Genomic DNA, 128,404 nt, shown 5'->3' on the forward strand with positions numbered 1-128,404 from the left:
CGATCAGGCTTACAAACAGAACATACAAATGAAACGGCAGGTATGAAACTTGTGGTACTTCATCAGAAATACTAATGAGCCCTTGGTCCGTGGCTGTTTCAACAAAACCATAAGTGTTGACTTCAGGTGAATTCTGCTAAACATTAGATCCTTTGTTCGGAGAAAGGTAAAGATGGAACTGTTTGTTACGATTTGGCGTCCTTTTTTTCCACTGATGCTTGGCACAAGACCAATTAGAGTGTATTTTGTTCCTTGCATATCCTGCTTTGGTTCAAAAGTCAAGTCGGCCATAGACCTTTTTATATGTCATTGACACATTTTCTATCAGCAAATATATGCTATAATGCCAACAACACTGCATGCTTGTTACTAAGCAATCTTTGTGGGTGTTGATAGCATGACACGGATATCCGTGAAAACTGAAACAGGAAAAACAATGGACTGTCTGTCTGGTAGTACCATGCACATATATTTGAAACTGTATTGTAAATAGAGACATTCAGATTTAATCTGATTTTACCTCTGCAGTGGATATGGAGCATGACTCATAGCTTTGTGTCCTCTACCTGGCTCTATCATTGAGGGATGAAGTTCTCTCAACTCAGTGCAGGTCAACAGTGACAGGTTAAGATTAATGATGATGCATACACTTCAAAGAACACGCTACTCCACCGGTCAATGAAATTGGCATCGGCTTAGTCTACCTGATAATGTTGTTGAAAAACAATTTTGAGGCAATAAATTATTTGCAACTGTTGGGCTTTGCCGAGATGTCACCTTGGTGTTTGCCTATAAACTCTGTGTTTCATTGGTTTTCCTCCACATGGAAGTACTCTGCTTTACACAAATTTGTAACAATGCCTACATGAAAGTCCGAGACCTCACTTTAGACCAATTTGCTTTATTTTGGGAATATAGAAAAACAAAAGATGCAGTGAAATTTTTCACAAAGACTGAAAAATGATGAGCTTACTTTCTGCCGAGAAAAGGTTGAGGGGCCTTAGACTGAATAACATACAAGCAAACAAAAATAAATGGTCACATTATTCTCAAATTTCAAGCATGTCTTTAAATCTTTTGAGGTATATGTATGAGTAATTGACCTAGAAAAACCACTAGTAGAAATGTTCTAGCTTTTACATTGCAAGTCAGTCATTATTTATGGACAAAATACATAGAAATTAACAACCCCATTGACTTTGTAATAATTGAGATGGACATAATTTTCAGGGGATGTAGTGCTCTTGATTCCGCACACCAATTCGCACACATGCAACTTTGGGATATCGATGTTGACATCAGCCTGTACACACTGAATGGCCCATGGATGGTACAGTTTTCTCTGAACTGCTCATTGACTGACTCAACATCACCTGATCTTGTTTGTGCAATGAATTTTTGACATCAATGTAGGCTTCGGATTGGATGAGGAATATGTGGTCAGGCAGCTGATTGTGATGCACCACCATGAGAATTTCTAAGAAATGGATTCTTATTAGTAATCAGCATGTACCAGCTCCTCGGATAGTACCTGCACACTGGCAGAGTTATACCAGTAGTTATACCAGTAGTTAAAGATATTCCAATTATTAAGTCGTCCCCCCATGCAAGGCGGCCTTTTTTGGATTCCTGGAGTATAGCCCATGAAATGTAAGGGAAAATTACTTTTAGGCTGTAGGCATGCCAATAGATTATGACATTTCATAAGACTTCTTCATCCAGGATAACATGTGGCTGCATGCTTTCAGTCAGTCAATTTATTTTGATTTGAAATTAAAATGTAATCAGGGTTTTCTCTTGACTGCACAATTGTGCAAAACGAGCCATTTTCTGCCCTTTAAAAGTTACTGACAGTGCGAAAATCGCGCACAAAACACAGCAAGCAAATACACCCATATGATGATGACCCAAGCGCATAGTGTAGTGACCTAGCTAGCTGTGAATTAGCTGTTGTTTCTGCCCCTTAAATGTCAAGTCTGCCCCCTAATTTTGATGAATGGGGCAGAATTTGCCCCATTCATTGAACATGCAGAGAAAACACTGTGGAATGTAAATTTTGCCACTGTAAATGACCAAATTTACCAGGATTCAAGTGTATCTGGTGAAGATCAGAATAAATGTATTATTGTCAACATGGACAGCATGCAGGTTGGTCTATAGCTGGCAATCTACCTATACCATGGCATGGCATTATGGATATGCATAGTGAGGTGGGTATTTCAAGGCTAGCTACAACAACTGGTAACTAAACAAATTTACTCTAGTCTGATTAAACTGGGAATTACCAGCCATCTTGGTGAAATATCTTAATTTGCAGGAGAGTTTGAAATCGTATTTGATGTGTTGCATGTAAATGTAATATACACCTGATGGCTGACGTAAATGGAATTGAACAGTTGAATCTATGGGTACTTTGTGAGAATTAAGATTGGAAAATTTTTTTTAGTTTGGAGTAAGTTTTGTATTGCTTTAATGACATTTATTAAAATAACAGTGTTTAAAAATGGCACGTGCTGTGAATATATTTAATTCTGTGAGATTCCGGATAATCGTGTATCTTTCAAATCACACACAACAAATGATGATTTTTCAGACTTTAATAATAGACCATGCCATATTCTACAATGGGAAGTGCGATATCAGAATGCATCTTAAGTTAAAGTAAAATCAGAAAAATACATAAAAAACATGAAAGACAACGTGAAAAATAATGAGGAAGTGCCATCTAAATGCAATTCCCAGAATGCGTTGGAAGGAAAGGTTGCATTGTACTGTATGGGATTCCACTAACGCCTTCATATTCACACATGATAAGCACTAATACTGATAAGTGTTGGACTCAGAAATTTTGACAAGTCAAAATGTTCATCAAAACTACAGCAAAAGTAATCACAGCACTGTGACTTGACAAATTTCAGTAAATGAACTTGTGCGCATAAGCTGTTCGTTGCTTTCATAAGCAAACTTAACTGGTTTGTCCTTGTATCGAAATTTAAGTGTTTTTACTCCAATGATTATTTATCAGTTGATAATTTTTTTCATACACATGAAAATCTAATATTAACCCACATGAAATACAATCAAGGAGAGTTTGTAATTGTGCTGTAAAATGCAAGAGGTTATTCATGTTGAGCGTTCCAGAGTGCTGGGATGGAGTGGGGTGGGGTTTAAAACACAAAGTTTTGGAAAATCATGGCAGCTGAACGCAGATGGAGTTGCTGGTCTGACAGCCTGATGTCATCATGATGAAATCTCAAGCGCCAGCTGAGAATTCAGCATCTCATACAAAAAATGAAACAAAAATCGACAAAAAACAGTGTACTTTAATAACATTCTTTAAAGCAAGTTGAGGCAATTTCAAACTTACAGTTATTACGTGCACATACCTATATATTGGACACTAAAATTTCAAAAAAATCGAACACAAATTCTCAGCAATTCAGTTGTATACCCATTCCCATGGCAATAAACGAGGCACATGGCACACTGTCCAGTATTTTACAATTGTTTTAGGATGTCATTGGACAGACTGCAAGTAAGACCGGTACCATCTGGTTCCAGATTGAAAGCTTTCACGACACCATCTTCGACCACCATTGAAAACCTGAAATAGTGATAAATATTCACCTTACTCGATGAGGTCACTGCAAGCACTTCACAAAGCAGTACATTTAGACTTTTAAAAAAAATCGACAAAGAAAGACTCTGAAATAACAGTATATCATATGCTATACCATAATAGTCAACCAAATCACCAAAATATCATTCAATACAATGAGTATCGCACAAATGACAAAGATTTTCCGTATTTCACATACCCTGAAAAAAACATTGATTGAATCACATTACACTACCTTTCACGAAATGGTAATAAGGTGACATATGACCCAGACAAATTGAAAGTACCCTGGTCTCAGTCATGCAACTGACCAATAACAGCCAACGATTGATGACAGCATAGTAAGCTTTTTTGACAGAATTCCTCACTGGGCAATTGTGGTTGCATAGCAATAACACCTCTGTATGATATGCTACAGCTCAATTTTTTTTTTGGTTGTCAACACTGCGATGACTTGCAAATTTTTTTCTACGCAAGTTCCTCCTTGAAGATGGTCTTACCGTTTAGAGCGGACACTGCCAAGTATTCCTACTGCATCCAACTCGACATCAAGTGCCTGCACATATAAAGTGGAAGGTGTGAAATCAGTCAAATGACGTGTTTAGACAATGGCCAGGCATACTGTTGTCATTCAAATGTGTTGTAGTACGTTATATGCAAACAACAGACATGACTTCATTTGAATTACATCACAATTTTCTTTCATGCCGCCCTTTTCTTTTAATCCTATTCACATGACAATAATGCCATGTCAACAGACTGATCATCCAGTGCACATTTATCACCGTTGTTTAGATTTTGAATCACAGAGTCACTAGATAATCCATGAAATATTACAAAGACGCACATAAATTTCTACCTCACCTTGGCCAGTTCACCTTTATAATCAGCCAGCATACGGATCTGAAAAAACAAACACATGCCAGAGCTTAGTCGTTTCCTGTGTTTTTGCATTTGATTACTCCAGGCTGGGTTTTCCACTAGTGTTTCATGCCTCCCATTTTACAGATCTAAGAGAGACCCCTGCATTGAGATCGTAATTTTAATTTTTGACTGAACTTAAACATTTAACCTCACTTTGCAGTTTATGCATAAAGCTTACAATTCTAGATACTCTCAAGTATACAGTTCAAGTTAACTGTATTACATCTGTGAGTTACAATTTCCTAATTTTTCTTATCATGAAGTTGCTACATTTATAAACATTGTTTAAAAATCTTACCAACTGCATTGAATTGATATCCAATATATTTATAGACACAATACAAAACAGAGCTGTTTAATAATGTTACATGTTGTGACAAAATGAAGGTACACGGTAGCAATTTACAATAAGTCTGTCTTTTAAAATGTTAATAGGAAGACCATTCCTTGTCTCTGTTATAAAACTGGACAATTCTTCCCGAGTCTGTTTAATATTTTTAACACCAGGATGACTTTTCCCGGAAGCCCTACAACTGACTTGAAGAAAATCTGATGATATCTTACCTTGTCTTTGGCTCCATGAGCTTCTCCCCAAGACGCCATCACGAAGGCATCGTTGACCGACACACATGCAATGATATCAACACCCTTGGCTTTGATTTTGTCAAAGTCTGCAATGTAGCCTGGTAGATGTGTCTGCAAGATTAAGTGGCAATATTTACTACAAACACAGACATATTGATGCTCTTTTCCATCATGAATTTAATCTGGAACCTCAAAGGTGTGTTCTTGTAATATTGGCACAATACTCAGTGTATTTGCAGCAAAAAAGGTAACAGGTAACTGCCTCTGTGGTCTTGTCAAGAAACTTAAGAGGAATAATATTTTTTGTTTCTGTCTTGTTCAGTGTGTCATTGCAGTGGAGAAAATCAGATAGGACTATATTGGCAATTTAAAACCTGGTCTACGCTATTAAACAACAATATGTAAGCCTCAGCTGACAAACTTTGATATTGGGTGTTCAGGATTGACAAGACTGCTTCTGCTAAAATATAAATAAACATAAATAAACATTGTACCTTTCAAATAAGGCCAAATAAAAAATGTTTCAGGCAACATAATAGGGTAGGTATGCCAGGGGAAATTTTTAAAAAAAATTTCTTGTTGTTGGCTTAGCGCCATAAAACATGGTAAACTTTAGAGAATTTACTTGAAATTTTTTGAAAATGTTTATAAACATCTATGGTCAGCAGGTTTTTCTAGATTTCTAAGGTTACTGGAAATGGAAATATTTTTATGTAGCCAAAGAAGACTTGGGACTGCACCTAGATCTAGATCACACTGTGATAAAGGAAATAAAATGAGGAATTCTGGACCTCCCTCCCAATTCAATAGTTATCAATAAATCTCTTTGCACACCCGATGGGACATGCATGCAAAGTAAGACAATAGTTTACCTTGGAGCATCCAGGAGTAAATGCACCGGGCACAGAAAATATGACTCCTTTTTTGCCAGCAAACAGCTCCGCAATGTTCACTGTATCGTGTGGAGTGCCTTCATGGAGAACCACACTCGGCAGTTTGTCACCAACCTGGAGTTGATCACGTGCAGTTGGAAAGAAATCATGGTTAACAGTATTGAATTGGCTGTTTGTGGAGAGTGAATAATGATACACTGTATCAAAGGTCACAATGCCATGTGACAAATCCCAAACATAGTAGCAATAAATGACAGATTATGGACCATATGTATTTACATGTATGTATATATTTATAACACTTACTATGTTATCCATTTTACAACAGTTGTATTGTGTTCAAATTTCACCTCAAAATATCCAGGATTTAACAAATTGTTTAAGCCACTGTCAAATGCCTATTTAGGCCTGAAGATTTATTGTTCTGATCTGAATACCCCATCCAACTGGCAGAGACCTCAAGTGATCTTTCTGACCATTCTAAACAAAATACTACTGTCTCAAACCAAATACAAAATTCATCATATCTGATGTGTAAAGGTTGATGGCAAATATATAATATAGGTTTAGTGCGTGCCATGACAATGAGAACCTGTGACTTCTTCAATATCACATTGCCAATAAGGCTACCTGTCAATTATGCCTTTTGCCGATCGTCAGAGAACTAGATTGGTGGATTCATTTATCCACGGTCCCTCCTGTGGAGGCACCGTGATTTATCAGACTTTTGATCTGCGGTTTCACTTTCTGTTTAACAAGCTACACTGATTCCAGGATGTCCGGATGTAGTAGTATTGGTTGCCATTTGTCATTATGCTGCACTTTCGGTCAGTACCGCACTTGGTGTAACAAGACTGAATTAAACAGGCCGCGGCCGATGGCTCCTGCAATTCCTATACCCTTTTTTTGCACTGTAGACTACAGTTAATTTTTATAGGACTGTTGTTGATACAAATGAAAACGTCAGCCCAGCAGGCTGCGAACTGGGTGACGTGATTTATGGCCTGTTGGTTGGACGACCAACGCAGCCCCGGTAATATCCCAATGTATTACTGTTCAAGGACAGCATAAAATACTAACTACATGAAAGTGTGTCGCAAAGTTGAATGTTATCAGACTCTGGTCGCATGGTCCCCACACATTAAAAATGTACGATCCGGAAGTACGACACACCAGTTTCCTACACTCACACAGCCACGGCAGTCGTCAACCTTGTCTGGACACGGCTTTCTCACATGGCGCACACACACCCCCACCCCTGCCTCCATGTGACAAGGAAGTGACTTTGCGGGCGAAAAAAATGGAAACGACTGACTGGAATACACTCGCGTTGTGCGAACTTTCCCCTAGAAAATCGCCATGGCATGCTGCGAAATGAACAAAATTGCAATTATTCCGACATAACTTTACCTTGACGGGCATTTTCAGAGCTGAAGCGGTGAAGAACGAACGTGAAAGTGTTCTTAGTGTCGACGCCGTGGCAGACAACATGAATATGGAGTAGAAGTCTCTGAAGCCCTAAAGTTGTTACACAGCGTGTTTCAGCCTTTCCAGGGGCATAGATATAGAGGGCGATGTTTACTTTGACGATCTAGTTCACAGGTTTAGGGACTGGAGAGAAATTATAAGGGGGGGGGTTCAAAATGACGCTGCGCGAAAAATAGTGACCCTTCAAAAATGTTTGCAGGAAAACCAGTAACCCTCCCCAATTTTCATGCACAGAAAAGTGACCCCCCCCCTGCGTGTCACAGTCCATATCAATATCTTAATTGACATACACTGCATATAAATTCTCATTTGACCTTTGAACTTTCGATGAATACATTTTTAACCTTTACAAATAATAACTTTTATGCAAGGTTTCAACTAATTCGATGAAAAATATCACATTTCATAACAAATAATTATGTCAACTACTTGAAGTACAATCATGCTTATTCAAAATCAAACGGGACAATAGCTCAGTGTAATGGTTACCTTCATTTATAGTTTGGCATGTAATTGTACAGAGAGCACTATTATTGTTTATCAAGAAACTTATTACAGCCTAAAAGTCAATATTTAACAACATTTAAATATAAATGCACAGATAAAGAAAGTTTTGTAGGGAAAAATGCTTAATAGTTTACCCCTAGACTAACATGAGAAGCCGCGGTGAATATTTTTGGGTGAAATGCCAATATCATATCTATTGTTGACATCTGCACTTTCAAATACCCTATTCTAATCACATACATTCATATCAATAGTCAAACATTTATAAAAGCACATATTTAGCTAGTTTTGCATTGCAAAAAAATTATTCACAGTTTTCTCATGTACAGTCAACATTTTCTGTGAAATTCCAAAATCACAATTTTCATGTACACATGAGTATGCACTTGTAACCACCCTATTCTGATCAACTACATTTATATCAATTAGCAAAATGTTAAATTATGCATGGATATTGCTAATTTAATATGGGGAAAAAATTGTTCATAGTTTTTCATAGAACACCATGTAGAATCATCATTTTCCATGAAATCCAAAAATTGAATTTCTTGTACACACATGCACTTTTTACCTCTCAACCATGAGTACATTTATATAATTATCAGACATATATAAATGTACAGATATGCCTTGTATTGTAGGGGAAAATTGTTGATATTTTGCCAATAAATTTCATGTATTATGATTTAGTATTTTTGAATGAAGCACTCTATCAGCTGCATCTTGCCTTCTTATAGTTGTGCAAACAGTGGTGCCCCTCCCCAAAGGCATACATGAAATTTACTGACCCTTCAAAAATACTTGCTCGAAAAATGGCGACCAACCCCCCTCCAAAAAAAAAATAAAAAAAAACCAAAAAAACCAAAAAACAAACAAACAAACACCGGCTCTTCCCCATAATATTTGCCCAGTCCCTTAGGTCTGAGGGAAAAATTGTTCCTCTGATTTGTTTTCGGCAAAGCTGCCAAAATTTTGTGTTATTCTTTTTTAAGAACTGACAAAATCCTGACTAGTTACATCGTTACCGATAACTTGGGGGTCTAAAATTTTCAAGCTGTCCATAACAATAGAGACCTGGGGGGGGGGGGGGGGTGATTTTGTATTGGTAATTTGCACCTGTTTCCATCACCAAATCCCATGGAGTCTTTTCTTGCACTTTACTTTGGATAAATAAAAAAATAAAAAACGAATTACATACAGAGCCAGTGTTGAGGGAATAAATTCTGAGAATTTCCATGTGCTCCCGGAAGAAAAACTGAAAATTTTTTTTCAAAATATGCCTTACAAAAACGCCTTAAGAATAAAACAATCGCAGTACATGTATACCCTCTTTAAATCATCGAGGTGGGATCTATCACATGAAAGCAGTTTTTTTTACTTTAACTCTATGTTTTAGCCTCTTTATCACTGTCCTGACACATTTTACACAATGATCTCACAACACTGTACTGTGCAATTTAAAAAAAAAAAAATGAGGAGCAATTAATTATTCCTCCTGGCCTAATCAAGAGAGTCCTGGGACTTCCATCTTTTTGAATTGAAAGAAAACTTGTGTTGCTTTTGATCAAATAAGAAAAAGAAGGAACAAAATTGAACAAATAAAATCATGACCAATCCTTATTTGCATATTTTAAGAAATGAGTGAGATCCTGATGGAAATGGTTACAATAAAAATGACAGTTTCTAAACAGAATTCGAGGTAACCTATGGATTGATATTGTATTGTTGTGTAAAGACAGGGGAGAAATATATATAAATTATCATTAGAAAGTTGAATACACAGATGGTATGATTTAATAGAATTTTGCAACATTAATGGCTTTGTCATCAGAAGGAATAAAAGATTCTCATGTCTTTGAAAGAAATGAAATGCTATTATCGATATCGTGTTTTGGATGATTGCATTGTGGTCACAGGTGAGAATTTTACACTACTTTTCCCTGTGTTGTTTTGGTAAATGAAGACTGTTGTAGTTGCATGATTAAAGGTGGTGTAATACCCATGGGAAACACAGCCCTAGCACATTCCATTGGCCGGCATGTAGGAATGCTACAAAATGCCATTACAATATGCTCATTTTCTTGAATCCTTCAGAAAAGGCATGGTGAAAGAGTGTTGGAAAATGTACTTACAGGTAAAAACTGGTGTCGCCATGCTTGATTTCAAGGTAAATGGAGACGATGTTTCTTTGTTTAATTAAAAACCTATGCCAGAGCTATTACAGGGCTGACTCAGCAGATCTTATAAAAAATTGACATTGGTATCATTCTATACATTCATTACATGGTCATTTTCCCATTTTTGCTCATAGATATTTTATATTTATATATTAACATGGCAACTGCACCATAAATGGCGCCCTCTACCAAATAAGGGCTGAATTTCTTTCTGTTCTAAGGCTCCTGTGTGTAAAGGCACACAAGTTGGGAACTCTAAAAGAACCTTTTGGCACAATTTTTTTCTGTTGGTGTGAAATTTTGTTCAAGAAGACCTACCTAAGCAAATGACTTCAATGAAAAAACAGAAAACGTCTTTTTTTTTCTAGTACACAATCAACATACAGCACAGATTACAGGAGATAGTGTTCATTTTTGCTCTAAATATGTCCTTTTGGAATTCATGAGTGGCACTGCATCTCAAGTTGTTCCTCCAGTTGATACTTGAACACCCCTTTTCTATCATAAATGTCATCACCTCACAGGCACATTGCAAATTGTACTTACAGATCAAAGGCAATTACCCACCTCAAAGATTCAAAAGACCACTTCACATACAGGATACAATTGTAAAGTGTAGTCCGGGAATCTTTTTCATGCTATTTTCATGGTTTCAGTTTCAAACAACTGTTATTGTTCTCACCTAAAGATGTGTGACTGCTAATCACCACACCTGTACAAGCACTGGTAAATTGGAGTGAAGAAATAACAAAGGATGCATCACCCTCAAATATATGGCTGCCAATGTACAGCTTTGTATGAAACCTGGACATTATCTGCATCTTCAGTGAAATAAATAGAAGTAATCTGATCAACAGAAGTATCTACATTCACCCTGACATACTGGATGGACTTGATTGGGACGACCGGTGTAGACCGGTGCACCCAGGCCAACTAAGTTTGCCCTTGATTGGTTCGGGGATTGCGCGCACATCTATTTGGGGATCCCTGACTAACCTGATTGATTTTGGTCGGGGGCAGACGAATACAATATGGCGGCCACTTGATTGGAGAATCCTCCGGATGACCCCGACCATGTGACAGTAAAAACCAGTCACACTCCAGTCAGGTCAACCAGGGCGCTCCAATCAAGTCCACCCACTGTACTTGCTGGTGTACAGTGTATGAGGGCGCTGTTCAATGACATTCGTAATTGAGCCAATGCGCAGTAACTGAGGTTTTATCAAGACCCTGGAAATAGATGGTTATAGCTGATTAGTAGATTGTATCTATTTACGGCAATGTACATATTCCCTCATTTTTTGCTACATAGGCTGAATACTTTAATGCCTCATTGTTCTCTTGGTGCACGGGAGAAATCGCCTTCGCAGCTCAAAAATTCCATGTCATTCAAACATTCATGTGTTTGCATCATGGCTTGCCACTGCAGACCCTAGAAGACTGTTGGATGTGTCCTTCCACTGAATTCAAATAAAGCACTGTACATATGTCTGCTGTTTGTACATTGTTTTATTGTCTCTGCAGGACCTATCCAGTTGCTAAATAGGCTACATGTCTTACAGTTTGCCATATCAACAGAGTGCTGTAAGCAATAACACTCATCAGTAATATTTGGTATATTTGATGAACACGTTTAGTTTTACACAAGAAACCCCAAACAAAAAATGTGTGGGGAGCCCCGTTGGTAATTGCAATTGGCTCTAACTATACCTGACAACACTGGCTACTGTCCGATGAAAATGCTTGGAACAAAATATCAATCCTGATTTTTTGAATTTATAGATCAGATTGGATATGAAAAAGCAGTTCATTGCTGTTATTACAATTATTCTCAATGGTGTCAACGACATCAGAAATTGCTGGCAAAGAACATCTCGGTACATGATATTCACAGCCTGACTTTGGAAATTTTCCTGACAAGAAAACACAAAATTTTGTTACTGCATGTACTACACAAAGGAATGTCCATATAGAATGGATGATAAATAGGTCAACATTGAAATATATAAAAGCATGATTAGATAAAGGAGCCTAAACTACATATCGTTTCATTTAAAATCAGTTTCCTTATCACTAGAAACCAGAAACATCATGATCTTTGAAAGGAAGAGAATTCCAATGTTGTCTTGCATGTACACATTGACCATGTGAAAGAACAGCCACTGTGATTCGCTAATCAATCAAAAAGTTGATCAGGACAGCCAATCAGCTGTCCCGTTATATTTATTGATGCAAAGTGTTGACCAATATTCGTCCATGTTCTCTTTTTGCTCTCTTCACCTTACACGTGAGGTATATTGCTGATTAGGTACATCAAGTATGGGCTGACTATAGTGATAACATTTCATGTGCGGAGCAAAACAAAATTGTTCATAGGTTTGCCATCACATCAATGGCTTCATCATTTAGTTCTCATAATTAGGATCTCTGTGTCACTTGTTTCTTCCTTTCTTGTTTGAAGGCTGCAATGAGAACAAATTGTTGATTAAAATTTCTGCAAGACATTACGTACAAGCACTTGAATGAACAGCTCTGGTCTTTGCTTACCTTAAAGGGATACAGTTGTCAGAACTGTGCTCAAATGGGACCTATACGACCAATGGCAACACTGTATCCAAGGTGCGATGGTGATTGATGAAAGTTAAAACATGTCTGTCATAATCTACATAGTATAATTTAAATGTTGCAGCTATGATGAGGTGCATCTAGATATCGTGCACGAAATACATTGTTTGTAAACAGGAAACTCGCACAGGCGCAGTTCTGACAACTGTTTCCCTTTAAACAGTACACAGATTACTCATTTACATTGATGCTTTCTTTGTTACCTGTTGAACTATGGGCTGTTGTTTACAATGTATCAATTTTGTCTTTTGAAGATAACAATTCTCATTCATCCTTAGCTTGGGCCATTTCAAAGTGTCAACTTCATCTTTCCAAGATGTCAACACTTCCAAGTCAGAATCACACTTACCCTGGCTGTTGCTGTCATTTTCAAAGCATCAATTTCATCGTTTTATAAAGCTAACAATTCTCATTCATATTTAGCTTGGGTCATTTTCAAAACGTCACCTTCATCTCTCTGAGGTGTCCACGGCTCAACTTACCTTGGCCGTTGTTGTCATTTTCAGCGCATCAATTTCATCTTTCTGTGCGGTAAGCTGTTCGTTCATGCTGCACAGGTGATCACTCATCACATGGAGCTGTGATTTGTAGTTGCTAGTTGTCGTCTTTAACTCATCCTGTTAAAATCATCAACAGTGACAATGGTGAGAAGTGAAAAATGCTAAGCTTGTATCAATTTCCTTGATTATTTGAACTTTATTCCTTTCTGAATAAACAATTTACATTAGCCTCTAAAATCATATGTATCAGAATGAAAAGTTGACATATTTTGAATAAATGATTGCCAAGTTTATCTAAAATGGTACTCTCGATGTACAAGTATATACAATAGCGCTGATTGCAAATGAGGTCATATTTCTTTCATTAATATGCAAGAATAAATTTCGTCTGCATTTTCTACAAGACCGACAAAAAGTAAACCTACTAGTGTTACAATGGATACTAAAAGTCACACTAATTTTTGACTCAGACTACAAGTTGCAATAACAGTCACGCATGCCACAACAAAATTTGTCCAAATTTAGTGTCCAGTGTCGCGTGTGTGCAGCTATATTTAGTAACAAACCTGAAATCACGATCAGTGCTTTTTGACTAATCCTACTTTCTTACTTGTTATCACCAAGATGTTTTGTTTGGGTAACAGTACATGCTTTATTCATTAAGATCATGCACATAAAAAATGAGATTAGGTTTTTTTTCTAAATTTGTGTCTACGTCAAAAGTCGCACTGTACAAGAGAAAAGTGAATTACTGAACTTTCTATTTGTTTTATCTTTCCACTCAGTGTATGCTACCACCATAATTCTCTTGTCGTCTTTAATTATACACGTTGTCTAGGGTTGTGTTTATTATGGTACAACTTTGGCAGTTCTTGTTCTTAAACATAATAACATCTATGAGGAATGTTTTCTAGACTGGGAAATTTCTACCTGACCTGATCCAAAGGGGTGTTTTTATTTTAGTGAGCATATTATGATGAGCGGTGTTCCAGTTAATCACAATGAAAGTAAAATAATACAGCTTTGAAGGGTCACCTTCAGGTCAGAAGAGGTTGATGCCTTTGAAGTACTGACTATTGTTTTCTGCCACAGCACAGAGAGTTCAAGTGAAGGTAACTCAGTATGATCTAACAGCTGCCTCTACCCTTTCAATGCCATGGTTTGTCTCGATTCTGTTGTTTTCTATGGAAAAGCTGGTCCTCTATACAGGGAAATGGGGGTCAAAGGGTTACTGTTGGTGATTCAACTCAGTAGGCAATGCTCCCTCTCTCTCCCCCTGCCCCCTTTAAAATAGCTTTGGTTGTGGACTTGGAGACAGCTATCATTAAACAATAAACTATCCTGCAGTCACATTTATGATATTTTGGAAGAGCTTGCAACTGTGATACGAAATTTCTCATTTGCTGGAATCTGGATGACTTTGTGGTGTTTCGATTTTGGAAACTGGAGTTGACATACCTTACATCATAAATTTCATGGGTATAAGATTTGTTTTTTTAAGTAGGGACATCATTTCTGAAGGTCAAAAAGCATGTGATTCTCATGAAATAGTTTGTAAGTCAGGTAGGACCACAAACTACCAGAATCTCAGAAATATGTATGCACATGTAAAGTGTTTGAAAGAGCAAAATGTAGAAAACATTGTGCAACCATGTTCTGTTAACCAGCTTTGACTTCAAGAACGGTTATATTGAGACGATGGAGGGTTTTCAAGATATGGGAAAGGGATTCAAATAGCTGGGAAAGGAATTGGTGAATGCAATTTACCTGTAATTGTGCAATTTGTTGACCTGATGTCACTAACTCTGCTTGCACTTTCTCCTTACCCTTGTCAGCAAATGTCAGCCGCTTCTGTAATGCACGACACTGAAAGAAAACAAAAAAATTTGAGTAATGAAGTGGATGCTCTGATTATTCAGCATGTATGCACAGCAAGGACAGTGATACGGAAAAAGTAACATGGGATATTACGAATATACATATTTATCGCTGTGAAAGTCAACCGATTTCAGTTTCACCCATGTTTGCCATGTAATGGTCTAATCCATCAATTTTCAATAGTGAAGATACACAAACATTCATGAAGAAATTCATTTTTTCTGTTTGAGCAATGAACACAAAATCTAATGTGCGTTACAAAGGAACCTGTACACCCCTGAAGTTCAAGTGGTATGGCCTTTCAGACAATAGACCACAACAGGAAGGTTGAACTATTACGCTGGAAAACAGGTATGAAATACACCTCTGGTCCTTATTACCTGGCATCAGTCCATGAAAAATGTGACAGGCTTAATTGACACCTGTGTTCAACAACGTTGTTTGATTTTTGTACCGTGCATGATATAAAAATGCAATGGACCACACCTATGATATTTGCACACAACCAGTTTGCGTAGATAAAGCGGTGACATTTTCCATTATAATCATAGTCCCTCTACCCAGAGGGACTGTGTTCCAATACATCACACTTCTGGTAGGCCAGACAAGTGCTATTCAAAGATGCTGGTATGTCATGTGACTTTGGGGTCCAAAACAGAGCACACGTATGCTGTACGTCTCCAGTTTCCTTTCAGTAACGGAAATCGAAATTTCAGGTGAAGGAACTCCGAAAAGGTTTAATACATGTGTGCATCTGACACAAGAGGCGGCCACACTTACAGATCTAGCAATGCAATACCAAAGAGGAAGACACACAATTTGCATGAAAGGCACTGTGAAGGATTTATTCAAGTATCAGAATGTAACATGGTCAGCAAAGCAAATGCAGTGTAACACAGTTCATGGTGGATTGCAGGCAACAAAAGTACGGCTGATCCACTCTCCGCACTACTTTCAACCTTAATTAGAACTCTGATGGAGGGCGATGACTCGCCACCTCAGTACATTGACCAGACAGTCAAAGTACAAAACTCTCCCCAATCATGTCTTTCAACCCCCGTATATCAATTTACAATCAGACAGAGTTTTTCTCCTATTCATCTTAGGAATGGTACATTCACTGTTTTGAGAGTGTGATGCACTATGTACTGCTGTTACAACACTCCTCTCTGCCCACTGCATGTTTTATCGCCCGGCAGTAGCTTTTGTTAAATTGAAGGGAATCAGGCCTTATCCTGTGTGATAAAGCCTAGTAGAATGAGTCGTTGGGATTTTTCAAATGCTGGTACTCAAAAAGATTTAAGCCCTTGACGTCACTCACAGCTCTGCTCATGTATGGACCACATCCACCAAAGCTCTGCCTTAATAAATTACAATTATACGTATGACCTGTCTTGTTTAGACAGCTTCTTCGGTTTAGTAGATATCTGTCTGTCTGCTTTGTAGTTTTGGGTAGGGCATGGACGAAGAGACAATACACTAGACTGTATCCCTACAGTTTTGTGTTTGGGTTTGCCACGGTCCCTCCACAAAGGAGGGACTGTGGGTTTGCTAAGGCCAAAAAAAATAATAAGTTTGTTTCTGGTCATTGATGTGTGCCAAAAATGATGCGGCGGCGCGATTTTTTTTTTCAATTTTTTTTAAATTTTTGGTGGAATTTGATACATTTTGCCTTTTTGTCCATAGGGCAAATAAAAAACAGGAAAAAAAAAGTTGACGCGCACACTTTGAAATGATGCATGCAATGACCAGGAACAAATCAATTTTTTTTTTGGCCTAACCACTACCCAAGCTTGTTTCATCACTACTATTCCGATGGCGTCATTCAACAGACCTGCACACAGTGAAAGGCAGCAGTGTTACTACAGGCACAGCTTGCTTTCATTGCATATCAGTACAACGGAGGCCTGTACAATGGTAATGATAACAGACCTATACTTGTAGTACCTGAACAGAACATGAAGATCAACCTCTTTCTAAGATGACTACTTTTAGTACAGCCATACGATACATGAGACATTATCATCATTCAGTTTTTAACCCTTTGGGCGCTGTAATTTTTCCCGCCAAAAATTTTGGTGCAACATTTTACCAATTTTATTAAATTTTTATGTCATTTTTTCATAATTTTGGACCAAGTGAACATCACATTTCATGGGCTACATATTTTTATCAAAATTTTAGCAAAAATTAGGAAAATATTGACTAGTATACATATGATAAAGGTGAAAAAATTTGACTTTGGTGCTCAAAGGGTTAATATGAGTAGCAGATATCAGTGCAAATACAGGACTTTCATCAGGGGACGGCTGTATCCTGTCTGTATACATCCTCTTTTTCCGTGTTAAACTTTGGAGTCAGTGTAAAGGACAGATATGTTCTTCAACCTTGCATTCACCACAACCAAATATGATTCCTCGGTGTCAACGGAACACATCCCTGAACACCCATCTTGATGAAACAGGGCTGTCTATGAAATATTCAACCATAGTGGTGAAATACTTGGGCAAGCTTATCAATTTGATTGTAAGATTCAGCCGTGCCCTGTCATCTCCTACCCTCACATTCATATTTATCTGAGAATAAGGTCAATATCTGTGAATGAGGTCAATATCTGTGAATGAGGTCAATATCTGTGAATGAGGTCAATATCTGTGAACAAGTCAATATCTGTGAACAAGTCAATACCGTAAAATTCCCAATTGAAGCCGCAGCTTGTATTAGAAACATTTTTGAGGGACCCCTGGGATCACACACTGAAGTCCCGGTGCGGCTTCAATTACGTACATTTCCTGTGATTCGATATTTTTCTCAATGCTCACCAAGCATTGCAGGGGCAATCGCAATTGTTATGCAAATTAGTACCAATGAATTCTGCGTGAATAAATTACCCGCATAAAAAGCCCCTACCCTAGTGTAACTCCAATATAGAAACGTTAGGAGAGTGTATTTGGTCGTTAAACTTGGTAAAATTCCTTTTAGATAATAAGGAAACTATTAAAAGATGTTAAAACAATGGGAAACTGGAGTTCCCTTGACAGCATCGTAAAGAAATGACACGTTTTTCCAGTACTTTCTTGATTCACTGACCCTGCTGACCCCCGTCCCCTAAATAGAATAGTCTCACTAAGGTCGGCCATGTTGACCAGCAGCATCAGCATGCATGATGTCTTTGTTTCAAGTTTAGGGGTTTTTTGGACGCTGAAATTTCACAAAAATGTCACTTCTGTATTCAGAGATTGTACAATCAATTTCTTTGGACGTGTAAGTCGATTTTGAAAGCGATAGAAGATCAAATGGTTTTGAAAAAATCGTGCATAAAATTAGCATAAATGAAGCGTCCATGGTAGATGGGTACCCTTGATTTACAGCTGTCATGTGTTGCCGAACCGGTGGCTCATACTCCGATAGTGCAATAAAGGCAAGTGAATGACCTTTGGTAACTTTACTGGCATGTTTTTGTGAACTGTTTTGTGGTCAAATTTTATTTTCTCATGATCAAAAACGGAACGTGTACAAGCTTATATGCACCCACCATGGTCCTTCAGCAGCTACAGTATAGGCAGTTCAGGTGGTGTTGTTGTACGTCAGGCATCGGTAAGGGTACGTGGGTATTGAATGAAAACTACGTATTTGAAACATGGTATTTCAATCTCTCAACTATTTTAACTTGTACACAAACACCGTTGCTTCAAAATTGTTGCATCAGGTAATTGACTATGGCGGTGTTTACCACACTGACAAAAACTTCGGCCGTGTTGAAAGTACACACAAACGTGCCGATACATGGGGCATTGTTTGTACTTTTGTTACTATCAATGACAAAATGCACAATGGTAGTAGTGTTAAAAAGGAACTTTCTATTGGGTATTTTTTCTGTAAGAAAGACACCTGTCAATCATTAGCACAAGTCAATGAGGGGCCGCAAGCCAGCTGGTGTGAATTTCAGCATGCATTGTTTCATGATGGGCTCAGAGAAGGGGTGCGGCTTCTATAATGGTACAATTCAAAAACCCAAAATGGGCAAACAATGAGCCAAGACCATGTTTCAAAGTCAGGGTGCGGCTTCAATTAGAGGTGCGGCCTCAATTGGGAATTTTACTGTGAATAAGGTCAATATCTGTGAATAAGGTCGATATATGTGAACAAGTTAATATCTGTGAACAAGTCAATATCTGTGAATAAGAACATCCTGATAAACCTACAAACCCAATCTAAAAGCTACTGGACATTAAGTTTTATTAGAGAAAGTTTTGTACCATGTTTGAAAGTTATCTGAGAAAGGGATAAAGAAAAAATATTCTACCCAAAAATGAGGAAAATATCCTGAAAAACATAACCTTTCAAATTTTATAACCATTTGACAGAAACTTAAAAGATCATCCTTAGGAAACTTAAAACAAAATACAAAAATTTAAGAGATATCGTTACGTCATTTCTAAGAAAAGAGGAAAAAACTAGAATTCATTCATCAGCAGTAACAGTGTACATCATACACAGTGTGTTGTATTGGCATGGCAAATACTTTGTATTTCAATATACTTCATCAGCAGTAACACTGTACATCATACACAGTGTTGTATTGGCATGGCAAATACTTTGTATTTCAATATACTTCCTCAGCAGTAACACTGTACATCATACACAGTGTTGTATTGGCATGGCAAATACTTTGTATTTCAATATACTTCATCAGCAGTAACACTGTACATCATATACAGTGTTGTATTGGCATGGCAAATACTTTGTATTTCAATATACTTCATCAGCAGTAACACTGTACATCATACACAGTATTGTATTGGCATGGCAAATACTTTGTATTTCAATATACTTCATCAGCAGTAACACTGTACATCATATACAGTGTTGTATTGGCATGGCAAATACTTTGTATTTCAATATACTTTATCAGCAGTAACACTGTACATCATATACAGTATTGTATTGGCATGGCAAATACTTTGTATTTCAATATACTTCATCAGCAGTAACACTGTACATCATATACAGTGTTGTATTGGCATGGCAAATACTTTGTATTTCAATATACTTTATCAGCAGTAACACTATACATCATACACAGTATTGTATTGGCATGGCAAATACTTTGTATTTCAATATACTTCATCAGCAGTAACACTGTACATCATACACAGTGTTGTATTGGCATGGCAAATACTTTGTATTTCAATATACTTCATCAGCAGTAACACTGTACATCATACACAGTGTTGTATTGGCATGGCAAATACTTTGTATTTCAATATACTTCATCAGCAGTAACACTGTACATCATACACAGTGTTGTATTGGCATGGCTAATACTATTTCAATATACTTAATAGGAAAATAAACAGATGTAGTTGTTTTATTTATCAATAAGCAATAATGTACGCCCTCCCCAACGCATTATGAACAAAAGCAAACTTTGCACGACATAATGTATGAGGCGCCACTGAGTACGTTAAGGCGTACAAAGTTTGCTTGAGTCCATTATGGGCCAAGAGGGGTACATTAGTAATGCTATCATCGTATAGCTTTGGCAATGCCAGGGAATTTGTAGATGTAGAGAAAATCTGGGGCAACAATATTTGATAATCGGATACATTATCAGTAATAATCTTGGAGGTTGACCTCATAAAATCCACTGGTATTGACAAAGCTATAATATATGAATAATATTAAATGAAGATATTTAAATCTATATCAAAATTTACATTTATTAGCCCTTCAACTATTTAGGAACTATTGTGACCTTACTGTTGTATCAAGGATGACTGTTTTTTGCATATCACAGTTGAAATTACCGTACAGCCGAATATTAACAGCTTACCCCTCCCAACAAAACGTACACAACATTTTTATCATATGCTGATGGGGACAGCAACAGTTTATTCATTTCACTCTTTGGTACACCCCTTTCACCACCATGGTTTGACCCAAACTCAATGATATCAATGGTGAGTGTGGACCAGTTCACTCTGCACTGGGTATGAACAGATTAAATATACTGTGTCTATTGGTTGTTAACTATTAGTTTCCGCTTGAAGAAACATCCCTCTAGCTCAAATGAATTGTCCCCGGTACATCCTGTGGGACTCCTTTCAGAAGAGATAAATTTGAGAAAAGAAAATGGGATTTGCCGAGTTTTCAGAAAGATGCCTATACATAAAATTCAGGGTTCTCTCACCATAACACCTGATTTACTTCTGCTTCTGTTTTGACTTGAACTAGAAATGGTTGAATTTAGGGCAAGGCTGTTATGTATATTGAGGAAATCCAGAATATCTGAAGTCATGAAAGAGACAGCTGATTGGATCGGCCTCTGGCATGCCCCGTATTGCATGAACTTTGCAGATGGGCTTGTCTTCTAGGAAAGGTCAAGGCACTTTCCTGTGGAGTGAATGCACTACCATCTAGTCTATAAAGGGGAAGGCCTGATCATTGCACACAGCCTGCACTGTGGGAGTATTACTGGATAATTGATGATTACACAAATAGGTCATTTCTGATATACTGGGACAAAGGAGTAAAAAAAAGAGGTTTTTGAGACGCCATATGGAGCTGGCTGCCTTGGAGATACATAACTAGTCAAATTTATTCATTTATCAAATTCACACGAGCTTGATCATCATGCAGGCTGAAATAATGCAAGCAATATTATTTTTATTATCATGAAATTCATCATTTAAGTCACATCCTGTCTTTGAAATATCGTATTTGATCATTTTGGGCAACTTTTTCGTCCTGTGATTGTAGCGCAATAAAATGCGGTCGAACCAGTCTAAACGTTGCAGTTGTCTATTCACAGAAATAACAATATGATAATTTCACCAGCAATTCATTTCTGAACACAGAATTCCTGAGTTTCTTTTCCTAAAAGACAGGTATATAATCTTGACGGCTACATCAAATGACTCGTATTTTGAAATCTTTCACGCAGCTGAGGGCTCCAGTTGGTTTTGTTTCTTGCGAAACGCCAACAGCATATTTTGAAGTCTTTCACGCAGCTGAGGGCTCCAGTTGGTTTTGTTTCTTGTGAAACGCTGACGGCTGTTCCCTTACCTGGAACTGAACACGTCAGCAGTCCAATGATCTGCAGTGCATTCACCTGAGAGGCACTGCACGATGAGATATTTACTCACTCCCTAGTATATTCTATCAGACTGAGTGAGTGTAAATATTCTGGTTCCTGTTTTCATGTGGAAATCATTTGATACGACAAACACTCTCTGCCATCGAACACTGAACTCCTATCCCCAAACTCTATACTGACTTTTGGGTCACACTGAGATCAAACCGTACCATTTATATGGGAATCAATACAGTTGCGGCATAAAGTTTAATGGATCTGCCATTAAACACAGAAGTCAATGGGACAGTACCAGGATTAAAACTGACCTGCTTCTATCAGGGAAGAGGTCACGGTGATTGACAGGGGCGGGGTTTATACTGCCTTGCAAACATCCCAACATCAGCGAAAGTTGCCAGGTTTATGTTAGTCACAGCCTATTTAATGCGCCTGAACTAGAACACCAAAGGCATGAAAGGGTTGGATATACAAGGTTGGGAAATCCTATCCAAAACAGGGAGGAACTACAGCTATAGTAATTACCAACAGAATTTGTTTCTCCTTTGTATTTTGCAATTGCACAGCTTTTCAGCTTTTCAAAAAAAAAAAAGCATTAAACAGGAAATAGGATATAATTGAACATACAAGTACATCTGTCAAAGATCTCCATCTGCTACACTGTAGTATATCAAACTGGTTTAAATTTCTGCATGCAAGTAGTTAGAATCTGGTTCAAGCTCCTAAAATCCTTTTTTAACAAAGGTAATTAGCGTAACACAAGTACAAGAGTCCTGACCTGATAGCATGCAATGATTTCTGTAAAGCAGGGCCTACAACCCCTACAGATGCAATGGTTTCAGCCCATACTGTAGGTAACTGGATAACCTACTTCAGGTAATTGGTAGAGTCCATTTTATTTTGAGCCTGTTCATACCCATGTGCAAATGGTACGGTCTGACTGTTGTCCTTCAATCGACCTTTAACGGTGGAATGGCCAGCGGGAGAGAGAAGAAAAAAATAGGTGTAGATGACTCCGGAATAACACGGAGTATAAACGGCATTCAGAGCTCGAGTCAATGACCGTACAGAAAGACAAGTGTTGACAACCCCAGTATCACATCAACACGCTATCAGTTGGTGGCATATCTCATTGAACACAAACTGATTACACACAGTTCAAAAATTAGTACACTATCTTTCTTAACCCTTTGAGTGCTATGAATTTTTCTCTCAAAATGTTTTTGAAAATTTTGGACCAAGTGGACATCGCATTTCATTGGCTAAAGCTATTTATCAAAATTTTGGCAAAATCTAAAAAAAAAATGACTTCGGTATATATTATAAGGGCAACAAAAGTTGACTTTGGTGCTCAATGGGTTAAACTAAATGAGGGTATAGAGGCAAAAGGATGATGACCGATTAAGACAGAAAAAAAAAGTCCTGACAAATAAGCCTTCAAAGCTTGATTGAGTGCATGATAACCAATGCATGGTGGGTATCAGCGATGATATTTACCATGTTGCAAATACCAGCATTTTACCAGTGGAACCAGTCAGTGGCTGGTGCAAGCAGAGTGAAACCTAGGCAAACAATGTCTACTGACTTATTGTGTCAGCGTTTCTATGACGAAAGATATTTTAGGAAAGGCAGCTAAATATACACACTTTGTCATACTTAAACATGTACACTCTAGCAAGTGCATGGTATAGTGCATTGTAGTGAAATAAAAGGTTTCAAAATTGAAAGATCGTAAATTTACATCTTATAAGTACCATAAAATGTGTTAATGGCAGTATTGGAGACAGCTGATAGGGTGTTTGGCTGCATTAAATAGACCCTTTTAATATTCAGAAAACTGTATGCCACGAGGTTATTGACAGCTCAGGTTAATTCATGAGAAATGTACCGTCATACAAATGGATCAAAGTGGGTTCAAACTAACTATACATGGATAGCTGGTTATTTTTGATTGACCTTTTATTTCATATGACCTACAAAATTGGGTTCAAACTAACTATACATGGATAGCTGGTTATTTTTGATTGACCTTTTATTTCATATGACCTACAACACAAATTTGCGGTAGCGGTGAATCCACTGCTGTACTATCTTGCTACCAACACTTCGTGCAGACAACAATTTAGCTTTCATGTTTACCTTAGTACACCAATGTAGGTAAATTGGTAAGTGGTGACAATATGTGAGTAAGCTAGTAAACAAGCGAGAAAGTGAGTAGACTGGCAAGCTCAATAAATAAATAAATACATATATAAAATACATAAATAAATAATGAATAAATATCAAATAAAATAAATATCTTAAAAAAATAAATACATATACAAGAAATAGAAATCAAATCAAATCGCACTAATCTTCTAACCTACTGTATGATCCATACCTAATCTCTGATAAAAAACTTTTCTAGTCACCAGAAAACATCACAGAAGTCAGAAAATTCAGCATGATGGATAAATGATCTCAGGACGAGTACTCTGACCAGTTGGCAGATAGTAAAAGTACAGACATGCCAATGTGGCGGACTAGTCATGGTTTTACCACTTGACGATGACCTGAGAGAGATCTCTTCGGACAATGTACTCATGTAATCGTTTCAAGCGGACGGTTGATGGTCCGCCAATGTAAAGTTTTGACAGTCCAACTAAGCATTAATCATAGCATTAATTAAACTAACTGGTGATTTGTTTTGCCCACTATGAGTATGAGTCCACTGTACAGTGTAAATTTCAATCAAGTTGTGAAATATTTTGATGGCTTAAGTACAGTTGTATTGGCTAAAGTGCAGTTGAATTGAAAATGTCCTCATTTTTTTTAAGCAACAAAATAAACCACAGGTAAACACATCTCCCATAAACATATACATCTCTAAAATATGATTGTCTGCATTTCTGTGAGGGTAAACCTTCCTTGGTCAATTGAACTCCTTTACCCATGATGCTTTTAAGGACACGGCAACCTTTGATAAATGACCCACAAACTTCAGCTGGCTGTCTATTTTGTCTACGCCTGTGTTCCATCTGTCTTTGCACCCTAGAGCCGAGACAAATGTCTCACTTGAGGTTAACGCACTCACTACATTTTCTCTGATGAGAGTCTCACATAAATCAGGCAGAGTCACCAGAGAGAAGTGATGCTTTGAGCATTTTTCCTCGATAGCAAATTTAATTTATTCCATAGCAAGAAAACAAAATGTGGCAATAAATTTGGAGAGAAAGAGATGAGTACAGAAATCATTTCTTTTCTATTTTTAGGGCATATTGATGCTGGAAAAATGCCATAGTCATTCCCATTACGTTATGTCCTCTGGGTGACCTTGGAATATACCATTCCCTGGTGGGAAAAAATCCTGCAATTTAAATCAGTTACCAGTATTCCCTTTCAAGGACTTTTTCCTGGATCATAGGAGACTTTCAGCAATGTTTCCCTTGCTGAAACTGCTCTTCAGGTTGGAGGACGGTTGAAAATCATAACTTTAGTGGTGTGAACACCTTCGGTGACATTTATTGAAAAAGTCCTTGTGAATCAAGTGTGGTATGGATCAGACAGTGCATGATGGGATATGGTATGACCTGTCCAGCAACTTCTGTTATCTTTTCATTTCCATCAATCTGACAAGTTCCTGCCGTCCTACTTCCAGTGCGACCTACTTCACAGAATCTCGTAAAGACTGTGAACGGTTGATTTTCATGAGAGAAGTAAATACCGCCGGCACAATATTGCCAGAGAATTTTAATCATGGCGGTACAATATTGTCGGGGGATTTTAATCATGGTACAATTCCATTAATTTCTCTGTAATGACAGATCCATTAAATTCTATAGTGCAACTATATGCATGATGATTTGCACATAAATGGCACGGTTGGATCTATGTATGGTCTAGGAGTTTGTGCAGCGAGGGGAATAGGAGTTCAATGCTTGATGACAAAGACAGTTTGTCACTGAAAAGATATATTTACATATTCTGGCTCCTAATGTGCTTTGTCGGTCAATTTTCAACTTCTCTCTCAGATTTCAATTCACTCGGTTAACAAGGAGAAATGTGCAAGATTGGTACAACAACATATTGTCTAAACTACCCCGCTATGATAGTGAGGACCTGGATTTCAGCTCTGATGATGACTCTATAATTGTCAAATGCTGCTGTCTAAAATGAAAATATAGTGTATTAAAAAAAGGGTACTTTGCATAAAGTGATGTTCTTTGTAATTGACAATGAGGACAACGACAACTATCTATGTACAGTAAAAATATCCACAGAATGATAGGACATATTGTTGCTTTTCATCGTTGTCTTGACTTTCTGTGGTTGTGATCTAAAATGTAGGTCAGCTGTTCTTCAGTTCAAGCAATTAAATAAGAAATGAATGAAACAGGATCTATCTATCACTTTGGGAATAGAAAAAAAGTAGGCTGCGGGTGTTTCATATTCATTAGATATTTTGCATAGAGCGTTGCCCTAAGGCTGATAAATTACTGGTCAGATTACTGAAGCGACCTATTTACTCTCCAGGATGTAGGCAAATCATGACACAAGGAATTTCAATAAAGTTTGAAATTTAGAGTTCATCTCGCCCCACTTTGCATGTCCTCTTGTTTTTCTAAACTACGGCTCAAACCCACTAAAAAACAAGGCTGATTGGAGAAGGCCAGAAATCTATGAACAGATATTATAATTTCAATCATCATAGGTTATTATTTTTTTCTGACATGCGAGATATTTTTAAACCTGGCTGCAAAAATCATTGGCACATACTGACTTTGTAATGTGTACACGTACAGCAATTAAACGACCTTGTTTTTTTTTCAGGGAGGTGTTGGGGTTGGGGTGGGGGGAGGTTTCAGTTGCAATTGTCAGAGTATTACGTACATCGAACCGCAGACGTTGAAAGGAGGCAAAATAGAGGGGATTTTCAAAGCACAAATGAGTCAGCAAAGTGACTCATCAGCAAAGAATTTGAACAGCCGGTACAGTCAGGGTGGCATACAAAAATAGCCGACTGAACGGAGCAGACCATTTTGTTTGATAGACAGGGGCATTCTCGCATATCTTGGGCTCCGTGACAAATGTCAAGGCATATACCTGGACAAAAAGGTTTTCCCTCTGTGATTGCTGCATTCAGAAACTGTGAGTGACTTTTCTTGGAAAAAATTAAAAATTTACAGGGGAATGTTGTTGCTGAAAGTTCGAAGAAAGCATGATCCCCTTTTCTGCACTGCACTGAACCTCAAGATAGCTGCCCTTTGTTGTCTGAGAGCAAATTGAAATGGGTCATTAGATTTACTTGACATGCACAGATGAAATGGAGTGGTTCAGAAGCGAAGAAACTGAATAATTTGCACTGAAAATTCACTGAGAAAATGAAAACGTACAAGACAGAGCACCCCTCTTACATATGGGGTCCAATACCAAAAGGGCCTGAGTTACGAGCACAATTGCTTATATCAGTAGTCCATCATACAGTGATCTATTCACCACCCCTAACCACCCCACAGTAAGAAGTGGTCAAACCCTGAGCTGGTGTCCTACATATGCTAATTTTAACGGTGATGTCATGTTATACGGCTTCCCTCATTTGATGCGCAAACAGGTAATGGGTTGCCATACTGGGTTAGTGGATATATTTAGGGCAGCACAGTTCATGTGACTTGGATACGAGTCAATTGAGAGCCGAAAATGAGGCAAGTCTGCCCCGAAACTCGGCTAGGTCAAATTTTCGCAAGAATTAGATCTTCTGCTGTGAATTGCTTCAGTAACTAGGTTAGGGATTTGGGGAATTGGGGAATAATGGCATCAAAAGTCGAGAAATCTGTTGTCCTTGCTAATTCCCTCATTCCCACCCATGATTTAATCACTGGGGATTTTTGATACTTGTTGTGGTCATTTTCACTGAGTTTTACACCGAGCAGCACCTGTCGGCCTGGAACATTCCATTTTGCATCACTTGGGCAGGAAATCTGAATTTGACGTCACGAAATCAAAGCGGATTTCCTGACGACATACTTGCGATACATCCTTTTCACAAAACTGGATTCTAAACACTCTTGTCACGTCTGCCTCCCTCTTCCCCTTTAACGATACCTTTGTGGGTGAATAAAGTTGAATACATGGTGTAGTTTCAAGTATCCAAAGGTTACAGTTTTCACACCTTCTGATCTATATATATGGTATCATTTACTGATATCTAGGGTATGACAGATGTTCATTTTATGCAGATGATGATCAATGACATACAAGTTTGCCGAGTTCCAGAATCTGAAAAGCCTGTGAAACAGTAATGTTTTGGAGGAAAAATGAAATGAAATCTAAATCTGCAGTAATTTTTGACACATGATTTTAATATACTCCTATTGAGGAAGTACCAGTAAACCTGTTTAAAACAATCTGTGGATCTGTTTGAAAAGGCCATGAATTCAGTTTACACTGACAGATGCTGTCCAACCTTCAAGACAGATGGCAAGACACAATGGCAGCCAGAAATTCTAAAAAAGAGCCATGGTGGGTCAGTTTGCTACCAGACAACGTCAAATGATGTATAAATCAATGCATAAAGCTGATAACCCCTCAGCGATCACGCACATTGTTTGGCTTAAGGGGCCTGTCCATGCCTTTTGACAGGCAGGCGAGAATGTGTAAAACTAAAAACAAAGGAAAAAGTATTATGAACACTAGGTGCAGCTGACTCTACTTTTCGTTTTTTTTGCATCCGAAAGAAAAAAGTAGCATGCTATAGATAGCCCTTTCTTTATGTTTGCAGTAGCTTGCTGTATTCAAAGCAAGCTGTTGTTAGGTGCTGGTGTAATACATGTAATGTATCAGAAATAATGCATATACATCTGTATACCGTGCCTTACCCAGAAGGCAATATACAGAGGTACAAAGGGCAACTGATATTTGTCCAGTGAGAAGACACAGGAATGAAGATGACGAATGCAAGAATCACTCTGAACTTTAGTTTTCCACTATACATGGTCTTACCAGGTTAACCCTTTGAGCACCAAAGTCAACTTTTGTCGCCATTATAAAATGTACCCCAGTCAAATTTTTTCAGATTTTTGCCAAAATTTTGATGAAAACCTACAGCCAATGAAATATGATGTCCATTTGGTCCAAAATAATCAAGAAAATTACTGAAAAATTCATAAAAATTGTTAAAATGTTGTACTACATTTTTGATGGGAAAAATTACAGCACTCAAAGGGTTAAAATAGCATAGAGGTCTCAAAATTCTACAGACATCAAATGAATGTAGTGAGGTAATAGCCAGGGACTCACAAAAAGTGAGCACGCATAATAAAAACATTTAATTAACTTGTCTAAGAAAAATTGCTTTTTGTATCACTTAAGTTAGGTGACTATGTTAAAAAAGGATATTTACTTTCTTCACAATTGCATACGTTTTGGGTAACAGTGAGCAGACAGGAAATATGATGAAAAAAATATGATGAAAAATTAGTGTGCCAATCTGTCTTTCAGGGATACCTCCCATAGAAATACCTGATACCTTTTGATTTCTTGAGGCTTACATAGCTTTTCTATGGCAAAGTTCAAGCCTTTACAGAAAGAGGCGCCAGGCAGCTTAACTGAAGAATCGTTATTCTTTTCAGAGCAGATTTCTGTTACATTCCTCTACAAATGGTCTGCAGATGTATGAAGGCACAGATGAGTTACTGACTTAAGTCATGAAGATGCATGATGATACAGCTATCAGAAGCATGCCGAGAAAACTGCAGAGGCAGTATTTTTTGATGAGAAATGTTCGAAAAGAAAGAATCAATCTAACTTGCAAGTTTATCTTGAAATCTGGCATGGCATTATAGCTTTTTGAATTACTTTCAGAATGGCTTCTCATGCCAAGTCTTTTTGAGAGCCTTTCAAGAGAAATGGCAATATCATAATGATAATATTTGGCATTTGCATATGCAAATCAATGGAATTGGCTGACACTGCACGACCCACTAGTAGTCCTCTACTTTTAATCTCTGCACTGACTGCTGTTTTCATGTGGAAGTTTTTGATTATAACAAGAGCCCAAATCTCAATATCTGGTATACACACATACACATTGTCCATTCTAGGGGTTAAAATTGTTCACTTAAAATCCATCCATCCATCCAAGGGCACATTTAAAAAGTATAATTTCCGATATAATTTGAAGTTGAACACTGTGTTGAAACAAAGCGACAAAATAAACATTGCTGTTCAAGAAATTATGCAAGAAGCGTCATGCTTTCACTAACGGACATTGGTACTTCCCCAGTGCTTTAACCTGTTCATCCCTGAATTCCATGTGAATGAGTCCACATTCACGATTGATAATGATGGGTTTGGGCCGAACCATTGTGGTGGAAGGGTTAAACAGGGAGGGGTGGACCTAGGTACAGGGGAATGGTTGTGAATAGGCTTAAAAGAATTAAGAGTTTGCTTTTACAATGTAAGAACTCCAGAACACTGCGAGTATCATTTACACAGAACTCTGTCAGACTTCTGGCAATCAACAAAAACATTTTGACCCATTCACTCCATTTTCACTGTCACTATGTTAACGCTACAATTAAGACTTTGAGAAAAAAGACGTATTTTTGGTTATTGACATTTGGCTAACAGTAATACTGTGATATGAATTTTTTTGTAAATGACTGAACTGGCAAAACATTACCGTAACCATTGTGCTTGCATAATATGCTATTCAGTGCTCACTGTTGGTCAACTAATGTGAAAATATCAATCACTTTATGAATATTTATAACTTCGATGTTAAACGCTTCTATTTCTCAGTGAAAGTGGCTGATTTTGGATCAAAGCAGTGGTACAGAATGAGGAGCACTGGCTTGGGCAATATCTAATCACACTACTGCAGTTAGTTTTGATCAAGTTAGAACCAAAGCCTGTTTTCTACAATACATCAGCTGAGCTTAACATTAGTGTGTGAAGAAATACGGTAGTTAATTTCATGATGTGATTGCGGCAGTTTGGCATAGAAATTAAATAAGGCAAACACTCTTTTCTGTGTAAACTCTGACCTTATTTGTGACAATCTGGTACAAAATATCATGATGGAGAAAAAGCAGTTATCTAGAGAGCTGGACAGTTTTGAGTGAGAAGTGAGTGACAAAAACATATTTTTTTCCCAACCACAATGATAAAGAGTCGTAAAAGAGGATGAATAGGTCAAAATAAAAGAACTCATTTAAAAATACCTGCAATACAATTTTTTTACGAGATTACTGTTACCATTATAAACTGAGGAATCAACATTTTCAAACGGTTTGATGTCCAAGTAGCTATTGATAGTTTTGAATAATTATTGAGTCGATGAAATCATCCATCCTTCATCCATGTTCAGCTTCAACATAAAAACGAGGCTCTTGGGGATTTTTATGTTGCTTGGGATTGCCAATGCCTGGGTACGGGGAGTAACATTCACACCCATGAATTTATATCAATGGAGACTGTTCCGTGGCACTGCAAGCCCTCACCAAGCTCTGCTATCACAACATATGAACTATAAGCATCTCGAAATTATTTCCTTTTTGGTTCTAAGATGTGGAGACTATTTTCAGACAAATTGCATTTTCTTGCTTGACTGGAAAAATAACACAACTATTCTTGTACCAGACTTGAACCTGTTCACCCCTACTTCCTAGTAACCAAGTCCACAATCACCATGGATATCAATGACTTCGGGCTGAACCACGGTGGTGAAAGGGACTAAATGCTGTCTACATTCAAAAGGTTTCATTTAATTAACTGTTGCATTGTACGGGCAACAAATGGTCACCATATTGAAATTCTTTTTGCACAGCAGCAGCTCATGGAGAAGTACACATCTCTTGTGAAAGAAATTTGAATCAAATATTCAGTCTCCAAAGAAAAGAGCCAAGGAAAAGATATCAAGTGATTAAATCTTCCTCAGACCAGACGTAATTTGCTGAATTTACCTTGAAATAACTAATTCTATGCTACAGATATTGAAATTTTGTTCATAAAAGTAGCAAAGTCAGCCGCAGATACTTTCATTTGCAAATTTTCTAAATGCTAAGTAACTCTGTTTTTCCGTTGTACAGTACACGGTGAATAGATTTATGGGACAATATTAAATGCTTATTTCTGATCAATGGCCTGCACTAGCTGTTCATCAATGTTGTATATTATTATGCTGGGAAGTGTCCTAGTCTATGAGAAAATGAGACAATGTTTTTTGTTTTAGCAGTTGCTTTTTTTCAGTGAGAAAAGTTGAGGGACATGACATTTTTTCTGTGAATTTTATAATCCTAATTTTCGGCATACAGTGAAATTTTTTGGGACATATTTTACCAACATATTACATCTTAAAAATCAAAGGAAATTTAACGTTGTCTGAACAAGAAATGACAGGAATTGCTGCGATACATGCTTTAAATATATTCAAACAAGGCACAGGAAGCCAATGCCTCATTATTTTTACCAGAAAAGTCATCGACAGCGTACTAATTGAGTCATTGACCTCACAACTCTCTCCGGGCAATGGTCAACCAAGTGGTCATCATACTTTCTCGATGGTCAGTCAACTCTGCCAGTGGCCGTTCACCTCTCTGGCCAGGATGTTGACCTCTCAGAAGTGGTCAACCACCTTTCCAGGATGTCAGAGCAGGATGTTCCATATTGAAGAGGTATGGGATACATTTCCCCAACTAAAATCTTGGAAGAGGGACAGGGTAACTTCCCCTCCCCCCACTCACATCACAGTGGGATGTTCCAATTTGGACTAATCAAATACTACCAGATTCATTAACATTTACCACGTTTGGCTGATAATATTGGAATATGCTTGAGAGGTTGTGGTTGCTATTGATGTTAGTGTTTCTATCGAGGAATAAATTGGGAGAAAAACGTAAAACCGTTATTTGTCAATAATTTGCAATACGCACATTGTGTAGCTACCAAAGGCTGTTGTAATAATGGGAGGTACTTTTGGCAAATATCTGCACTTCAGAAAAAAACCAACCAATCATATTATTGGCAAGAAACTGATTTACACCATAGATTGTGAAGCTACGGTACAGATAATGCATTGATTAGTGCAAGACCAGTGTCAGCGTGTACCAGGAACTGTGGATTAAAGATAATTCTCAAAGACACACATGACTGGACTAGTTTTAATTGCATTTGATATTATGGGTCTGTTACATCATCACATCCTGTGTTGTCAATAACAGTAGAGGGTATTGCATAGTAATCAGGTTTAATTATTCTAATTACCATATTCTGCTATTCAGCATTTCACTTTACCATTAATTGGCACTGTCTTGCAATTGCCTGGCTTCAAAACCAGGCCGTTGACACCCGATCACACTATTTCACAGTGCAGTGTGGGTATTGATTCCTGTCTGTACAAAGGGTTGGTTACATAACTAGTTCAGTGATCTGTCTGGCACATTAATTGTCTACACAATCTACAACACCAAACCCTTTTTTGAGCTCATGTGTTATATTACATAGCATTTTTACTTCAGCTAATTACTAATTTGCATATTTAATAAACTTTCCTTATTAGCGAGATAAGACTGGAAGGTTTATGAAACTTAGTATGGATCTGATGAAACAATGATACTGTATTAGTGAAAGACATTTTGCATTTCCATGTCAGAAATTGATAATTTGCATTTGTGATAATAATAATAATAATAATAATAATAACTTTATAACACTTAGTCTACTATATTGTATGTAGGCACAGTATGATAAAAAAATTCATAATAATAATAATAATTCAAAAAATTTGCTACATAGCAAATAAAGTATTTAATGAACATGCTGAACTGAAAGAACTTAAAGTTGATAAAAACGCTATGTATATTGATGATAAAGATATACAATAGTAGTGAATGGCATTTTGTACTTTTGCGTCAGCTAATTTATAATTTTCATATTTAATGACCTTTAATGGTTTGGCATATACAGCTTGAAGGACTTGACCAAAGGTAATTGCTATGTAAAGTGGTGATACAATGACAGTAGCCAAAGAAATTTAGTATTTTTATTTCAGCTAATTATATATTTGTACACTTAATGATTCTCAAAATTAATCTATGGTGAATATTGGTAGTGATGTTGATCATAACAATATCAAAGTAGTTGCAAACTTGTGGAAAAAAGTTTCAATTTACAGACTATATGCTGAAATAGGGGACTGAGCATTCTCAGTTCATATCTGTTTTTTTCACGCTTCACATACTTTTTCACAATTTTTTGAGAAATGCTTTCAATGCCAATATCAACATCGGTTTTGTGCACTGTAAAAGTCAAAGTCAATCAAATATAGCTTTTCAAAAATTTAGTATAGTTGATCGAGTGCTCAAGGACAATATGATTCACAGGATGAGTCATAAAAGATGACAAACCATTCACAACATTTGAAATGATACCACTAGTGGGTCCGACCATTTTCAAAGACCAAAGATTAACATGAAAAGGAGGGAAAGAAAATGTGCAAGTTACCTTTCCGTAACTCAAAATTTTAACAGTTTGTTCTCTGTAAACTTTTTCATAGTATTTCTCCTCGTGACAAGTCATTATGCTGGAAAAGCAAAATGTCGTTTTTGCACAAATCAAAATTTTTCAGCAGCAACTTCAAGGTTGCAATAAAGATACTCAACCTCAACGACAATGGTTTACTCCAATATAATTGGTATACTGTGACCCGACATGGGACAGCATACTCAAAACATCACCCCTTCTAAGAAAATAGAACAGTCTACAAGAATGGTTTAGCTCATTTCTGAGCAATCTTTGTTATGGCATTACACATGTGAATGGACCAACACCAAAGGTATACACATTGACAATATAGTAGACTATTTGAACACCCCCCATTTGGTAAACACAATGAAACCCTCTGCCACCCAGCAGGGCTATGCGGCTTTCATTCACAATATTCAACATTGTTCTCTAAACATTATAGACGCAATCTTAAAAATTGTTCTAAAAGGTCCAGCCAACCTTTCTGTAATGGTCTCTGTGAACTATCCAAGAAATAGCTAAACGGATATAATCTCATTGGATGATAACATTACAATACAGGGGCATGATGTCAAATTTGCTAAGTATAAGCATTGACACCGGCACCATAACATACACAGACACTGACACAGACACACACCCCACAGATATTTGAACTACACAGGTATTCAACATGATCAGGGAATTAGCAATTGAAAAATGCACTCAGACACAGCAGGAACAAATGCGGACAAAAAATTTTCTAAATTGGTAAGAGTGACAACATAACATTGCTTTGTCGTCAAGCCAAAATGTTGAAAGTCAAAATGTTTCATATTCTCTGAAATTTTGGTTAAAAAGGGACATCTATGTGGAATTTGGACTTTGATTCATGTATTTGTGTACTCATTCAATTTACATTTTCAGTTTTTTTGTTTTCAAATTGAATTTTAGGCAGCAGAAACAACCTGCTTTAAATTTTATCTCAGTCAGAATATACATGTACCTGCTACACATATATGTACAACAATTTAAAGGGAATTTCATTTACATTCACAATTCTGACTTTGTGTCACACTATTGAGCACCTGAGGACCACATTCCACATATGTTAGTATCCTAAAATTACAAAATTGGGCAAAGGTAGACATAGTGCCTGAATGTATGAGTCACATCAAATTATTTTTACCATTGACAGCAGAAAGGAATAGTTCACCTACCTCTGCATGGAAGTTGACACTCTTGCTATCAGATTTCTGCAGCTGCACCATGAGTTCTGCAATTCTGTTGGTGTAGTGTTTCTTGATCATCTGCTCCCGGGATTCGTCGTCTTTCTCGCCCGGTGTCGCCGTGGTTTCAACTTTACCTAGCTGTAGTGAAAGACAAGATGGAGGGGAAATTAGACAACTGGAACTTAGAAATTGCTCTCGGTGTTTCATATGATGGTTGAAAGTGATAAAGACAGCAAAGGCTCTGTTAGGCTTTCGTTATAATATGATTTACATTATTTTTAGACTTTTAATCATAATAAAGCTTGCAGTAAAATGTGAAATTTCAACATGAAATATCCCATCAAGATCTTCGCCTTGAAATTTTGTCATGTCTGTAATCTATGATCATCTTTTGGTGGTTGCAATCAGTTAAGTTTGGGGTTACATTTGCTCTGTCACTGCTTTCAATTGGGTTTAAAGTAAAACCTAAGTCCAGCGACATTGACCGTGTATCCCTTCCAAAATCACCCTTGAATAAAATGCAGCTCAAATTTGCAACATAATTGCACGCGCCGACGACTACGGAGCGACGAAAAGAGACATTGAAGTAGACGACATTTATGGAAATGAGCTCGGAATCCCATAGGCGCGAAAGGGCTCATGGGAGGAGCGTGCGTGACGTCATCGGCGATACACGAACGTGTGTGACAACCTACCAAAGCATTGGAGTCTATGACTGCAGGAGTGCAGTTCTGCACGTTACGACTCTTTAATGCTCAGTAGCATAAAAAATAGTTAACTGTTGTTCAGTTGAGTGCAAAAATCACTCAGGGAAGAACAAACGGAGTCAGCTTTTATAATATACCGTCTTCCCACAGAACAGCTTTTTCGAAGACAGTGGCTAAAGAAAGTCGGGCGAGTTTAAAAATCTGTAAAAGATACAACGTTATGTTCTAATTCTTTCAGGATGATTGTTTTATAAGGGATTTCGGGATTCTGATACCGATACAAGACGATACTACACAATGCGGTTCGTATCTTGACATGCTAAGTCAGCCTACTATCGCCGGTTTTAACCAGATAAATATTAATATTGGCGATTTCGGGACTCTAAACGAAACTACACAAAGCGTCTCTTATCTTGACATCCCGGGTCTGCCACATCTCCGATATATAACCAATAAATATAGGCAATTTCGGGACTATACCTTGTAATATTGATATTACAAGATATTGGAATGACTTTTTGCCTACTGTGTCTCGGCACACCGGGTGTGAGAAATCGCCGATATTATATTTACCCGATAAATATCAATTGCGCCGGAACTCCTAGGCTAATATCGATACCAGACGATCCTAGATTTACTTGCACTGTGTGGTGTTGGCATGCCGGGTCTACGAAATCACGGATATTTATCCGATAAATATCGGCGACTTAGGACTTTAACTCTGATACTAGACGAAGCTTTGTCAAATCGTGGGTAAATATCCGATGTATATCAGAGATTTCACCAGCTAACAGATCTGACCACCCGAATACCTCTGTCCGACTCTTAGTTCAAAAATAGCATCCATGGCCGGAAGTCAAGAATACTGTATGTTTTACATTATTAGATTTATTAATGCACGAAATACATTTTTTACATGTAAAGCATTTTTTTCATTAAATGTCCACACGACACTTCGTCGAGAGGGCCGATCGGATATCATCGGGACTCGGGAGGCCCTTGCACAAATTAGGGCCTACATTCTTTACATGTAAACATTTTTACTTGGCGATCGGGACTTGAACAGAGGACATATCGGAAATCATCGGGAGTTTGGGCTGGTCTTGTATGAAACACATTCCTTACAAAAAGCTTTAAGACGATACTATTTTTTTACATAGCGGGCAAATATTCATTATATCGGCGATTTCATCACTTTGTAGAACTGAGTAAGTCCGACTTCCTAAGTTCGACACCAGCTTCGAAAAACAGACGACACTATAATAGATTTGTCAAATCGCGAATAAATATTTTCTGATACATATCGGAGATTTCGCAACCTTAAAGATCTGGCCAAGCTCGACTTACACGGTAACACATACAATCAGTCAATCATTCCGTATCATTCACGAACCAAAAATAATTTAAGCGACTGATACAGAAAACTCTGTTTTAGAAACGTAGTGTTGAAGGATCGCAGGGTCACTCAGTGTCTCCAATCCAGTTCGGGGTCTGTACAAGCACAGTGACTCCCTCCGCTGAATCATACACAAAACGCAAGCAACCAAGATATGAACGATGTTTTGAGATGCTTTCTAATTATAACATATCTTGGACAGGTTCAAATTAGTATGGTTTGATTTCAGTCAGGGAAAAGTAATACTCGATGTCAGAAATATCGCTGTCCGAACTCTCCATAGTCGTCTTACGAACGCGCTGAACTGTACACAGTACTCCTCCAGCTGCAAGCTACAATCGTCTGTATCACCGATGACGTCACGCACGCTTCTCCCATGAGCCCTTTCGCGCCCATGGAATTCCGGGCTCATTTCCATAAATGTCGTCTACTTCAAGTTCTCTTTTCGTCGTGCCGTAGTCGTCAGCGCGTACAATAATGTTGCAAATTTGAGCTGCATTTTACTCAAGGGTGATTTTGGAAGGGATAAACTGTCAAAGTCGCTGGACTTAGGTTTCCCTTTAAAGTAAAACGTGCTCAGCAATGTCATTCAACATCGTTGGGGGCGCTCTTCAAAAGTTTATGAAATGGGACCCACAAAATCAAGACAAGAACAACTCGGTCAGTGTCATAGTTATTAGACAATGAATGGGGCAAGTTATGTGGGGAAAAAATGAGTACTTTTAACAATTTTTCCTCTACCTAAGAGATGGACTCAGAGATAGTTGTATTTTGCACCAAACTGACACGTTTAATGTTGCGTTTTTGAAGGCCATTTCTTCTCTGAAACAATATTTAGAATCACCTATTCAAAAATATTGACAATATTACATTCCCTTCCAGTGTCAACTTTGTTTCAACATAAACAAAGGCATATTCAACATGCTCTTCACAGCACACAGAACATTGAAAATCTCCTTTTCTGACACATTTTGATACACTGAGCAAATATGTGCCTTTCAAAGTACTCACATGAGAAGTCTGTGTGATGCCGTCTTGATTCAACTGAACACTTGTGGGGCTGTTGGGAGGTTTTTTATCAACTGGCTTTGATGGTACCTGACCATGTTGATTGTTGGTTCTCTCTGCTTCAAGCTGTTGGACTTTCTGAAACAAACAAACAAAGATCATATTAAAGCTGTGATTACTTCGGCACGATGACTGTGTTTATCACACTATTAAATATTGCAATTATAGTTGGCCTTTTCAAGGGTTTTGGCTAGCACTTCTATGTGCTCTTCCATGATTTGCATCTATGCTTGACATATGTTGGGTTGATTTGTGGGAAATCTCCAACAAGCAGGATTATGTCATAATATTACACCACAGTATCTCACTTGTCCTGACAGCATAACATCGTTATGTTCCATGTTTAATCTCTTCACCTTCCCTGTGTATAATTACTTCAAGTACTTGTGTATGGATAAATTTTAGCCATGAGGTGACACAAAATGACTTTATTTAAGGTAGTATGTGCCTCGAAAGTGAAAGACATAAGCTTACGTTCAAACTTTCCTCAATGAAACTTTCAATAATTCTCTTACCAAACGGAGTATAAAAATTAGGAATCACCATGCAAATTTTGGTACTAGAGAAACAAATTACCCAAGATTTACAGATATTTGAAATTCAAAATGGCCACCTTCACTGCATTAATTCTGTGGGTATAAATGCAATTTGATTTTAAGGTGTATATTTTTCTTACTCCAAGATCTTCAAATGAGCCCCTACAAGTGGTACATTAGAAAAGAATTGTAAAAATTTGGAAATCTGAATATCTGGTCTCCAAGGCATGTTCTACCATAATCACAGCAACTCTAGCAGGCTGCGAGGCCTAAAACAGCATGCACAATACAGTAACTTTTACTTTGACAGGTCATTATACCTTTAGCTCTTTATCATACTTGATCTCTGTGAGCTGAGCCTCTAGCATCCAATGTTCTTTTTCCTGCTCCAGCTTGGTGATCTTATCCACATTACTGGCGACTTGCTGGGTCAGACCTTCCTTGCTCTCCGTTGAACTCAACAGAATTTTCCTATTCTGGATGGCGGTCGAGTAGGGCACGGTTTCTGCTGGTGCCTGGCATATGCGCATATAAAGACCAAACGAATTACTATCATGTTTTACTTTATCATGTCTCACGCATAGTTTCTCTTGACATTGCTTGTGCAAGTTATTTTCTTTAGAAGAAAATGAAAAATCTTCAAATAACCCCTGAAGCATAAATCGGAAAGGCTCACAATTCTTATCCATACACTGGATACCATTAGATGGTTAAAAATTCCTCCCATAAAATTTGGAGTCTTGAAAGCAAAATATCAGATAAAGAATCCCTAAAATGTGTTATTTCAAAATAATTTACTTGTATTACTGAATGAAAACAAAAATATCAACCTCATTCAACATACACTCATAAATCATTATCTTGGTTGATTGTTTTGTAAAAATCTCGGTAAATGGTATCTACTTTGCTGAGTGACAGTTACACGAGGAATGCAAAATAATGACAAACTTCAAGGAAGGCAATGAATGAAATTTTTTGCAACTATGTGTACTGATAGTTTATATTTTCACTGGGATCTAAATTCGATTCATAAAAAGTTCTCTGCATAAAACCCTATAACTTGCAGTAAGAATCTGAATAAGGGTGCTCCCTTTTTTTCAAAGCAAAATTCAAAAATCACGTAAGAAAGCAAATTTGCATGATGAGAATATGAAAAGAACAATACACTAACACATGGCTCAAAGGTGTTGTATATATCCATGTACAGTGAAAATAGGGATTTTCAATTGGATCTTGAGCAAAACTTGTGGGCTGATGAGTGCCAAATGTTGACTGATAGACATACAATCTATCTGTGTATGGTTAATTTACTGTGGTTGATGTGAGAGATGCTATGAAACATCACATACACGAAATCTCCACCTAAAAACAGAAGGTACATTTATTCAGATCAACTCATTATAACACAGCATTTAAATGCATTGAGTATATCGACTTCACATACCCTCTTCAATGAATTCATATACTGGACAGCTCTCTGTCTGAGTTGAGTGACAGCTGGTGACGTTGACTGCCCCTCGCCATCAAAGCTACCGCTTAGACTATGGCCTCTGGGACGTAGTAGAGCTGAACTACAGAAGAAGTCAAGATGAGATTTTGCAAAACTTGATATCTGAAATGGAAAAAATGACAACATTGAGATAGCAATCCACATTTATGCAAAAAACAAATGATCTGGAAAATTACAAAGGGTTCACCCATCCTCCAGAAGTCCTGATATGTTTTCAAATGCTTGTGAACTGTCTGAAGTTCAATGTGAAATAGCATTCTGCAATGTCTTTGTTTTTATGTATGACATGTTCTGCTTAGTTTCATATCTATATTTCTGTGGAGTTAACTTTCACAATTTCATAGCGAAAGAAAATGGTCATAAAATATGAAAAAAAAAAATTTCCTTTGGTAAGCCACATGAGATGCTGCCTTAACCCTTTCACCACCCTGGTTTGGCCCAAACCCATTGTTATCAATGGGAAGTGTGGACCTGTTCACTGGGAATTTGGAGTGAACAGGTTAACCCTTTCACTCCCAGACTTTAGTATATCCTTCTTTCAATATTATATATTATAGCCCAAACAAGGGACTATGTGCCCCAGGGTAGGCGACCATTTGCCCTATGTCAGGAGGGCAAATGGTCTCCTGCCTCGAGGGTACATAGTCCCTTGTTTGGGCTATAATATTTTTATTACATGCATTTCTTACATACTTGTCACTCCAAATGCTTGAGTTTATTTGTGAATGACAATCAGATGCTTTACTTCCATGTTGGATGAAAATCCATTGAAAAATAGAATGATTTTCATTGTCAGATGGAGCATTGATATACATGTATTTAGAGCAATGTTAAGCAGTTTACAGAATTTTAACGTCTAATTTTCTATAAACCGGATTTCCTATGTCAAACTTGTAATATGAACATTTTTGAATAACAAAGTTGTCATGTCGAATAGTTCAAGTTCACTTTCAGTCAAATGATGACTATGCGGCTCACGAAGTCATCAACAAATTACCATTGAGCATGCGACGCTCGATATATGAGGCATGTAATAAATGCCGGTGAACCTTCATAGGGTAAATGGGGTGAAGGGTCAACAGTCCTCCACTCTCACAAAGCATAACCCCAACTATGATATAATGAAATTCAGTTGACAAATTGAACACATTGTTTTTATCTAGCAGTCCTAATACAATCCATATTTTGTACCACTTCCAGAATGCTACCAGATTTCATTAAAGGTAAAAAATCTGAGGTTTTCTCACCTTTCCAGTGGATGTGACAAGTGATATAAGTGATGAGACCACACACTCGTCAGTTGTTTTCAATTTCTGAGATGCTGTAGGTAACTGATGTTCTAAAGACACTTTGGAATTGTAATGCTTTGATACATCTGGAATCAAGAAAAATAAATTGCATCACAAATCTACAGAAAAATGATGTTCGACTTCAGTGAGTTTTGAACACAATACTGTACGGTAGTCAAACATATATAGAACCATGTGGTTGGCTGGCTATACTGTACTGTTTTGCATTGAGTCATGTTATTGGCTGGCTGTAGTGATGTCACACAGTAAATAAGATATGCAGAGTCTAGTTTGAATGTGCTCGTCCATACATTATGTAAATTCTAAAACAACACAGCAATTGGCCAGTTCTGTATCACATGCAAACCACATGATAGGGTACAGTTCTGCTCTATAGGCAATAATGCTTTTTAGGTCTAGAACGAAGTGGATGGGTCATTGATAGGGAACAGACAAAAGCGAAATCCACCGACCTTTCATGACACTGTATAAATCCTCCAGGCACTGTGCCAATTTCTGGAATATGACAGTGTGATTGGCTGTTGAGATGTCACAGGATTTCATGCTGGCCGATCCAATCACACTAATGAAGGATTCCAGTCTACTGAGTACTGTTGCGAGTTTCTTTAATGCACCGTGAAGTTCCATGTTTCTTGTCTCCAAAGTCTGTGAACAGCTTGATATTGCACACTCTTCTTCTAAACTGAAAGACATCAGTAAAACCAGGCATTTATATTGTTTTTCACCGAAATTAGTACATTATATGAGAAAGGCATTAATGTTATATGTCAACAGCAACTTGGCCAGCATGAAGTGATAGAACTGTGAGAACGCAAACATTATGGACTACAATTCTGGAATTTCTGATTTTTTTTTGAGTGCCATAATCATGGTTATTTCAGTAGGTTGTCAAAGCATTACCGTATCAACCACACACATCAACTAACATGAACAGATTTTACATGAGCTCATCCATAATTAACTTCAGAAATTGTTATCTAGGAAAAATGACATTTTTCTGTCTGTCACTTTATTTTTTATAAACCTGTCATTAATAAGATATCAATGCGTTATTTTTTTTCATTTATTATTTTCTCTTAACCAAAGGTTTTGACTTTCCTTGTTTCTTCAATCCAAAACAAAGGAAACACAAGCTGCACAAATGTATGTGCATCTCAGTGTGTCAAATCTGTGTGTGTAGGTCTATCTGTTGGTACCACTAAGCATGACATACGGTTTGACATCTCTAAAGTTTTTTCCAGCCTGGCCAAAGGGGTACCTATGTTAGTCGTTCAGGAAAATTGACTTCACTAACCTTAAAAGCTGGTACGGAAGTAACTTCTGATGATATGCGATGTATTTCCTAAACCTTTCAGCAAAATCCTGAAGTCCAGTTGCTGTTTCCTGAAATAATAACACAGTCAAAAAATGAACCAATATAGAAAGCATTAAACATTACATATAAGCTTTTAAGGTAGAATGCGCCTCGGGAACAGATATTCAAACTCTCAAACATTTCCAATTCTTTTCTGATCTGCCACTTGTGGGGGCTCATTTTGAAGCCCTTGGAGTAAGAAAGACTTTAACCATATTAATTTTTTGAAAATCGAAAATTTTATTTTTCTTCATGGCATTGACACAGTGATCGTGGCCATTTCTAATTTCAAATATTGGTAAATCTTGGGTAATTTATTTATTTATCTCTAGTACCAAAATTTGTGCGGTGACCCCTGATTTTTATTCTTGATTTTGAAAGACAATGGTTGAGGAAAGTTTGAGAAAAAGTTTAAGTCTTTCACGTTTGAGGCACATACCAAAGATCATATATTTAAGACTAGCATACAGTTACTTGCAAGGCTTGTAAGCTACATTGATACACCAGCATGTCATGGAAGTATTTGTATAGTGCCGACTCAGAGACTTATATCCAGAAATGCCTACATTGACAATAAAAGTTCAGATATGTCTTAATTTAAAAGACACAATGGCAAATACACAGAATGAGAGTAGAATAGACTCGGGATAACATTTGGGGAGGTTTAAGAAAATAAATATTTGATCTCTGATGAAGTTTAGGTCGCTCCTTAAGATACTGACCTGATGAATCTTTCTTTGAGAAACGTTCAATGTAACTGGAAGCAAACTACTCACCAGCGTGATTAAAGCATCCTCTTTAACGCTTTCTTGAAATGAAGTAAATGAAGCTTCTATTGCTCTCAAGTAGGATGCATTTTCATGTAAATAACTGCAAAACTGTCAATAAAATCAAAACAAAAATAATGAGAAGGTGAAAATTATCAGGAATGGATTCTGTATTGCAGACTCTGTACAAACAATAGAACATCAAAGGAGTGAAGCAGAGTTGAATTTTGAAGTATGGACAAGATGCCTGTATGAAGGCCTTGTTTCTTCATGTATGAAGTTACATGTTTCATTACTGACAGTGTGTAAAACACAGTGAAAGCAAATATGTCCATGACACCATGGTTGTTCGTAGTTTGTGAAGTTGCCTTTCTAGAAAGGACAAACCCACTGGACATTTTCTTGACATTTCGACAATAATTTCACTTGTAGCTGACAATGGCAAAAACACACACTAGTACGCACACTTGTGACTCTGTATTGTTGACTTTGCTGAATAAATGGGTATCTTCTCTTCATACTGCTATGAAACTAATCTGTACAAAGCTGTGTATTATTTGACTGTGAGGGCGCTCTTTTCACAACATGATGAACATGCAACTATGCTTTACAGTTGTTCCATATCTGCATATGACATAAAACATGTGTTCTCTTCACATTTCATCACATTTTCCTGTGTTACCTTTTGATTGACTGGACTCAGGGTGTCTGTAGCACTATCTATTGGGTAAACTTTGGACCTCTGTTCAGCATAGGTGTGGAAATTGGACAGCCCTGATACCAGCTCTTTTATCAGAGTTGCAGCCTGACCTATGACCTCCTTCGCTTTCATCTGAAAGAAAATGCCCATATATCAAACATGGTCAAATATGTCACTAAAAGTTTATTGGATGAAGAAGAAAGTTTTGGTGTATATGGAAATGCACAAAATTGAAGGTGTCACAGGAATAAAATATGCACAAACTCTAAATTGGATTGGACGAGAGTGAGTGTGGATAATCTTAGTCCTGTAGCACCGTGGTGCCATAATACAACCACAGGTCCATGAATATGTAAACAACAGGTCAATAAATATGTCGACCACAGGTCAATAAATATGTTAACCATGGCTCAATAAATGTGTGTACACATAGAAGAAAGAATGAAAGTGTCACTCACCTGATGTTTCCTATCATGCGCAGGAATGTTGAGTGCATTAAACTGTCTATGCTCTGTACATGGAAGAGAAATCAACAGTCAGGAATAGATAGTCACATCATATTGGGAAAATGAGTTCTGTTTTTGAGTAACATTAATCCGCTTTCTGCAAGGGGAGTGACAGTGGACATCTTGCAGGTTGAGTTCAGTTAAGGTGAATCAAATGTTTAAGGGACTCAGCGCATTTCAAACACACACTGATGGCCTCCCTTTGATTTCAACACGTTGTCCATGTAGTCTTGAAATATAGATCACAATTGAACTTACGCATTCAGTGGTTTTGAACTTGGCAATTATTGGCTTGTTTGCTTATTCCTTCAAAATAGCATTAGCTGTTTGTGGGTGGAGGGACGGTGGCTGTAATGAGGTTGTACGAATGTACCAATATCACATGATTACAAACCTGTGTCATTAAAAGGTAGTTTATCTCTGATTGTGTTCTCAGCTTTACTGAGTCTACCAGTCAGCTCCTCTTTCACTTTGTTCAGTTCTTGTTCACTCTTGTTGGCCTTGGCTATCGATTCTCTGGCCTCTTTCTCCTGCGACTGCAGTTTCACCTCCAGCATGGCCTTGTCTTGCTGCAGTTTATCTACCAAGTCCTTGTGTTTCTGCTGTGTACTCTCAAGCACTGCCTGGTGCTGGCTGTTCTCCAGCTCCAGCACACGCAGCCTCTCTTGCAGTTGGATGACGATTTGTCTGTGTTCCTCAGAAGACTCGTACACCTGTGGTTACGCATAGTGAAGTACATTACTTGACTGATTGTTAGTGTATTTCATTAAGGACAGTTCTCTGGTAAACTTTGAATGGCTTCCCCTGTCATGCCATCAAGGTTTCTCTTGGTATATTGAAGCAATCAAATTAGGGATGAACATTAGATCTTAAAAGGGGTGGTCAGGATTCTGATGTGCAATTTGTTTCACATTCCAAAATTTGACAAAAATTATTTTTTTTTTTCTAATTTCAGGCAGCATGCATACCATTTTTCCACAAAATTTACATATTTCGTGCATAACCTTCATGTGAGTATTTGAGTCTTCAAAACTGAACAGGGCTGTAAAACGTTGTTTTAGTAAATTTTGCTCTGCAGATTTTTTCCAGTTTGCCTACCCCTCCAGAAGATGTCATCATCCATTCCCAAGAAAGCCATAGAAATGGTTCCCAGAGCATTTACCATATGTTCCTAAATGTTAGCAAGAACAATGTTGGTGGAAATTTGGAGTTGTCTTTATACTCCATACCGATACATCCAAAGTTCAAAATTGTACTTATCCAACCCTTCAATGGAAGAAAAGTATGGTCAAGTCATGTGGAACAGATACAAGAGTGCAAATTGCATATTGGCATCAAAGATCTGAAAAGAGGGACCATGAAATGTGTTGCAAGTTGTTCAAAAAGTTCTTGGTGTTGTAAATCAAGAGAAAGAACTCAAAAAGCTACAAGACGTCATTGGTATTTGCCTACGATCACAGACCCACCTGTTTATGCAATCTTTCATTTTCTCTGATTTTACTGGTCAACTCTTCTCCAATCACATTGCTTTCAACGTGGTGATGGTGCGGCTCATTCACAGGTCTTTGCTGGAATAAAACATTGCATTATGAATCTTAGAATAATGTTTACTTAAAATATTTCATCCAAAAATATAAGTACGCTCTCATGCCATTTCCTTCTTTTTCTCGTTGATTTAAAATATGAAAATGTAAAATGTATTTTGAAATAAAAAATTTGATTGACACTAGAAAACATTAAACGATTACAACAAATTGAGCTACACTTTGCTGTATATTTTTTCCCAATGAATCACTCTCTTATGACAACTTAAAATTACAATAAAGATATGATCAAGACAGAAAAGTAAATAGAAACTTAATTCTACAAAATACAGTACCTAATTAACTTGTGAAATACAGTATATTTTCATTACATCATCACAATATTAACACTTATGCTCAACGGAAAGTAGACGTTGAGATTAAATGATACCTTACTCAATTACTAATTTACATCAGACACTTTATTTCTAAAACTACACTAGTACCTCACAATATTGCTTGCGAGCGGCAAGTTCTCAAAGACAAGAATAACAAATACCAGACCTAAATGATTCCTTAACATAACAGTCGCTTGCCTGCTTCTCTGCCGACATGAGTGCCTTATCTCTTTCCACTGGTTATTGCCGTAATCTTATACCACGATAATAATTACAAAGCGACAAAAAGACAACTGTAGTTCTTGCTGAAATGAACGTCATCGCCGGGGTAGACCGGCCGACATTGTTGAGACACTGCTCAGTAAGTGTCAAGTAGATTGGATTTTTCAATCTTTAAAATCATGACTTCTGCTTTTGCCAATTTTCATTTTCTTTGACACTAAAATGCCTTAAAACAGATTACCCCTAATTCTTTGTATGAAAATGCCTCGACCTAACCCCCCTAATTCTTTGTAAAACAGGTCCACACTTACGATTGATAACAATGGGTATTTTGCCAAACCATGGTGGTGAAAATGTTACAATCAACTGCCACTCTGTAATTGTGCTAGAGTGAAGATAAGTGTGGACAAAAACATTTGGATAAAACTGACTTAATTTGGCAATGTTATCACGCATGGGGGTCTCTAGCTATGTACCATATCGCCAACTTTACAATTACCTAAGCTACTGATGATTAATGTGAAATACTGTCTATGTGTCCACTGTTCTGTGTATCTCTTCTAGCAGTCAAACAGTGGTGCAACTATTCTCATGCATACTCTTCCAAGTACATTTGATTGGGATGTTTAACATTTTGTGTTTATTATATCCAATCAAATGAGACTTTGTCTATCTGTTATTCAATGGCTCAAATTGATGAGGGTCAATTACAGATTTGTATAATCCTCTACAAGATTTACTCGCCAAACCAGAGAAACCATATAATTATTGTCTGTCTCAAGATATCTTTGCAAGAGCTTTTCAGACAAAACGTTTGATTCATGAATGATGAAGATGTTTCATTATTTGCCTTTTATATATCTCTTTGAGAGGCACATAAAAAAAAATTATGTTACTTCATGCTTCAGCCAACTTACAGTTGTCTTTTTGTCGCTTTGTAATTATTATCGTGGTATAAGATTACGGCAATAAACCAGTGGAAAGAGATAAGGCACTCATGTCGGCAGAGAAGCAGGCAAGCGACTGTTATGTTAAGGAATCATTTAGGTCTGGTATTTGTTATTCTTGTCTTTGAGAACTTGCCGCTCGCAAGCAATATTGTGAGGTATTAGTGTAGTTTTAGAAATAAAGTGTCTGATGTAAATTAGTAATTGAGTAAGGTATCATTTAATCTCATCGTCTACTTTCCGTTGAGCATAACTTTAACAACTTGAATATACAAGACTTCCTAAATTTTGAATCGAGACATATACCGATTGGAACACAACAGATGCTACTGCTAAACTGTACTTCAAAAATTTCAACCTACTTTGTGTCTCTTTCCCTTTTGTTCATGGGCATCTAATTCACTTTGTAAGACATCCACTCGCTTTGTCAACTGCTGATTGCGGAATGATAAACTGTCAATTTCTTGTTCATATTTCCTGATGGATTGGTCTCTTTCTTTCAAAACTTCCTGAAAGCAATTGAAACCAAACAAACACAATTATAACATGGGTAGCTAAATCATTTTCTGTACTTGGGGAAATTTTGGTAAGTTTTATCTGCTGTTATAATTGAAAATGATATCAAGCAACAGTGGCAGAATGCACCTGTGGGAAAGATTGCATTTCATTGCTTGTCATTGTTTTAAATAGCCTGTCTTTTTTTCGAAAAGTGAAAATTTCCTCCTCTCTCTAAAAAGTTAACAGAGAGAACAGCCACATTTTTGAACATAAAATATTGGTAAATTTAATCTGATTATAAAATCCCAAAATTGCAGTCACCCTGGATATTTTAACTCGATGACAAAAAATAATAGCTTACAGTTTGCTTCAGAAAAGTGTATTGAAAATTTTGAAAGTTTCACTTTTAAAGCGCTTATTACCTTAAGAGAATGAACATTTGTATGAATTCTTGGTTGAAACTTAACACTTGGAATGACGAAAGGAATGCCTAGTGTGGAAATGAATTTGTAAACAAAACCAGTAAAAGAATACAAAAGATATCGCTGGTATCATTTGGGTCAGTGCATACACACAAACTAGTCACAGAGTAACTGAGTTGCAACTGAATCAAGATTGTGTGCGATTGCAAAGTGTTGAAAAGATCTAGAACACATACCTTGACTTCTGACTGTTTGCTCTGCTCATCCAACACAGCTTTCTTCAACACTGAATGCTGAGCTTTTAGCTGGGCAAAAACAGACAACATATGTCAAAATCATGAAATGAAAATGAAAATTTGAATACGACGACTCATGTACATATCATACAGGGTTTTTGTTGAGGGTGGAGAGTGAGTAAATTTTCGCCGATTTCTTCGGTAATTTTACTGAGCTTCCTGTTGGTATATCAAACAAAGTAATCCTGCTATACATGCAGTTCAATACAATTTGCCTACAACACTAAACCTCAGCAATTGCAGTGTTAACTGCAGTTTTCAATATCTTGTAAATTCTTTCTTTCCAACTTTTCAATGTACACAGGTCTAATTGCTGAGAAGAGTGTGATACCAAATTAATATTTATTGAAAATTTTAATTAATGGTTCTGGCAATGAGGGCCAAGGGTCTTTCAGCAGGAACCAGGGGGTTTACTACACTTTTTTATACAATAACAGTAGAAGTGCATTTGATCGGTGGCAAAATCAGCAAAATCAAACTAAAGAAAGACAGAAAGGACAAACAGAAATGGTTAGTGAGAGAAGTAACTTTGATTCAATGCCAATCAATATTCACAAATTGTCTTGTTCAAGAATTAAGCCTGTTGCTGGATTGGACATTCAAAAGTTATGGAAAATACTGGAGTTTTTAATGAGCTCAACCAGGTACGAAGAAACTTGAACAACTATGGAAATGATGTGAAAGAATTTAAGATTTTGCAATATTATGACACAACATATTTAGTTTGGAAAATTGAATATCACCACGAAGCATATTGGACCTGTAAACCAAATATTAAAGCTGTCTGACCAGCGGTTTTGATAAAACAAGCGACCCAATAGTTGACAGAGCTCTGCTGTGTTATGTAGACAATAACTTTGTGACACATGTATTGATAAAGAAGGTGGATATCTTTGATAGCTCATTTCAGGATGGCCTGACCAAAATGGCAAAATTGGCTGCAAAAATACAAAATTGAAGATTTCATCATAATTTCAATATATTACATTAAGATAAAGCCTAGGAACCTGTATACCAAATATCAAAGTTATTAGATGAGTAACTTTTGAGAGAAAAATATTTTGACCAAAAATGGCAAAAATTGACCCAAAAATACAAAAATTGAAGATTTCATCAAATTTCAATATATTACACTTAGACAACCCAAGGAACCTGTATGCCAAATATCAAAGGCATCAGACAAGTAGTTTTTGAGGAACACATTTATTGACCAAAATGGCAAAATTGCACCAAAATACAAAATTGTAGATTTCATCACATATTCAATATATCATATTTAGTTCATCTGTAGGAACCTGTATACCAAATATCAAAGCTGTCGGACGAGCGGTTTTGATGAAATAAAGTTTATGACCAAAAATGACAAAAAAAATTCCTTAAAAATAAAAATTTGCATATGTCATCACAATTTGAAAAATCTAAGTTGGGTATCCCTAGGGACCTGTATACCAAATAACAAAGCTGTCTGACCAGCAGTTATGAAGAAGAAGATTTTTTACCAAAAACGCCTTTTTTGGCATTAATTTGCATATTTTCAACAATATCAAAAAATTAAAAAAAACATGTTCTCAAAATCATATTTTTTATCTACACTACATATATCAAATCAGTAAGTACTGCAGTTCTCAAGATATTTGAGTGGACGGACGCCTCACAAACGGACATACATACATACATACATACATACATACATACATACATACTGACGCCGGACGGATACCCATCCCAATAGCTTCTATAGACTATAGTCTATAGTAGCTAAAAATAATAATATTATCATTTTGCAAATAAAGCACAGTCAAGGTATTAAAGGCAGCAGGATTCATATCAGCCTTATCTCTGAAGAGAGTGATTAACTTGACATAACTTTCAAAGGAGAGCAAAGGACAAACATCACACAAATAGTCAAAAACAACAGACACTAATGCGAGAACTAGGGATTGGGGACTGTCGCTTTGAAGGACACTAATTGTCATGCCAGCTTCAAATCTTTTGAGTATGATGGACTGTAGCTTGGTCAAATCAAAACAACTTTGGACACAGAGATTTTTTAAAGTTTAGAAGTACATCAAACCTCTTTAAAAAACGAGATGAATTAGTTTTTGTTGGTCTCTGAAGAACACAAACTTATTATGCGTTATTGTGAACAAGGGTAATCCTTAAATGCAGGTCATTCAACGATTAGGAAAATCAAGAAAACAGAACTTCATCTATATATTTGCTAACTTTTTTTTGTCGAGGGTAGACATGCCAAATTTAATTTATAAATCAGTCAATCTAACAAAACAGGAACAGGGGATCACAAGAGGCACCAACTTGACCTTTTACTCTGACATTTTTTTCTGTGAATTGTTTGTTAAAATGTGTTTTGATTTCCAAAGACAAAAGCATACCAATAGAATGCGAGTTAAGAAGTCAAATTTCTTTCTTATGATAAGAGGATGAGATAAACCAAAGCAAGGAACTGGGCACCTGATAGGACAAGTACTACACTATCATCAATGGCTGACCAGTCAGATCTTGTTCTTGTGTTCCTGTGATGTTTGGTTCAGAATAAACATGTTTGGGGTGTGCGTACAGAGAGGATATGAAACATGGGGGGCCTGTGTATCAGTAATGGATAATGTCTTGCATCTTCAATATTCTCAGTTCTTTCCTGCTAAGTTTTCGGGAAAGTCTTCATGAGCAGGAGGACCAAGATGAACCAGGAAAAATTAAACTCCGCCCTCTAACGTCTTCGAGATTGTCTGAGAACAAGAGCTAGATTCCCTCTACTGAATTCAACCGATCTAAGCGACATCCCAGAGGATGGCGAATAATCCTTGATTCTACATTTTCGACCGATCATTATTGTATCACTTAAAATCCAGCAGGCGTTGCCATTCATTGTACACAGAGGAGGCGGAGTCGATCGCCAGGAGGCCAGGTGACTGAGCGGACCAACATCTTAAAGTCTGTCCAACTTACCTTGGCATATTCCTGTGCGAGCTTTTGGTACTTAGCTTGGATGTCAGCCATCCCTTGCAAAACTTTCTGGCGTCTACCTTAATTCTGAAAACAGCACGACCCTTTTCTTTTGATAATGTTGAGACTTTACATCTGTCGTACTCATTCACTGTCGACAGTGGACGTCCATTTTGAATATATTAACCTTGAAAGGAATTGTGGGAGTTCCTGATCAGCTGTACCTCACTGATTGAGTGTGGATTCGCACACGTGCGTTGTTGTTGCTTGCAGTAAATTTGACAACAAATCACAGCCGCAGTCTGCGATAATGATTCTTTAGCAGCGAAATACACATCAACGTGGTATGATGGCAATTTTCGTATCTCTTCGAAAATCTGCCTGTGCGCTAATGATGTTTCGAGGTGGATCTTCATCGATGGTGACGCCGGTCAAACTAGTCACAAGATGCTCGAGGTGGGAGAGCGCTTCTATTTCTTTGCGGAGGATGTTCACCAATTCAACGCTTCAAAGACACTCGAACGGTACAAGCATACCTCGCATGAACTTTTACTCAACAAATGGACCACATCACCGTCCGTCTATCAGCGCCAAAACTTGCCGAAGATTTTACTACGGCGAAATCAGTAGACAGCGCCCTCCTGATACTAACGTCGTGAAAGATGTTCTCCTGTATGAAAACAGCAAGTTCACATTTCACCGTGTTATGGGAATGTTTGCCGTCGCACAGTTCACTTTCTGGATATATTTGGCGCATTTTGCATACACAGAAATGAGAGTTAGTCAAAAAGCAGAAATATCTGTTTATGGAGAAAAAGGAGCACCGGAGGACAAGAAGAAAAAATTTTCTTTCGCCGGTTTGAGTTTCCATCTTGGTTCTCCCTATTGGAAATACGGAATGACGATATTTTGTTTTGGAATGGGTTAGTATTTCTCATTAAAGTCTTCAGTAAGAAGTTTAACGTCTTTTTCCTTTGGAAAGATTTCGATAAACTAAAAAGTGGAATAAAAACAAACAATCAGCCCGCCATGAGTAAATTGGTTACCTTGGTGACAGTTTTCAAACTTTCCATTTCATTAGTTAAATAAACAGCTGACGCTTGTTTTTTAGTAGCTATTCTGCATGATAAGCATGCTAATGTTTTTCAATCATTGCTCCAGGAAAAATTGGCTTTTCTATCAACACATATGCAAATACATTCTTGCAATCATTAAAATCTCTCTGGAGATGCTACAAAATTACCCAGTACCATTCATTTACAGTGCTGTCCAACCACTTATGGTCGGATTTTGAATTGAATTTTGTAACCACAAGTCAGCAGCTCACTGACGTACCTTTCCCGGTGAAACAGTAAATTATCCATGTTCATAAACAAAAAATTAGCCAAAACATGTATTGCTGTACTAAATTAAAGTAACATAATAGTATTTAGGAATGGACAATAATATGGAGAAACTTTGACACTAATTAATTTTTGTATTGGTATGGAGATGACTAAGAAAATTTAGAGAAACTTCTAAATTTGTTAATTGACTGAAGAAATATTAAAAGTTAATTTGGAACTCTGCTCTATGAAAAGCCTTTATTGTTACAACTCTTCTAAATCTTCATCATATTAATAGCAGTCTTGTCACTTTCATTGCCAGGTTCTCTGATAATGTCAGCAGTGATGATATTCTCAAGTAGGAACGTCCATCGACTGATTTTGAGAAGAGGGGGCCAGAAGTGCACGGTGATACCGTTTGGATTCTTTGGACGTCTCGGCCAAAGGTTCACAGTTCCCCTGACAAGGATGTCGTGTCTGCACTCAAGGGACTCTGTCAAGTCCAATTTGCCCATCAAAGTCAAAGGACGTCTTTTCTTTTATTTACTGGATAAGAGAGGGAAATTTTACAATGCCAAGCTGTTTGATTTCACTGCTGGAATGAAAAGAGTGATTGACTGAATTTTGGTGTTGAACGTCTGTATGTGTAGACTGAAAGATCTGTCGCTCGAGTGTAGAGAGCGCCCTCGAGCGATGGGTCTTTCAGTCTACTGTATTTGGGGTGCTGTAATAGTTTTTATATCATGAATAATGAATTGCTATAGTAAATTGACCTGTATCTTTACTTTCGAAAGCTGCAAAATCCTCTTGCATACTTTGTACTTCTCTTGAAATCAAGGAAGAAAGAATGTTGATCAGCATGCCAATTTTTGCATGAGACTACAAATTTCAAAGTCAAAATGGTCATCTTTTTTTTTTTCTTACAGCCAGTTTCAGCACAGATTTTAATGGCCTGTGTCTGCTTCGGATTGTCTTGCAAGGAAATTTACTAACCAGGTTACAATTTCAATGGAAAACAAACGGCTATGACACTCCATAGTCCTCTTACAGACTAGAACAAACTTGATCCCGGGGATTAGTTCCCTGACCTTGCAGATGAGATACATGAATACCTTGCCCATGTACCAATCTGAGTTATGCATTTCCAAAATGCATTGTAAGTTAATCCTCTTTCTACCAGGTTCCATTGACAAACCATAGAAATAAATACAACTTTGGAGAAAGAGGATTAAGTCGCAGTGAATTTGCTACAAAGTCGGCCATTTTTCATAAATTTTGTTTGATACGAGCTACTACTTATATTGTTTGATATGTTGAAAGATACTGAATGAATGGGTGACCATGCATATATATTCGACCCCGATTGTAGACAAATTAAATGAAACCATCGCGAAAATGAATTATTGGTCATGACCATTAATTCATTTTCGCGATGGTTTCATTTAATTTGTGCAATCGGGGTCGAGTAGTATCTCGTATCAAACAAAACTCATGAAAAATGGCCGACTTTGTCCCTTTAAAGGGGCAGGTCGTTTATCAGCTTTGTCTAAAAGCAAATTGTCCAACGTGATAAAAATTTCCATTGAAAACAAAGGGCTCAAACCATGAAAATGGTACTCAATGCCAACAACAACTAATGCGAAAACCAGGGATTGAGAACTGCCCCTTTTTAAAGACCAGATCAACAAATAAAGTAGGCATTGTACCTACTCTGTCCCCTGTATCTCTGTAGAAGTTACAGAATCAAGATTTTGATAATTACCCTAATTACATATTGTTTTAAAGCAATTAGATTTGGGCAGCCGTGAAGATAAACATCCTGATATTTACCAAGTTAGATGATGTTGGGTTTATAAATATTTGGAGGTACGGTAGTATTTGTTATTTTTATCCTTGAGAACATTCTGTAATCAGACATCACTTGAAACAGCTTCAAAACACAGGAGACAATGCAGATTAATAGTGATTTGATAAGGCTTTCATGTATCTAAATGTCAAATTGACAGTGGAATTTGCTGTAATAGTTTCTTGTCTCTCTTCATCGAAATGAACTCTTGCAAAGGAAATTCTGGTGTTATTTTTTTGTATGATTTCTCATGTTAATTATCTTTCAAATTCAAAAGACTTTCAGAGCAATTTTGGAAAGTACAGTACTCCAGGTTGTCTTATATACATACCCCTTTTAACTGCCGTGTTAGTATTTCTGCTGTTTTCGTTTTGTGTATCGACTTTGACAGCTTCTTTGTTGACAACTGAATTCATGTTTTGACATAACTTACATGCCAACAAAAGTAATAATATGGTGCACATCTTACGGCTGTGTTTACTGAGCTGAGCACCGAGTACTGCAACATGTGTCAAGAGGTCCATGAAACTCTTGTTGATACACGGAATGAAATTCCTGAGAAGTCAAAGAGTTGTGTGGCTTGCCGGAGAATTTATATCCGTAGAGGCACCAGCTTTTAAACTGCATGTGATCATGAAGAGTTGCCGTTGAGAATGAATTAAACTTGCTTGCTTCATTGTATGTGAGGAATTTAAAAGAATTTAAAAGAAATGTGTCGTGGATATTCTTTTTGGGGGTTGCTGAGTGGTGTTTATTAATCCCAAAGTTTAGCTACTTTCAGTGGGAGAATGACTTCTATAAATATGGAATTTTTTCTGTCTTCTGTCCTCACAATTACAAGTTAGCTCATTGACACTACAGGAATTCAAAAAGAACACCCAGACCAGGTAATTTAAATTAAACCAGTGATTCTTGAGCAGTAGTGAATATCAAATTTTTCAGAAACTTGAAACCCTTTTAGCTGAATCATAACTACTCAAGAATCACTACAGGGGGAATCTAAGGTTCAAATTTCTGAAAAATTTGGTATTCATTTTAAGCAAAATGTACATTGTACACAGAACCTTTGGGACACTGCTTCCCATAGAGGCAAGACTTCTTATCATACATACCAGGGTGCATTTTGTTATAGAGCCAAGCCTGTTTGGAGCTGATGCCCCGCTCAGAATATCGTATGTGCTATATGGCTGACCTGTAAGGTCAAACTACAAATGCAAGCAAATCAAAGTGAGCCATGTCCTACAGTGCTGGTAACCAAATCTTCGAAATTGTATTTACTGTGATGGAGCAAAGTTTAGGAAACAACTCACAAGTTACACAAGTGTTTGAGAAATTCTGTGGTATATGATTTAGAAAAGTAACTTAATATGATAAGGCCAGAGGACCAGTCATGAAATTCTTGGTTTACATCCACTCAAACTTTGGAAAGGTAGGCGGGTACACATACAGAAAATTTACAAGTTTAATTATTTACTTCATTGTTTCCATGTAATATGAAAGCTCATTCAAGAATCAAAACAAAACTTCATTCTTTTTCTCCTACATATTTTACTCAACAATTTGACATTCTGCAAGCGTGCATGCATTTTAAGTACATGTTATGAACAAAGATTTGTAGGCAAAAAAACTACGCAGAAAAGTCCCATAAAAATACAATGTGTGTATTTCTTCATGAAAACCTCACAAAATCTACGCGCATGGGGATGCAAAACAAAGAATTTAATCTCTTCAGCCTAATGCTTTGGAATTTGTAAGTGTTGGTGTCTATGATAGGGCATGAGTATACACAAACAGCACAGTGTTTTTATATACTCTTGAGCCGAGGAAAGGAATTCGGCTACAGCACATCCGCCTTTGATTTCAATCTTTCATCTTTGTTTGGAAATAGTAAATGTGAAAAAAGGGAGAGTGGAATAGTGTCATCTTGTTTCATCACCATGGACACAACCCATTTCAGTTTTGCTCATAAAGCGTGCTCTTGCTAAATCAACATACCCAAATAAACACCATTTCTTTTAGAAACCAAAAAACCGACGTCGTGAACAGGATGTGTAGAACACTATTGATGTGGGTGAAGAGCAGCCTGTAATTACTTTTACCTGTTCTGGCAATTCATCTTCTAAAGTAGAGGCAGGTCTGTGCTTTCAGTGATGAAGACACTGTGAAATAAGATGATTTGCCAACCTTTGGACATTTTGAATTTCAAGTCTGAGAAGCAACTGGTCCAGTTTCTTTAATATTCTGTACACGTGACTGTCACTTTCCAATGTACTTTTTAATAAAATCAGATTTGTTCAGACTTCGATGAAATGTACACATGTCTATTTTAGGAGTGTCTCACTTCCTGTGTCAAAATATATTTTCGTGAACTCCTGGGCTTGTAACTCAGAAATTTACTTTCTTAGTTGAAGGATAACCATTTTCAGAATTCTTCAAAAATTCTGTCAAAAATTCCTGATATAGAGCAAATTTTCCGGTAACCTGCAAATTTGGTTCATAGGTTCTGACAGATGATGTCGTTCAGATATTTTCAAAATAGTCTGAATTTTGCAGCACATTATGCTTGCAAGGATTCGCCCCTCATTTCTGGTCAAAAGTCTTCTTTCCAGGCTTCTTCTTTTTAATAAAGTTTTCAGATTTGGTTTTGAGGTACCCTGGGATTGACTTGTTTTATGTTTCTGGAGATCTACCCGTTATCCAGTTTTTATGACTCTACCAGCACAAGAAATCATTTTTGTCTGATTAAAATGAAAGATTTTTTGTAAATCGATCAATATGGGATGAGATTTTTTCCTCAAAAATTTTTTAATGGATGTTTAAGTCAGTGGAGTTATGTTATGTTACCTCGATATTGTGACATTGTTGTATCATCAGTTGTTAAAGGGACATAAGCTGTAACTTGTGGCAAGTTTTTAGCTTGTATTTAGTATGTGTATAAATACCAAAAAGAGCTTATTCAGTATTCTGCTTCTGTATATCAACTACCGTGTCTGACTCTAATTCATTTGTCATGCTGAAATTTTGTGTATTCTTTTTGTCAACGCAGCTTGTATGTGTGTAGTGATCATTGTTTATTGTTTACAAATGAATTCTAGTCCAGACTTGAATATAATTTTCAACAATAACAATGTAGATTATACTCATATAGGTTGTGTTGATATGCTAAATACTTGGCATTAAATTACAGTTTAGGGATTCAATGCAGAAAGTGTAGGGAAACCACAGAACAAAAGTTCTGACAAATAGCCAAAAGATAAATCTTTGCATTTATTTTTCTCTGTGATATTTGACCAAATTCACTGTTTTGTTTGCCTGTATAGGTTCTGGTTTGAATTTGAATTGGCTTTTTTCTTGATATTTGGTACGAATAAAATGTAAGTCACATTTAGCATGTGTACCTCAATTCAAAAGTGCTGAAGGAGTCAAAATTTTTGATAAAGCTTGCAGAAAATGTTGATTGTAATTAGGGTGCAGTGAAATTTTATGGTAAGTTTTATGAAATAGCTCAGATACTGATATAAACAGCAGAACATGTTATCAGCAGCAAAGTAACATACTAACTTAGGCTTTGAAAATGAAAGCAGTAGTGACACATCTCTATCGCAATGCAACTTGAAATAAGAGATCAAAGTGAATCTGAAAACTTTGCCTTGAATTTACTTATTATCAGTAACCTTGTACAAGCAATCAATTTGGTCCACTTATTTATTAGCACCCTCTAGTGTCCACTTTGGTTGTAGCTTTTGTTTTGTATTTGAAACATGCTTTAATAATAAGGGTTGTTGTCTCTGGAGAATTATTTTCATTTTTGATAGACTGACCTTGTCACACAGCAGTTATCATCATCCCAGTAGAATACTTTTGCCAGAAGTAATGAGCAAAAAAATGTCATAATTATTTAGTGGGCCCCATTTCTCAATTTCACAATTTTTTTCTCAGTTAAATCTATTACCCAATGTCATTCTGATGCTCACTTTTGAATGTTAAGCGTTTAAAATGTGAGATTATACACAAGAATGGATCAGTTTGCAGTGTGACATCTACATTTTGTGTCTTTTGTATGACTGCTTCAATTGTCATTCTGAAATCCTCAGTAATTTTTATAGGCCCTCAGTTTTTAAGTGACAAAATTAATTACTCTTGTGGGTAACTGGTGATGGAATTTAATGGCCCAGGATTGTACTTTGTGGAATTCGGTCACATCAACTCTGGCCATCAACTGAACTGTTCTCTTTGAGGTTATTACATAATAAATGTCACTTCCTGAACAGAATTGCATAACCTTGGTACTATTCTAGGACAGTACTGTGTACTACACCTGGTTAAGCCAGGGGCAGTTTATTTGAACCTTGCATACTTATGTTGGTAAAATATACCTGGTAACCATGGTGACAGGCTAGAATTTCTCTCGTTTGAAGGAGCCAAACATGTCACACTATGGCTTTACCAATACATCATACCTCTTTACACCACCAACCATTAAGCCTGAATCCAGTGGAAATGATAGCTGACAAAAAAATATGGATTCAGGATGCACGATTGATGAATGTTCACCTGTGATGATGAGCATGGGTTATTGAAGTGTCATACTGAAATGGCACTCATTGATATATTTTACATATGTAAATACAATGATATCATGCTGTCAAGCAGTAGTTGTGTTCATGGTGGGTGGGGGACTGATCAGATGGACAAAACAAGTACTTTGAGAGGTCAGCTGTGCTGTACCGTGGTATCCGTACTTCGCTTCAAGCAGTAGACAATTTGGTATGGGTCAAACAAGGCTTACCAAATCATGGTTTGACCCTCTCTCAGCCCCTCCCTGCAGTGTAGACCTCTCCTGTGCTGATTTTTACCTGAGAGTGGCAAGCGTACTGCACAGTTTGGTTGGCTCAAGTATTATAAGCCAGGTTTCTGCTACACATTGGCCTACAGGCCAGAACACTGAGGTCATAAAAGTTATTGGTAGTGCAGGTCAGAGAGATTACCTGCTTTGTGCACCAGAAATGACTTTTCTTTATATTTGGTACAAAATGTAGGTCACATTGAGCATGTGTGCCTCAATTAGATCAGTCAAATCTGCAGGGCAGACTTCATGGTTAATCATATTAAAATTGGGGAAAGAAATAATTTTGTGACAACATGATCATGACAGACTGTGCAACAATTTTCATATTTTTTGTCATTTTTGGAAGCGCCAACAGAAGCGGTTTTGAATTGTCACACCCACATCTAGTTCATCATTTTTGTGTAGTGTCTGACGACGACATGTTTACTTTATCATAGGGAACTAAATACAAAATAATATCGTTGCCAGAAGGAACACATGAAATCTATCATAAAGAACAGCTATTTTATGCTTCAGACAGTCGTATTGTCAAAAAGAAATCTGAATTGATGTCTCAGCAAATTGAGATGTATTGATAAGATGTTACTTAGGGTCTTTTAAACACACATTATCACATCTTCCTAGAGAATGTGATCCTTTCCCTACTCTGTATCAAGCTCTATGATTGGACAGGTCAGGATATTTCTGTACAAGCCAATTAAACTGTCACAAGATTTGCTAATGAAATGATCTCTGATTCAAAAAGTGCTAAACTGTGCATAATTGTGTTCATTTGAGGAAGCAAAAATTTCATTTAATTTTTTTTGGTACATTCATGTAAAGAATATCCAGTAGGAAAAAAAAAAAAAAAAAAAAAAAAAAAAAAAAAAAATATATATATATATATATATATATATATATATATATATATATATATATATATATATATATATAATATATATATATATATATATATATATATATATATATATATATATATATATATATATATATATATATATATTTTTTGTTTTTCAACGCACAACGAATGAAAAGCCCCATCTAAGAGTCAGGACCGCCCACATTGGACCGACTGATCCATTAGCTCAGTTGGTAGAGCATCCGTAATGTCTACGGGGGGTGTGGGTTCGAGTCCCGCATGGGTCACTTTTCATTCACCACTATATTTTATATATATAATATATATATATATATTTATATATATATATATATATATATATATATATATATATATATATATATATATATATATATATTTATACTTTTTTATATTTTCACACCATGACCAGTGACTTTTTTATTCTTAAGGTGAGCAATAACAGACATTTTGACCTGATACTAGTATATAGTTTCAGTATATGGCAAATGTGCACAAGAAAGTAATCAGTACAGAGAATATGGCAAATTCTGTGTTAAGGTTCTGTCATGGGACGTTGGAGAAGGGTTGTCACTCTTTCAGAAGATAGATTAATCCTTCCGGATGTGGGCATCAATGTCCGTGCATACATATCTATAAAATCTGCTGTTGATGTGAAACTGCAATGACAGTAATGTCACCGAATACAGCATGCCTTGGGAATCAACTTGAAGCGCAATCCAATTAGCAACCCTTCGTCAAGCCGGTCGCTATGGATATCCAGTGGGGCCCAGCGGCAAACATTCCGATAAACCCAAACAACGGGAAAGTCTACCCTCTTCAGGCTGACGCAGCTGTGCTGCAGGGCTGATGGCAAACAGGGGCAGGGGCCGTTCAAGCACAAATCCATTATCTGAGCTTGCAGTGACGGACTCTTGATGCTGGACATGTATCTCACTTGAGAAGTTCTGACAGTTTGATGACTGGCCAGCATTCAAAAGGGGTCAGTAGTGCAGAATTTCAGGAAATCCTGTATGAAAAACAGGTTGTTTATTGACTTTTGGTGTCAAAATTAAGCTTAACATTTTCACGTATGATCTGTTGCTGGGGAGCTATCAGATCGGATATGTTTCTGAATTATTTCACTTATGGTCAAATATCTTTGGTTGCTGTACTGGTAAGCATTTTCTCTTTCAAGGTACTTTACTGAAGACATTTTACAAGTTAAAAAAACATAGCGAGACTACGGTTTGAAAATGTGTATGAAGACTAGTAGAAGTGAATCTGTGTTTTTTTCACATGGATGGTGAAAATATAAATCGAAAGAAAACTGCACCGGAGAATACGAGTTGCTTTTCAAATACCATACGGAATGCAATATTGCAATATTGACATCTATAAATGACGGGCCATTTATACTTGAAGTTTTATTGCACATTAATGGGCAGCTGTAATATTGGCTGCCAAATATTATTGATATGACCAGTAATAAATGTGCTTCAGTCTGGTTATGGTCCTGTTGAATATGGGCCTTGTTCTAAAGGTCAATGTGGCTAGGTTAAAATGTCTTTACGGGCAGTGAAAGATGACAGAAATCACACTTGCCCTGTTGGAAATGAAATGGCAGTACCTGAGTGTGAAAAGTGATCAGGACCCAAATTACCCAACATAATTCAGTATGTTTTCCGTAATACTGTAACTAACTAGCACACAGCACGCCTTATCAATGGTCCTTGCAAAAGTAGCGGGCATGTGGTACATATTCTAATGTTAGTTTGACATAAAATAAAATGTTTTCAGCTGTACACCTTATGTCAACCAGATTGAGAATCATCCTGTAACCAGCGCATTCATTGGAGTAAAGTGTGTGTGACTTCCTGCAATTTTTGGAGATTGATAACAACACATGGTGCATTGTGTTCCCATCAATGCTCCATAATTCTCTGCAGTGCACGTCATTTGAGTAAATCTGATTATGACATTTTATTCGCCATATTGTGAAGAATTGATAAGCTTACACTTTTTAGATTCTCGTTTCCGTAGCGACGACATATTTTCTGGAAATGCAAACTGTAGCCGACCATAAAGGTAAACAGTTTGAACTCGGGGGATCTCAGTCTCAGGAATAACATGGTAAATCATAGAATGCACTACAGGAAAAGTGCAATTTTTTTATCAGCGCTTTTCTTGAGCGAAAAATACACAATCTCTGAGACAAATTTACCAAGTTTAGACTTTTTATTTCCTCCATTTTAGTATTTACATAACATGAGATGTAAGTTTCAGAAATGAGATGACAGCAAAAAGGAAACAGAAATCTACAATTTTCATTTCATCGTAAACTTTGCTCTCTCTACGTTGGCAGTTTATGTTCTACAGCACGATAAAATAAAAAAAAAAAATTCACAAAATCAATGGGCTAGGATCAACATCTTTGTACGGAAACCTGAGTACATTATAAGAATTATTCTCTTTCAATTTCCAAAATAGAAATAAAAAGAAATATGTCCAGCTCTTTGAAGACTGCTAGTTGAATAGCAAAGTTTTTAATAGTTCAATTTTCTCAGATTCAAAACCTACAAAATAGGAATGTGAACCGTGGCAGTATTAAGATTAATCTTCTGGTTTTACAATTTGGCAGATTTTGTAATGGGGATATTTTTGACTTTGGAAATAGATATATATCTTTTGCTCACTGAATAAAAATTCCAATCATCTGAAAAAAGGTGAAAATACAAGCTTACAGGTTTGTCCTGATATTTTTTGGTCAATTTTGATTACTTGACAATGGAAGCCAAAATTATTGATGAAATCCACACCATTACAGGTAACTTCAGTCTGACAGCACAACCAATAGTTCTCCACACACACTGTTGAAAGCGTGTATCGGTAATTCAATGTAGCTGCACACTCCAACACTGGGTAAAGCATTTTCTCGGTCAGGTACCCCGGAACCATGACGCTAGCCCATTGTTACAATATCACTAAAATGTACGTCACATAAGTTTCACTTTCATGTCAATTTCCTGAACCATTCCCCCTTCCCAACACAACTTAGACAAACTTAGTTCTGTATTTCCACAGCCACTGCTCATCATTGTGACTAGATAACTTATCCGTATTGAACTTTTCGACAAAAAAACCCCCAAGCAACTCTCTCATGCAACACTTGAAGCTCCATGAGAGATTATCTGAATGAAAAAGCAAAGTACATTTCAGGAATAAAAGTCTCTGATTAAAGAAATATTAAACTTATTAAACTCTTATTTTGCGGTAAATAACTAAATATACTGTCCCAATCCCTCACCTTCCTCTCTGTTCTAAAGCTTCTACTGGTTTTGGCAGTGTTACAAAGAAAAAATATCAGCAACTGAACTGCTTAATGCTTCTTATGTACCTATTGATTCTAAAGTTTGACACCGGCAGGGCTGTTAAAACTGTATCCAAATGAAAAAAAAAATTTGAAAGCAAATATGCATGTATGTACTTTAAGACCTAGCAAATTTTACAAGTACACAATCATAACTGGATTTCAATGTACACAGCTTCAAAAAAATTACCTGCCAGTTTGTTTTCTTACTTTTTTGAATCTTCAAATGTTGCCATGGATACCGACATATGGAAGTGATAGCTGCTGTTAACTGTAAGTTTTCGGCTTCAGATAGACCTTTTTTTTGGTATATTGTCCGTATGACCATGATATTAAACAAACTGTTGTCAAAGTTGTCATGGAGACCACTTCCATCTTGTCATGTATAAAACTCCCTAACTCTCTGCTTATTGGTTTGTGTTTGGCACCCCAGTTTACAAAAAAAACTGTACAAATACTTACTTTGCTGGTTGAAAAGCTGACAGGGATTTCCTGTCGGCGACAGAAAATATTTACAAAGCCATTCAGAATAAAGAAGTCTCATTGGATCTACATGTAAGATGCTTTCTGTGGTTTATTTTTGCCAGGGTGTTGATATCAGATAGAATGAAACAATATGTGGAAGCCACAGCGAGCAACGAAGTTTTTCAAACTGAAAGGGTGTCTCTAAAATGAATTTAGAGAGCTTTGGGATATCTGGTGGTAAAAAAAATTGGAGAGTCAAGCAAGCATTGGTTCTCAGTTTCCCTTTCATTGAGTTGTATTGTAAATCAGGAATAGATTTTTTATCGTCGAAATGACACTGAGCAGAAATAGAGAGGAGAGGTAAAGTGCAGGTTTTTATGACGTCTGCACTGATTTGTCGAAAATGCTGATTTTTTATTACTAGGGCAGTGGAGGATCCAATAATTGGCAGCTTTGCATCCATGCCAGATGAAGCAGCAAACTGTGGCTGTCCATGCAAAATTACACACATTTCGTATGGCTCTAGTCATTCACAAAGATGTCAACACCTAAGCCAGTCCTGCTGTACAACTCTGCGTACAAACACTATCCTAACAAGAGCGGATGAATCTCCCGTAAAAACATCTTCTCTTTTCTCAGCTTGTCCACTGGTAAGAAAGGTGCAGTTATAAAGAGACAATGATATGGTGCATGTTGATTATTTTGACATAATTACCTGTATGTGGTGATTTTTTCCTTTTTTTAACTCAATGAGTAAGAAGTTACAAAATGTCCTCGCTTATAAATGAGATGTTTATCATCGAACAAAAATGAAATGACGAAAAAAACGAGATAACGAAAACTTTTAAATCCTTATATACACAGCTTCATACTTGGATTACAATGTTTATCTATTTTGGGATAAAAATGCTGCACATATTCATTTCATTTTACTTGTCATCCCTCCCGCCTGTCTTACTGTCTGGGAGGCAGTGAATATTGAGGAAACACAGCTGAAAGTTGTAGTCTGCTCTGCTGTGTTTTTTCTTCTTCTTCTTTTTTTACAAAATCACAATCTAATGAATAAGACATGTCTGCAAAACTTCAGAATCTTCACAGAGTTTGTGTGTTGGAAAAATTTTCTGTTTGACTAACCTAACGATTAGTTTATGTTATCTCATGCTACGCAATTCATTTCAAAGTTATTTTCAAAAAATCACAGTCTCTACTTTCGTTAAATAAAAAATAGTTTCTACTTTCCATTTACTTTTGTATGGATTGCCATTTTGTTAATTAATCAAATATTGGCTGAATTCTTTCTTTGTTTCTATACAGATACTGGTAGGGCTCTCTTGCATCGTTTGTACTGTGATTATTTCCGGTAAATTTTCGACTCTTGAGAACAAGTCTCCACTAAAAAAATTTTCAGCTACCAACTACTTTCTGCACAATTTAAACTACACGAGTTCATTAGTATTTGGAAAATACTCTTAGTAACTCTATCATTCTCTCTTTCTTTGCTAACTCTAATATTCAAGTTTGTACTTCATAATCTTCACGAAAAACACCTGTCTGACAGTATTTTCCTTTTCCTGTGAATCCATCGCTTTTTGTTTAATTTTCATAATATCTTCTAAGACTTTCTATAATATTGCATCTGTGCAGTAGAAACCAGTACACATCCCGTAAGCTAAACCATTTTAATCATATATATACCAAAAAACCCCCCTAGTTATCACAGTGTTGCTAGTATTATAATACTGTGGGTAGGAAAAATGCATGGCAGTTATTGAATTTTTTTTTCAAGATTCTGTATGGATACCCGCACTTGACTGTCACAAAGGGTTTATTTTGTTTCATTAGTTTCTTTGTATTTTTTTTTTAGAAAAAAGGAAGAAAACAGTAATCATACATTGGCAATGATACTTTCCATACTAGCACCACCAACTCATACATGGCAAACTACTCCATGCATATCCTAAGTTGTTTTTTGTGTTTCACCCCTAACTTACGACAACATCCCTGAATGACTATGGAAATAAAACCCCCTTTCAAGTATACACTATGGCAGCATCAGTGATTCACTGATGTTTTCGGTTTGTTGTGTTTCGTTTTTTTTTTCCAGTGATCAAAAAATTCATGATTGAAATCAGGTGCTTGGTTCCTAGCCCCACTACTCATGAGGGTAGGGGTACTGAGGTTTTCATTGGCGCCTCTCCCTTACTTCATTTGTTCTCTCAGACTTGGGTCACTGTTTTGACAACAATTGCACTCAGCCCTTGGTTTTGTCAGGTTTTTTGGCTAGTCTCTTGTATTTTTTCAATTTTTTTCCCCGTTTCCCTTCTTTAGGAGGTTGTGGCAGTCGAGATGGCAGAGTGGTTGATATTGTTCACAGGGCTGATAGAACGTATGGGAATTGACGCAGTTTTGATTCCCGCTAGATTCAACAGAGCATCAGCGCCCTCTACGATTCTCATCTCCTCATCCATGTCGTTGGCTTGGACGAGGCGTGGCACACGTTTCTTGATCGGTAGGTTGCTGTCTTTACTAGGCTTGCCAGGTTTTTCCTCCTCTTCAAAGCCGTCATCATCGATGATGTATCCGCTGTCCATGAGATGCCCATCATGCTCCATCTCTGAATCCGTCTCATCATCGGTGAAGTCACTGACGTCGCTCTCTAAGGGGTCATCGTTAGAGGAGTAGCTTCCATTCTCTATGACATCTCCGCATGGACTCGACGTCATGCTGTAGGTGTGGTCCTCGTTGCAGGGAGGTGTTGATTGCTTACTTCTGGCTTTCATGGCTGGGGTGGAAGTCATTCTACTACAGAAAGTGAAAGCAGAAAAAAATTCTTGGCATAAAAATTACATACATATAGTCAAAACACAGATGACTAAAGGTCAAATAAAATTATTGTAAGACACTTAAAATATGCCTTGTCATATGATTTCTAAAAACTGCTACATGAACGTTTCTTCCAAAAGCACATTTTGTGATAATTTCCTCATAGCAGTTTCCAGCATATTAATCTCTTTATGAATAAACAGTTGAAGTGACGTTCACAACTCATAGCAATTTCACATTTTGGCCTCTAGAGGGCACTTTCCACACCACTGGACAATCCACACTGTTCGGCATTGACTCACCTTGGCTTTCTCTTGTAATCCTGCACGTTGTTGTTCACTGACCATGGCCTGAGTTCATGTTTAATTACAGGTGTGTTTGTAGTTGTCATTGTCCAATTTTGGAAGTCCTTTGACAGCTGGGAGGCTGATAAACTAGTGGTCTCTTGCTTCAACCTGGCATCTATATAAAATTATGAGGGATTAAAGAAAAGAGAACATGTAATCCAAACACTTTAAGAGATAAATTATTGTTATCATCAGGAGGTGTCTGGAATGCCGCTTAACTACTCGTCTTCATTATTTACTTTTCAACATCATCTCAGGAGTTTAGCCGAGGCAAATTATGATGACTAGTGTGACTGGGTGTAATGTAGTAATGTAGCCTAAGGCAGTGCTGTGAACCTTAGTAAGGTTATCTACGAGGAATTCCTTTTCAAGCTGATGTGCTATATTTGTTCTACATTCATCCTGAAACAAAAATGAAAGATCCATCGCGATATTAAATTTTTCATCTTTGTGTCGGTATTGTATCGACATTCAAAGTTTTGTGAGAAGCTAAGTAACAACATTTTGCAATTTTGATTTTCTATGAACCACCGAGAGGTGTGAAAGGGAAAGAGAGAGAGAGAGAGAGAGAGAGAGAGAGGACTGTCGCTTACGTTCTGCTGCTCGCTGATGGAGGGGAGTTGTTAGTGTCATCATTGTCGCTGCGGCATCAGCCTCTGTATCTATGGAAACAAGCATAGAGATGATACAATCATACGGCGGAAAAATTGCAAGCAACAACGCATGGCAGAAAGTCAGGGTGTATTGTGATATTTGGAATATGATAGACCAATCGTATAAACAGATTATGATTTAAGATATGTATTAAGTAACAGAACACTGTCAAGCAAATTCATGCCTTATGGGGAACTTAAAATATTCCATAAAACATGTACACTCATACAAAGTACATAGACTTCAACAGCAGTGTATTTTTTTGGTTTCCAATTTTTTTTTCAAATCCTCTTACTCTGCCATTTGACCATTATCTCTGTTTGCACTAAATTACCTGACTGAAATTGCAATTTCTAGTCATATGATACTAAAAACTTGGGTGTTTTTTATGCAATTGTGAGATTCACCAGCCATGTCAAAATTCCGAACAGAGGGAAAAAAAGCCGATTACTTTCAATGGACTGGTTAATAACGTTCGACAATATAAAATGTCTTGCCAGCAAATTATCTTCAAATCAGCCATTGTATAAATCACATCGAATTTCACATCTCATTAATCTAAATTATTAATAATCTTGTATTGCTACCGAGACTGGTGACAAGCGATGTAGAATGCCTGAAGTTTCATGACCTTCTATATCTGCATAATATATAGAGCAGTATGGTGTTCTATTGTTATGTGTAAAAATTGAAGAATTGTTGAAGAGAAATTATTGCATTTATTCACTTAAACACGGAGTATCTACGGAGAGAAAGATTCAATTTCCACATATCATTCATGACGGAAACGCAGCACCTGATTAATTTTTGATTTTTGTATAATTTTGTTATTTCACAGAAAATGAGCTGCAGAAAGTCTTAATAGATTTACAACGAACAAGGCAGCTTTTGTCCGCTGCACAAAACGGGTCTGCAATTCATCTTCCTTTTCCTGCCTTCCTCAGCATTGGCAGCCTACTAACTAGCTTCAAAATGGGGCTAATTTTTACTCATCTATCTATCCGCCACTCTCTATAATGCGGCAGGAAACAGGCAAAGTCTGAGCTGAAGGTACACACTGGGTTCTTTATCTATCGGCAACTACAAGCGAACAAACATGGCATTTAACAACTAACAGTGTGGTAATTGATGTAATAACCCTAAACAAAAAATTGCGCAGTAACACCGAATTCTTCATGATAATTTTCTCCAGTGTAACTAACTACAGAGATATTTGCCGGTCGGTCGGTATGTCGAGAACACAGTAATTTGACATACCAGCAGAGTAAGCACTGCTTACTTACTGCTGTTGCTGTCCCAGTTATGTTCCGCCATGATCTCTGGTAATTTGATCTGACAGCAAACGATGTCTCTAAACCTGCATCCTCTGATACCGTATAAATAATCATCAATTTCCAAATGACTGAAAATGGTTTCCATGGAGTTACCATTCAGAAATTTTTGCTTCTTCACGGAAATAAGACACGAGGATGTCTGTTTTCATTATCTGGGTGCCAAATGACTCTCACACATGTATTACTGTGTAATACTTTATATTTTATACACAAAGCTGGCTACTTTTACCTTTTACACAAGGCGATTTTTTTTCTTGAGACTTGAAAATGGTTTATGCTGTTTTGAAATGGAGATCCAAAAAATTCTATCAAATTACATTCCAGTGGCCATAGCTGTAAATGAAACATGTTTAAAAGCAAGCATATCAGTTTTTTTACTCTGGAACTGAGTTTTCTGTTCCTACTGAAGGAATTTTGCCTGACAATTTGCTTTCTGCCCTTTTTTCTACCTCTGCTAGTTTCCGACTGAAAACTTGCATGCACATGAATTGTATATAGATTTATTAATAGCTGATCAATGGTGAAACCTTCATGGGTGTTAAACACAGGAAATTCCTGTCTGTTCGTGTTTCAATAACACAATGACACTTTTGAATGTGCGTGCCTCAGAAGGAGTGAAAATTTGGAGAGAGAAACAGAATTACTATGAATTTTTCAGGAACAACGTGTGCAATGGCAAAGCCCCTGCTTATTGTTACCTAAAAGGCCCAGCGTGGTTCTCAAATGGATGATATCATCAGGAGCATGTAATTTGCATGACTTGAGTATGACTAACGCCAACATCCTGCCTCCTGTCTCATAATTCTTTCACAGAATTTCAATTCATCTTCCCCTGGATGGCTTGTGAATCGGTGACAAACCTGTCCAGGTGTCAAAGTTCAAACACTCTGCATACTCTTACGGGATGATCTCACCGCTTCATCTGACAAAATCATTCCACAGTTTACTATTGGCGATTTTGCATTTTTTTTTTGCCTCGACCGTGTTGCATCTGGTTGAAGGAAGAACTGCACCCCCCAAAAAGAGTCACTTTCAGACCAAACTGCCTCTTTTTTGCTCAATACTAGTAGCATAATAGGGCTGTATTTAAAACCATGATAATTTGATGGTTATCAATAACTGCTGCATGTTGTAGCAAGCATCAGACTTTTAGACTGTACACATACATTTACATTAGTTACCATGGTAACCAGACTAATGGCCGCCCCCGATTTTGGGAGTGATGTCTGACCTGAAACTGTATACCTGTGATTCCCTTTTTTTGTCATTTTCCACCTCCTTTTCAGTCTCCCCTACTTCCCCACTCGGCCCCCTCACTATGAGACCCATGCTGGCAAGAGAGAGTAAATCGCACACACATTGGATGGCCATGTCATCATGTCAATTCAACGTTAAATTGCCACTCTGCAGTTGAATGTGAAGGGGGAAGGCTTTTTTTTTTACGACAGCATGAAATAAAATTTTGCAAATTGCATCCAAATCATTATAAAGTTGTCCGCCAGCTGAGACGAAGGCGCGCCTTGGGTAATTAAAGGAATTTTCGATCAGAATTTACAGTTCAATAGAGAGGTTAGTTGTAAATGAAATGACTACACTGACAATATTGATTGCAGGCAAAAATCCAGCACTGACTACTGCCACCCTCTTATGGGTAGACACAGACACATGTAATTAGCTGAACTTTCTTTGGCTTGAAAATTCAGTTTATTCAGCTTGTCCTTCTACCATATAAAAGTGAACACATCAGGAGGACAAACTTGATTTATTTCTTAATTACTCCGCCTTCTTTTTTTCTTTAATTTCTGTTTTTAGAATAGAGATATTCTCCTGACGCAAACAATATTAATTTTTTCTGCAGTGTGATATGACTGGCATGATTTACTGTGTGGCTTGATACTTTGGACTGAGATAAAGACCTGTTAAGTAGGTTTCCTCTGGCAATCCTGTGATATATCTCACAAGTCACAATTGTTGTAATGAGGGACATGAATTTTGCTGGTGAGATGTGAATCATTTAAGAAGAGAGGGCGCATAAAGGAAGACGGTATTGCTCGTGTTTTGATCAGAAATTCCTTCAAAGGCATGGCTTGCAATTGGTCAAAATGGTCAACTGGTAAATTGCTCGTGCATTCTCGTAATGTTTCAAGGGGGAAGGAGGTTGACCTCTCCTATTGTTGGGGGGAGGGGTTTGATTTTTAAAGATAGCACCATTTTGTTCAAACACAGGCTGCAGACACATGTAGTTGTTGAAAACACAAAACAAAGACATTAAGAACACTTTTCTGCACCAGAATTGACACCTCATAGTGACTTATTACATTTATGGTAGTTTTATGTACACTGATTATTATTAGGTATTACCCGTAGCACTACAATGGGCTTTCTTCTAAAACCGTGTAAAAACAAAAAACATGCTCAGGCAAGTTTATCGTGACTGTTAAAAACGTTAATTCAAACAGAGTACTATTTGTCAAATGTACGATTATCTACCCTGATTTGGGGCGTGAACGTAAACATTTACGGTTGGAACACTACCGCTTTGCAGAGCACAGAAAAGTGTGAAAATGGGATTCGTAAAAATAATCTTACGGATAGACAATTGTGAGATCTACTCCTCTATCATTTTGATATTTGTCAGTTCTTGAAGCAATAACACAGAACCATCCATCTGCAACCAGCGTTTTCATATAACATAAAGATTTTAGATATCACTGATGCATTGCTTGCTCTATTTTCACCATATGCACTACACGTACCGATGCATTGTACCGCCTGTATTTTACTAAATTCTTTCAACACAAAGTAGTGTTAGCCAATTCATCCTATTTTTATACTTGATAATTTGAATAGCATTTGCAGTTTCACAAAAACTTCAACTGAATTGAACAATATAAATATTGCGGACAGAGTGGCAAAGACGTATGTAAAAGAGACTTGCCTTCCTGGCTAAAATTTACACAACATAACTGATGCAAAGAGCTGCGACTTGGGCGTTTGCGGCTTGTTAAATCTGTACTTTTGTAGCTTGTGAAGTGAACACCATTTTTTCATTACAGGTGACTCAAATCCACCGATTTGGATAATGTGCCATACACTGCAAATGTAGTTTTGTCTGAGGCGATACAAGGGGGTAATTACACACAAAAAATCCAATCTTGTATCGATGTAATTTTTGGGGTCCATCAACATTACGAGTACAGAAAGAGCACAACATCTCATTCTGCAACCTAAGGACATGAGAATTGATCATTAAGAGACAGAAATATGGATCTCAAAACACTTTTAAACTCAGTTGTGTGGTGTTTTTGTCTGACAAGTGAAACACAAGAACGTGAAGAAAATCTGTGCTCTTAGCTCACGGCCTACCCTATTCCACACAGCAATAACATATTTTTTCCCAGTTTATTGCCATTTTCTGTTCCCAGTGTTCTCACAACTCTAAGTAGAATATGCTCATTCACGGGACAGCGGTGCTATCATGCAAATTAGCCTTTCCTCAAGTCCCAAAATACTTCTTACCCTGAAGGCATTCTCCCACATCATCCAAGTCCTTAATCCCAATAATGCCCTCCAAGGAATGTATTGGACTTGCCCTGATTCAAATATTAATTTTATATTGCCGGTAATTTATTATCTTTATTTCCCTTGTTTTTTTTTTGCCAACATGTTTGTGAAGTTCTCCAGCCTAAGTAACTGCTGCTGAACACATTTGCATCATCAGGCTTTCAACGCTCTTAGATGGACACTCTTTAACATTAATGGCTTGGTTTAGCATTTAGAGAAAATCTGATAAAATTTACCACGACACACTCTTTACAGTCGTTAAAAAAACCCACATTGCATCAACTTCAGGCTGCAAGATTTACATCCAACAGATTTTGAGAGCAGTGCGATAGAAGTTTCACAGGTGTATCGAAAACATTTCTTTTTAATTGAACATTTTTTGATGAGGCAGTGGCTGCGTTATGAAAAGAACTTCTCTGAAAGTCTGGTAGTGAATCTCACTTTATGTAAAATATAATTCTATATCTGAAAAATACAGTCTTTCCACATGCTTGGAAATGGGATTGTCTACGTTAGTTGTCTACTTCGGTTGAGTTGACTGATGGGACTTGGAGAACACTACTTTAATGGCTCCGAGGAGACTCATATTACATAGACTGCAGTTCTCATGGAGGACAAAACCCACACTAGTGAGCATTAAGAGGTTTCTCCTGATTGGTAGCTTTGGTTTATGTCCTGCAAATTTTCTCTGATTGGACCAGACCGAGGCCTCATGGCCAAGAACCACACTTCAGAATTAGTTACCCTACACGGGCGAATTACAACTTATGCAACAATCTGAGACGGTCCCTCACGGGTGAATTTACAATTACTGTCCTTTCAAAGGTTGTAGTTCCGAGGTCAGTACTGAACAGAGTGACAGACAGTCCAGTGTGAAAACTGAGAGGATGTTCAAAGTTAAATCATGGGATTGTCATTGCCACACAAAGTCACCTTGTCCTCCTCTACTTAGCCAGGGACACCCTTTTAGCAAGGATCAAAACAACCACCGCAATTCATGTCTGGCTCTATAATGGGGAATCTCGTATCAGACAGGGCGATCTTTTTTGAGCTGTCTCCATACAAAATTTTGTAAAGCGTAAATACTAACAGTAAGCCATCGGGCGAGAAGTATAAATGCTCAGCAAGAAGCGTATGTGCAGTGAGCATACAAGAGAATACAAGAGAATCTAGTTGGCTCTCTCGGTTACCAGAGCCCGTTCCATGCTGTGTGCATGCTTGGAATAATTTCAGTGAGATATGCACATGATATGATTATTACAATTTAAGACGAATGTTCTGCATCATGCTTGTAATCACTTCAAAGAGCCAACGCACAACAATGGCCCATCGTGTGAAATTGAGTTACGTTTGAGAGCAGCTTTTTCATTGGCTCTCCCTTTGAAACAGGACACGACGGAAGTAATCTGACTGGTTCATTCGTGAATGGTAGGAACGCACGAACAGAGACTATAAGTTTACTGTACTTTTTTTCTTCTTAGGTACCTAACACTAGGCTACTATATATTTTATAAAGCTCCATGCCAGCAGTTTCACAGGAGATGCACATGGCCGATACACAAACCTACCCTTTATGATTGTGTCTGGCATTTTTTTCTGACGGCCACAATAATGACAGACTGTTTATGTAAAAAATGTCATCAAGTCGTTCAGTTGAAAAATATATACCATGCACCTATTAGAACGCAATCTTTCCATAGAGAAAAAGATGAAACTGTACTTTTCAGGCGGAGAGCGTAAATTCTTTGAATTCATAATACAAATGCCTGCCTGGACACTTGTGAAATAGGGAACGTACAACTTACCATCTATTGACCTATTTGAATGCTGCACCCTCTGGTTACTTTGTTGCAGAATATGTTGAACTATTGGCAGGCGTCCTGAAATGAAAGCAGAGAGGAAATGCATTGAAATGCGAGAGAAACATCTGCAGCTATTTTCGCTAAAAATTATGGTGCTCCAATTCTGGTGCTCTGTGATACAAATATGTGTGCTAGCAATAAGCGTTACATTGCCGCTTTTTAGATGGAAATGCTATTATATGGAATACCTCTAGATAAATCTTTTAGTCTTTTATTCAGCTTCTTTTTTTCTTAGGAGAACCACAGGTACTCTGAATTTCCTGTCAGTAATTTAATTTTGCAAACTTATCAGTCACTCCCTTGAGAATTCTCTGATTTCAACATGCAGTGTTCAGAGTTTGTGCATGCATATTACTGGTACACATGAAAATGGCTCTCCGGTTGTACATAATTATGAAAATGATTGTTTGGAAATTCTGACGGCGCAAAGAAAAATATTGAAACACCGTGTTTCACAGTTCGACAGACAGTCCAATAGGGTGCGCCTACAACCAGGAATTTTGCTATACCAACAATGACGGCCTAGGAGGAACTGAAACTACGTGCTTTCAAATCCGTAAACTAAATCTGCTCACAGCTGTTGTACTAGGTGAGCTTTTGTATGCCATTTTCTCCTGCTATACAACAAGGAAAAGGAGAACACACGGTAAATTTCAATGTTGCTAAGATTAATTTCTACACATTATTATATTTAAACTTTTGAAAGTGAAGTGCGATTTGCAAGGATCAGTTTCCTTCTGAAGTTCAAATCTCAGAGATTATTTTTGTGTGCTTACATCAAAACTCATAAACAATCAACTCAAGGGTTAAAACACCAACTGGCCATCAACTTCACCAATATTATTAGTTCCAGGTCACCCATTTCAATTTTTCCTTCCGTTTTTATTGAATTAAAAGCTTATCATTTTATATCCGGTAATCACTGAGCCAGGGCAAGCCACTCAATTGGTCTTGCCTATGCTCCACAGCCTAATCAATCCTTGAGTGTGACGCCACAGTAACAAGTTATTGCATGCTAGATTACTTGTCTGGCGTTGATGTAAGTATGAAGTCACACACAGGGTAGTGTTGATGTTTATCACAACTCGGTGGGCCGTTAACTAATTAGGTGTATTGTGGCCTGCTGAAAGGCAAACAATGGTTATGATAGGGCCAGCATTGGGTTACTTGTTTGCTCACATTGGTGTCTTCTCATGCACGTTGCCTCTCGTGCACCAGTGATCACATATACCGTACCCCAAGACCTTTTCAATTCTATCTTTCAAGCGAATGGGGCACAGGTTTGCGAAAGCCAAAGTCCGAACAATACCAAAATGTAAATGCAATGCGTTTCAGGATGGCTGGCCAGCTTGGGGAGTGAAGACGTTAGATGAAACAGCCACACGGGCTTGTGAAGAACAATGTACATGCAGTACTGGTCGGGCAACTTTGTAAACAACATGACATCCGGCGATACCACATAAACTACAATGAACAAGTGTACACACATCAACATCAGCAACTGAAATTTTTAAACACAAATTCTCTCAAAGTGAGGAATATATAATGTGGATATATAATTTTTTTTAATTTGTATATCTCTTTTAGTTTCCAAAATTATTTTAAAGGAAGTTAAAAAAGGCAGGGAAATGACATCAGAATCAGTTAATTCTCAAATTCAGGCATGTTATCCAGCAAAAATATCAGAATCAACCATCTGAGAGTGAAACAATTGAAGAGCATGTCCAATTTTATTTACCCAGATTCACGCAAAGAATCTCAGGAAATCTGTCTTGGAGAGATTACATGGCATTGTCCTGTTACTATTATGTAAATTGACATTCCCATACAATAAAGCAGGAATGAAAATCGGTTCTTTCCTTATTCAAACAATGGAGAATTTTCAAAGATGACCTTCTGAAAGGAATAAACAATGAGATAATCCCGGTATTACACGATATCTCTTGTTTCTGTGGTTGTTAATCTTTATTCTAGGGTGTGTCTTGCTATTTGACGGACCCTCCGCATGCATTTTGAAAGTTTTGGGCGCAAAACTTTCCAATCTACAGGACAAGCTAATGAGCAGTTAAGTGTGTCAAGTGCCTAATCTTCTGCGTATCTCAGAGTTCTTCGACAATGACAACTTAGCTATGACCAACACTGAAATAAACGGGTGTGAATTCCCTCACTCCAAATACAATTTCAAAATCTGCGTTTATATATTCTCACATGGCACAGAGTGCGCTAGCTGTAGGAACAACAGACTGTCTCACTTCCTAACTACCGCCAATGAAAATCATTTTCATGAGCTGCTGTTTAACAAACGGAAACACAAACTGTGACAGAACCGTTTCAAAGAGAACAAGAGCTACTCCCTTTTATGACAAATACAGCAATATTCTAGGTAGAGATCAATCTATTTTTATGCTAATATCGGACAGTTCATTAAAATTTTATGGTCGTAAATAATTTTGTGATGACTTGATCCCGTCAGAAATGGTCGGCGCGGAAGGTAAATCAAGCAGATGTAAAGCTCTGTGACGGTTGAAGTTTATTACAAGACTTCCCTTTGATGGGAAATGCAAGCACAGAATTTACACATTTGCTAAATCTGGTGTGAAATAGATACATTTTATGAGCCAAAACAAAGCCGCCGAAATCCCTTCATAAGGTACTTTTTTTGAAATTCTGCAACAACCGCGGCAGATTGTCATTCACGATTCAAAAATGATAGGATGGTAATCTTATGTTTACGGTTCACATGGGATGAGATCTTTACCACGCGGCAATGCTTGCACCGGGGCAATTTCTCTATTTTGCCTCCCCGGAAAGTTGTTGTGATTTTGGATCAAATTTGTCCAATTAATGATTTCAAAAGCAATGAATTTAATAACAGCTTCCTGGAGAGGGGCGTGTTGTTATTGATGCCGTGACTGAGGTCAGCCATTAATTGACTCCATTGATCACCGCCACAATGTACGTCTTCATTACTATGGAAACATGATGCTATACAACCAGACAGGGGTCAACTGTATCCAGGAATCAGTTATCTTTTCAAGCCTGCCCCGGTTACTAATTCTTCATCTTCTTGTTTCCCCCACACGTAATTACCAAAAAAATCAACATGGCTACACCTGCTCACAAATCATTGGCAGAACTCAGAAAGCAGTCAGCCTAGCCCCATCCTGAAGACATAAGCTATTGCGTCAATGCGTGAAAGGCAAAAAACGCACAGTGCTTGGTTACCATGGTAATCAGGGAATTGTAATTGTCTCTTTCTCTCTATGTGTGATGCAGTGGATGTAAGAAATCACTGAAAGTGCTTCGTATGACTGGCATGAACAATATCAGCCAGTCATGATCTGTTACTAAAAGCAATTCGTGAACAGAATCTTCACATAATCAGTTTGCTGTACGCAGCAGTGGTCAATGACACATTCCGAACATCAAATATAACCTCTGCAAAACTTGTAATCAGAAGTTCCTCTGCCAAAGTTTGAAAGTTTATTGGCAGAGAGCAAGGAATCACCAAACTGAGTTTCCATACCAAACATACAAATTTTCGTCTGTCTCTCATACTGTATGTTGTATCAGTGGGAATATAAGGTGTTAGACGCCAACTTTCTAAAATTCCCAAACGAAGTATCCAAGGACAAGTAAAGAAAGAAAATGTCTTTCTCGACAAGATTTGAACCTGTCAAGAATCCGCAACAGCAGTTTTTCTGCTTTTTTTCCCCCTTTTTTCTTGACATCTGACCTATTGCTGTATTTCGATGCTGTGGGGCAAAAGAGACACAATAGACAGTGCGGTGGCGATGGTGGCCATCTTTTGTGCTGCTAAGGCAACCCAGTTTACCATGCTTGATTGGGCCAACCACTGTAAACAGTGGAGGAGTCTGGGCCACACTGCAGTCACACAACCATGGCAGAGCATGCAGAGTGTATTGTCTTGAGGTCATATCATATCTTGCAAAAATAGGGCTTTCTATAATGATATCTAAAGCAAACTGAAGGATGTGTGTGGTGAGGGATGTTTGATCAGGTTGAAGTGATTTGATTGTTGAATTTTTGTTTTATTGGGTTAATATTGGGTTGTAATCCCTTGTGTAATTGGGGGATTACAGGTGTGTATTTTGATGTGAATCAAAACACTCTCCTTAAATCAAGGACTCCAAATCCACGAGACATCCTATCATTCTACTGACAGGATCAGAGCTTTTTTCTGCGTCAGGCATTCAAATTCAGAGGACTGCAGGACTGGGCTGGGGAGTGGCCAACAACCAAAGTTACAGAAGATGAAAAAAGACAGGAAGACTGTGGATCAGTATGAATAGAGCCAAAGTATCAAACCCTTTACACATACATGGTCTGAACAGAAGCAGTCGTAGTCTGAGACGCACATGGACACCGCAGAGACTGACCGCTACTGAACAGACATTTGACCTTTTTTGTGTTCCTAGAGAAAACAGAACCTACTGGCAGACTGTACAAAAGCTGAAGCTGCAGCAGTGAAAAAGAGAGGCAGAAGATTGTGAGTGAAAACAAACAGCAGAGCATTATTAAAACCATGTGTTCTCTGCACTCTACAACATCATACATCTTCTACTTGACTATGATCCGTATTTTCTCAAGAAAAAACACCATTTTCATTATTTATAGTTTATTTTACCAATTCTCTATTCTTGACTTGTTCACTAATATGTAAATTATTTCTGGATAATGATTTTAAGATTTCTTTTTCAATGAGGAGACCCTGTGAATTGCTGCGACTGCCCGAAACTAGGACATCAAGTTTTTTGTAAAACTTGCAAATTTGAATTGTCTTTCCCTTATGGCTCTCAGAGACTGAAAACCTTTGCAACTTTACATTTGCTTCTGATGATACATTTTTCATTCACGTGTAACGATATGTAACATCTGCTGGTGATTCATTTTGGCCCTGAATTTTGCCTATCATCATCTACAGAATATTTTTTCATCATCGGCAATGTCATCACTCAACAGACTGTCAAAGATACCCTACAATCAGAAAAACTGGCTTCAAAAAATGTCCTCAGCAACAAAATAATCCAGGTTTCACAGCACTTTCAAATACGGTGACACAATTATTTATCCTGGTTTCCATGGCAACCACACTAGTTAGGCCTGCTGTCTCATGATTACCGGGTCTGGGGCAAGCGTACACCAGATTCAAGTGATTAAATTAATTGTTTTTGAAATAACATGGCTGGGTTCTGCTGATTAGATTTCTGAGGTGGCGGTTCTTATCCAGGCTTTTCAGTCCAAAAGAAAAATCAATTTATTGACTTGGGGCTCTCTCCCTGAAGTGAACCAGTGTAGGTAATGTTTACAAGCACTTCAGCAGGCACTGTACAGGTGATGTACCAGGAATTCCTTTTTACCCACTGTGTTTAGCGATATACATGCGTGTAAGTAGGAGACGGGCAGGCAAATCAGATTTCAAAGCCCGCCACTTTTTATATGCGTACGGAGTAAGTCAATCATGGCAGGCTATATCAACTTCAATATTGCAGGAAGCAATCCAGTGCTTTAGTGCATTAATTTGCCATCTCTCCTTGCCTTTGCTGGCGCACTGAATATATTGTGTACACAGTTACAAGCACCGCTTTAATACCGCTAATTGCAGCAAATTCAATTTCGTCCCTGTTTATTAACAGTGAATCTCAGCATCCGATTTTTTTGTGATCTGATGAGAGCTTTCAAATTACAGGAATGAAGATCTGGGTCAATTTGCTGTTTGAGTGATCACGACAACTGCTCTTGTATGCAGAGACACACAGAGCAAAAAAAAAACACCATGAAATTTAATAAGGTCACAAACTAGCTGACTAAACGCCTCAGTAATAATGCATTGCCTATTTCATTTTTCCCCCTGTAGAGATCAGCAAAAATTCATGTTGTTTGTTGAGTTCATTACGGAAAGCAAGGAGGGTTTTTGAATGAAAATGTCTAGGAGCTGTATTGGCTTGTCTGTACACCTGAACTGATAGAGATCTGAATTACTTAAAATCACCAGGCTCTGGTTCAGCGAGCCTGGTCAATTGATCCGCACAATGCTGGCTCTGCTACCACAGTGTCACTGCCTGCATTCATACCCAACCACTTTGTGTGATTGGCCTTATTCACCCAATCTCTCCCCGCTCACAAAAAAAAGCAAAACGCAATGCTCAATGCTGAAGGCCACACAGATGAAACAGAATCATTAACGTCTAACTGTCTTGCTTGGCACTTTCTCAAAATTTCCCCCTCTTTTACTCTGGTGTGTGTACTGGAAACGCAAAAGGACACATGATGATGTCTGAATTGGAAACAAGGGCCGATGTAAGAAGTGAAATCAAATACAGACACACAATCAGATTACATAGGCTACTGGATCTGACACTAACACAGCAGCATACTTCATTAGCATTCTGTGGCTTTGGATATACACATCAAAGGACGTGCACCATTGCGCCAGCGCACTCAGTTTTTTGATCAAGAATGACCGAAAAATAGTTCCTTTCTTCGGCTGGGAACAAGATGGTATCTCCGCTTTTCTGTTAAACTTCACTTTGATGCTGAGGCATCTTGGGTTTAAGGCCAAAATTTAATAAGTTGACAGACTTCGTCATGTCTATTGACAGTGCCTTTCGCTACATCCTACAAATGACCTTTGACCCACCGCAGGCAACTCATGAATACTGAGGAGTACCCAGGGGTCAAAGCTTGACAAGAGCCTGTTCAACTCCCGCATCCTTAGCATTTCAAATTATTCTCAACTACTGTGTTTTATTTCCCATCCTCTGGGACACCTTAAGCCACGATGGATGTGTCCTGTGATTACCGTAAAAACCCGATCAATTCGACCATCCTATTAATTCGACCACCCTATTTTTTTCACAAAACATAATTTTATTTGGGCCCTTTCAAATCGACCACCGACTAAAATTGGGACTTTCTCGATCTCTATTAATTCGACCGAATTACATACCCTTCAAAAACTTCCTTCAGTTGGTGAATGAACGATATTTCAAGACATCGAAAACCACCGTTACGAATACGATGAACCACGGGTCAGACAAAAAGGCAGAAATGAGAACTACAAAGGGCTTTGTAAACGGCTTTCAGATTGGTTTTCATTGGGTCACATGATTATTTTCGCTGAGTGGGAAACCTCAGTGATTTAGTGAGCTGGATCTCAGTCGCCGCTTTCGAAATATGCGTGAAGTTTCAGCGTGTGTGAAGTACCAACCCTCTAGTCTCTGGTTTTGTAACTATTTTCTCACCTTAATATCGAAGAAAGTCAGAATAAATTACCTACTTTCTCCCTTTCTCATCGTCTTTTCCGAATTCTTACCATCCCGTGTCGATTGAAATTTACAGACTCTTTCTGTGTGTGAATCAATATCCCTTCCTAATTTGACAGATATTATGTTCTAAACCACACGTTGCTTGTTTCTAAAACACATAGACAGATGTGCCCCGTGCACTAAAAGGACGAGTTTGCGAAATCTTTTGCGAACGCTGAAAAAATTGCTGAGGAAAAATCGATGTTACATGTCGGTAAATACGGCCGCCGCCGCCGCGCCGCGTGCGTTCTTACCGACTGGGAACAGACTAATATCTTCAAACGCAAATGGGGACAGTGTCAAGGAAAGAGTAAGACGACGACTTATTTTTTCAAGCTGAAGAAAATGCTCTTTCTGGCTGTTTTAATGACTCAATCGAATATTTTTGTACCCAATTAATAAATCATAGACAATCTCATTTCTCGGTCTATGGCAATTTTTGTCGACCGATAAAAGTCTTTTCATCTTCAATATTCCATTCTAATTTCACCTATAGGCCTATAACATCCTAACCTCCTGTGACTTTCCTATTAAACTTTGATTTGCCTTATACACCAAAAGAGATGCTGTATTTTATGCCAAATGATGAAAAAAGATAGCTGAAGAAATAACCATGTATCAGTCAGTACGCCGACGGCAGGCTAAACCCGGACCGCCATACCAATTGGGGACAGAGCAGAGTAGATTGAAACGCAAACGGGCTGTCATTATAGGAAAGGCGGTGACTTATTTTAAAGCTGAATAAAATGCTGTCTCTGGTTTTGTAAGTCTGTCGATCCAAATATATATTTTGTTCCCAGTTGATTAATCATGGGGGATGGCAAGTCTCGATCTCCCCTTTATGGTTCGATATTTACTGACTCGTTCCTTCTCATTTTTGTCAATCGATGAAAGCATTTTCGTCTTCCTTATTCAATCTTACTTTGACCGATGTTATATCATGACCTACAGTGTCATTAGTTTTGACCAACGTACAAAGACGTTGCCCATGTGCCTGGTTGACGAGATATTTTACAAAACGGTGAAGAAATATTATTATTTATTTATTAGCCGTGTTCACAATAATGACACTGGCTCAGAAAGAAAGAGAAGGACAAGAAAATGTATAACACTGAAATATTTGAACACGTACGGCCATACTGTATACATGGGGGCCCGGGAGACATCGATGTCAGTCTTTCCGGACTGTTTACATGTAGCTTAGGGGATATCAAAGGAGATGAATCAGTTGGTTGAATAAAACAAAAGTTTTCGGACATATTTTATGCCAATGTTGTCAATGTCGGACTTTTGATTCGATTGAGAAACCAGAATCACCTACAGAGATGTCTGTATTAAACACGGACGCACAATTCGGAAAAGTTTGTTGTGCTACTGCCGGTCTCCAGTCGTGGTGTCTCTCCCATAAAATTTCGAAGCTATAGGCCTACACTTGTCGTTTCGAATTTACAGGTAGCGGTACACCAATGACCAGATATTGTATGTTCTTAAAACTAGTCTAAGCAATTTTACGACACGGCACTCTTTGCCACCGTGTCCCCGTGAACGTCCTTGAACCTATGGAACGTGTCCATTGTTTTACTGCGCCCATTAGAGTGTAAACCCCTGCTCGTTCCCAGCAGAGAACTTTTTTAAAGTTCTGTACATCAGTGTACACTGTGTATAAGCCCTAAACCTAGTTTAATTCAATTATGGAAAGGTATTAGTAAAGAATAAAGGGTCGTTACAGTTGCTAAAATTGCGAGAAAAACGGCACGTTTTTCCAGTACTTTTACAGTTCTGTGCTTTCCATCCCCGTTACTCAAATAGAATAGTCCTATTCACAAGCGCTATTGTTTTAAATCACGTCCAGGATGTGCTGTTGATTTTCATTCTTTCGTGCAATTTCATTCGTTTGAAGCAATTATCCTTTCATTTGACTACTCTGTGGGACTCTTCTGGATATGTGTTTTGGATAAAAAGAACTACATAAACTTCGACGGTGATAGGTATACAATATCGGTTCAATTTGCGAAGATATACAGATTACAAGTTATTTTAGAAGTTCTCAAAACCAGTAAAAATGATTCTGCGCGCCACTTATTGATAGAGTCTTCATGTGAACGTCCTTGAATCCGTGACCGCGACCATTGTTTTTGAAGTGTTCGACGCTCGATGATCGGTAGAATAATTAAGACATATGTTACTGAACTATATCGTGTGATTGTTAGCATGGTTAGGTAATAGACGGTGTAGTCTGTAGAGGCGATACGGCGAAAGTCCGCGGCCCAAGGGAGCATGAGACGTACATCGCATGCTTTCTTACAACGAACGAGCCGTCGGTTTCCATAGCTGCTTCGTGAAATCCGGCCTCACCAATGTCCTGATTCGGAGAACAACTTTCAAGCTGCGAGTTGAGGTTCAGATGTCCGATTTTTTCATATTCAAAAGGCTTATTGATTTACAGAGAACGCCCGTCTTGTTTTTAGCACATGAGGGCAATTGAAAATTCAAATCCAAATAGCCAGTGGGAAAAAATTCGACGACTCGCTCTCACCAGCGGACGCAATGAAAAAAAAAATCGAAGTCTCTGAAGTCGGTATCATTGCTCCGCCATGTTTACTGTTGGTTGTACAGCCAGTTTAAAGTCACAGACTTTCTTCACGGTAAAATTCATATAATTGCCATACCGCGAAGTTCCCTGTGCAATATGTCGTATTTCAATATGTCTATTTGGCAGCAAAAGCGTCACGGACATTCGATCGATGGTGATGAACTTTCTCCAGGCCGTGACATGTCACCAGTTACGAACTTTACCGGTTTTCGATACGAAATATGCAATATATTATCAGCATTGTTCACGTTGTGTTTTGAGTCTGATATCGAATATAACAGGAAAAAACTAACGATTTGAGTGACGATAGAGACCATGCCCGATACGGAAAATTGACATCAACTACTTGCATTGAGCAGAGACCTGAAACTTCAGACATATATAAATGTCGACAATATAAAATATCGAAATGCCGGAGATAGAGAGGGAGAGAGAGAGGTTTACGCTGTCGCGATCTGATTATACTGTTTCGGATATGACTTCTGTATAGACGATACACAGACATCGAAAATGTACACCTACTTTCCAGAAATTCGACTAATCTTATAATAAGAGTAGAATAAATATAAAAGTGTTGGTTGAAGTAAATCTTCAGAACTGATGTTGGTTTTCCAAAGTTAGACAATACTTACAGAAATATGGTCGTCATAGTCTTCTCTTAAAAACTATTATCTTCAACACCACGTTTCTTATGATCGGTGATGTCATATTTTATTATTTTTACAAACTTTCAATGCATCAAACGCCATTAGACTATCTTATCTGCCTGTCAGGGAGTTACAATATATTTCCAAGGGCTGGCACACGATGTCAACTTACGCGTCGTCCGTCGAGCGGCCGGTGGAAGTGTCACAGATCGCTCCGTCTGTAATCGCGGCCACTTTGATTTTGATCAAAGTGACACCCACCTGTGTTTGAGGTTTTTTTGTTACCTAATTTGTCGACCTCACAAAATTTCACAGTCCATGCTTTGAAGCAGTCTCAACATGGCAAACATGTCTCGCGTAAATTTCATCCTCGTCGTTCCAATTAATTCGACCACTAAATTATTTCGGCAGTTTTAATTTCCTAATAAATCGACGATTTTGAAATCGTAATTATTTTTTTCTGGTCGAATTGATCGGGTTTTTACGGTGATTAGTTGCCATGGTAACCGCTTCTGCTGACGGCTTTTCCTTACCATATCTATGGGATCAACATGCCTAGAAAGCACAGCCTTGTACCCACCAATCTTCCAGCCACATTTCGCTCAATGTGTGCAAATGTGAAATGTTTCTCAGTCTCTCTGTGAAAGTGAGAACTCGAACCCTAATTCACAGACGCTTTCTAAATGTGGAGAGTCTGGAAAAGTTGAGGTTGAATGAGCGGTTCTCTTGTTCAAATAAATCAATCAAACAAGATCCCGACTGTCATCTGCAGATTGTTTTTTTCTCGTCGGAATTCTCCTGTTCAGTCCTTGTAGATGAGAGGAAAAAACCAGACTCAATGTATGGATGAAATGAAAAAAGTGCATGTATATTGGGCTCAGAGTTTGACAACACGAAGACTCCTTCTGAGCGTACAGGCTACTGTCTTTCTCTCTCCCCCTCCAGGCTAAACAAATGGAAGGCTTGGGGTCACAGGGGTCATGGAAAAGCAGTTAAATTTCACTCACCCGCAGCAGTATATCCCGGTGAATGGCTGAACGAAATTGTTGATCCGTTATTCGAAGTACTGGAAAAAAAGAATAAAAAAGAAAAATCTTTGATTTCACAGATTTAACAAAATGTAATATAAGGACTATTTCTCAAAGCAGGGCTTTGGAATTTTTGGAGCCTGCGGTTGATTCTAACTCTCTGATCAAATGATCCATGACTTATACAATGCTGATGGCTGTCTGGTGTTGGTTCACCTTGAATGGTGTGTCCACTCCCAGCCTTGACACAGGTGTTACACTGTGTAGAAGAAATTTCAACAAAGTCTCAGCTGGCGTGGATACGTGTTGTTGTTCGAAAACCAACAAGAAGCTTGTGGTCAGAATGAAAAGTGTGTGTACAGGGATGAGATGAATAGGATTTCCAGCCAAGAAAAACCCACAGAATGTTGGCAAGATATTCACACCGGCAAATCTGTTCTTCTATCTCAGAATATTGATGAAATAAACATGACAGATCTGTTCTTGAATCAGGTATTACTTTGGTGTCATCTAAAATAGCATATATGGTTCTTTCAGTACACTTGACCTTTTAAAAGGCACTCAAAAATTTTCCAACAATCCATTCTGCAAATACCCCCATCCATGTATTTCATTACGTCTCCCAACAGTGCTTTCCAAATCATGCAGGCTTCCCTCACTGGATATTGTTATAATATTCAGTTGTTGCAATCTACGGATAAGCCAGCTGTTTCTCAGAGACAATGTGTCATGTTAAGATGGCAATATTTTACTGCTGAATTTCAAAAAAAAAAAAATCAAGTCTGGAATTTTTTCTTTTAAATAAGTTGTAGCATACGGTCCTGTATAAATTGCTCAAAAAGTGTCAAAACCCCTGCCACAACACAAGCACGAGCAAAGACATGCTTTGCCAAGAGAACGACAAATAATCATACGGCACAGATGGTGTTAGCTTTTCTATTGATCGGTAATCCATGCACAAAGTAAAACGAGAACTGTTAATTTGATTGGAGTTGAATGTAAATTCAATTGAGCAGAGGACAATACACGGTGCACCCTCCAGCCAATGTTATATCTTGACAAACATAAATATCTAGAAAATTAAAATTAGTTATGTAAGCAGTCTGCATACATTTTGCATTGTGTATGCGTGCACACTGTATTTTGAAGTTTTGCCATGTCTGAGAGTATGAACAATAATTATTACCAGCTTCCAGTTTAATATACAAATTCCAATTTGCATTCATTTGGCATTTTATCTACCATGATACCTTACTATTAGAAATGCTTCCCTTTCACGTTATAGATGTACAGCGGCGTGGATTATTCTCGTTTCAAACGGCGATAGCGAAAAAGAGGTTAATCTTTCAGGAAAAAATCAATTAGCATTTGGCATAAAAAGATTTAATATGGCGACCTTACAAGTCACCGACAGCTGTATCCAAAGACTCCCAGGATTTGTCTCCTTGCATCTGACTTCCCTGGTAATTACCTCAAACATTCCTCGTTACATTAGGCGATGCCCTACCGGTGTCGCAGCGGGGAAAATTTCATTTTCTAGTCAGTTGAAATGGTACTGGCCAGCCCCCACCTTGGGACTTTGCTGTTGCACCTGCTCATTAAGGGTCTAGCCGGGATGGAGCAAACGCAAGTAGCATTGATTACCGTGACATTTCACGGCATCACAGTTGGCCAAGCTCCTGATGTTCTCTTCTACTAATTTTCACATTACCCTAATCATCTCCCCTTGATGTCATCACAGGTATATCATTCCATCTCAAAAAATGTTCCTGGTTTAGATAACTAAAGTTGTACAGCAGATATTTTTCACTAGCGTTAATAATTTTATTGTTTTGTTGGTTTTTTTTGGGGGGGATGCATGCAATTACACCAATTACACTGACGCATGGCTTCTGTCAGCTAATCTGTCACTCAAACCAACATAACGGCAGTAAGCAACCAATTTGGCTAACTCTTGGCTGTGTTAACACTTTGTGCTCTGTGATCAACCCGTAACTTTCTGTCGTCTTGATCAGCTCCAATGACAGTGACAACTGCTCTATCAACTGAATCCACCGCAGTCAGGCGATGATGGAGTCTAGTAGTTAATGGCTGCCACTTGGAGCAAATCGTCTGTTCTCAGAAAGAAAATTTCCTCTCATTTACAGCCCTGTTTCAGGCTAATTTCCCTGATGATAAAATGCACTCTGATGTACATCTACATTCTTGGGTGTCACTAAACCTGGTGTCCTGTCAGTCTTCCCCCCTCCCACGAAAAAAACATTTTGCTTCTGAATTTTACTGAGCATTGACATAAACATCAACAAAATACTTGAAATTTTCACACAAATGTACTGCTTGCATCATATTAGGCCTTGCTATGACATCAGCCATCAACCTGAAATCCAAGTCTTCTTTTTAATTACATTTTAATACACCTATGCAATATTCATGGGAAAAAGAAATTAAATTGGAAAATTAATTTCAGGAAAGAATGTGAACACATTCTCCCTTAATTCCTCTTCGACAAAAGTGAATGTAATTTGCACTGGTACGTAAATTTCTTTTACTGTTATTTGCGTTATTATTGTTTTGTTTCATTACACATAGAAAGTCCTCATCATGGTGCATATTTTATTCATAGACCCAGAAAGATTTCATTGCCTACACTAGCATTGATAAACTGTGTATGAGTCAGCATATATTTTTATGATTTCTGCCATTTTTCTGTCACTTTGGTGGCTCAGAATGCACGTTAACCCACACGTGCATTTGTGCCCCCTGAAATCCATTGGCAGACAAGCAAAGGATGATATATCGTTTGTGATCAACAGAATTAAATCGATTGGAAGTACAGGGCCAGTTCCCCTCTTCCTTTTCCTTGTTTTTTTTACTGGAAACTCTCTCCTCTTCCTGTTTTTCCAAATACGTGTGAATTTTTGTTTAGAGCAAAAAAATAAGTCAAGCTGGATTTCTAAACTCTGTCGCACAGCAGGAAAATAAAAGCATCCCCTTTACCAATGAAATAACGCCATATTCATGTTGATAAATAGTCTGACAGACAGCTGACAGTATGTGCTCCTATTCATGGGGTAATTTCCTGTAATTTTCATGCCAGTTTTTATGTCTACTCCCTCAACACAATAAAATAATTCCGGTCAAATGTTAGCAATTTTAGGGAGAAATCAGCCACTCAGACGTTTTTTTCCTCCCCTAGAAAAGACTGAAGCACAAAATGATGAATCCTGTTGAAATGTAAAATGCTAAATAGCTTACATATGAAACAAGCTGTGGGTATGCCTAAACGGGCCAGTTGTACAGTCCCACTGTGTTGATCTATCATTTATTCAGGGTGAGTTTGCTTTATGCACAGAGCATACAGTGAGTCCATGCAATATGGATGCTTGTCAACTTTTTTGAGTTTGCCATTTATTGATGGCATGGCCAGGAATACTGATCAGCCTGATGCGTTGTGGTGCAGCCTTTCCGCGGCAGCAGAAGTCCTCCGAGATCGGCTCATCTTTTACTGGAAAAGTCCCCCCAGTAATGGAATGACAACGGATCGGCTTATTAGCGAGTCATGACTACTTTATATCAGAGCTGCTCAGGCTGAACAGGGATTTTAATTGACTGATGCCCAAACAATCACTGACTTGGGTCATTACCACATTCCCCCACTTGGGGATGCTCTCTATCAGGAGGTGGTGTTCTGTGATGCACAACCACAGACGAACCATTTCAAGTCAACATTCTGCAAATTATTTGGCAGGCATAGGACACCTGAGCGAAAAGTACAGTGAATCTACTGATTTAGTTTTACATGGATTGTCCCTGTAATCTTTTGAAAAGAAGCCATTTTTGACATCCTCTGTGAAGCAAGCACTTTTGAAAATGTAAAAAATACAGGAAAGCCCTGACACACAACCAAATCCAATAAGATCACTGATCTACTACTGTGACACTAACCAGTACCCGCAAATGTTGCTGCACTTCCTAAAATATTACTAGCGATCACACAACAAATTTAGGTAGGTAGCCTTCAGAAAAAAGGGAAGAAAAAACCTTCCAAAATGTGTCTCTCAACTGCAAGGACACAAAACTTAACTTACTAACTTCCTCTTCAACAAAATTCCTCGGGCTGGGCAGGGTCCGTGAGCGACGATTGGAAGCAAAGGGCAATTATTTTGCATAAACTGATCCATCATAGCCTGATTTACAAGAACAGATGGGAAGAACGCTTCAGGTGGCGTCTGCCCAAACAGGAGTGCATTGGCGTTCCCATGGAGACAGAAGCCAATTTAGCAGATAGTTATCAGTGACAGACACAGGCAAGGCTGTTAGCTGGGGGAGGCTTACCTTGATATGGTCGAGAGCGGTGTACCATGGGGAGACTGCGGAGATGGAGAGAAAATGTGATGATACGGATGATAGGGAGTCTTCTTGAGGGCCTGCAGCAGGTTTGGTCGATATTCGGGATCAACACACCACAGGGAACCTTTTCCAATCGTCTGTATAGTTGAAACAAAAATACAATACAGAAAGCATTGTAATAAGAGCACTGTTTTATTTCTTTGGGCGTAATGATTAAAGAGAGAATTCCGTGACTGTGGTATACCTATGTTGTATGTATGCTGGTGTATCTATCGCAAGCCCTGGCTTTACATTGAATTTAAAATTGGCTCAAACAATTTGCTTTCCGGTCTATCTTACTGTAAGTGTTCGTCTTTAACGCAGTACAGGACTGCGTACACTGCATGGTGAGACCTATGTACAGAAAATTCTGGGTAGGTGAGAGGGTTAGAGACGGAACAAAGGTGCCCTGAAAATGCCATGAGGAATGGCATTTAGTTTGGGAGTTGCTGATAAACCATATCAAATTGATCTGTTAACACACATTTAACAATGAGGGGAGTAGATCAGAGTTATTGTGTGTGCTGTGTCCCAGGCTTACGATAATCCCGCGATAAATCATTGTTATAAAGATTAACACAACAATTGCAGGTCGGTCAGTCAGTCAGTCAGGCCTCTTCTCTACAGTTTATATCTGTGGTTAGAACTTCATCATTGGATAGACACTGAGCCTATGGTGATCTGTGTTCTGATAGCATGCCAAGTAAACTTTGAACAGCCTCCATCACCACCATGCTAAACAAAGGGTGCGGCTCATATTCTGATCAAGGATCGCAGCAAATTTTGGGAGGTTTTTGTCGATTTTCACAGTGTTTAAAAGTTCCTGTGAATGGCTTTACACTGATTCTCTCCAGTGCGGTTGCCAAGATTGCTAAAAAAGAATTTGAAAAGGTGCAGATCGAACAAAATCGATACAAAGGAAAGAACAAGTACTTCACATGGTTGGCAACATGTCTGGTTGTCTTGGCAGTGAAATGACCAATGACCTCTCGTGGCTTGGCTCGGCAAAAGAATGGCTTGAGTCAGTATGTCCACGTACATTACTGTATCAAGGTTTCCATTTAGACTGCATTGCACCCAAAGTGTAACCTAGTATTTATTGCAAAGGCATATAATCATAACGGTCCACCAGGGTCAAACTGCACATTAATTGACTTATTATTTTCTCTTGCTTGGCTACAATGGCCGCTTTGTGAAATGCTGCGATGGCTCTGACTCCCATTCCAATAATTTCAAGTAAAAGCCAGTCTGCCTCATTTGCAGCTTGCATTACTCCACTCAAATCTCTACATTACCAGGTAGCCCGGAAACTTACAAGTACCACCCACCAAAAGTGAAAAGGATTGGTGCCAATTTAAATCCAAGTACAGAACCCTAACTGCACGTCTGATTGCTACTAAAGAATGGTGCCCATTATGGCCTTAAATGCTCAGTTCTAAAGCCAATTCTGATGTTGTGTACAGCCAACAATGAAATCTGCCTGTATACTTGCAAAATGGCCGGGCTGACGATTAGAGTCAATTAATCCGTTTGCGTTTCTTTGACCAAGATTCTAACTGTCCATACTTGTGGTGGGTGTTTTTTTTCTGCAGAAAGTCTGCTTGTGTCAGATTCAAATGGTCCTAATTTGTCTGGCTTGTGGCTTATATTTTCATATTTACCAGCTGTGAACAGAACAGGGTGTATTCTAAAGGGGTGTGCTGATGTTTAATTCCAATGGTCAAATATGTTTCTACAAACCTCTAAACTACGATGTTTTATCAATTTTAATATTCATACTTTATCCCAGGAAGCTCTACTTATTCTCTTTAATTATGAAATCAGAAACCTTGCAAACTTTCGAAAAAAAGTTACCTCAAATTTATTGACATTTGAATTCAAAATGGCAAACATTCTCGGTGTCAGTCTATGAGGAAAAATTAAATTTGTTGATTTTCAAAATACTAGACCGAGAATCTCATTTTACATACAAGTTTCAATATGAGTCAACACAACATATAAAACAACTGCAAGAGAATTTTGAGATTCCAAAAATCTGCTCCTTGGGCACATTGTACCATTGAGCTCACACTTGTTTCATATCTATCTTTGGGAATCGGTGTATACACACATGGATGTACATTAGATTCAGAGGTATGCAATATATGGAGTGTGTCTATCTCTGCTGAGTTGTGTGTGTGTAAGTACAGTTTGCATACTCTCCATCCAGCTATCATTTGAAAAGCACTTGACGAATTAACTTGATCTACACCTATAAACCCTCCAAACAGACAGGACAATAACTTAAGAATATCTGCGTTTCTCAGTGCCTATGCTCTGACATAGGAATCCCCTTAAATACAATCCGTTTCTTTCACATCCTAATACAAATGGTCTTCTCTTCGGATTTCAAATTTGTACCAGTACCTGATCCCACTTTTTACTTCTTGTAATTTCTCAAAACTCGACTGGAGAGACATGAGAACGTTCATAATAAGATATCAGATTATTTCAACTGGATTGCTTTAAAACCAGCTATTCAGCATAAACTGGCGCCATTGGAAAGCCTGCCCCTACAACGACAGGCGCACTCCAATTACCTCCAGGGTTTTTGCACGAGACGCTGCGAAATCTGGGTAATATTCTGGACATCATCTAAGCTACTGATACGGTTGCCGTCTCAAGTGCATCCCTGGCAGGCATGCCGGTAAACTAGATCCATCTCTGCTCGGTTGACACCTACCATCAATTGCCATGACAACAGCGATCAGGTCAGAAGCTCGCCCTCTGCTATTTTGTCTCCGATTACAAAAACAATACACACTGGCTGACTGCCTACAACCACATTCAGGGCAGTTGCATGAGCGAACACGCTGGCTTTGAAACTGTAGCCAATTTCACACATCTACATCACTGTTAAGTTAAACTTAGCTCTGATTCATGGTTCAATCTATATATTGAGATTTTACAGAGTTAATAATTTGAAAAGGAACTATCACTATAATGTTAGTACTAAACACACAGTTTTCACTATCTATCTATTTTTCTGTATTTCATCAACAGTGTCCTGTTCACATTGAATATACACAATGAACATTATTAGCCATGTGCTTTTTCAAATTCCTTCCTCAATAGCTGTTATATATAATAGGTATTTTGTTGGTAAATTAACTACATCAGTGATACCCGTTTCTTCTGCAGGGTATATTAAGTTAATAGAGAAATAGTGTTTCTGAGAAACTCAATATCAAAACCTTGAGATCCGAGTAATGTGTATACTTTGAAAGAGTCTAAATTGAAATCCCTCTTGATAATTGCCTTGGCTCTTGTGACATGCCCAAGTAAGGGTAGATAAATCATTGATACGGAAAAAAATTGTCATGTAGAGAGTCCTTTTTGATATGCAATATGTGTATCAGATGGTGTAGGGGAAGATGGGAAAACTTGAAACTGTCATGAAATTTCTTACAGTCGCTCGTGTGCCAAGGAACGGAATCTCTGACAGGCAGAGGGCAACATTCAGGAAATTTGATGGGTGCATTAACTCTTATGTAAAAATGTGCTTGCGCATCATACTTAATTAGGGAAACTTAAACTGGAGAAATAGTAGGGAGATAAAAAAAAAACAATGCAGCTATCTCAGGTAAAAAATGACAGTAATTACCGAGTAATGGATGCCCCGAGGAAACAGCCGATATACGACCATTAATGCATCAAAAAACACAGGACGGCAGTGGCTGCTTATTCCCGCAGCATTGTTTAGGGAGCCGAGCGAACACCTTTGTACAAGTGCTCAGATGTGCACGCAAGTTCTGCTGGAGGCATTAATGGCCTTGATGAATCATTCTAAAGGTCCATCAACCCATTTCGTGTAGGTCTCACATGTAATTAAGTCTGACTAGTGTTTTCTTTTATGATGCTGCGCATTTTTCAGCTGTCAAGGGCCCCCTGTCTTCATATCTTCCTTCTTTGGATATTGATCTTACAATTGGCCAATCGCTAAAATCTATATACATCATGTGTTTATTCCGTTCGGGTTCAAGAGGTGCATCGAGGAGGGATCTCTTAGTTATTTTGAGAGATTAAATATTAATGCTGGAATAATTTGTCTGGGGATATTTCAGCCCGAGTGCGGTATTTTAAAATGTGAAGAGCAGACATCAATCAAAGGTAAACAAAGGATCAATTAACTGTCAACAGTTACAGGCCCACTGAACAGGCCCATAAAGAGAAACCTGAACTGGGTTTCTACAGTGGTCCCTGTAAATTTCTGGTGATTTATGTGTGGAGCATCACAGAGCTGATACAAGGAGGGTGATTATTTGGAACAAAAGAGTAGTCTCAGCTTATGTGAGAGCACTACTGCTCAACATGGACTCCTATTGTTACAGAAAAGAGTCTAGGTTGTCATTATTAAAGACAAAAAGAAGAGCACAACTTTGAAGGATTCAACAAGACCCTTTCAATGTCTTGGAGTCAATTAGATTAGGTGTAGGCTGCTGGTGCTAAAACTCTGGTCTGTATGATGTTTAGTTTGACAGTGTCTTGAAAATGTGTTCCAAGTCGAGAAAGACATCCGGATTCATAATTGAGATTTTCCTATGGACATCTTCCTCATGACCAATTGTATTGATTACAGGAACGCTTTACGACCATGTTCAAATCTAATTTTACAACTGTCACCGATCAAGACGCAAGCATGAAAATCGGCTCCTTTTCTATCTGAACTGATTACTATTCCTTCAGACGTCTATGAATGGCGAAACAGACTTCATGTCTGAGACTTAATTTCAGTGCAAACGTGCCTAGTTTGATTCTGTGCTTTCGAAATCAATACCGGAAAACATTCAAGCATTTGAACCCCCCTTACCTCGGTGCAATAATCTGCTAAAATGATTGTTTAATCAAATGGAAGAAGCAACATGGACGTTTCAATGAAGCTACTTCAAACATGTAATAGCATTAATACAAAAAAAACACTTCCTGTATGGTTTATATAAATTTGCTGCTCTCACGGATTTTAATACACTGAACAAGGGATAGTTAACAAGTGGTCAGAACGAGGGTGGGCAATTCACCGGAATAATAAAACTATGGAAATTCCATAATCAACACAGTTTTATCCAAAGGTTTCTGTTCCACTTTAGCGACTGTAAGTTTGCGGTTCAGGAAAAAATGTTGGTTTTGCAAGACACACCTTGAGAAGCAAACGCTACGACAGAAATGCTACTTCTGGTGTAAAACTATTGTATAAGTGAGACAGCAGTGGTTTAAAAGTGGTAAGAGATTTGTTCGTGTTCGAGTTGTTGATTTTTAACCTTTGAAATTAAAGAACTGTCTATTGTAGCATGGCATAAAGGCCTGCTGCTCAAAACTACGGTATGACAGATTACTCTATGGACGAGTCTCCTGAGGAGACTTACAAAATACTGCAATTATTGAATACAATACCACAAATAAGCTGCGGCCACCAACATCTATTCCTCATGACCTTTTCTGCCCTAACCACACCTGCCCTATCCCTTGGTTTTGGCACTCCCATCTCCTGTACACATTTTACTTATCTCCATGGTAACCAGAGTCAGTTCCAAAGAAAACCATGTGGAAAACACTTTTTGGTGAATCAAGGAGTGTTCACTGACACAGAAATGCAACCTAACTGACTCAATTTACACTAAAGTTTCTTTACAAATGTCAAAAACCACAACTTGTACGCTTTATTACGGAATGTGGCACCCAAAAAAATCCCTGACAATTCTAAGCTATGGACAAATAATTTAACGGGACTTGAGACAATATGCATGGAGAGAGCAGCATTTTCTTGAATTCTGGCCACAGATCTAATCAATCTTTATGTCCCTTGGGAACAATTTATGCCAAGTCGAATGCATTGGCATCCTGTTGTCATGGTAACACCTATGTCATGCATCACAAAGTGACTTGGAATTGCGCAAGTATTCTGTGAGATCTTACAGGCAGTGATGGACATCAAACCAACTCGCCATCACTGCCTGTTGCCGTGGCAACCGCATCAACATCAGCAGATGCAGCACCATATATGGTCACACAGATGTAGCTATTCTCCACGGCCGCCCTCTTTCTGATGTAAGGACACTAGTGGTGACATATCGGACTGGAGACCATTCAATTGTGAAACGCGGCCCCCCCTGTTGGCTGTTCAAAACTTTTCTCCTACACCTCTGGTGGTTACACAGAATGCTTCATGAGGTCAAACTCGCATCCAGTGAGACTCGCCTTTTGTAACAACTCCCTCGCCTGCACTATCAACATTGAGTAAAAATAGAATTATAGTCTTCCAAACAGTGTTTACAGCAGCGGGTACTACGACTGAACACCTACAAAAAGAGGCTCTTGTTTGATAAACGACTGCTGCACACGATTTCTTCTGTACAACCGCTTTACTGATTTTGGAAACAATTACGATGTGTCTAGCATTTATTTCCATGTACCTCATCAGGGTCAATAATTGTAGCCTCTGGCTGTGTTGATTCAGCATATACACAGAAACACAGCCAGCTGGCTCTTTTATAATTCTCAGCCATAATCGCTGAGCGCTATCCATCTGTGTAAAATCCAGAGACAATTTTTGGTCTCCAATAACACGGCGGCAGAGCTAATTTTCTTCATTAATTTATAATTTAATAACTATCATATCACATATACCGTACACTATATTATTTCATTGTCAATATTTCCTCAACATGAGAAAATTGATGAAGTAGCTGCCAGTACAATGTGTGTGCTCAGTATTCAAAGTTCTAATTTTTGGTCGAATAAAAATGAAACAGCTGTATGACATGATTTGTGCACATTGAATTTACACAGAGATATATAAATTATTTACTTTAAAATAGCTCATTGTGTTCTGTTGCACATTTACAGCCCATCATTTTGGCAGGATGCGCCCATCTGTTTTGCCGCTGACAAATTCTCATATCAATCAATGTATTTTTTCACGTTATTTTTTCAGTGATCAAGCACCTTCTCACTACACATCGGGTTCCCTTGATAACAAACTGGGAAAGTACACAATGGCTTATTCTTACACCAGTAAAAATTGCTAAACTGAATGAGAAATGAAAATAAAACGAGAAAACAAACTTGAAAATTTACAATTTAACAAATATATCAGTCGTGAAAGGAGCCATGCACATAATCCACTGGATATTCTGGAACAGTTCTGTATTCTATCTATTGGAACATTTACGTGTCATCCATTATCAAGAGAGATACTACAGAATGATCAGTTTATTGAGTTGCTATGGCAACGGCTTCTCTCAGGGATTCCTGTATTGATGCTGCTGATGACATTATTTTCCACTGTAGTTGTCTCAGTCAAAAGTGTGCGCCAGATTTTGACAACATACTACCAATGCCTTTCTTTCATCGGTTTAATTTGATGTTCTTTCACAAAGAATAATCGCTTCATCTTTTGATTTTTTTTTATGTTCTCCTTTTCTTTTTTTTCAGAACGAATTTAGTAACGACTCTTTGTCCCTGCCTTTTACTCACTTCACACTTTTGAATCAAGATTTTCAATGAGTGAAGATATTCCGACAGCTTAAGCTTGGAATGAGACAAGTTGTACTCTGGTTTTAAATAAAACTAATGAATCGCCATGGCTGTCAGAAATGGCTCCTTTGATGGGCTGGATTTGGATTGCACAGAGTGAATGGGGGGATGCATACATCTGCTAGGATACAGAATGTAAAAACTTACAGTTCAACATTTTCACCAATCAATAAGGCACTACATATCTGCAGAATGACTCCTCCTTTCTGCTTCAATTGTAAGCACACACACACACACACTATCATCATTTGTGTCCTTTGTTTCTCAACCTTGCCATCTCTAATTGATTTGAAAATTGGAGGTAATCTCATTTGCAGGGGTATTCTGCTGACAGTCATTACGGTCTTGCAACGGACAAATCTCTTCCTATCCCCCTTCCTTTCCCCTGGCCTGCCGCTTCACACAAGTGCTTTCAGCATTTTCTCATTGCTTTGCCAGTTTCCTCTGCTTGTGTCGACACGCTTGTACGGGCTGACAACTTGTCACCAATTAGCTTTGGATCTGTCCCTCTTCAAAGCAATAATTTCTAAAGAGATTTGTCGATAATATTTTAATGATCAAACTCATGTACAGGAGAGCCTGACACAGAATCAAACCGGGGACTTTCCACCATTTTCACCTCTGCTATGTATATACTCTCTTATATGCAGTTATTTCGTGGATGATTTAAAGATTACAGCCTTGACGAATTCTTTCACTGCTTGTAAACACAATGAACTATGATGGTAATTCTTAGCCATTATGTACAGGGTTTGGGTTATGCCAACTGTTAAAACCATGCACCAGTACACAAAAAGAAACAAGCTGGAATTTCGTACTTTGTTTTTCTAACTGCTTTCTGTTACGGAAAGGCTGTCAATTTACAAGTAGGATATCTAAAAACTTGAGAAAAACAACTCCCTTGAAGTGACTTTTTTCTATGGGCCAGTTGGAAAACATCTAGTCTTGCAAAAATTGTTGGAATATTCAGTAAGGATGCCTTGTAAACGTCTACATTTTGTCTTTATTTATCTACTTGCTGGCCATGGTTAGAAGTATGTTAGAAATGCCTATCTAAAGTCACACCATTAGGAGTCCCTGGCAAGGGTGTTATTCACAACCAAACTTCCATAGCCGCTGTGTAAATTATGGTTGAGAGAAAAAGTGCTTCTGTCTTGCAAACTTAAAATGTTGCGGACTTGCATAAAACATTCAATGGAAGACAGACCTCATTTTCAAGGCGGACAGGGCAGTGTTATGGTGAGAAGATTTTCACAAAGACAAGAATTCCAAACTTGTATGTGTACGCCACATTCTAAACACTCAGGGAAAAATACAGCATTTTACTGAAGAAAAACTTCAATAAAAAGGAGTTAAAATTGTAACTCACAGATTCGAGGCAAAACAAAGATTATGGTATGATAACATGCATTCTTCTTGAGCAATTGGGACCATGACCTAGTTTATCCATAGAAGCAGCATTTCTCAAAAGAAATGTGAATAAGAAAATCAGAGATAGCTTGAAAAATAGCCAAATAAAAAAGAATTATAAAACAAAAAAGTAAGTTGGTATATTCCATAAGAGGACTCCATGAAACTTGCCTTCCTCTAAACTTGAATTTAAATCATGAGCAGAATGAAAAGAAATGGAATTTGTTTCATTTGGAAAGATTAGCCAGCTCCCTGTCCTAGCAAAAGCCATCAGGCAATGTAACACACAAACAGACCACTGCTTCTGACAAAGTCATCAGTTTAACAACATGAAGCAGTTGTGGGGGGTCCTCACAGCATCACCGTTGCTTAGGAACGGGCTAAATCCGTCTGCTGCACAGTGCTACTGGTAGCTCACATTACCCAGTCATTGGCTGCTGGCGAAACATGCGGCACTGGATAAAAATACACAATTCAAATTGAATCTTTTCAAAAGGCATATTCATGGACGGGACATATAACATATTCAAGTGATCACACAGACAATATGGCACAGCTTCTGACAGCTTATCATACAAGCAGGAATACAAATATTATGACAGGTACGAAAAAAGCAGACTTTCAGTAAAAGCGGAGAAATATTCACCGCCATTTAAATGTTTTGATGAGTTATTCATATTCACATCATTTGCCATCATATTCTTTCCCCGATGATACATCATGATAGGTGCAATGGACGGTAAATGACCTTTTAGTTTGCAAACCGATAGCTTCTGCCAACCCCGAGATGTTTTCATTCAAGTTTCAAAATGAAACTAATAAAAAAATGTAGAACATATGGAGATAGTGAGCACTGGGTATAAACTGCCTCATGAAACAGGCCTTATGTGTGAAAATGAAACTTAAAAATCCGAGGCCAGTTGAATATAACCATTAAAAATACATAGTTGAAATATGACTTAGACTCTCACGACTGTGCTAGTGAAACGATAAAGTAAATTATATATCATTTTGTTATCACATTTCACAAGACATTAGGACATATGAATCAGATATTAATAATGACTGATTCATCCAATAACACAGACAACTTTCATTCTGAAGCAATTCTCCTCCAAGACATGTTCCTATGACTACTTGTTCCATGATAAGAATGAGTGAGAGGTTTCAAAATATTTTTACTGAGAAAGATATGCACCGTTCTTGTCTGAGGGGAAACTGGACACACACACTTGAAAAACCATATTTACTTAAAAATATCTTTTTTATGGGAACACTTTGTCTGCTGCTTCTTCCTCGTCTTAGGGTTAAAGTTTGTTAGTTTGTTACTTGTGTCCAATCAAATTATGATTATTTCAATACTGTTTTGGTGGCTCACACAATCTTGTAGGGGATGTATGCTGGGCTAAAATGATACTGATTTGCAAATACTGAGACATTGTAAGATGTCCCTGACGTGTTTTGGAGACGAGCATGATCCCTGTAACAAATTGGATACCACTGAGATTACTGGGTGTCTTCACGCAATTCTTTGCAAGAATTCCTCATTTCTACAGTTCAGGAGAGGCTTCGCTCGCAGCAGCTCCACTGCCTAGGGCAAGCATACCGAGATTCCCATTTTGCCTGCGCAGTTAGCAAACTAGCGTGTAGGGCTTCCTGTGTAGCCATTAAAATTAGATACAGGGCTACCATTGGGAGGCGCTGAACTGTATCAATCACATTGTTCTCCTGGTCTGCAAGAATTCACCCAACTGCTGACAGTTTACATGATACAAAGACTCTGTGAAATTAACAGCTTTTTTCCATCGTCCTGGCCACTGATTTTTCGTGAATGCAGTTATGAGCAGTCGACACGGTACTGTCATTTCACACTTTACAATACCCAACTCCGCCAGCTGTACAGGTAACTTTTAAGCCCGGCTTTGTCGTTTCATCTTTTTAAAGCTCTGCCAATGTATCCGTTACAAGAGGAAATTTAATTTTCTCTGTAGCATTTATATTTTAATCCTGACACGGTCATGAGGAAACACATTTTCTTTTCCTTTTCATGTTGCAGTTGCAACACTCTATTTATCGGGGAGAAAATCAATATGCATTTTGCCACATTGATGGTTGCTACAATGTAGTAATTAACTGCGGCAATCAATCTTATTCTGCCGCTTCCTAAAGTGAATGAGACGAGATGAGCCAGGCCTTACACTACACTTTTCAACACCTGCACTTCTGCAGACAAGTTGAGATTGTTCAGGGCGTTTTACACAGGTCAATTGGTAACACTGTACATTAGACAGATGCTGCTCTTCTCAAGATTTTCCCTGGCAGCTTTTCTCTCAAACTCAACGAGGGAAACCATTCATTATCTACAACAATGGACGCGTGAATGCCTATCTACGGTGAAAATGCTCACACACCAGTTTTTTCATTCAATCAATCGCTGGTGCTTAATTACAAGACCAAAGTAGAGAAATGGATCTGATTTGAGGATTAAACCTCTTTCCTTGATGACAAATCAGAACCACTCTGGGCTCTCTGTGTTTCTGTCATGGTATCTATCAGAGTTACCCAAAGGTATCAAGATGTGCATAGTCAACTGAGTACACATGGTTATCAAATTTTGACTTCTTTAACCTTCTTTCCGTAAATTTAAAGGTTTGATTTCCATATTGCTCAAGCTGTATGGGATCATGCAGCAAACAGAAAGGTCTGTACATATCTGCATGCATTCTAGTACAGTGTCCATGTAGCAAGGTTCACCTGACAGTGCCTCCGGGCATTCTCTTTGTTACCTGAAAAAATAACAGATGTCTTCCAAGACCACTAGACAGGAGATAAATTTGTCCCTGATGCTTCCTTTCTATAAAATACCAGTTTATCTGGTCTGGCTTTTTTAAGTTGAAGGACTTGTACTGCTCAACCACTGCCGCAAATTGTTGACTAACAAGGCAAGAGAAAACCTGACAATTTTCAAGGCTATCTGAAAAGTTATGCTTCTTGAAGCGTATCGGATGATGCTCTATTCCCAAGGCAAAGAATGACTTTTAAAGAAATGTCTAGATCTGCGCAAATGTAACACACTCAGGAGTCAAGCCCCTGTGTTGAACTGAAGTGCAACCTTTTGCTTTGCAATTGAGCACTTACCACTGAGCACATACAGACATTTTGCTTTTAAAAAGCTACAAAATGGAGAGGTTAACCCTAAGTGGAGAACCCGATACCCATTGCTTAGACTCTCTCATGCACTTTGTGATGCTCTACAAACACACGTCAATAATGTACAATTTTGTATTATCAGCTTGCCTAGGCATCGTCACTGGCTCAACAATACTGAAATGCCATTGAAATTCTGATGATTTATAAAATAATTCCTGTCAATGTTACAACGCAAATTGCAAGGCCACTGGCATTTGTTGCCGGTGATCAGGATCAAAAGCGTATTAATTATTTGCATACAATGAAGAATGCACACGACCACTTTCTGACATGTATTTTCGACGGTCAATGGGAAAGAAAAAAGAAAACTACACACCTTTTACCTGTGTTCCCTTTGTAGGGAGTGTGTAAACTCACACAGGTAGGACACACAAGGAAAAGTCAAATGTCGGCAACACAACAATTAAATTGATCTCTAACTGTCTGACCTACCTGGCCTTTCTCTTTTTCAACTTTCTTAAAGCACTTGTTCAGAGACAGGTTATGTCGCACCGAGTTTTTCCACCCAGTTGGCGCGTTTTGGAAGTACGGGAAGTGATCGACTATCCATTGATAAATGTCCTTGACTGGAAGACGTTTGTTTGGGGCATCCTCAATTGCCATGAAAATAAGGCAGCTGAAGGAGAAAGGGGGTTTGCTGTTGAGCTGCTGTTTGGCATCATAGGTTGCATTCGGAGGGTGATTTAAATTGCCCGATCTATCGGTCAGACCGTTCATATCGTTTTCTTTGGACTTTGACTCATTTTCAAAGTCAGTCCCGTTAATATTTTTCAGCAAGTCTGTACTGTGCAACCAGCTTAGGCTGGTCAGCTCTTCGTCGTCAATTGCACCTTTTTCCATCCTAATTGCGGCAAAACAACTACTGCTTAAATCCATTTTGACCTGGCCCAAAGCACGGGATAGCGTTGCACTGGGAAAGCTCCTACTTAATCCTTGATTGACTCGTCGCATAGTGGACACACTCCCAGGTTTCCGATTCAGAGGCATGGTTACCTCGTACTACCTGAAAAAAAAAATTGAAGACAATATACAGTCAAATATGTGAAATGGAAAACCTGATAGAGAACCTGAATAAGAGGTCACTTGTATCATATGTTAATTAAGATCAATAACTAGAGATTTATATTTAGTCCGCATTAGCTGAAACAGGGACTGCAAACAATCATAAATTGGGTTAATTCCGCTGTATAGGCGACATGGATATGAGGTACAAAATCTACTTTGCTGGGCGGAGATACCCACACCAACCATTTTCACGTAATCGAGTTTACCATACTGCATCAACGCCAAAGGAGGCAACCGTGATGGTTACTATTTTCAAAATCGTCCTAGCCTTATATTAAGCCGACTTGTCATTGGTTGGCACTCGTCCAAATGTACAGAGAACAAAAGCCACTTCGACCCGTGGCAAATATCTGAAAATAGATTAAAAAGTAGATAGTGGATGGTCTCTGTATTTCTATTAACATCTGTGAAATATTTTCCTGGCTTATTGTTGAATATGTGGTCAGGTCACAACACGTATTCCAATATGGAAATTGTCAGAAAATGTTGTTCGTTAAATTCTCTTCGATTGACTGGTAATCAGTAAAGCAAAATTGCACATTTTTGTTGAATTCTAACATTGAAATTATTTTCAAGTGTGTCAAAAGTCACAGTATTAATATCTCCATAAATTTCAACCCTCTATGAACAAAAACCTAAATAGCTGGAAAACAAGACACCAATGATATCACCCTATGTAAATGATTTTTGTTACAGGCTGCATAACTGGCAATACGCAACATCCAAAGAATCAAACGGATCTTGCCACATATTCTTTTTGAATTTACTAGCGTGTGACGTGAGAACAAAAGGACGATTTGAAGCCAGCAATAAGCTTAGGGAGCAAAGAAAAAACAGAAATCTGGGACCAGACAAAAATTGTCATGTTACGTTCGTTTATGTTCAGTACACCAAAACCAAAACCAGGAATACAAAAAAATAACAATTCTTGTACATATAGCACTTTGCAGCAGCTGATACTCTCTTTCAGATGGCAACGAAAAGAATCAAACTGAAATAGCAGACGATGACTTCTGATAACGACCATACATCTCCCACACTTCAAATGTCACAAATTTCGTCAAAACACAAATTACGAGCCAAACTTACACCTACTCATACATACCATGTTCCTATGAAAACAAACAATCTCATAGACGAAATTTTGAAGTTACGCACGTTTGTCCTTGGGATCTCTCTCCGCAGTGTTTTTCTCTTGAGTCAAATTGACAAAAAAACACTGGCTCAGTACATCAAAAATGTAGTTTCCACTGCCTCACATCACATCATAAGGCAAACAGTGCGAAAACGCCTACTGGCCAGCAGCTTTCAGTTGCCATGGAAGCCAGTGATGTAGCATCAATGGTTGAAGCTGTTGCCATAGAGACAAATCACCATATTGCCATATTGATGTCACAGCACTGGTGCGTGATAAGATAAGTAGCGTGTACAGAGGTTACAGGCACACAAAGATGGCCACCACAGCAAATGGTCATTCAGACGAAGTTTTTAAGGGAAATTGCCCACAAAACTATACCACTTTACTGCTAATTTCCCCTCCTACTTATTTTCAGCAATTTGCGACACCATCTTTTCTGAGTGATTTTTCTGTCTCATGAAGCTTAGCTATCTTGTGAGGGGAAGCATACTTATGCATGCATGCATGCTTGCAAGCTAACAAACAGCTCACTTACCAAGTTCACTTACCAAGAACCTTTGGTCTCAACATCTTTCCCCATCCAAAACCGAAATTCAATCACTTTATCGCTACTGAGATAAGCTTTCAAAGCCAACTGTCACATTTGACAATAATTCCCTACCACGAAAATCACAAAGCTATTTTTTTCTGACTCGTATAATGTCACACAAGAGCATCCAGAATATATTGACGCAATCTGTACACGACAAACGATGGATCAATACTTTTACAAAGAAAAGTTTAAAATTTAGGTCGAAAGCAGTTCATTGTGACACCGCAAGCAAACGACCCGTGTGATGAAGCCTTCCTGTGTGAACAATAAATATTTCAAATACACTGTGTCACTGGTTATGTATGCAGTTGCTTTTGTCTTTCTGTGAATTCATGACATGTTCTCCTTGTTCACTGAATACACATGAATCAGATGAACAATTTCTTTCATCAAACATGATTGAATACGCTGATGGAATGTGTAGTTTATGAGAGGTTAGCAATACACAGCCATGATTAATCTGTCTTACATAACCATCCAATTTTTTTGAACCAAAAGCTTTAGTATATTGGTTCATTGGCTGAAAATTCGGCCACATCCATGGGGATTCACATGCATGTGAGTCAATTGCTGGGTATTTTAATCACACAAACACGTACAAATGCATACAAAGCACAATGCCAATAAAATTGTTTTCTCATATTATGTTCACTTGTTCCCGGCGAAATCGTCGCCCGACACTTCGTGATGTTCGCCCTATCTCTGAAAAGCTATTTTCTTTTGCTTTTTGGGAAAGCAGACCCACTGATCCCCCATTTCATGCTATTTTCATCGCTCTTTCATAAGTTTTCAGACGTTCACTGAATGCTAGCTTGGTGTCAAGATGCCTCTTTTGTCAGTTAATAGGAATTTGTATTCGATGACAGTAATTAACATACAGGATGTGGAGGAAATAGACTTGGAAATTAAAACACCATCAAGGCTTGAAACATTTCTCTCCTCCACCTATCAATCTTTATTTTAAAACCAATTACCTAGAATTGCTACAGTTATTAAGCTTACAATACAAACAACGATCATGAAATAATTTCCTCTGAGCACACTCCAAATTTTGCTCTCAAAGGCTCTCCATTTGCCTGTATTTGAACTACCTATTAAATTTTCACACAAACAGTCAAATTGGCATTTTTTGAGTTGAGTGTTAGATAGTTTATCTCTGTAAGCATGTGTTTCTGGACTTGGACAAAGGCTTTTCTGTTTTAACGACGTCACATAAGGTGACAATATTTCACCTTCATATGGGCATGCTGTATCCACACACACAACTGGGCCGTTACGCTATGGCGTGGCGCATACAAATACAAAAAGACTAACATATTGACTTATTTTAAGTTTGCCCCGAAAAAAAAAAATATGGTGCTGATAAAATAAGATGGATGACTGTATGTAAACCAGGCTTTGCAATTAATTCAGTTTCCATTGTTAAAGGCTGAACAGCTGTGATACACAGGTTTCAAGAAATATGCACAGACTGTTCTACGAACAGCATGAAGGTACTTACATGTGAAAATCCCCATCGCTGTTTCATTTCATACTGGCAAACTTCAGAAAAGTTGAACAACAGCTAATGAGCCCTCTTGCAAGTGTTCAGTAAACACTTTAAAGTTTGTCCCACCAGTTTTTATCAAAACAAACTTTAAATATTAACTTGCGGTGGTCATTCAGGGCGGTTGGGACACCTGTCAAAGTTCTGTGTGGCCCCGCCTCTGACCAAATATTTGGCTGGACACATTCACTAATCATTAACAGTGAAGTTACAGGCTACATCAATGGAATTTGACAAGCTGTCACCATGGCAATACGTGCATTCATATGCGCATATTTCATTTGCCAGACAAGATTCCAATATGAATTTCCAGTTCTATCTGGCATGGACCATGGCCAATGCAATTTGGTTTCACTTTTGAATACCCAAGCCTGGTTTGCTCTGTGTGTGCCACGTATTTCCTCACATGCGGAATCATGACAACAGTGACGTTGGCTGCCCATTCTAATCCAACGTGCCTATCTGGGATAGCAATTGATACAGTCACTTCTCTCTCTCACAGACCTGAAAATTCCCCACTTGCTTGGGTGATGTGACAATGTGCTTGTTCACAGGTTTAGTCCACCACATGGGCAGATAACGAATGCATATATGCAATTTGCCCTCACAAAGAGTCTAAACACCTAATTTGCAGGTTTTTTTCAAAAGACTCGTCCCAGCCTTTCACAGAATAGTTTGCACCAGGCTCAGTTTACAGTTCAGTAAAATTTCAAATATGCTGATTGGTAGAATGCGAGGACGATGGAATAAATCACTTGACCCGTGGTCTGTCAAGCATCAAATCCTGTATATCATTACAATGGCATCCTAACTACCGTAATTTCCACAATGAATTATGTCCATTTATTTTCTTGAGGGAAAACGTATAAACATGCAAATTTCGGAAACCACGGCAGAATCAATTTGTGACAATATTACAAGCAGGAGATGTTAAATTTCCCAAGGGTGCAGAAAATTTTAATTGAACGGTCTCACAAATCTGCCAATGAAAAGTCCAACTTTTATCTTCCAATTCTAAACCCGGACTCTCAATTAGCTGAACATTTAAATGAATGTTGAAAAAATCCTACAGAGGTATTTTTCTACCGAGTAGACCAATTTTAAATTTTGTCACTAATCTTGGTTACATCCTCTGAAAAGCGGGTGACAATAAATTTAAACACTAGTATTATGTATTACTGAAAATTGCCAACGGAAGTTCCTGAACAGAATGTTACAAATTACGTTAAAAAGTGTAACTTCCGGGTCAAAGGGAAAAAAATAGAGTGGAGGAAAGCCAATAATATATCAATTTGTATGGAAATGAATATTCTACTGTTGTGTTGAAGAAGCGAAAAATGATTACACTATACCTTGCATGTTTTTATGCTTAAGAACATCAACATCATCGTCAAGCTTGACTTGGTTCATTTATACTCTGGCTATAGGAAGTGACATGTCCTTGTGATCAGGAAAAGATAAGCAAACTTCTTTGGGAGCTGCCCCTACAAAGCTGATGTTATGCAAGAGGTCTACCACTGGCTGAAACGAAATCCAGCACCAAAACATCTGAACATCAAATATCAGCAAACAAATACAAGTGACAGCTGTGTGCAGACGACACCAAGGCTATTACCATACATGTAATTGCCCAGGGACACCTACCTCCACAAATCAACAGCACGGAGCTTTCTAATTGGGTGTCGGTGCATAGCAACGCATAGCAACTGCCAAACACATATGTTCCCACTATGATGAAAATGGATACTCTGTGTCCCTTCATCCTGCGATAAGATGACAATCCCCGACGCTTTTCAAGTCGACATACAAACAATGAACGGAAAATCAAACGTTTGAGAATTGGAAACGAACAACATTATGCAACTTGCCACTCTGAAGCTTGCACGAGACAACAGCAAGGATGAAGAGACTGAGAGGAAAAGTTGTTGCGAGGAAGCTATAAGACGAAAAGCTATACTGTAAAGAAGAAAACCTATTTACCGAATTACATCCGTGCATTTGTGAATGCCAAAACCTGGAGTAGCACATTAACAGAGCCTTTCCCCCCAAAAAAACCTGAGAACAGACTGAGACTCTCACTCAGTGTGTTAGTGAAATGCCTTTCTGATCTGTGAGCGATGTTCAGCTTATTCAGCATAGCTCCCGTGAGAAATAATAAATTTATCACTTTCATTAAGATCAATCAATGTTTAAACTCATTTGACAGGTTCATTTCAGCTGGAAATGACTATGCATTGAGCATTGCAAGGAGCAAGTCAGCTTCCATTCATCTCTTCCCGCACTAACTGGCCGCGTTCAATCCTCGTGACGTCTTCACTCCGAAGATTGAAATTGAGCTGGGAATTCTCACAGACTTCAACAACTGAACATTGTCATATTATGCCTCGTAAAATACTGTCCAGACTTTCTGATATTTGCACAGACTTTTTTTTTTCACTTGAGATGAAAGGGAAGCTACTGATGAACAGAACGGCTGTAAGAATAAACTCCCCTTCATATGATGACAATACACAATGTAGTAAAGCAGATTTTATGGGCACACATAAACTGACACTGTTTGGGATCCATCCGTACTCATACAAAAAAGTGATAAATATAAAAATCACCTGTCCTTTTAAATTTTGAGCTGCAATGTCAGGGTATATTTTACACATTGTTATACCGGTAAGCTTAACGGCTCTCTGAAAGGCTCCCCCCTCTCTTTACTGCATTTATCATTCTTGTCTCTCTGAATTGTGGAAAAAAACCTAGGCCCTACCTACGTCTGCACAAATGTGTCGGGAACACTGATGCATACTTAATTATGCTCATCCAGAAAACACAGCTGAGTTTATCAGTCGCTTATGCATCATGCACCCTCTGTTTCAAACAAACCATGCATAATGCATGATAATAGCATTAAAATTCTGGTCGCCTGTCCACAAAAGAAGGAGGGGGGGACAGCACCACAAGCATATTCATTTCTCAGAACAATATTATTCTGGCTAAAAAATGCTCCTCTGTTTTCATACGAGGCTACCAAAGAGCACTATAACGAAGGAGGTTAACATTATAACATATTGGTTGAGGATTTGGGTGTATAGACAATGTCATAAATAATTCAGAAATCAACATCATTGAACATGCCATTGAAATGGGATCTGCATAGTAGAAATGAATGAAATAACATGATTAGTTATATAACCTACACTTCACTTCTCACACTTTGGAATATTGAAAAAAAAAAGTAAATTACAAAGGAAGTGCATTGGCGCGACAGTGAAAGAAACAGAATTACGTCTAAGAGTTTAAAAATTAATAAAGTTTTCAGATTCCACAGCACTAAGCTACTGGTTTTATCGTAAATATCATTTTTTATTTTCATATTATCCCTCTGCATGAATAAAATGCAGTGTCATTTGCACTTTTGATGGATTTTTCTTAGCAAAAAAGGAAAACAGTTACGCTCCCTTTCTAAACCAATTTTTACTTCAAAATACACATATAATAATTATGGTTCGATCATTTTTAAATAGACTCTCTCCTAACCACACACAGTTTGTTCAGTTTTGGTAGGCAAACAGTCAGATTGTGTCCTAAATTGGAATATTTAAGAAAGAAAAAAATTCGGATTGGGCGAGTGTTGCTGATTGCATACACCTAAACTCTAATTCAGCTCTCTACATACATGTTGTCATATTATGTTCATCTAAGCCCTGGAAGTGATTTTACACAAATATGCCCTATTTTGATACTGTAAACAGATTAGTTTCACAAGAAAGGTCAGCTACAATGGCTACTTCTGTGGGAAAGAATTCAAACAGTGCGGTGATGGTGTATGGCTTCATCAGTATGATTTCTACACAAGCTACACCAGGTCTCTCTCGTTGTGTGTGCATTGATGAACAAAAAACATAGAAAGATGTCTGGTTATTTCTCATTCATTCTCCCTAAACTGTTTATCATTCACGCTGCATTTCTTTTCTATCCTGGACGGTAACAAGCTCTCCAGGAGAGATGTGTTGATCGACACTATCAATGCTATAATTGACGTGTTACATTGTAACATGAGGGGTTCTTCAGTTTTACGTGCCCCGGTATATTTACACCTGAAATCAGGTAATTCTTATTTCCTCGCCAAACAGTTGAGTTCACTTATTCTCTGCATGTTTTTTTCCCCCCTTGCTTGTATTTTTTTTTGGTCACAGCTGCATGCTGCATGGTGATGTCATCAGAGCCCATTCTGCTGTTTGGTTGCCATGGTGACGGATTCACAGAAGAAGCAGTTGGCATGTCAACAGTATCATCGCGATGGGATGGCTACTCCTAGAGAAATCCAGTGTTAAAAAATCTGCATCCACTGCATTTCAAAGACCAATACAACTGCAGTATTTTGGACCAACTTTTTTTCTGAGTCGTTATCTCAGCAATTTGCATGGTTAGATTATTTCACCCCTTGGGATCTGATGGCATTAGAATTATAGTATTACAGCATCTGTGCCTGCTCCCCTTGGGTGACGGCTCATTCTATCCTTGAGAAATATTATGGATGGTGCATCTCTTGTCAGCATTTTTCGACACTGCTCAGACAGCAAAACACTATATGAGTGTCATTCTCTGCCTTGATAGTTTTTCCTGGCTTTGACGCTCGTTTCATATATATGTTCAAAGAGAAAAACTACCGAGCACTCGTCACTGAAAGAGAACCCATGAATCAGAGTGATTCAGAAAACCCTCAGATGGCAGTTTGACTGTTTGTATACACGTGAAAAACCTCATTTAAAGTCAATCTCAACCTCCTCCAAGGCTGGCAACCACAATAATTTCAACCAGACAAAAGAAAAGGGCATGTGTATTGTAGCAGAGGGTGCAGAAAAAATTCAATTCAATTATATCACTTCTGATTGAACTTTTTTTTTCTGAGGGAAAGCAATTTTATCATGCACGTGTAATTCATACTTGTGGCCTTTTCTCCAACACTATAAGGGCATCTTTTGGATGAATGGATTGATCAGAAACCTGATATGCTTGTAAAAAATCAATAGGTCGTTTGGTATTACCCGATATTTTACATTATCCTCAATGGAATCATTCAAAGAACACAAATTACATGTATCAAAACACACTACACGCATTATGTTAGCAAACACCAGATTGTTTGTTTCTGGAGAAAATCAATAATTGGGGAAAATTGTGTCAAACAATCTGTTCCTGCCAGTGGCGATATAAAAGCGGCTTTTTCAAACCATGCAGAATGTCATGTGTACAAAATTGGCATCTGATTGGTCACAGAACCACACAACGGAACACCTGACCTGGTGGACTTGCAGCCCAGCTAATGACTGTAACCCACATGTTTTCTGATTGTAAAACCAGTTATTATTGGTCGCAACGGAGAGAGGGTGGGTCACTTGCAAACAAAAAAAAATCTTTGATACGATATCCTTGTCTTTTTGTATGGTTGAACTTCCGCCTCTGAACATTCACCCATGGTAAACTCCAACAAAGAGATAAACCGGCGTTTACAAACAACAGCCAGGGGTACTAGGGTCAAAGGGAAGCAGTTTCTGAGATAACAAATACAGATACACTACACTGGGCCGAGTTGTTTTGGCATTTTCCCTTGTTCAGAACAAAATCAATATACTGGAGCATTTCACTATTCTAAATTAAGGTAGAATGCGCCTCAGGGATAGATTTTCAGACTCTTCATCTTATATTTATACACTGGCCTACTGCATGGCTCATTCTAAAGCTTGAGGAATAAATAAGGTTTTCATAGGCTTACTCTGAGAAAAACGAAAATTTTAATTTTTCCCAAAATATTGCTTCTCTAATACAAAAATTTATAGAGTGACCCCTGATTTTCATTGTTGATTATGAAAGCAAACAGTTCAGAGTTTCTGTAAAGAAAGTTGGCGCATGAAACTAAAACTTTCGTTTCGAGGCACATGCTACCTTAAATCACTTCTGTTATCAGTATTCTCATTTTCAAAGATATGCATGCAGACAATTACCACTGAATAGTGTGAAAATGACTGGGAAAAAGGCTAAACTATTTAGGATCTTTTTTTTATGGTTCCATGGATAGAACAGGTATTGTACATGATTAGGCTAAGAGTCTTTGAACAAAGGATACAATTTGGATTTCTTTTGAATGTTACCACTTGACACTTCTGACAAAAGATACGAAATAGCCTAACTATGTATGCATGGCAGACATGTATTATTGGCATGACACACCAATCCAAGAGTGTTCGCAGCTGACCATTGTTGCTTATGTGACCATGTTCCTGGGACAACCTACAAAAATTGTCTTTCAAACAGTTGCACACTGTAAAATTTGTGATTCATACCGAGAGTGAAAGCAACATAGCTGCTTCCCCCCCAACAATTACAATTTCTGGGAAATACCAAAATCTGGTCAAGAATACCTGAAAATGTTTTGCAATAAGCGGCTCAAAAAAACAGCGCCCTCTTTGTCACCGAGATTCAGATGAGCGGACAATAATTATGCACTTCAGACAAAGAATACAATGGACAGGACTTGAAAAAAAAGACCAACGGTCAAACCGCTCTCATACATCCTATAGTATAAGTTTGGACTCAAAGGCTGTTTAGCCTGAAACAGGTAGCACACAATGAATAATGCAGACAAAACAACATTCTACAGTCCGGGGGTCTGCCTCGTTGGATGTTTTTTCTTCCGATTACATAGAAGACTTTAATGCCTCCTCTTTGAGACTTCTATAGTTCTTCCTCACAGGCTAACAAGCAAAAGCTTTAGAAACAAGCGACTATAAAGGGACAGCTAGGAGGTATGCTGGTTGTTACTACACCGTCATATGATATTTTCATAAGGGATATACAGGAAAATGATTACATTGTGCCAGGTCTCTTGGACAGCACTTGGTCATACTTTCACGTCTTTTCAACTGATGCACACTGCAGTATAGGGAGCACAGAACAGCCCTTGCGAGTAGTTCATCACCAATCCTAAATGTGGCAACCTTTAGTCCCCACGCCATCCAAAGTGCACAGTGAGTAGAGGCCGTGAACCCTGGCTACACTCTGACTCTTCCGTTGTTGTGCAAATGTCACTATCTGTTTGCCTACAGCTTGGCCACCTTTTATCTGCTCGGTGTGTTAACAAGTTATTGCAAATGAAAGAGAGAGGGTAAAACTGTCTGGCATTCACTGGGTGCTTACTGCATCCAGCTCTATTCAAAGCCACATGCCAAAGACATATTGCCCCCTGTGTAACAACTGACGGCCATTCATCGCGGATCACTTCACGATGCTGTCTGATCACAACTTTTCAACGTCTAGGCAATCAGACAAAATTGCCACTCTGTCTTCAGTTTCTCACACGACACTGTACAATTGCTATCATACCTGCATTTTTGTTGGGGGCCGGAGATGGAGAGTGTCAACACCAGCAGATCTTCTCAACCACACGACAGTCCAGCTGTGAAAGGCTACACTACGACGAGTACTACTACGACACTAGACTTCTGGCAAATTTACATTATGGACGCTATGATCCGTCACTGTTGCCATGGAAATCGCCCTGATTGTGACGGGCGTTGCATTACTGCCACCATCAGCAGTGTCAGCGTACTGGTCACATTCCATGTGTCCATACATGCAAGGATGAAATACTATCCACACAACTACTGGTACAACACTTCTCTGACTTATTCATTGATTTTTCCCTTTTTTTTAAAATCATGATGAAATGGTTAGCCCTTAGTGATTTATTCCAGGCATACAAATTAAGACACTGTGACTGAGTTCCTCTCTCTATGTCATTTCTAGACACTCAAAACCAATTCCTAGGGAATCAGCAACGAGGCTTCAGAGCTCACTGTGTAATCAGTGTGTAATTTTCAGCACATTTCTTTGGGAATCGTGCAATTCTGATATTTCAAATAGTCATGGATAGGCCTCTAATGCTATATTTTGTCTTTTTTGAATGATAGGATAAGACAGATGGGGGGGGGGGGGAGAGGTAATGAGCTGAACCTGACACCATGTGTGCAGATTCTGAGAAATTCACATTACAAAAAAAATTTGAATTTGCTTTGCTTTGCTATCCCTTTGCTTGTACATGTAATTCTAGTTTTTTTAACTTTACTTTCCTCTCAAAAATACATTATTAAAGCTATCAATCTTTCCAGAGCAGCAAGGTATGCTGCCAGCACTGAGAAATTCAATCTCAAAATTCCAATATCCTTGTGAATTCAAACACCCTCTTTGCTTCTCTTCCGTTTTATGTCACTTCACCATCCTTCCCTCCCTGCTACCCAAACACCCCCTCTTTGCCTCAGCTCAATTTTTTGTGACATTACCATCCCCCTCCCCACTACCCCCCAAAAATGTAATGGAGCAATCAATCTCTCCAGCGCTGTCAGATAGGCAGCCAGCACTGGGACTTCTAGACTAATCTTGATTCAAGAAACCCACTGCTTTGAATACAAATTTTCACTTCCGATGGGGTGAATAAGCAAGTATGGCTCAATCAATCACTCAACAATTGACACAGAAAGGACTGGTAAATAGGCACAGGAAGACACCATTCCACCTTTTATGGGCCTTTTATGTATGCACCGAGTCACCTGAAAAGGGAGACTCTGACCGTGGCCGGTAGGCTTGTTGACTGTTTGGTATTCACACCAAGGCGTACATGCTGAACAAGATTCAATGGCACAAAAGCTTTGATATGTGTAATAAACTCCAACAATCCATAAATTACAAGTCATGCCATCCGAGTGATCACAAGTACAGACACTGCAGTGGCAACACAACTTGGGGGAAAAAAAAAGTGGGCAAGAAAGCTATAACTTTTATACTATAACTTTTATACTACAACGAGACCATTTGAAAATGGATTATACGACCTTCTTAAATTTAACATGGCTACATTCAGTCTGAGACACTGATGACATTCTACTGGTTTTGGGTACTGGAAGGATCTTTGCTCGACATTTTACAGCGGGGAGACGAAGCTATAAATAAGTAAGGAGGGAGTTTCATGGCAACCATTTTCTGGTGTTACTATCCCCCTGTTTGCAACACCCATCAAAACAGTCTGGCAAGTGGGACATATGAAAAGTTAGGAGAGATGCATTTACCAAAGATCAAAGATTACAAACAGAAGACTTTTTGCAGCATATGATTTCATATCCAAGGTCCAACTCTGGTAACTGGTTGGCTATTTTCTTTTGAAAATGTTCTTCACAGGGATATAAATAAAATATTAATGGGATAAGAACCTACAGGAGAAATGATTAAACGATTTGTAGTTCTTTTCCTTCATGCTTTACACCATGTAAATAAACTTCAGATATAGTGTACTTGCAGCAAAATTACAATAATGAAGAGACGAAGTATAGAATATAATAATGTTGCATGTGGATAGCAATTTGTTACACACAGCAAACCTACACCTTCTGGCCAGTTTACTGATCGACTGGTTTAATACTAATAGTGTGTATATAACTGTTTCTTGGTAAGAATACACCTGTGTGTTTCTGAAAGCCTATCCTGCTATCAATCCTTAAACCCTTTGAAGCATCATTGCATGCTTCACTGATTTGATGAAACAATAAACTCCGCTACCCTTTGACCTTCACAGCCAGCTGACCACAATGGACAAACAAACCAAGCCAAGCAGGAGCTCACCGATGAGAACATCACTTTGGAATCACACTTTTGGCATTTTCTGCAACACATTTGTGTCAAACGTTTGTCATGGAAACCAGGCTGAAAACCGGAGAGACAGTTTGTTTTTCATGATCAAGCAACATGGTGGCTTCCTATTTCTGGACTGTTTGACCTCGAGACCAAGGCTTTCTCACATACAATACCCCATGCTGCTAAAGACAAACTGAATCTTCTGTGGGTAACACAACTTTTGATGTTTACGTAACAGCTGACCACTTGTTCTTTCAAGGAAAAACTTTCAATAAAGTCTTATATTATACTTTACATTAAAGGAACAACACAATTTGAAATATAATTAAACTTTAAAACTTACTGACCGAGGATTTGTTTCCTTTCTTTTATGGTTGCATAATTATTCTGATGACAACAAAGTCAGCTTTCTGATTGATTTCAGAAAACTATGTAACGTTTAAAAAACAATAATAACAATAAAATTGGCTTGTACAATAATATAAAAAGAACTTGAATAATTTACACCACAAAAGTTGAGTGTTTTTTTGGTCAAGGTTCTTGAACTGCAGTTAAAACTTTCAAATTCTTGCAATGTGGGTACTTTTACAACAAGAAACTAACACTTTCGTTGAGTAGAACTTGTATTCATAAAGAGCCCATGACTGATCCGAACAAAGGACTGCCACTGCAGTAACCCTGCCACACATTCAAGTGAACAAAAGCATACGCCACCATGTTATAACCTAAACAGCAAATAATGCTTTGAACAAGATCAGATTTACACTGCTGCTAAATACTGTCCAGCGTAAATCCTAGCCCTCTGAGGACCATACTTCCTGGCTAACTTGACCAGTGTAGAGTGGGTGAAGGATATTTGTTGGCAAACTTGCCTTATAAGGCCTTCCATTTTCTATTGATACAGATACAAAGAAGAAATGTAGCACTATATGAATGCCTAGTAGATACAGGTACATACGCTGTAATATTGGTTTCTGAGTCTGGGTCGGGTGCTTACCTACGACACAACGATTGAATGTTGTCTTATCCCGGTGCAGATATCTATAATGTCCCTCTCTTGCGTTCTTCAGAGCTACGTAGTTATGACTGCGATAGTTCACACAGTTCGGCGTCGCATGCAAACCTCGTCGATTATCGTCACTCACTTATTCCGGGTGTGGGCACATTCGCTTGGCTGTTTTGTATGGTCCTACGTGAAACATGTTTAACGCGAGTTACTGAACATGTTCAGCGTTTAGTGGCCAGGGTTTACTAGAGAGCAAACACCATGAACTTAATGTCTACAATCTGGTTCTAAATATAGAGCACTGAAATCGGACGAGTTATCGAGAAAGGAACATGACCTAGGTCGTGGGAGGCGTGAACAGGCTAGGGCTTGCGCATCCAATGCCCCCTGCTGGAACTAGTAATAACGGTTGTTTGCTTCCACGAAAGACGTCCCATGCAAGTTACGTGAGAAGAACGAATTGTCTGGCGATAAAATTGTCTTGATATCCGACTAAATTTGTCATAGCTCTGACCGAAACCACAGACAAGAAACGTACGAAACAGGAAGTTGTGGGGCCACATAATCGTCATTCCTCCACCACGCACCAGAGCAATGTTCTGAACGTAATAATGTGAAGTTTACTGACAAAGTAATTTTAACTTCTGGCTTGCTGCCATAAAAGTTAACTACATAAAAACATAGACATGTAGCATGTTTATCCATTGTAAAGGTAACGTAACCCATTATATTTATTTCATGTCCGTGACTTGGTTATGTTCAACCGCACGGCGAGGTGTATATATATAATATCGTAAGCCCACCTCAAAAACATGGATGACGACATGTGGCATGGGGCAAAAACCTTCACCGAGCACGCAGTCCAAAACTACGGTTTACAGGAGACTGAGTCATCGAAATGTGTTCAAATTAGTCACGACGGTCAAAGAACAAAACACCTTTCGACAGTTGGAAGAACTCTGGGATGAAACTACTCACCTCGAAAATTTTGCGTTGAAGATTTACAGACAAAGACACCCAAGACTGGCAGTCATCAATTTTGAAACAATGGTGTAGTCCTATCACCAACTACGCCATCTGAGCATGCTGAGTCGCCAATGAAACCATCCAATAAATGTGAAAACCCTCCGTACAGTGAGAAGAAATGTTTATATAATTACATCTAGCCGGATTTAAAGATTTTCGTTCCCTTCTGTTGTCAGACAATACATTTTGCATGTGTTCTAATTTTATTGAACGCAAAAAAAAGCAATATACATTATGTTTTTGATCTTTTCTTGCTACTAATGCGGGGACAGTGGCAATAACCGTACTTTCCTCAGATAGCGTACTAGCAACCAATCAAATCATTCGTTATATGTTACCGTTATGCTAATTAGGATCCTCCATTTTGGCGCCAAATAAGCCTTTCTTCAAAACAAATATATCCATTGGGCAGCTTCCGGGCTGTTGAGGCAGTTGCTGTTACTCCCAAGTTTTATGTGACTCCAACTTTGGCCTAACTTTACATCATTATAACATTTCGAGTGAAAAGTAGATAAAGTTTGTCTGATGTACCGTCTGTCTTCAATATACTACCCTTTCTCAAAAATAATAAGCAACGACTCCGTCTCCACGCGTGTCTCCTCGTTATCATCTTCAGTTGCCATGGGAACTGACGGTGGCAAACTGCGTCCAAACAACCGATGACTCGTTACTTAGCAACCGCTTTCATCATTTACGTACATGTCAACCATACGGACCACCCTTATGCATTATGGTCGTCATAAGGTTGGTCTGTATGGGAGTCGCGCGTGGCCGCGTATGTGCAGCATTGTATTGTGGGACTGCGTCCGAACTGTAAAATACCACAGTCGCTCGAGAGTTATTCAGCTCTGGGACTAGTCGCCCATAGACGAGTATACAGAAGCGAGAGGTATTTCTCGCTTCTGTATACTCGTCTATGGGGCGACTAGTCCCAGAGCTGAATAACTCTCGAGCGTCTGAACTGTAAAATACTGACATTTTCTGAATCAAAAATTCAGTAAAGAGAAAAGCTCATTGGAAATAGAATTTTGTGTGTGTTTGTGTGATTGCAGAATCTGTACTATAGGTATGCGTTTGTGGTCAGGGAAGCCCGACATGAAGCAAGCAACCACTCTCTCCCCGGGGTCTGGGATCGGTTGCAGTTCTTGCCCATTTAAAAGTTGTTTATCACTTTTATCAGATATGAAAATGCTGTATGTAATTGGCCAATGAGGCGTCTAAATTATAGATTGATTGTCATGAAACGGCCCTTCATTCACTTTTATCTGGAATTCACATTCTTGGTACTAGTGGCAAGTCTTACTGCACCTGTTACACGTACTTCCCGTATGCGCCGAGAAATTTTGAAACTAAACTTATCTCTTTTAGGCTAAATTTGGCAGATATTTCATGGCCCTTCCGATTCTGTATCGTCGGGCACACCACGCGGATCTATTTAGTCTGGGCTGACGGAAACCAATGAAATGCAAAGGGATAAATATCGGCGCATAAGTGTTTGCACCGGGATCTGTCATCAATACCAGCATAAAAAACAACCGGAAACAATTTGTCACAAGGTGAGATTACAAGGCTTTCGTGAGGTAAAAGGTCGGTGAGTGGCGCTAAAAGCACCTGCCGCATGCCGGGCGCGGGCGCGGAGAACTCTATCTGCTGCCGGTCTGCCATGTGTGGGATAAAGTTTATCGTCATGGAAATGGACGCGAACGCGATTTTTTTTCTCGAAAGGTGTACGCGAATGAAATAGGAATTTTTTGGCTTTACAGAGCGTTACTGCAACAGCCCAGATATATCAACACAACATAAAAAATTGTGTTATTTGTAGTAGTCTCATCATGACGTGAGGCCAAACTACAACACGATTGTACGAAAATCGATCTGGTTGTCTTCTACCGGTGCTCTGCCACAAGTCCAAGCATATTGTCATCACAATCCGAGAAAACGACCAGCTTCTTATCAACATGGGTTGGTGTTGACGTTGTGGAAGGGTCTGCAAAACGAGAGTCATGTTGACCTTGAAAAGAAAGCCGTCAAGCCAATGTGAAAGGCCAGATATGGGCGTGACCGTAAACGCATACACGCTGTAGACTGTAGTTCAGGGATCAAACCATAAGCTTACCGCACCCGCATGAAGGTGTCGCGCTTTTCATTTGTCGATGTGTTGGTTCTTCCATAGACAGTATTTTTTTCAAATTCAAGGATTAAAATTGTCCTTACTATAATTTGTTTTACTGTGGGCATTAGGAAGCAACTAGTGTTTTGTTTGAGATAAAATTATAGGGGTATACCGATTAATTGACAAGTGAATAATCGAAAACACTCGATCGTAATAAGGAAAACTTATCACAACAATACATGGATGTTTCGTCAAATTCAATGATTAAAAAGTGTCCTTACTGTAATTTATTTCTTCACTGGGCATTAGAAAAACAATAAATGTTTCGTCTAAGATTAAAATTATTGGGGTGTATCAATTAAAATTGACAAGTGAATGATCGAAAACGCTTAATTCCACAAGGAAAAATTATCCCAACATTATATGGATGGATGCATGTAGGCTTACATGACATTTTTGTGTAGTATCTGTGCCAAACTGATGGGAATCAGGTACGCGGGCAGTCTCCTTCATTCGACCCCGCAAAGCAGGTACAAATTTCGTGTACAAAATCTGGCTACCGGCAAATAAATTGATGACCATCTTGTGAAAATTAAAAAGTAGAGACGATATGTTGTCACAAGAGAAAGCTACTGTCTATATGGTTCTTAATATTCAATGATGAAGAGTGCCTGTTATAATTTATTTCTAAAGTGGGCCTCAGAAAAAAAGCTTGTGTTTCAATTAAGATAAAAATCATAGGGGTATGTCAATTAAATTGACAAGTCAATGATCGAAAACGCTTAATTGCAGCAGGGAAAAAGTATCTACGCAATATATGAAATGTATGTACATGACACTTTTTCCATGTATCGATGCCGCGTCAACGCGATGGGAATCAGGTACAGCGCCCTCACCAGGCCGAGTTCTAATGATACATGTCGACAAGTCCCTTGAGTCAATGGACACGTCGTTTTAATACCAAAGCGAAAGTAGATGTGCCATGTAGTGCAGTGCTTTACCACAGCCTCCTTCATTCAATCCCGCAATGCATGTGACGGTTTTAAAATGGTACAAGCTTTCATGTAAACCAGCCAGTAGCCCGGCATATAAATCGATAACCATTTTGTGAAATTTAAAAGTTGGCAGTATCAAAAGAAAGATTGTCTGAAATACATGTACACGCGTATTTAGTCGTCGTCTTAGGCAACCAGCAAGCTCACCTCGCCTGATAAAATCGCGATAAATAGCGGCTAGAGAAAAAGGACTTAGATGACCACAGAATAAGTAAAACAACCGGATAAAATCTATAAGATATATTGTCGTGTTTAATTAATGTATAACTACAAATATATCTTCAACTAAAACACCTAGAAGCTCGAAGGTGCAAAATGCACAGCAGATTTCAAACAATTTATATTTCTTTTCAAATATTAAATTCGCAAGTCACCCTTAGGCAGTTTGGAACTGCAAGCTCAACTCATATCAATGCTCCCCTCCCGAATGCAGAAACCAAAATTACACATTTAGCACAGCTGTGATTTTCGTATTACAAAAGGGAAACAAGTATTTACGCCTCTATTGTCGTAATTATATCCTGCTTCTCCTCACTTTTTATTGATATTATTTTGTATTATTTCAGTCTTTTAATTGCACATAGTTGTTTTTATCATGGCGGTGAGCTAATAAGAAGACTTGTCCAAAGCTAGTTGAAGTGGACGAACAGCGCCTCCCTGGCCCTAAGAATGTAATGTTTACAATGACCGTTGAGGGCGCTGTTATGGCCTGAAAGCTAAAAAGTTCTCTTTCATCGGTTGATGATTTTGTGGCTTAAATTAGTGAAACATTTTTTACCGAATTTTATGAATTTTTCTGTTATTTTTTGATAATTTTGGACCAAATGGACATCACATTTCATTGGGTACAATTTGTTATTAAAATTTTGATAAAAATCTGAAAAATTGACTGGAGTATATTTTCTAAAGGTGAAAAAAATTGACTTTGGCACTGAAAGGGTTAATTTTCATGTCTGGTTTGACTTGAAAGTCAAGGGTTCACCTTGAGCTCATGTCTATCCTCACATTCTTTTTTTCCTTTCACACAGTCTTTTTTTCAGATCATTCCTTTATACATTTTCTGTTTGCTTAAGCCTGCTGCACACGAGAGAAATTAGCGGAGCAACATTTTTTATTCGAGGCTGTTTGCTCAGCTAATTTCTCTCGTGTGCGGCAGGCTTTAAAGTTGTGTAGGCAAAACACTTCAGGTTGATGGTTTATGTATATGCCACGTCTCATTTCATGAATAAAGTTCAACATTTTAACAAGAAAAACATTTTACTTTGATTCTGGAAAATTACCAAATATGCCTGGTTGTCAACCATACGGGTGGTGTGATATAGCAACACAAACAATTTCAGTGAATTTTTGGATCGTGTAAGTTTCGTGAAAAGCAAGTGAAACTTTTAGACTTTGTAAAACCAAGTATGGATTTGAATGACCATCAAAGTAAAGCAAGCCATCTTGTTGAAATATAAGAAGTGTACTTCACCAAAATTTGATCAAACCTCCTGATGGAACTAAAAAACCATGAATTTTTAACAACTTGTACGGATCAATACATTTCAGATAAAGTAGGTTTCTCATCAAAGAGAACCGCACAGGGCAAACAAAAAGCAAGGAGAGAGAGAGGCTTTATTGAGAAATGTATTGTCAGAAACCCAACTGTTTCTTCAGATATTTGAAAGTCACTTCCAGAGTTACATTTCAGCAGTATTGCAACTCTCTGTGTCCATGAAGGCAGAAATGTGTCATAAAGTGATGGAAGTCTCATAAAACCATATGGATGCCAGGTAGTATTTTTATGCGATATATTTAATCAAGGAAGTTGGAAACACTTAATTTTCTCATGATCAGCATTTGCACCATGATTAAATTTGAGTACTTTTAGGGTTTTTTGTTAGTACCATGCCATGCTGACAACTTATGATACTTGAAAGGTCCTTCTCCAGAATAAAAAGGATGTGCAGTGTCCTGCAGCCCAATTATGCCCAAGAGATCACACGATGATGGTACAAACAAACCCACATGTACAAGCATATGGAAGTATACTATTTCGGTGGTCATTTGTGCATGTGGTTTTGTTTGTACCGTGATCTATTCAAATTTCGGGTTTAAACCATTTGTCAATTACGGCCGCGTAACTTACGACAATGCTTGATATACGAGATATTTTCAAGCAGATGTGTGCTATAAAAAAATATATTCAAGAATCTGTGCAAAACACAACCAAAAACATAAACTTGGATTCATTTAATATTCTACATGAACTATACGTAATACAGTATGTCCATAATTTGAGATTCAAATACAAACTGATGGTATCATATAAAGATTATAAAATTTTTAAAAAGACAGTGCGACTTTAAGTTATTTCAATATTACCATTAATCACTGAAACTGAGATTAACAATTTTGTTTATTTCTTTTATTACAGTAAAATACAGTTTAATATTGAGCAGGTTAAATCAGATATAACATGTGATTACACCGAGTAAAGATTAAAACTTACCGCAGTCAAAACTCAGAGTTTTAAGCATTTCAGAGATTTTCAGATGACCTTATTTCCAATTCAAGTCATCTGATGATTGCTGAAATGATGAAACAGAAACTCAGAGGTATAAATAAGTTTTCATCTTTACTGGCTCTAATTACATGTTATATATATATATATATATATATATATATATATATATATATATATATATATATATATATATATATATATATATATATATATATATATATATATGTATAACATGTATATATATATATCTGAAGTGTATACGTATGTGTGTGTGTATATACACAGAAAGACAGACAGTCAGAGATTAAATGCATACTTTTGAACTTACTGATCATGATCTCACTGAATGATATAGAATGTGTTAAGTACAACCTCACTGTACTGTAAACAGAAGTTTCAAGCTCAAGTTTGTGAGACAAGCCATTGGGTCATTTATGGTAGATACTTACAATTAGGTCGGTCTCATGATCTCTTCTGTCTGTTACAGGCTGCGTTCACAAATAACGATTAGGGGGGGCTGGAGGAATCTCGATTGAAATCTCATTTTTTTTCAGATCCCCCCCCTAAGTACCCTAAAAAATTTTCAAATGCCCCCCCTCTATATGGTCAAAATTTTTCAAGTCCCCCCCCCCCAACTATCACAGGCCCACATATTTGTAAAGGATGTGAGCGCAGAAAAAATAACATGTATTGCGCCGTTCTGTTCACAGGTGTTCAACACTACCTGTATTAGCACTTTGTATAGTCATATTCCCAAGGCAAGTTCTTTAAATGCATCAGTGAATTTTTTAGATTTATTGGTCTAAAAGCCAACTTGAGTTAATCAAACTCTGGCCAGGTCAATTGCTCCTGTTGAAGAGCACACAAAATACAGTCATGAGAGAGTAGGAAAATTGTAAAATTCTGGCTAATTACCGTATTGCACAGTGACCTACCAAAAAATTGTTTCAAAACTACAAGACGTATATGAATAAGATGCTACTCAAAATTGACAATACCGGAAGATTAAAATATTCCATCAAATAAATATTTTAATCTCTGAAATTTTGGGTGTGATGATATTGCAAATTTGGTTAAAAAATAAATAATTCCATTTGGTCATATATTTTTTCTTTTAGTCTTTACTATTCAAAGTTTTACTTCTGTATCACTTTATAATAAGAGTGTGAAAATTTAGAAAATCAAGCATGGTGACCCCATCTTTTTTCGTTAATATTTGATTATTCTCATATGCCAGAATTCACACATTTCTATGTTTTCTTCCATGTGTTGCTCTCTGGCCTGATCTTGTTTAGGTATAATGTTTCACTGTCATGAGTGTCATTTGACCAAAACTCTTCTTCAACTACCATGTACATCAGAGTCAGAGCTGTCTCTGTCACTGTTCAGGTATGCAGTGACAGTGACACTGCAGTAGCAGGGTAGTATCTGATAGTGACACTACCCGTAGGCAGTAGCTGTATTAACATTGATAATGTTGGCAATATTTTTGTTCAGTTTTTCAACTGCGTTCTTGTTCTACTCCCTACAGCATGTTGAATTGTCCAGTATTCAGCTCGCTATCACAGCCTATGTATGTGTACCATGCATTTGCATCACTGACAACTGACTGTCAGTCTGGAATCCAATTAACTTATCACCAAATACATATTTATATTTATATATACAGGCTTTGTCGACAAACTAAATATTGTGTGTTTGAGATGCTGTAGGGAGACAGCAAGAAACTGTAGTTGTTATATTGCATAGAAATATTGCTGCAGTAATCATTAACAGTTGCAGCTTCTGCCCTGTTACAAGGCTCAAGTTTGTTTTTAACGACAAATCACACGTTTAGATTTTTTCGAGATAAAAGTCATGAAATGTGACAAAATGGTTCTAGATTTTGTTAAATTATTACTAACATTACAACATTTTGATGAAAAAAAAAATGGTATTCATTTTTCATTGAATAACCTACAAAAACTTGGAATTGGAAAATGTAAAACTCAAAAGGGACCCAAAAATTTTCAAGTCCCCCCCCTCCACTACCCCCAAAATTTTCGAATCCCCCCCCTGAATTCCTCCAGCCCCCCCCCCTAACCG

At 38.0% G+C, this 128,404-nt stretch overlaps 4 protein-coding genes across 11 annotated transcripts; 1 reads left to right on the plus strand and 3 right to left on the minus strand.

The window, feature by feature from the left end:
• Nucleotides 1-2,582: 2,582 nt before the first annotated feature.
• On the minus strand, nt 2,583-7,594 carry LOC139149524 (peroxiredoxin-5, mitochondrial-like). The gene is made up of 6 exons (XM_070721322.1): nt 7,432-7,594; nt 6,001-6,135; nt 5,108-5,239; nt 4,484-4,522; nt 4,120-4,175; nt 2,583-3,604 (listed from the first exon to the last, which is right to left on the minus strand). Exons 1-6 carry the CDS (start codon nt 7,510-7,512, stop codon nt 3,499-3,501), a joined length of 549 nt encoding a protein of 182 aa, XP_070577423.1. The 5' UTR covers nt 7,513-7,594; the 3' UTR covers nt 2,583-3,498.
• Nucleotides 7,595-11,684: 4,090 nt separating this feature from the next.
• On the minus strand, nt 11,685-53,356 carry LOC139149519 (protein phosphatase 1 regulatory subunit 21-like). The gene is made up of 18 exons (XM_070721310.1): nt 53,129-53,356; nt 50,102-50,170; nt 49,308-49,454; nt 47,322-47,423; nt 46,250-46,568; nt 45,808-45,860; nt 45,332-45,481; nt 44,659-44,760; nt 43,823-43,911; nt 42,981-43,210; nt 42,466-42,593; nt 41,153-41,320; nt 40,029-40,223; nt 39,116-39,250; nt 35,990-36,139; nt 15,086-15,184; nt 13,301-13,435; nt 11,685-12,655 (listed from the first exon to the last, which is right to left on the minus strand). Exons 1-18 carry the CDS (start codon nt 53,177-53,179, stop codon nt 12,626-12,628), a joined length of 2,352 nt encoding a protein of 783 aa, XP_070577411.1. The 5' UTR covers nt 53,180-53,356; the 3' UTR covers nt 11,685-12,625.
• A 115-nt stretch (nt 53,357-53,471) lies between these two features.
• Nucleotides 53,472-55,235, plus strand: LOC139149520 (transmembrane protein 223-like). Its single transcript, XM_070721312.1, has 2 exons — nt 53,472-54,048; nt 54,773-55,235. The coding sequence occupies exons 1-2, from the start codon at nt 53,472-53,474 to the stop codon at nt 55,069-55,071; spliced, it is 876 nt and encodes a 291-aa protein (XP_070577413.1). The 3' UTR covers nt 55,072-55,235.
• An 8,985-nt stretch (nt 55,236-64,220) lies between these two features.
• Nucleotides 64,221-120,737, minus strand: LOC139149521 (forkhead box protein N3-like). Of its 8 annotated transcripts, none has more exons than XM_070721313.1 (9): nt 120,598-120,737; nt 119,611-119,802; nt 105,030-105,600; nt 92,352-92,503; nt 87,996-88,054; nt 76,364-76,438; nt 69,600-69,668; nt 68,962-69,121; nt 64,221-68,638 (listed from the first exon to the last, which is right to left on the minus strand). In XM_070721313.1, the coding sequence occupies exons 3-9, from the start codon at nt 105,582-105,584 to the stop codon at nt 68,161-68,163; spliced, it is 1,548 nt and encodes a 515-aa protein (XP_070577414.1). In that variant the 5' UTR covers nt 105,585-105,600; nt 119,611-119,802; nt 120,598-120,737; the 3' UTR covers nt 64,221-68,160. The 8 variants fall into 8 exon arrangements, with proteins under 8 accessions (XP_070577414.1, XP_070577420.1, XP_070577415.1 ...); XM_070721319.1 differs by having other exon boundaries at nt 64,221-68,635; nt 120,598-120,716; XM_070721314.1 differs by lacking the exon at nt 119,611-119,802 and having other exon boundaries at nt 120,598-120,712.
• Between the last annotated feature and the right edge of the window lie 7,667 nt (nt 120,738-128,404).

This window comes from Ptychodera flava, chromosome 14 (genome assembly GCF_041260155.1).
Source record: "Ptychodera flava strain L36383 chromosome 14, AS_Pfla_20210202, whole genome shotgun sequence".
NCBI classification, from domain to species: domain Eukaryota; kingdom Metazoa; phylum Hemichordata; class Enteropneusta; family Ptychoderidae; genus Ptychodera; species Ptychodera flava.

Coding starts and splice junctions, on each gene's coding strand:
- LOC139149520 (XM_070721312.1), top strand. CDS start 53,472: ATGATGGCAATTTTCGTATCTCTTCGAAAATCTGCCTGTGCGCTAATG. Junction 54,049..54,772: donor GATATTTTGTTTTGGAATGG/GTTAGTATTTCT, acceptor TTTCATTGCCAG/GTTCTCTGATAATGTCAGCA.
- LOC139149519 (XM_070721310.1), bottom strand. CDS start 53,179: ATGGCTGACATCCAAGCTAAGTACCAAAAGCTCGCACAGGAATATGCC. Junction 47,424..49,307: donor AAAAGGGAAAGAGACACAAA/GTAGGTTGAAAT, acceptor GTTTTATTCCAG/CAAAGACCTGTGAATGAGCC. Junction 46,569..47,321: donor ATGAAAGATTGCATAAACAG/GTGGGTCTGTGA, acceptor GCGTAACCACAG/GTGTACGAGTCTTCTGAGGA.
- LOC139149524 (XM_070721322.1), bottom strand. CDS start 7,512: ATGTTGTCTGCCACGGCGTCGACACTAAGAACACTTTCACGTTCGTTC. Junction 4,176..4,483: donor ATAAAGGTGAACTGGCCAAG/GTGAGGTAGAAA, acceptor TTATATGTGCAG/GCACTTGATGTCGAGTTGGA. Junction 3,605..4,119: donor GGCAGTGTCCGCTCTAAACG/GTAAGACCATCT, acceptor TCACTATTTCAG/GTTTTCAATGGTGGTCGAAG.
- LOC139149521 (XM_070721313.1), bottom strand. CDS start 105,584: ATGCCTCTGAATCGGAAACCTGGGAGTGTGTCCACTATGCGACGAGTC. Junction 92,504..105,029: donor TTGAAAAAGAGAAAGGCCAG/GTAGGTCAGACA, acceptor TCAACTATACAG/ACGATTGGAAAAGGTTCCCT. Junction 76,439..87,995: donor ACCGGGATATACTGCTGCGG/GTGAGTGAAATT, acceptor CTTTCATTTCAG/GACGCCTGCCAATAGTTCAA.